The sequence below is a fragment of the Podarcis vaucheri genome, assembly GCF_965113315.1.
Source record: "Podarcis vaucheri genome assembly, chromosome: 7".
In the NCBI taxonomy this organism is placed as follows: domain Eukaryota; kingdom Metazoa; phylum Chordata; class Lepidosauria; order Squamata; family Lacertidae; genus Podarcis; species Podarcis vaucheri.
In genome coordinates, this window is record NC_138765.1 from 17616105 (window position 1) to 17745223 (window position 129119).

The window sequence follows — 129119 nt, forward strand, 5'->3', positions numbered from 1 at the left end:
ATGTTGGCTGGCGTGACATGGCCCACCGTCGCTGCAACATGATTTAAAAGCAAGGAATTCTTGTAGCTCTTGTGAGCTATCCATATTCAGCAGTAAGATGTTGGCTCCCAGAAGTTCTCATAAAAAACAGAGGGGTCAGAGGGCAGATGTTTAAAAATCTGGAGTGAAGTATAGCAAAAACTCACAAAGAACTGGGTTTGTCCAAAAGTTGGCTGCAGTAGTAGTATTTGCATATTTCTCAGATTGACTTGGATGTGACCCTCGGGTTTCTGGCAATGCTCAAAACAGGGATTGCATTGTAGTAAAACAGAGAAACATTTTCAGAGAAGGTTTCAATTCAGAGAATTTAGAGGCAGGGCGGAGAACAGAAAGCAGAAGCACTCACCCTTCTTGGAGCCAGGGGTTAAAAAGTGTGAAGACGGGCAAATCTTTTTCTAGCTTCAGAACAGCACAGTGCATTTCCGGAGATAGAGCTTGTGCACTAATAAACTTTCCAGTAGTCACAAGCTGCCTCGTTTTTGTTACAGGAGACCCACGCAGCTACTCCTCTCCAAATTGCTGATCACAGGCCTAGGAGACTTCCAGAACCATGGAGACCCCGCTGCCTATCTGCTTCCTTTCAGTCTTCATTGTTACAGGTGAGTAGGCTATGCTGAGAAACTTTTGAGGCTAATGGGTTTTCAAGTCTTCTAAGAATAAATAAACAAACTAAGACACAGATGTTTCCTCAACAGAGCAAGCTCTGAATTAAACAAGGCTTCATATACGGCACACATTGAAAACACAAAACTTCACCGAGGGCATCCCCAGAACTGGGAACTGTAACTCCATGAGGAGTAAACTACAGTTCTGAGGATTTGGCATTGGGGATTCAGTACACAAAGTGTTCTTTAAATATCTGGTGGGTACGCAGCTGGAGATAATTTAGTTCTGAATGAGTTAGCTGATTAGTATATGTGCCAGTATATTGCAATGGGGATAGGTACTGGCACTATGTCACATGAAGGGGTGACTTCAGGTTTGCCTACACTGAGTGTACAATCTCTCTTTCTCTCCATGAATAGTTGAGCTGTATACTTCTATTCATATGTCATGTTGAACAAGTGTGGACTTGGTCTGCCTGTGTACACAATGGTTGAGCTGTACAAATATAGAAGAACCACACAACCACTTGTATGGTACATAGAGATGGCATGTATCTTATGGTTACCAGACATCCCAGTTTCCCGGGGACAGTTTCCGGATTTACAAATCTGTCCCCGGACAAAATCCGTCCCCAGAATGTCCCCGGATTTCATTTAATGTCCCCAGATTTCTATTTTAAGTGGTGTAGATTTATTAGTAGGGAATGGATGTTGCATGATTGGTTCAACGGCACAAGACACATCGTATGGGGACTTCCGGTGAGGCAAAATGGCAGGTGCCACGGCAGTGAGCAGCTCCTGAAGCCAGCCAGAGCCAACTGCACTACCAGGCAGGCTCCGGGCTGCTGAGACGGCCACTGCCACCGCCACTGCTGAAGGGGGACTGGGGACATTTTTGGTACATTGCCTTCAAATGATTGTGTAGGAGGTGGCTGATAAACTGATGCTGAAAACAACCATAGACTTTAGGTGACCCCCTTGAACGATTCTGGTTTGCATGTGAATGAGCTTCTCAAGATGGTTCTTCTGATTGGTATGTTTGCTCAGTTGTAGACCACCAGGACTAATTTCACATAGCAGAAGGTAACTGGTTTAGAACATTAGAAGTGCCTGCTGCTGGACCAGAGCAATAGTCCTCTTGATACTATCAGCCCTAGCATCCTTCTGGACTGCCTCTGATGGTTCCAGTTACAGATAGGTAGCCGTGTTGGTCTGCCATAGTCAAAGTAAAAAAAATTCCTTCCAGTAGCACCTTAAAGACCAACTAAGTTAGTTCTTGGTATGAGCTTTCGTGTGCATGCACAATTCTTCAGATACACTGAAACAGAAGTTGCCAGATCCTATTCCTATGCCATTCTATACAAGATCTCAAAGTAGCTGTTTTACTACAAAGGAATTTCAGAAATAGACTGGAAAGAGAAGCTGCTGAATTGCAACTCATTACCAAACTTATAACCATGGATAGACCTGGTCTGAACAAAGACATTGGATTCTTATCTCATTATACATGACTAAGCCATTTCTCACCTTCTCACCCCTTGCCTTTTCCTGTAAGACCTATTACAGTCGTTAAGAGTCGTCAACAGGCTCATCTCAGCTATCTGCCAATCTCCCATTCCCACCACCCTTCTGAGTAATACCCCTCCCCACCTTCTCACTATATAGAAGGATCTGGCAACTTCTGTTTCAGTGTATCTGAAGAAGTGTGCATGCACACGAAAGCTCATACCAAGAACTAACTTAGTTGGTCTTTAAGGTGCTATTGAAGGAATTTTTTTACTTTGCCCCTGATGGGTTTTCTTCTGGTGCATTTTGAAATGTCACACTTTCTAAATTCCCCTGAAACAGAACTTGATGAAGGGTGGTATGCAAACATTTAACAGTGATAAACACACATGCACAACAAAGTAAACACAGTCAGATTGAACTTTCTTATTTTCCCTGATTTTAGGGGCTTCTCTGGAATGCGAGACTTGTGCAGGCGTTGGGAATACCTGCAATGGACCTATGGAGACGTGCTCTCCTGGTTTTGACATGTGTGCTGTTACTCTGTCGGAGGCCAGGCTGGGTAAGTGAATGGCACCACCAGGGTCCTGTGGACAGAGAATGGTTCCAAATACTTTCGCAGCTTCCTCTTCCATGGCCAGGACCGGTTTCATCATTCACAGTAACAGTTCTGCAGAGTAGTAGACCAACGCAACTGGGGCAATAGCTTTGGCTTGATTATCAGGAGGTTTGTGTGCCCATCCTGCTCTTTTAGCACAGGGTTACCTTCCACAATCCTAAAACAGGGAACTAAAAGCTGCTCCTTCAATTTGAGAGAAGTTAACAGCATTGGTAGCCTAGACAGTATGAGGACTAGGACTTTCACACTGGTATTTATTATTATTTATTAAATTTATCTAACACTCTTCACCAGGAGACCACAGGGCAGTTGGACACATAATAAAAGGTCAATACCTTCCACACATCAAAAGGCCTGACAAAGTCCTGGTTAAAGAGGAATGTTTCCACCTGGTAGCTTCGTTACCAGGTGAGCCACCCTGGGGAGAGCAGTCCACAAACGGGAGCCACAGGGATAAGTAGAGAAACAAATCTAGTTTGTAGTTGCTTTTGTAATTAGGCCACATTCGCAGCATAAATTTTAAACACTCTGATAGCACTTTAAAGAGTTACAGGCTCTCTCCGCCCAAATAATTCTTTGCTAAGGATATGGAGAGTTGTTAGGAGACACCCTCCCTATTCTCCTTCCTCTGGGCTACAATTCCCAGAGTTGCCTGTGAAAAGGGATCGGTTGTTAAATCGCTCTGACAATTGTAGCTCTGTGAGGGGAATAGGGTCTCATAACAACTCCCAGCACCCTGAACAAAGTACAAGGGTATCATAGAGCTTCAGATGTATGCCCTGACCTTAGTGCTGATCTCACCCATGAAACAGTAGGAAAATCAAGTAATATCATATTATATCAAGTAAGAGTGCTCTGAAGACATACAGTAGGCTGGATCCAACGGTAGTCGTTCAAAACAAAACCACCAGGTTGCATCCAACTAAAATTCATGGCCCTATGGTAGTGATATCCAACTCACTTAGAAGAGCCTGGATGACAATAATAGAGGCTATAAATGTCGATTTTCTGGAGCCCCAGTTCCATGCCACCAATTTGTAGCATCCCATCTGTAGTTATCCTTATGCCTCCCTCCCTCCTTTGCCTGATTAGAATGTACAGTGGTGCCTCACAATACAAAAAGAATCCGTTCTGTGATTCTCTTCGTCTAGCGGTTTTTTCGTCTTGCGAAGCAAGCCCATCGACAGATTAGCGGATTAGCGCTATTAGCGCTAATAGCGGCTTTTAGCGGCTTATCTGCTTATCGGATCAGCTGATAAGCGGCTTAGCAGCTTAGAAAAGGGGGGAAGGGGAAAAACCCACAGGAACTCGCAAGACATTTTCGTCTTGCGAAGCAAGCCCATAGGAGATTCGTTTTGCGAAGCACCTCCAAAACGGAAAACCCTTTCGTCTAGCGAGTTTTCCGTCTTGCGAGGCATTCGTCTTGCGGGGCACCACTGTAGTTTGACCATCCCTTCAAGGAGCCAGGATGACTCTCTTCTTAATAACCTATTGCACCACCCTAATGCCTCATAAAAAGGCTCCAGCTAAAAGGATAGCACACTGGTCATCTGGGAAGGACCTCTGTCCTGGACCCTTGGTATCTTCTGCCACCAGCTGGACTTTCCCAACCTGGTGGCCTCCAGATGTTTTGGACTCCAGCTTCCATCAGCTCCAATCATCAGGGTTGATGAGAGTTGAAGTTCAGAAATATCTGGAGGACACCAAGTGGTGGAAGACTGCAATAGGTTTGATCGACCAAGGAAAGTGAAATGACTATTGCTCAAGATACTGAGAAGTAGGGTCAACACCACTGTGATTCTTTTTCACACATCCTGTTCTTCTTTTAATGCTTTCAGGAATGAAGATGAACTCCGTTGTGAAACACTGTGTGCAATCCAAATCCTGCAATGATGGCACCTCCATCATCAATTTGGGCAAGACAGGAGGACTACTGAGCCAAGTGTTTTGCTGCGTTGGAGCCAAGTGCAAGACAATGACCCCCACCTGTATGTTGCTGCCATGCTCCTCTTGCTTTTCCTCACTCTTATCTTACTACTTTTCTTTTCTTTTCTTTTCTTTTCTTTTCTTTTCTTTTCTTTTCTTTTCTTTAATGGAAACAACAATCAAAACCTAATTCCTCTATTCCTTCACTCTCACAATGCTCCTGTTTAATCCAATGAACTTAGTATTGGTGCATTTCATTTATTTATTTCTGTTCAATTTAATAGTGGCAGGAAAAACCCCATGTACAAGGAGCCCTCCCAATTCTGTAGGGTGAGTTTTGGGATCGTTCTTCTGCCCCTTGAGAATTGTATCCCTTATTCAAGAAGCAAGAGCCCCCTCAAGTCCAATTTTAAGGGTTGTCAACCTTTGGGGGCCAGTGGGCATATCTGGAAATTTTAGGAAGTGTCATGGATGACAGCCATAAATGGCTGCCCTGGGGAGTGGAATGTCACAAAATGGCTGCCATTGCACAAAATGGCAGCTGCATCGCAAAGAGCAGATAAAGCGACAGACCACAGGATAGTGCAGATGTGTACCACCCACCATCCATGGGGGGAAAACAACACCACCCATAGCAGCTATCATTAGGTATATTCATAGAGAGAAACTCATCACAAAGAAGTGAAGGCAAGGTGGTTGCCTGATCCTCGGATCCTATGACATGTCGCCATGTTTAAGGAGGCATGTTTAATGTAGGAGAGGCTGAGCCAGTACAAACAGGAACCATGCAAAAATCGCAAACCATCTTCTTCAGGTTCTGGAGAAGACATTTAAAGAGATTTTTTTATGGGCCCCAAATGAGATACTGGCAGGCACATTGGAATGTGTGAGCCTCAGGTTGACAGCCCCTGCTGCATTTAAATTTAGCTTGCCGGTCATGAGCAAAGTGAGGAATGGTTTGGAAACAACCCTGTTCCCCCCTCAAACGTTCTGACCCACTGAAACAGAATTATAAAATGTCTGGTCAAACAAGTGTGTGACATTGTCTTCCTGATTATCTTGGTGCTGTTTTTCTGTCATCCCAAATGTATGCAGTGACACCCACAAGAAGCAAACCAAATGGGAAGTTTTGCCCAGCCTGCTACGCTATGAACAGTGAATGTGAGGAGGAATGGGTTGAATGTAATGGAGAGGAGAACTACTGCCTTGATGTTTCTGGAACTACAGACCTAGGTACCTAAACACATATGTATATACAGAAGCAAATCTATCACAGAAACTCATACGGACCATTCTTGTTTTCCCATCCCAAACAGTGTAGCACCCAGTATCTCAGGCATCACCAATATTTTTGGACTTGCTTTAAAAAAAGGGGAAAAAAGAATGAAAACTCAGAGTCTGGGAAACCCATCCAGGGAAACTACTGGAGACCTTCACAGGTGCCATGGCACTCACAAGGGCCAGGCTGGCAAGGCCTGATGTATCTGGGCTGGGATCACAGTCCATGTACTGGTGGCTTCGAGACTAGAGTACTGCAATGCACTCTGTGTTGGGCTGTCCTGGGGTGTGATTTAGAACCTCCAGAGGTAGCAGAATGCAGCAGCTAGGCTGCTGATGGGGGCAGACAGCTGGCAGCAAGTGATACCTCTGATGAAACATTTCCACTGCCTGCCCATATGCTACAGGTCGAAGGATCTCATATTTGGTCTAGGACACCTCAAAAGCCTCTTCTATCCCAGCTCACCACTGAGATCCTGTGGAGGAGAGTTGCTAGTTGTGCCCCATGATTCAGAAACCTGACTGAGGCTGGATCTACGTTGGTCTTCTAAATGTCATTAAATAAAACATTCTATAATGCTTAATGGCAGTTTTCCATTGCCAGTGGCTCGCAGCTCTACAGCGCCCTCTGGTGTCACATTTTAATGATGCATTTTTTTTACGTTATAAGTGTAGATCTGCCCTGGCTTCAACTAAAAGTTGGGCATTTAGTATTGCCCAGAGGTGGAGCAAGCCGACTGGGGTGGGGCCAGCCGCCTGCGGGGCCTCCGATGAGTCTGCCTGCCTCCTCCCACTCAGCCACCCTACTGCTTAGGGGGAGGTGGCTGGTGGACTGTTTGGGGTAGCATAGAGTCTGCGGGCGCCCAAGCCACTGCGTCAGTCCCAGGAGAGACACATGGATCGGGCATGCTGCAGGTCCCGCGGTGAGTGCTGCCTGGCATTTTGTCACCCCCCCCAGTGGTGACACCTGGGTCAGCTTGCCCCCCCTTCCTCCTCCCCTGGTATTGCCTAGTCCAGTACAGAATCAGCAGGCATTCTAACATTCAGAAGCCTTTTAAAAAAATGTCAACAGTCCTCCTTTTAAGATGAGCCAGCCATTTCTTAACTGTTATGAACTGGATTTTGGTATGGGGAGATGCCAGGTGGCATTTTGACGAGGTTGGCATCAGGCGGATGTGGCAACAAGCCTTGCAAGCGTGAACCGCTCTGAGTCCACAAGAAAATGTCACGTGGAAGTCGGGTGTGATAGCTTTGGTCCTCTCTGCCATGCACAAAATCAGGAGAGATTGGACTTCTCTCAGTTCAATTTGTATCCCATCACCATAGGAGAACGGTAGATGGCTATCACAGTGCATCACATATTGTTGACTGGCAATCTTCTGCAACCCTCTCTTTAGGTACATTAGCTGTTAAGACCACCATGAAGGGCTGTACGAACTCTCCAACCTGTGAGGAACTGAAAGAACATTCCGGCTCTATATCTGGGATCACTGTTACTTCCTCAAGCAGTTGCAGGCCAGCTGGCAACACCTCTGGAGGCCACAGGATCGTTCCAGGATCATTTGGACTCTTCCTTGCAGCCCTTGCTGGCCTCCAGTTTGTGATGCACCTCCCATGAACTCACCCCCTAGGGTGTCTGGCTTGAGGAATTCCTTGCTGCCGCTTGCTTGCTTGCATATGCAGACTATAGGCTTTCCAGAGCTCTCACTGACCTCAGCAAACACCAGGCATAGGGCACCAAATATGGGCCTTCTAGACCTCTCTATGTGGCCCTTTGCTCCCTAACCTTCTTGAGTGTTTTTGTCTGTCTGGAATGAACTTAGCTCAAATACAGCCGCAACACGTGGCTAATAAGTATGGTAAATGTATTATTAGTTGTTGTTAGAATATAATCCAAAATTTACAATTCATAAACATCGTTATATAATGTATGTATAAGTCCATAAACAAGAAATAATCAACGTAATGAATTGCTGTCAGGGAACACCATGACACAGGCAGAATCCCTTTCAATAGATAATGTCCAACAGTATTGTACTGGTGGTTGCTCCCGCGTGTAGAATTCAATAATGAATAGCAAACAAGCAGAACAGTGTTTCTGGATTAAATCAACTGTTTTGAAAATGAATCTTCATCAGCTAATAATAAAATTAAATACGTTACATACAGTGTATGAAAACAAAAATAGTAGCGACCAACCTGAATATTAGATAATAAATAAAAAATGAACAAATGTGGAATACATATCAAATAATTTCTAATAAATTATCCATTCAGGTAAATGTGATACTTATAGACCAGTGCTCACTAACCAGTGTAGCCAACTGATGCTGGTAATACAGATGTATTGAACTTTTAAGGCTGTTCACAGGTGTATCAAATAACATGCAGTTAAAGGAGATTTAAAGCTACAGTGTATCAAATTTGGCATCACAACGCAAACTAAAACCATATGTCACAGACTTTAAATGAAATGGAATGAACTTAGGGCCTGATGGTGGACAGGGAAGGGTGAATAAGTATGTGCAGAGAAATTAACTGAATGTACTATGGTTCATACCCACTGCACTGCCCATTCTTGCCACCGCTGATATGTGGTCCTCAGAAGGCTACCCAGAATGGAATATGACCCTTGGGCTGAGAAAGCGTCCCCACCAATTCTTTGGCTGATCACTTCTGGCCTCCGGCTATCACAGATAATGAAAAGGGTGGTTCTTGTTTTCAGGCTGTAACTGAGCAGTTATCTACCAGCGGTTCCTAAATATCAGGTACAGCTGTACCTTGGTTCTCAAAGAGAATGCATTCCAGGAGTCCATTCGACTCCCGGAATCATTTGAAAACCAAGGTATGGCTTCCAATTGGCTGCAGGAGCGTCCTGAAAAATGTTCAGAAACCGAAACACTCACTTCCAGGTTTCGCTCATTCTGGAGCCGGTTTGTTCGGGAGCCAAGGCAGTTGAGATCCAAGGTATGACTGTACTGAACAATGCACATACCCAGTATTTTTGTTGGGGGGGGCAGGACTTTTGTTAGAGGGGCAGAGTCGACATGATTGGTCAGTTCGTTCAGTATTTCTATTATTTTACTTGAGCTGCCCCCCCCCCCGTACTGAACCTGGAACTTTCTGCAAACAGTGCATGTGCATAGAGCTGCAACTCTCCCCCCCCCCACAGTTCTTCTCTGCCTGCGGCTAACTGCACAAACTAAACACACAAATCCCAAACCAGCAGCTCAGCTGTCGGAGATTCCAGTACATAAAGCACACAGTTGGCATTTGATATCTGTGTCCATTGGGAATCTAGGGGCAAATTCATCTCAGCCCTGTGCTCATCCTGTTGCACCCAATGTAGTGCTAAATTTAACTCAGTGGTGCATTTCTTGCACTAGTGGGATGCTTTTGTGCAAAGGGAAAGATTGTTCTGCCAGAAGCTTCCACTAGCAACCTTGCTGCATTGGATTCCCTTGTAACACATCCTTTAAGCTCCACCATCCTCTATTGTAATAGCTCTTGGCTACCAGACAGAGATTACTAAATACTGCCCATCGCTTTCCCCCTTCAGGCTGTTTTTCCTGAGTGCGAATGTGGATTATTATTATTTCTGCTTTCTTTTGCATTTCAATGAGGAACCACACAATTTTCAATTCATGAGCCAGTTAACCAAAACAAATCTTTTTGAAATTTGTACTACCCTGAATTTTGCAATGCAGTTTTTCACCCAAATTTATGTGCACAGCACAGCAATGCATACATTAGGTGGGTGTGTACATATATTACATATATTCGTGGGGAAAAATGCCTTGTATTAGGGAAAATTGCTTGTAAAAAAAGGTGTATACTAGGGGAAACTACATACAAAAATGTGTATATTGGTCAAAACTGCATACAAAAATGGCTATATTAGGAAAAGCTTTCATAATCAGGCAAATAAATTTGCATGTTTTTTGTTGTTGCTGCTGCTGTAAATGCAAACTGCTATGGCAATGTGAAGAACAGAATTAAAGATTGGGAAAATGATAAACAGATTGGTCTGCCACCTGCTTTTGTGGAAACGTCCCTCATGATTTAGAACTTTGGAGCTTGGAGTCTTTGGGCAGCAATATTGAGAAGGAAAAAATGGAAAAAAAATAGTTATCATCACAGTGTTCCATTGCACCAGAAGCAGTTTAGTCATGCTGGCCACATGACCTGGAAAGCTGTCTGCGGACAAGTGCCGGCTCCCTTGGTCTGAAAGTGAGATGAGCGCCGCAACCCCATAGTCACCTTTGACTGGACTTAAACGTCCAGGGGTCTTTGACCTTTATTTTTTTAACCAGTGGTTAAGTACACACCATATAGTTAAAGGGCACACACACAAACACACACACAAAATCCTGGGAACTATAGCTTAGCCATCCCAGAGCTACAACTCCCAGCACCCTTTAACAAATTAAAGTTCCTAGGATTCTTTGTGAGATTCCTGCATTGCAGGGGTTTGGACTAGATGATTCCTGGATTCCCTTCTGACTCTGTGATTTAGAACTCCCTGATTCTATGATAATTGTGCATTTTAAGCACTGAGGTTTAAATGTGGAAAAGTTTCCCTAGTCCTGCATATTTGGCCTGCACTGCTGCTCATCAGTTAATATTTCTTTTCCCTGCATACAAACCTGGGCAAAGTGCAAAGGACATGGAAGAATCTATTCTATGAGGACCAGGGTGGATGGAACTGCATTTCTGGTTTTCGGATAACTTGGCCTTCCCTGCCCTGCCCCCCCCCAAACCCCCAGTTCTTCTGCAAGGTAGCATTCAGTGCATTCACATGTGAAGAATATTGCATTAGTTTTCCTGATTATAGTGGTAGTGTTCCTGTCTTATTCAATAATGCTCTTCTCAGCACTGGAACTTGTCGCATTATGGCACTGTGGCATTTTATCCTGAATTTCAATGGGCATGCTATGGTGCAACAACAAACATCATTGGACGACATTGCTTTTTTCACTCTTTCATGTTTCTGTCCCCCCATGAAAACATCAGAAAGGAATGCTATGCTGATATAGCACCTCCATTAAAAAAAAATACTCCCACAACTTTGTGAATTAAACAAATTCATTTTTTTCTGGAATAAACCTTGCAAACTACATTCCACTGGTTTTCTGGGCTTTTACGGCCCATGAAAGCTCAAATATAATGTAGAAATAAACAGCTGCGGAACAGAGTGACAAACTGTAGTTAAAAGTGTATTGTTGATCACTTCTCTCTCTCTCTTTAATAATAATAAATTTAATCAATGTTGGCTGGTGTGATGTGGCCCACCATCACTGCGACATGGTTGAAAAACAAGGACTTCTGGGAGCTCGTGGGAACTATTCACATCCAGCAGCAAGGTATTGAGTCTCAGATGTTCTCACAAAGAGCAGGGAGGGCAGGGAATGGTTCTTAAAAAGTCTGGACTGAAGTATAGCAAAAAATCACAAAACTGGGCTTGTCCAAAAGCTGGCTGCAGTGGTAGTAGTCATAGGAGCCAACTCCTAGGGGCTGGGGGGGGGGTCTTCACCTCTCAATAAAATATTTGAGGGGCCCACACACCCCATGTTAATGGATGTTGCCATTGAAATGGTGTGTGTGTGTGTGTGTGTGTGTGTGTGTGTGTGTGTGTGTGATGTGATCAATTTTAATTTTATTCAAATTGGCACCCCTGGTTGTTGTTGCATATTTCTCACATTCACTTGGAAGTGACCCTTAGGTGTCTGGCAATGCTCAAAATGTGGATTGCATTGCACGAAAATAGAGAAACATTGGTATAGATTTCTCAGTTGACTTTCAACTTTGGCAGCAGGACAGAGAATAGGATTATTATTATTTTTAAGTGCCCTTGCCCTTTCTGAGAACTGTTTGCTCAACTTTGTAGAACACCCTCAGCTGAGTCACACAGAGCCAGTGGCTTCACTAGATTCAGAAGAGCACTTTGTGCTTTGAAAGACATGGTCTGTAGCCCACAAAAGCTTCTGCCCTAATAAACTTTTTTTTTAGGTGTCATAAGCCTCATTTTTGTTATAGGAACCCCCGTGGCTACTCCTCTAGAAATTGTCGGTCCCAGGCCAGGAGACCTCTAGAATCATGGAGACCCCACTGCCTATCTTCCTCCTTTCAGTTTTCATCACTACAGGTGAGTAGATAATACTAAGAAACCATTGAGGCTAATGGGTTTACAAGCCTTCCAAGAATAAATTAATTGCTACATCTCTTAAGAAAGGTCCATAAAAATAGGCTGTGTAGACATCATACATTTAGAGGGTGCTGGGAAATGTAGTTCTGTGATGGGGAAACTACAGTTCTGAGAGTTATTTGGGGGAAGCGCACACTTAAAATGTGCTTACATGCCTGCCATTTTTTTTGCAGTCTGAGATATTTGAGATCTGAATGATTAGTATCTGTGCCAGTGTATAGCCATAGGGATAGTATTGGCACTGTGTCACATGAAGAGTTGTTCGTACATTATATTCATCGAGTGCACAGTCTCTCTCTGCACACACAAATAGTTGAGCTGTACACTGTATAGCAATCCACATGCCATGTCTAACACACCCAGGTGATACTTTTTCTTTACCCTGTTTTTAGGGGCCTCTCTGGAGTGTGAGATTTGTGAGGGCCTTGGGCACTCTTGCAGTGGGCCTACGAGCAGATGCCCCCCTGCTTTCGACAGATGTGCCGTTATGCTGTCAGAGACTACAATGGGTAAGTCCATGGCAAAAGCTCAAGGACTGCCTCTTTCCATACAAACCTACCCAGTCCCTGAGATCATCTTCTGAGGTCCTCCTTCATGTGCCTCCTCCTTGAGAGGTCTGGAGGGTGTTGTCATGGGACTGCCAAGGAACGCCTTGGGGGGAGAAGAGTCAGAGCGGGAACAGTCAGAAGGAAACAGAGAGGAAGTGATGGAAGGGGAAGAAGGAGAGAGCCAGGAGGTGGGAAGGCTCTTCCATGCTGAAGCAGAGCCCCAGCACCGCACAGGGAGTTCAGGAACAGACAGAGAGCCTAAGCCTGTGCCTTTGGCACAGTAAAGGAGAGGGTTAAAGCGCAGGGATCAGAGACATCCCATGAAGCTCCCCTGCCTTTTCTGTTGGAGGAAAAGCAGGAGAAGACCACTCCCCGAATCTGAACCGGACGATTCGGATGCATGATTGTACTATGCTGCTAGTACATATGTAAAAGAAAGAACTATAAATATCTCTCTGAGTGAGCAGAGGGTGCTTATTGCGAAGAGCATACACAAACCATCACAGGTGTCAACACGAGAACGGGCCTTTTCTGCAGTGGCTCCCCATCTGTGGAATGCTCTCCCCAGGGAAGTTCGCCTGGTGCCTTCATTACACACCTTTAGGCTCCAGGCAAAAGCGTTCCTTTTTAACCAGGCCTTTGGTTAATCCCATGCCCTTTTAAAATGTGGCTCTTTTGGGGAGGGGGTGTTATTGGGTTGTATTTATTTTGATTATATATACAGTGGAACCTTGGTTCTCGAATGGCTTAGTTGATGAACAAATCAGCTCCCAAACGCCAAAAACCCAGAAATAAATGTTCCTCTTTTCAAATGTTTTTCGGAAGCCAAACGTCCAACGCAGCTTCTACTTGAGTGTAGGAACCTTCTGCAGCCAACTGGAAGCCTTGGTGTTCGAAAGTTTCAGAAGTCGAATGGACTTCTGGAACGGATTAGGTTCAAGAACCAAGGTACCACTACATTGCGGGTTGTTGTTTTAAAAGAAATTTTCTGTGAACCACCCTGAGACCTCCAGGTATAGGGCATAATCATCATCATCATCATCATCATCATCATCATCATCATAATGGCTAGGAAGGAGACTCCGACTAAACATTAGGAACAACCTTCTCATGGTAACAGCTGTTTGACAGTGGAATGGGCTACCCCAGAAGGTGCTGGTCTCCAATCCACTGGAAGTTTTTAAACAGAGGTTGGATGATCATCTGTCAGGGACTCTTTAGCTGAGATTCCTGTAATGTAAGGACTTGGACTAGATGGCCCTTGGAAGTCCCTTCCAACTCTACAGTAATATGATTCCATGGCACTTACTGCCCCCCAAAGGAGAATGAATCCAGAATCTTCTCCCAGTTTCCTCTTGCATAGGATGGACTGGCTTCATTCTTCACACTAACTCCACAGAGTAGGAGTCTAAGCCAATTGGGGCAATTGATTTGGTTTAATTATGAGTGGGGTTATGTGTCCTTGATGCCCCTGTTAGCACAGGATTTCCTTATAGCTCCCTGCATTTCAGAATACAAAGGCTTCTGCTAAGCATGAAACATGGAAAGAAAAGCCATTTCCCCAACTTGAGAGACAATAGCAGTAATTGTAGCCTAGACAGCATGGAGACCGAGACATTCACAGTGGTATAAGTAGAGGGACAAATCTAGTTAGTTTTGGTTTCTGACAATAATAATAATAATAATAATAATAATAATAATAATAATAATAATTTATTATTTATACCCCACCCATCTGGCTGGGCTTCCCCAGCCACTCTGGGCGGCTTCCCCAAAAATATTAAAATACTGTAATACATCAAACATTAAAAGCTTCCCTAAACAGGGCTGCCTTCAGATGTCTTCTAAAAGTCTGGTAATTATTGTTCTCTTTGACATCTGGTGGGAGGTCATTCCACAGGGAGGGCGCCACTACCGAGAAGGCCCTCTGCCTGGTTCCCTGTAACTTGGCTTCTCGCAGTGAGGGAACCGCCAGAAGGCCCTCAGCGCTGGACCTCAGTGTCTGGGCAGAACGATGGAGGTGGAGACGCTCCTTCAGATATACTGGACCGAGGCCGTTTAGGGCTTTAAAGGTCAGCACCAACACTTTGAATTGTGCTCGGAAACGTATTGGGAGCCAATGTAAGTCTTTCAAGACTGGTGTTATATGGTCTCGGCAGCCGCTCCCAGAGCTATGAAACAATATTGTAAGGTTGCACCAAAAGTGTAAAGTGGGCTTTATCCAGTAATGTTCATTCGAAGTGGACCCATTAGATTGTGTGTCTTGCTAAAATTAATGGACCTAAATTAGTCATGTCCATTCATTTCAATAAGTCTACTCTCAGTAGGAGTAACACTGGATTAAAATCCACTGAAGTTAGTGGGCAGCAGTACTCCACAGTACTTCTCCACAGTACTTCTCAGCTGTAGCTGGATGAAAATAATAGAAGGGATAGATTTAAATTATCTGGAGCCTCAGTTCCATGCCACTAACTTCTGCCATCCCAGGTGGAATTATGGCAGTGTCTCCCTCCCACCTTATTAAAAATGTAATTTGACCTTCCCTGCAAGGAACAATACGGGCATTCCTCTTAGATTAAGTTGACGGATTATGCCGAAATGGCAAAAATGTCCGGAAGAATCAGAAATCAAGAAGACTAAAATTTTAATAAGGAACGGGGGAAATTTACAATTTATCTTAAAAACCATTGCAAACAGTTAAAACTGTTAGTAGGATTGGAATAACACTTACAGTTTAATGGTGAATTTTGGACATAATGGAGATGTAAAAGATTAAGAGATGCAGGAGGAAATGATTAACAATAGAACCCACAAAGGGAAAGAGGGAAGTCCAGGAGATTCTTTGGAATCTTGGTTTTTTTGTTGTATGCTGGATATGTAATTTGAAAAACCAAATATTTTTTTTTAAAGTAATTGCTTTCCTCTTAATGACCTGGTGGGCCACCATAGTGCCTTATAAGGAATGCTCCATGATATTACATGGGGCATAGGGGAATGACTTCTTTCCGAGATCCTTGATGTCTTCTTCCATCAGCTGGGACAGAGAGCCTTTCCCAACCTGGTGCCCTTCAAATTTTCTGGACCAACTTCCATCAGTCCCAGGCAGCATGGCCAATGACCAGGGAGGATGGCAGCTGCAGTTCAGAAACATCTGGATCACCCCAGGTTGCAGAAGGCCACAATAGCGAGAACTGGGCTCGATGGACCAATGATCTGATTCACGTGAAGTGACATGACACTAAGGATGCTGAGAAGTAGGGTCAATACCATCATGGTCCTTTTTCAGACATCCTGTTTCCCTTTTGATGCTTACAGGAGCAAAGTTGAAGGCCATTGTGAAGAGCTGTGTGCCATCCAGTACCTGCAACAATGGCGTCACCGTCATCAATATGGGCCAGACAGGAAGAGTAGTGACCCAAGTTTTCTGCTGTGTGGGGGACGAGTGCAGGACGATGACCCCCACCTGTATGTTGTTGCTGCTGTTCTCCTCTTTCCTCTCCTCTCTTTATCTTACTACGTTTAATTAGCTTTCTTTAAAAACAGCAAGCAGCCGAACCCTAAATCTGTCATATTCCTCTGCTCCTTGACTCACACCTCACTCCAGTTTAATGAGCTCACATTTGGTGTACATCATTTATTTATTTGCAGTCCATTCAAAAACAGCAGGGGAATCCCTAACGCACAAGGAGCCCTCCCAATCCTATACAATTAGCTTAAAAAAATCTTTCTTCTTTGCCCCCTGGGAATTGTATTTTTTATTAGAGAAGAACGAGCTCCCTCTATATCTATTGTAAGAACTGTCCATCTTTTTTGGGGGCAGTGAGCATAATCGGGACTTGGGAAAAGGGACATGGGTGACAGCCATAAATGGCTACCATGGGGATGTGGACTGGCAGAAAATGGCCTCCTTGAAGGAGGCATGGTATGACACAAAATGGCAGCCACAAAGGGAGCAGAGAAAGTACGGACCACAAAATGGGACAGACATGCCCCTACTGCCCCATTGAGAGGGAAAAGGATGGGAGGGAGGGAGGCTGTCTGATCCTTGGATCCAATGAAATGTGGATATGTTTAAGGAAGCATGTTCAATGTAGGGGATGCTGAGCCAGTGCAAACAGGAACCAAATCCAAACCGTCTCTCCTGCCTGTGGGTTTCTGAGGAGATATTTACAGAGTCCTTTGGGGGGCACCATAGGAGATGCTGGCAAACACTTTAGCCCTTGTGAGTACCAGGCTGACCACCCCTGCTGTATTTGAACTGATAAACGACACAATTTGAGGTCTAAAGCAAAAACAACTGGTACACCTATTATTAAATTCCTCACCTCTTTCCCAAATTTGTACGCTTGTTTTACAAGACCGCAACATGTGCCAGTAGGCCCCATTAATTTAATACTTGAATAAAATCTTGGAGATGGCCTCTTTCCCCCTCAAATATTCTGAATTGAACTCATAATTGGTGAACGCCTCCACCCCACATGAGGGACTTAGAAACTGGCTGCTCAAACAGGGACTCAAACTGTGTTTTTCTTTCATCCCAAATGTATGCAGTGACGCCTGCAAAGACAAAGCCAAATGGCAAAGTTTGCCCAGCCTGCTATGCTCTGCACAGTCTTGAGTGTGAGGAGGAGGAAGAGGTCAAATGTTCTGGGGATGAGAACTATTGCCTTGACTTGTTTGGGACTACAACTGCAGGTAGCTGAACACATAAGCATATGCAGAAGCAAATCTACACTCTCAACAACTCAGACTGGTCTTTATTCTTTCACTACTTCAGTCAGTACAGCCACATTCTGAAAGGTACCACATACGTCAGAGGTCACCAGCCCTTTTGGACCAGTGCATATATTTTGAGAAAGTGCTGGGGTGCCAGTCACAAAATGGCTGCCATGGAGTAGGCATGGCATAAGACAACCATCCCCAACAACCTTCTATTTACCATGGGAAGTCAGCTACGTCTTGCTGGATTTTGTTATGGTGATCACACACACACACACACACACACACACACACACACACACACGTACACGTTGTTGCTGTCTCATAAAAACAGCAAGCATTCTCAGTACCAGGGACTACATGCAGGTCTCGCTTACTGAACACAGTACATATCCTGGAAATTGTTTGTTTGTTTAAAGAGTGTTCTCATAATGAGCCCACGATTTCCATTCATTCCCATAGGAACATTTCTAATTGGGGATTTGTCCAATATCTTCCCATGCCCCTCTCTCCATGGTTTTTTGCTGAAATGGCTGCAGCCAACCAGCAAGAGAGAGACAAAGGAAAAACTGATTTGTCTGATATCTCCTGCTCTCTCATTTGTTCAGTCTTCCTCCCTCCCTGCATGTCTGCTGCCCAAAATGGCTGCTTCTGACCAACGAAGCACAAACAAGCAAGGATGTAAAGAAGTGGGCAAACTCTTGATGTTTGGATATCTGAATCTGCAGAGTATATAGCAAGGGTTAGTCATAATTATTTACATTCCAGTAAGTGAATTTTCACGTAGTGTGAGGGGATAGCGGAACCGGAGTATATACAAGATAGACACACCATTCTACTTTCACAGAAATTATTTAGAGGAGCACCTGCACTTTTGCTCCATAACTTTCTTTCTATGAGGGCTAGATACTTCTTTTTTAAAATAAATAAATAAATGAAAGCTGGTTTCCAAGCTGTTACCACATAAAATAAGGTACATTCTTAAGAGACTACACCATAAGATGTTACATCAAAAACAACCTGTTACCAAAAATGTAAAAGAATTTTGTTTTGTTATGAATACCAAACAAACCCATATTTCATCAGGAATTGCCATCCTGTCATATACATAACAAATGGCCATGAAATGGAAGCAAAATCCATAGATTTAGCTACACCCAAAGATATTCTTCATTTATGAGTCAATTTTTCAGAAAGAATGATAAACATTACTTTTACAAACTATTAAAACAAAAACAAAAAACTGAAGGGCTCTTTCCAGCCCATGATATGGCCAAACGAGCAGCTACTAATAAAATTTTTTTAAGTGGTTTACATATTCAGTCTGTATTTGACCCATCAAAAATTGATAAACAACACAATTTGACATCTAAAGCTAAAACTACCAGTACACCTATTATTTCAGAAATTTCCTGCCTCACCTCTTCTCCAAATTTGTACGCTTGTTTTACAAGGCCACAACAAGTTCTAATCCTTGAATTAATGTGGAGGGGGAAAGATTTTGGATGGCACTTTGATGACATCATGCAGACTGGGCAATAAATTTGCATGCATGATCAGTGCACAGCCCACAACAAAGCACTGTGGAAACAGAGTGTGATAGCCTCATCCCTCTCTGCCACACACAAGATCAGGAAAAGATGGATCTCCTAGATCCCTACCTCCTCCCATCTTCTCTCAGTCAATACTGTAGAAGATGGGTAGGTGGTTATCACAGTTCATCATATATTTCCCTGGTATTGATTGTTGACTTGGATCTTCTGCAATCCTCTCTTTTAGGAGCCTTAGTTGTTATGACCATCATGAAGGGCTGTACGAACTCTGCAACCTGTCGGAAACTAAATGAGCATTCCGGCTCTTTCTCTGGGATCAGTGTTGTCGCCTTAAGCAATTGCAAGCCAGCTAACAGCTCTGGAGGCCACGGGATCGTTCCAGGATCATTTGGACTATTTTTTGCAATCCTTGCTGGGCTCTGGTCTGTGATGCAGCTTCCATGATTTTGCCCCGTGGGACAGAGGCTGGGCTGTCGTGACATTCGCTTGGGGCTCTTGGAACCTATGAGGACTGTAGGCTTTTCAGAGGAGACAGAACCTTCAGCCTACACTAGGGATGGGGAGCCACACTTGTGGGGACCAAATGTCTCCTCTTTCTATATTAGCCTCGGGACTCCCTCCAGGTCACATCCCTCACCAACTGTGTTCTGTAACCTTCTCTTCTCTTCTCTTCTCTTCTCTTCTCTTCTCTTCTCTTCTCTTCTCTTCTCTTTTTATTAAAGATTTTCTTGGGTTACAGAAGTACATACAGTGGTACCTCAGGTTAAGAACTTAATTCATTCTGGAGGTCTGTTCTTAACCTGAAACTGTTCTTAACCTGATGCACCACTTCAGCTAATGGGGCCTCCCGCTTCTGCTGTGCCACTGCTGTGCGATTTCTGTTCTCATCCTGAAGCAAAGTTCTTAACCCGAGGTACTATTTCTGGGTTAGCGGAGTCTGTAACCTGAAGCGTCTGTAACCTGAAGCGTCTGTAACCCAAGGTACCACTGTACATCATCTCTAGTTTCAGACCATAAAGTCTTTTTTACAGATCATTTATATTTGATGTGAGCCTTTGATGTTGTGTGCGGTATAAGGTTGGGGAACAAGATAGGTGGGGAGAGAGAAGGGGGGAGAGAGAAGGGGGTGGTAGTCAGTTTTTATTCTTTTACATAATGTATGCGTGAGGTTTTGTGTCCGTGTCATGTTGGGTAGGTTCTTTTTCTGTCCATTTAATAATTTTCATTGGCAGTGGGGGGGGGGCAGGCCTGGTTGGGTGACCTTCACTTGATTGCATTGGGTTTTGTTTGTGAGAGGGTGGGTTTTTTGGGTCAAGTTAGCCATATCAGTTTGCATGCTGTCAGTGGGTTTATGTTGTTGGGCTGTGTGTAGCAAAGGGGAGCCTCACCAGGGTGAAAGCATTCTTTTTTATTTGTCCCTGTGTCTGTTTCAGTCCACACCCAGCCCAAAGTGCACACCAAGATACCCAAAACATTACTAAGTTCCTCCTCTGGGCTCTGAGCCCAACATCCCGGATCCCACAGACAAAGGTACCATCAAAACTAAGCCCATTAGTGTATCAAAGCAGGCATATAGGAGCATCTATGAGATCATAGCTATAGCAACGTCCAATTAATTGAAGGGTCACCTTGCCAAGAGGGCTTAAGCACAGCTTCCAGAGCTGTTCAGCTTTGGTACAATACAAGCCTTCCCTTGCCTGATTCAGATATCACTTTAAACAGCCTTGACTGTCTCCAAAGAATCCTGGGATTTTTGCTTTGTTAACAGTGCTGGGGGTAGTGCGGAGCTACCGTTTTCAGAGGGCTTTGTCCGTCAATCCCACTTCCCAAGGAATTCTGGGAACTGCAGGGCAATTGCTGTGCCTGCAATTTGCAGATAACTTTCTCAGGAAATAACCGTGGTAGGCGATGAAGTTACTGGGCATACCAACACATTGCTGGGCCTGAATGGTATTGTTATAAGAAAAACTGCTCCCTTTGCCTTGTGGGGTATTCCAGAGCCCATGCAGAGTCCTTAAGTGAGTTCCCTATCAGTAGGAGAAAATAGCACAGGCCAACCAGAGTATATTGAAAAGCAAAGCGGCTAGTAAGCCTGATCTTTCTTCATGGAACTGTTGCAGCAGGGTCCCCACTCACCACATGCAGGAGGGGGAGAGAACCCTGAACAATGGTCTGCAAGCCCTTATCTAGACTTTTGAAATTGCCCATGCTGTAGCCCAAGACCACCCCCTAAAACATCATACATACATCACAGAAGGAAGCGGTCTACAGCAGAAACCCTGTTTGCCAGAATACCTGATAATGGTCACTCACTGCATTACCAGGGCAGCCTGGCCATTCTTTTGTGATGCTTAATACTTTAGTTCCTGGATCCAGGTCACAGGCTCACTCTATTCCTACACAAATATGCCCTTAAGACAGGATTTGCAAGCAAAAAGACATTGGGAAGTCTTTCCCCATTTGCCTCCCTTACTGTAGAGGAATATTTGAGGTCACTGGGAGAGTCAAAATGGCTTCAGGATAGCTCTCCCATACTATTTCAGACACATGGTTCATATATTTAGATGTGTGCATTTATGAATATTTATTCTACACTTGAGACCTTAAAATTCTTATAACAGTATCCACTTGAGAGTTTTTTTAAAAAAACTTCAGATGTGAATATTGTCAATATGAACTGCCAATTCCATAATGCCTTTATATAAATCATACCTGGGATACTGTATACAGCTGGGGGTCACTGCATTGCACGGCACTACAATGGATGCCAACCATAAATTAAAGAACAGAGCCTTAACAACAAATAAATAGGTAAACATCTGCTTAATGATTCATTGCCGGTAAATTCCCCTGGTTGATGATTTTGTCATATGCAAATATGCATTATGCAAGTTTCGGGTTGCACAACTCAGTATTTGACTTTGCAGTGCTCTGTTGCTTTACAATTTAATTATGGGTCTATGATACCAATGTAAATATTTTTAGCCATTTTAGGGAGATTAATGGCACAATGTGACTGAAGGGCAGAAAGGACGATTAAAGCCATTGTCATGGGCCCTTCTCAGGGTGATCCTATTTTTGCAGACTATGGGCACATCCCTATGCACATATGAGCCAACTCCTAGGGGCCAAGGTCCCTTCACCCACCATAAAATATTTGAGGGGACAAGGGGGGGGGCAAAGTTGATCGGCATTGCCATTCAAATGGTGTGCATAAGCCACCATTTGAATGGCAATGGGGCTTACTTGCCCCCCAATATTTCATTCATGTTGGAGCCCCTGCTTTTGTGCATCCACCGCACATTTAAAGCAGAACTTCCCAAGGAATCCTGGGAACTGTAGTTTGAGAGGGATACTGGGAGCTGTAGCTCTGTAAGGGGGAACTACAGTTCCCAGGATTCCTTGGGGGAAGTCATGTGCTTTAAATGTTTATTGGATGTGCTTTAAATGTATGGTGAGCAGGTGTGAGCTGGTGGCAACTGACCAGGAAAGAGATCTTTTGGGTCATGGTGGACAGGTTAATGAAGACTTCGATCCAGCAATTGACAGCTGTGAAAAGGAAGAATGCCACCCTACGGATTGTCAGGAAAAGGACCAAAACTGCCAACAGTGCAATTCTTTCATTCAAATCTATGCCATTGCCACACTTGGAATATTGTGGCCACGTCTCAGAGTATACTAGAGCTGGAAAAATGCAGAAAAGGGCATGCAAAATTATTCAAAGGCTGGAGCAACTCCCCTAGGATGGACATTTGATGACTGTCATTGAGTGAGAGAGGCGAAAAAAGGTAGATAAGATGGGTGTGTGATAGCATACCCCTCAAGTGTCTAAATTTTCCTGGGACTTCCCAAAATTTGATCCTGATTTGATGTCCCATTTCCCCCCTCCAGCACAACCACTAAGCTCGGGGAGGAGGACGAGCGCATATTTTGGTGCCATGAATCAGCTGGCTCCAGTGGGCTGAGCACTGCACCAAAAGACGCATGCGTTTTGGTGTGGTGCATTCACGCAAGCCAAAAGACCCACATATTTTGGTGCAGTGTGTCTTGACTTTCATCAGAGTAATGTTGGAGGGTATGGATAAGAGGTTCTCTCTCTCTCTCTCTCTCTCTCTCTCTCTCTCTATCTATCTATCTCTCTCTATCTCTATCTCTATCTCTATCTATCTCTATCTCTATCTCTATCTCTATCTCTATCTCTATCTCTATCTCTATCTCTATCTCTCTATCTCTCATAGTACTAGGACAGGTGATAGTCCAGTGAAGCTGAATGCTGCAATATTCAAAACAGAGAAAAAGATGTAGTTTTTTCTCACAATGCAGCATTAAAACTATGGGGTTCCATAAAATGAGGTGCCTGCCAAGTTGGATGGATTTAGAACGCGATTATACAAAAACATGGAGGACAAGGCATTGGGTGGCGACTAGTCCTGGCTATATGCTTTCAGGATCAGTGAGAGTGTGCCTCTCTGAATGCCCTTTGTTGGGGAACAACAGCAGGAGAGGGCTACTGTGCTCATGCTTTGCTTCTGCGCATCCCCCAAGCATCTGATTGGCCACTGTGGGATACAGAATGTTGGACTGCATGGGCCATTGGTCTGATCCGTCAGGGCTCTTCTGATGTCATTAAGGCATTCTACAGCCTCAGTACTGTGACAGAAAAAGTCATGCTAGCAGGGAGGTGATGGGAGTTGTAGTCCAAAACATCTGGAGGCCAGCAGGCTGGTGACAGCTGCTCTAAAGACCCCCACAAAGTCCATATGTGTCACCCAGAATTGGCCTAGAATGGAAGACGAGTTGGGATGCTGCTTCGCAGGTGGTATTTCAGGGCAGCCCAAACCACACAGACAATTTTTCAGGTGGGTTTTGCACAAAGGTAAGCCTTGCAGTCAAGTCACAGCTGTCCGGGTGAAGCAAAACGAGAGCACGCCAAGGAGTTTTTCTATCTCCTGATGCATCGCCTCATGCTCTTCCTGAAAAGAACAGCGGGTTCCCACCCAGAAATTTATTTCTTATTTCCTTCTTCGTTGAGATGGAAGGGAGTGTCCCAGCTGGGTGATGGATAGCTGGGAGGAGAAACTGAGGAGGGAAAAATGACATTGCACCTCTACTATAAATAGCCCAAGGAATGGTGCACATTCACTCAGCCTACGCAGTTGACCTTTGGCAACGATCGCCTCTGCTGCAGCTGCTTGGAGCCCCAGGTAAGATCATCCTTCCAAAGAACAACGGGACCGGCCTTATACTGAGCCAGACCATTGGCCCATCTCTCTCAGTGTTGCCTACACTGGCTGGTTTCAGCTCTCCAGGCTTTCAAGCAGAGGTCTTCCCTGGAAATGTTGAGGACTGATCTTGGGGCCTTCTTTGTGTTTTTCATGCGGTCTACCACTGAGCTTTGTCTCTCCCTTTCTTTTATATCCTTCCTTTTCTCCAAGGAACTCTTGGTTCACCCCCACCCCCCACATTTTATCCTCACAACAACCCTTTGGAGGTAGGTTAGGTTGCATGGGTTACCAGTTTGCTACCAGGCCAGGTTCAAGGTTATTGTGTTAAATCACAAAGCCCTAGAAAACCTGGGCTCAGTTTGGTCCCAAAGTACCTTAAGGACTATGTGATTCCTTAAGTTCAAACCTTGATCTTTAAGGTCTACTGTTGGCCCACTTTGGGTGGTCCCACATGCCAGCTGGCCTTTAAAGTAAGGTAAAGGGACCCCTGACCATTAGGTCCAGCCGTGGCCGACTCTGGGGTTGCGGCGCTCATCTCGCTTTATTGGCCGAGGGAGCCAGCGTACACGTTCCGGGTCATGTGGCCAGCATGACTAAGCCGCTTCTGGTGAACTAGAGTGGTGCACGGAAACGCCATTTACCTTCCCGCCAGAGCGGTACCTATTTATCTACTTGCACTTTGACATGCTTTCAAACTGCTAGGTTGGCAGGATCAGGGACTGAGCAACGGGAGCTCACCCCGTCGCAGGGATTCGAACCGCCGACCTTCTGATTGACAAGTCCTAGGCTCTGTGTGTGTAAAGTCCCTTCACTGCAGAGTTCCCTGCCAGCATCTCTGTCTACTTTCAAATGTCTGCTGAAAACCATACTGTTTAGATACTCCTTCTGAACGTGAGGTTCTTTGCAAGCACCTTTTATGGATGTGTTTGGTGTTCTTTCTTTCTTTTTTTTCATTGCAGCATTAGGTTTTTAGGCTGCATACCACCTTGGCTCTATGAAAGTGCAGTCTATAAACAGTTAAAGAAACAAACAAATTCATGGGGAGAAGGCAAGGCAGTGCTGAGAGTGCAGGGGGATCTCTGGGCAGCAGCTCCATGGGCTGCAAATTTGGAGCTTCTCCTGAATTGTGGCTGCTCTGCCACATCACAGCAAATGCAGCTCCAACCACCAGGAGGGGGCCACCATTGCCCTATGCTCCCATGGATTTAATAAGTTGGTTTTTTTTTAAAAAAAGTAATGGATCTGGGTGTCACTACTGAGGTGTTACTGCTGTGAAGCACTTTTCACAGGATGAAAAGATCGCACAAAAAACCTGGTGGGATTTTATTTCTTAAGCTTTGGACAGCATTCACCATCCATGCCAGTTCAGGAAATGTGAGTGTCTTGATTTATAATGGTATGCTACCACTTCTCCTTCTCTGGCACAATGTAATGCTCCCCTGCTGTAGTTTTTAGCTTCAATTCATTATGCTTCAACTAAACTTTTTTTTTTTTTTTAAAGATGGTACATAGAGTTTATTTCTGATCTCCCTTCTAGGCAACTCTGGTGAACTGAGTATTTTGCACCTCTTTGTAACAGAAAAATCACCATGTGGTCTCTCCTTGGCTGCTTCCTCCTCGGTGCTTTCCTAGCTACAGGTGAGGAGATGTCTTACCAGTTTATAGAACTGTTCTGGGTTCTGGATTCTGCAAGAGTTGGTAGCTCCTGAGATAACAACAAAAGCCAATGCTTCTTTTTCCGGAGTCAATAGATTTGCTGATGGCATAAAACTAACATCTCAACCCATTCTGAGAAATTTGTGCAAGAAACTAGCCACCATTCTGAATATTTTGAATGTTATTCCCAGGTGGGATGGAGCATGGAATGGGACCAGAGAGATGGATAGCAAACCTACAAGTTCTCAACCAACAGCAGCAATGAAGTGCTCTCCAGATATTCCTGGACCCCCAGCTTTCATCAACCCTAGTCAGTTTAGTAATTGATCAAGAATGGAGTTGTAGTCCAAATCATCTGGAGGTGCCCTATTCCAGATCCACCTATGTCATGAAATATTTGACTAAAACAAAGCCAAAACACATGCCTTTGCTTGTGTTCCTCTCTTCTACCCCTTGCTTTTGCCAGATTCTTCCTCCTTTGTCATTTATCTGTGACACTCTGTAAAGTGTGGATTGCATAACAATGGCAAAAATAATCATCTAAATTGTGGGCACAATTCTATGAATGGTAAAAACAGCTAAGTGTTTGTTTCTCCAGGTACTTGTCTTCAGTGTGAGGTGTGCTATGGTGGAGGCAGCAACTGTACTGGTGAAATGAAGACTTGTGGTCCTGGTCAAGATACCTGCATTATCAGTCTGATGGAGTATTCACAACGTAGGTATTCTTGAGAGTCTTGGGCTGAGATATCACATAGGTGCTGTGCTGAAAATTTCATATGCTGAATATTCATTGGGTGGATGCGGATGAAGCAAAAACTATGTCTGTGTAGAAATTTATTCAACATTATCAGGAGGGGGGGGGCTATTCTTGACTCAACCTTTCCCTTCTCAATCACCTGTGCAGCTCCCACAACAATCACATTTGTTGCTAAGGACTGTGGCTCATCCAGCTTCTGCAAAATTGGTGTTGAAGAGATAAATCTTGGGAGTGGAATGCAAGTGAGATCAAATACCGTCTGCTACAAGGAAAATCAAAGTGGAACAGTCTCACTTCCTGGTATGTACTGTCTTGTCTATAAGATCTAGAAACTTGCATGGCTGCCCTCTAATTGTGACCCCCTAGTTCTCCAACATAGCTACAATTCCCAGAGTGGTTTAACAGTCTGTTCCTCTTCTTAGGGAAATCTGAGAACTGTAGCTCTGTGAGGGGAGTACAGAAGTTGCCTGGCAACTCAGCACGCTTAGAAACTACAGTTCCCAGGACTCTTTGGGGGAAGCCACGACTGTTTCAAGTGTTATGATACTGCTTTAAATGTATAGTGCAGATGGGACCCTAGATTCCCATAAAGAATAATGGGCTCAGCCCATTATGTAGGAGCAGCCAATGTTGAACCCTATTGACACCAACATTGCTGCCACTTATCAAGATGGTGGCAACAAGGTTGGGATGGTGCAGGTATACCTGCACAGACCCAACCTCACCACAGCCCTGACCCACCAGCCCTGCACAGTACTAGTAAGCATCAGCAACAACCATATAGGGATGATGGCTCCACATCAACACCCTCCCACTGCAGCCACTTCTGCTTATAAGCCTTACAGCCTTGGAGCCATCTTTAAGAACTCAGCAGCCACAGTAAGCCTCCTTTCACTGAACCGAGAACTGACTGGCAAAACAGGAACTCAACTTCCTAGCGGAATTAAAATAAAATTGCCCTGTGGAGTTAAATTTAATAGACTGGGGCATCACACTGAGACAGATTTCTAATTTGCCAATACCCTCCGATCTGAATGCTCTGCCCCCTAACCCCAGGGATGGAGAAACCGTGCCTCTGCAGTTGAAGTTGGACTTCAACTCTCATCAGCCTCAGTGGGCATGGTCAATGGTCAGAGATGTTAGGAGTTGTAGTCCAGCAACACCGGAAGACCCCAGGTTCTCCACCCTGGCTGTAACTCTGTGCTTGTTTGTTGTCACTTCTCAGTGGGGAGGGAGCTTTAGTCCATGCAATCTTAAGAACATAAAAAGAGTCCGCTGGATCATGATAATAGCCCATCTAGTCCAGCATACTTACAATCACCAGCTAGGTGCTTGTGAGAACCCCCAAGGACCTGAACACGAGAGCACTATCCCCTCCTGTGGTTTCCAGCAAATGGTATTCAGAAGCTCTGAGGATGGATATAGAACATAGGCATCATAGCTACTGGCCACAAAAGCCTTGTGGTCTATGAATTTATCCAATCCTCTTTTAAAACCATCCAGGTTGATGGCCATGACTGTCTCCTGTGGCAGCGGGTGGCACTGTGGTCTAAACCACTGAGCCTCTTGGGCTTGCTGCTCAGAAGGTCAGCGGTTTGATTCCCCACAATAGGGTGAGCTCCCTGTCCCAACTTCTGCTAACCTAGCAGTTCGAGTACATGCCAGTGCAAGTACATAAATAAGTACCGCTGTGGTGGGAAGGTAAACAGCATTTCCATGCACTTTGGTTTCCGTCATGGTGTTCCATTGTGCCAAAAGCAGTTTAGTCATGCTGGCCACATGACCCAGAAAGCTATCTGTGGACAAACGCCAGCTCCCCTAGGCCTGAAAGTGAGATCAGTGACGTAACCCCATAGTCACCTTTGACTGGACTTAACCATCCTGGGGTCCTTTACCTCCTTTACCTTTTTAACGGTGCTGCATGAAAAAGTGCTTCATTTTATATGTCCTGAATCTTTCAAATCTTCAAATGTTCTGAATCTTTACAAATTCAGAACATTAATATTTAGTATTTAGTTCCTCTGGCGAGAAGCCAAGTTACAGGGAACCAGGCAGAGGGCCTTCTCGGTAGTGGCGCCCTCCCTGTGGAACGCCCTCCCACCAGATGTCAAAGAGAACAACAACTACCAGACTTTTAGAAGACATCTGAAGGCAGCCCTGTTTAGGGAAGCTTTTAATGTTTGATGTATTACAGTATTTTAATATCTTTTTGGAAGCCGCCCAGAGTGGCTGGGGAAGCCCAGCCAGATGGGCGGGGTATAAATAATAAATTTATTATTATTATTATTATTATTATTATTATTATTATTATTATTTTTCATCAAAAGAGCTGAGGATAATGAAAAGAGTTGCTTCTTCCACAGCCCCCTATTGTTTCAGAGCTGAGGCCAGGCACTGGTAACAGACACCTGATGGCTGACCTTCCATTTCTCTCCATAGTGCTGCCACCACCAGACACCAAACCCAATGGTCTCCAGTGTCCTGGCTGTGTTGGGATGTTTTCCACCAAGTGCAATGCAAAGCCTGTTGCCTGCAATGGAGAAGAGACCAAGTGCATCAGCATTGCTGGCAACGTCACAGGTAGAGAGATTCAGTGTTTTCAAAATTGTCTTTCCATCATCCTGATCTTCAAATGTGCTGAAGAGTGATCCCCATGGCAACTCCATAACCACCTGGTTTAGGTAGGCTGCTAACCCAGCAGTTCAAAAGCACGTCAAAGTGCAAGTAGATAAATAGGTACCGCTCCGGCAGGAAGGTAAACAGCATTTCCATGCACTGCTCTGGTTTCACCAGAAGCGGTTTAGTCATGCTGGCCACATGACCCAGAAAAACTGTCTGTGGACAAACGTCGGCTCCCTCGGCCAGCAAAGCGAGATGAGCGCCGCAACCCCAGAGTCGTTTGAGACTAGACTTAACTGTCAAGGGTCCTTTACCTTTACCTTTTTTAGACTAACATGTGGGTTAAAGCAGCTATTCTCCAGTTTTCATGCTTCTCCAAATTTTGCATAGAATCCTCAGCTTTTTTAAAAAAAAATACCTGTAAAGTATCTGTAAAATTCATACAGATTTTTTTTTTTTGAATTTTAATGCATTGAAAAAGATCTGCAGAATGACACAGAAACAGGAAAAAAAAGCTTATGAATACACGAGATAATAACATGAACCAGAAATTGACTGTCACCCATCCTTTGCTAATCCACATTTTCTCCAAAATTTCATTTTAAAAGGGTGGTGGCAACTATAGTGGGCAGAGAGAGCTGTTCATTGCAGGCTTGATACTGACCAACATGTTGGCCATTTCTTGCAGGGGTTCAGACCATGGATGTTTCCTTAAAGGGATGCGCTAATGAGGCTTCCTGTGCCATGCTCAAATTGGGGCCGATAACGTTTGCAGGAATCAGTAGGAATCCGGCTACGGCTGAGTGCAGTGCAGCTGTTTCCACCAAAGCTCGTTAACCAGCCGACTCTTACATCGCAGAATGTCATTGCCGCACCACATCTTTCTTGTCTAAATGGCTTGCCCTTCTTCGCATGCTTTATTATTGATTAGTTGATTAGCTTCTCCCAAAATCATATCAAATCAAAAAATAAATAACTGAAGAACTTGATTATAAATAAATCCTTGCAGTGCAATACCTGTGTCCACCACTTGAGGCAGCATATGCTCCTTTAGAATGAACCCACCAATATAATAGAGAGGGAGATATTTTATGTATGGCAGTTTAAACTCTTCCTTGAGTTTAAAAATCAAGTGGGTAAATGACCAGATCAACAGGGAATCACATTGGATATTCTCTCTGTGTGTGCGAGATTCATTTGTTCCAGAAACAGAGAAGAATACAGAAGTTTTAAGAAGCAGCAGAATGCTGAGATTGCTTCGTCTATGCCAGGACATTTTCTGTGGGAGCTTTTTCTTTGGACATGAGCAGTGTGACCAGAAGCACTGATAACAACAGTTTTGTGTAACTTGTTGTGAGTCTTTTGCTTATGCCTTGTGATGAGAGAAGCAGAGTGAGTGTCTTGGACTCTTGTTGGATTCTAAACCTGCCTTGACAGTGGTGAATGTCTGTATATCTTTGCTACCAATATGCTTTTATGCCTGTCAAGTAAACCTCTACACTTGACTGAATCTTTAAGGCATCCATGAGTGTTTATTGCCTACTTTGTGTACCTTCAACCCCAAAGATGCTTCCAAGGAAGGAGCTACGCTGAGATGTAACCCTGCTGGGTATGGATACCGACACACACACACACACACACACACACACACACACACAGCGAAAGTGATGCTGGACCCAATCCTTCTAAATCATCCATCAGAGGTTGATGGATTGATCCAACAAATCAAAGGTAGCCATGAGACTTAATAATAATTTATGGAAGGCAATGTCCCAACTTAAGAGGGAAATATTTTCAGTGCAAATTCTCTGCAACAAAATACTGGTGGATTGGGGAGGGCCACTTTTGATTATAAAATGTGCATCTGAACATACGCAAGATGTACTTTCTCAAGAGTAACAAAATGTATGTGTGTGCCAAATGTCCTTAACCATGTGCAGAGTGTCTTTGATCAGGTATGATCCGGCCAATGATAAGCAACATCTGGAGAGCTGGTGGTTAACCACCTTTGAGATAGAGGCTTCCATCGTATATCAAAGGGTCTCCAAGGTGGGCTAACTGGCAGTGGTGGGCATGTGTGACAACAGCAGCACTCCAATCAGTGTCAAAAGGCTCAGGGAGGCCGTTTAAATTTCCCACAAGTCCCTGGGCTAAGATATGACACCACAGAGGCATTATGGGAAATTTAAATGGCAGCTCCCAGAACCAACTGCCTGGTGCTAATGGCAGGAAGATATTTTGAAGAAGTTTGCTCTGCTCTGCTGGAGAACAAAGTTCCTGGTAGGTGAACATTGCTGACATGAAAGAAAACCGCCAAACTGCAGACAGATAGGCATTGGAAGCCTTTTGTGCTGGGACTCTTCAAAACTGATTACGAAGAGGAAGCAAAAGGTAAATAAAAAAAGTGGAGACCAAAGGAATTTACACCACCAGCCCTACACCCCTGTGGGGATTACTTAGAGCAACAGAGGTGTGTACAATTATTCAGGGATGTGGAGAATGTGGATAGAGAAGATGGCTTTAAACCATGCTTTACTCAGAGTAGACCCCATTTACTCAGAATAGGCCATCAAATAAAGCTGAATGTCGGCAGATGCAAGGCAGACAAAATAAAGTCCTTCTTCCCATGGCACTTATTTACACTATGGAATTTGCTCCCACAAGATGTAGCACCAACTTAGAGGACTTTGGAAGGATCAGATGATTTAATGGGCAATAAGGCACTCAGTGGCTTCAAGTCACAATGGCTGCGCACACTGCCAGAACGGTATGCCTCTGAATACCAGTTGCTGAAAACTGCAGGAGCAAAGAGTGCTGTTGCACTGAGGCTGTCCTTGCAAGCTTTCCACAGGAATCTGGTTGGCCACTGTGAGAGCACGATTCTAGACAAAATGAGCCTTTTGCCTGATCCAAGCGGGCTCATCTTACATTGTTATAACAATCCACTTAACACGCTAACTCTAAAACCTGGCACAAACAAATGCTAACTGGGGGGAAAGATGTGGGTGGCATGATGAAAATACAATAATGAATGCAGGCTACAGTGGTACCTCAAGTTACAGGTGCTTCAGGTTACAGGTGCTTCAGGTTACAGACTCTGCTAACCCAGAAATAGTACCTCGGGTTAAGAACTTTGCTTCAGGGTGGGAACAGAAATCGTGTGGCAGCAGCGGGAGGCCCCATTAGCTAAAGTGGTACCTCAGGTTAAGAACAGTTTCAGGTTAAGAATGGACCTCCAGAATGAATTAAGTTTGTAACCTGAGGTACCACTGTATTGCTTTTTGATCATCAGAAATGGACTGGAAAAGGTGGGGTGGGAGGTTTCAAACTAGTCCAGCATTCTTTTTAATATCCTGCTCCCAAGAGACAGATTTTGAAAAAGAGCAATGAATGAATCCACCAAGCCAACTATTTCCATGAACACAGAATCATAGAACTGAAGAGCTGGAAGGGACCACATGGGTCATCTAGTCCAACCCCCTGCAAGGCAGGAATCTTTTGCCCTATGTGGGGCACAAACCTATGACACTGAGATTAAGAGTCTCGGAATCTACCGACTGCGCTATTCCCCCAAAGCACAGTGATTGGAGAACCTTGATAAAATAATTCTTTCTCATTGAACGCTAGACCTGTCTATCAAAATGATTTATCTCCTCCTCGCTCTTTCTTCACTCAAGTTGCATCGGGGCATTTCTCTTGTAGTCAGCTTGCTTTCGCTTTTAATAGCCACCACAACAAAAAATTCTGTGACTTCTGTGAATAGTGTGGCATGAAGCTTTGCGGGGGGTAGTTAATCACTGCAACTCAAAGGACTTTGCTGACATTGTGATCTTATTTGATCAAGTAAAACACACACACACATACACCACAATTCACTTCTGTGTCATATTTCACACAGAGCCAATGCACGGCTATGGAATCCAGCTTGTAATTTCCTTAGCTCCACTTGGAGCTGTCTGTGGTCCTGATTTTTTGTCTTAGCTCCTACACACCATTTGTCAGAGCTTTCCTCTGGAACATAAGTACATAAAAAGAGCCTGCTGGATCATGCCAATGCCTCACCTAATCCAGCATCCTGTAGCCAACCAGATGCCTGTGTGAAACCCACAAGCAGGATTCGAACACAAGACAACTCTCCCCTCCTGTGGTTTTTCCAGCAACTGGTATTCAGAATCATTGCTGCCTCTTACCATGAAGGAAGAGCAAAGCCATCATGGCTAGTAGCCATCAATAGCCCTCTCCTCCATTAATTTGTTTAATCCTCTTTTAAAGTCGTTGTTTTTCCCCTGTGGAAGTGAGTTCCATAGCTTAACGATCTGCTGCGTGAAGCAGTGCTTGGCCTAAAACCTGATCTAAAACAGGATAAGCAATGCCGGCTGCACCCAGCGAACCCACCCAGTCTGTTAGCCCATAATAGACAGCACTCACCACCATCCAGAAGCAGGATTTCAGTGCCAATACTCTTCAGCTACAGCTGTTTCTTTAATGCTTAAAAAAGCTGGGTCAGCATGAGTCAGCGGCCTGCACCGGGTTATATATAGAGAGTGAGAAATGTTAGCTTGGGTTGGTTGGTTGGTTGGTTGGTTGGTTGGTTGGTTAGTGAAAGCTGGTAGTGTTGAGGTGTGTACAGTTGGTCAGTCGCTTTTGTAGAAAGACTTTTAATAATAAAAACAGAAAGTACTCTGCAAGGATATTTTTCTCGTGGACTCTTTTATGCCGACAAGGGTCCGAGGACCAGGCTGAGGCAACAAAGGGAGGTCAGAACCTTTTTTTTGCTTTTTACAAACATTGACATTTTATTTGTCACCTACCAGTATTATCAGCTGGTCGCTGCTTGATGACATCACTTGAGTGCCACCATGCTCTGCTACTGCTGGAGGTCATGGCGGAACATAAAAAAATAGACACTAGTGTATCTTGGGCAATTTGATCTCTTCATTCACTGTAAAGCCCAAGGCCTATAAATAACTAAAGGCCACAAAGCAAGTAAGGAAAGAGGAAGGGCTCAGGCAGGATCTCTTGGTCTTCGTGCCAGAAGAAAATCAAGGAAGGATCTTCACATGAAGAAGGCAGGCAAGAACTGGGAGAGAAAGTGCAAACAGCTCTGGAGTGCAGCCAACCTTTCCAGAGATGGTCTTCATGGGAAGGCAAGTGCCTTCTCCATGTACATGAATCCCAGCAAAAAATACCATCCCTTTTTTAAAATCATCGCAGACAACCTTGTTTACACAGCCCTTGATAGCCACTGGTGGTCCTGCGGAGGGAATAGAAGGAAAGGACAGTCAGCATTTAGGCTAGAAATTGAATCCATCTTAACTGGTTTCTGCTCCAGATTTTGAAGTTCCATATTTCTGAAATGGTGGCTAGGGAAATCCAGCCAGATGGGCAAGGTATAAATAGTTGTTGTTGTTTCCAAGGCAACTTGGAGAAAACGGGAGGAATCAGGTTGGATTCTGGAGTTTCAGAATTTTTCTGAGAGGGAAACTTAACTGCTAAATTTTATAATGAAGCTTCTAATTTCCCTCCTTCATTCTTTGGAAGTTATGAAATCATAGTGCATGCATAAAAGGATGACATGGTGCAATGACTGTATTTCATCATCGCACCATTTTGCAAATTAGACTTTTTTAAAAATTAAAAAGACTGGGGAAAATGGAACAAGATTCTCTTGGGTTAATTATCTCATGAAAAGCAAAATTCTATAAAGTAAGTCTACCCTAATTCATATGCTAGAAAAATGAATCCCAGTGGGAGACATATATTAACAGATTTTTCCCATGCTGTCATAGTAAGTCAGGTTTTCCCAGAATGAAAAAAATCCTTTTGTTGTTGTCTCCCCTCCTCATTCTCCTCGTCAACTTGCTATCCATCGTTCCTCTTCTGCCTCAGCTTTTAGCCTCCTTTCCTCCTCCAATCCTTGCCATTGCCTCCTCCTAACTATCATCATGGTGTCATTCACAGGGTTAGTGCCATCTGTCTGCAGCCATGTGAATTACACCTTGACAACAGTCTTATACAAATATATATATTCGAGTAAGTGTGTGTGTGTGTGTGTGTGTGTGTGTGTGTGTGTGATTGTGTACTTTACATAGTCAGATTAGAGTAAGTCATACTCAGAGTAAATCCACTGAAAACCAGTATGCATGTTTGTGTATGTGTTCCAATGAAGTTGGATGATGAGAAGTTCAGGGCAGCATAAGGGAGTACTTCGTCATACAGTCCCTAAACTGAACTATGAAGCTGAACAAGATGTGCTGATGGTTGCTAACTTGGAGAGCTTTAAAAGGGGGTTTGGACAGGAGGATGTGGCTGTCAATGGCTGCTAGTCATGATAGCTCTATTAACTTCTGTAACTGAATATCAGCTACTGCGGATCACAAGTGGGACAGAGCTATTGTACTCATGCACCCCTTGTAGGCTTCCTGTAGGCATCTGGTTCACCTCTGTGAATTCTGGAATGGCTGGGCCTCCAGTCCAATCCAGCAGAGCCATTTATGTGGTTACTTACCTGTCCTTGAAGTCCCAGACATGTCAAGGCAATAGTCCTGGTCTCCAGTACAATTGGCAATCACTTCTTCCTTGCATGTATACTTCTCCAGACCAAAGCAGGCTGGGCACTTTATTCCATTGAATGTAATGCTTATGCGTGGGACTGGGAGAAAGAAGAGACAGTCCAGATTTGGGAGGAAGGAAGAAGAGAGCTCTAAACACAAGGGTGGAAATCACAAATCCACCTTCTCCCATAGAGCTGAGTGGCTAGTAAGTGCAAGCCAGGTTTTCTCTAAGTCCACTAAGTTGTTACAATACAACAGCCTTTGGTTGCTTTGCCTTGATATTCTTGTAGTACTGGAGAATTCAGTGGGGAAAATGCTGATGTACCTATCGGAGCACTTTGATATGCAAAACCTGCACTTTTACAATTCCCATGTAATATCTATTTGCATTTGGGAAGAATGGTACCTTCCGTGCGGCAACACCTGCACTTTGGAAATCCCTGCCTTTGGGCATTCAGGCAGAGGCCCTCAATATTTTGCTCTTGATGCCTGCTCAAAACTTTCCTGCATTTGGAAAGTCTATCCAGACACCTGATTCATAGAATCATAGAACTATAGAGCTGGAAGGTACCCCAAGGATCATCTAGTCCAACCCCCTGCAATGCCAGTCATTTTAGACAATATTGAGTTGGGTGGACAATATTTTAGACCAGGGGTGTCAAACTCAAATTCATCGGGGGCCGCATCAGCAGTTTGGTCACTCTTGAAGGGCCGGTTGTATCTGTAGGACTATGTGTTCACTCTTTATTATCATAAATTATTGTCACTGCCGCTAGAGGGCAGACGTTCTCTGGCTTGTAGGCTGCCACGGATGCGCTGAAGAGGTGGCTTTCTTGTGTCAAAAAAAAAAGTGAGAATAAAAGGTGAAGGCTGGCGGCCGGCGGCGGCTACACGGGCCACACGACGAGGTCTGGCAGGCCAGATTCGGCCCGTGGGCCTTGTGTTTGACACCTGTGTTTTAGACAGTTGAGTATGGTCAGACTCAGTAGAAGACACCTTCCTATGGTCCTATGATTCAGTGACCAGCTCTTCAACAGTGCTCTCTGGGCCTTGTTAAAACAAACACACACAAGTAAGGAAGTGGCTCGGTGATAGAACCGACATCCATTTTGCAAATCACTCTTCCCCAGCCCAAGTAGAAAGCTGGTGTGTTTTTTTTAAAAAATGACACCGTAGAATGTGGAATGATAGAATGGGCAAAGACAAAGGGATACATCAGTGACTTACCATCAGGAAAGTAATGATTGCACTCATCTTCGTTGCAGCAGAAAAGCCTGCTTGATACAATTCCTGACTTGCCCACGTTAAATGTGGAAGGGCCTTTGTAGACGCAGTCGCTGGGGAGGAAGCAAAACTTGTGAATAGTCCTTGGTCCTGTTGGGATCAAGGAAGAGAAAGTTTTAATCAGAAGAGAGGTCCCTGGCATAAATGATTAGCCCTGTAATCCAAATTCTACTGACCTGGAGAGAAGATGTATGCTACATTTTGGAATATACCTTCAAAGCCATGGCTTCCGCCATAGAATCCTGGGAACTGTAGTTTGTTTAAGGATGCTGGGAATTGTTAAGAGACCCCTATCCCCACCACAGAACTACATGTCCCAGAGCGTCCTGGGAAGAGAGATTGATTGTTAAACCACTCTGAGAATTGCAGCTCTGTGAGAGGAATGTAAGTCCACAAACTGTTGTGAGTAAGGCAACAATGGCTGCAACAAGTAACTTGATCCAGTTTGGGGGGGGGCAGACAGAAAGGCAGTCTGGTCTTCCTCCTCCCTGATTCATTCTCTTTTAGTAACTGCTTTCTGGTAAAAGAGATCCCTTCCTTCCAGTCTTTACTTCCTTCCTACCCTTCTCCAAGTTCATTCATTGCGAGTTTCCATGTGCTGGTGTTAACTTCTTGGCTCCATCTTGGCAACAGGTAAAATCTTAACTCAATGTTTTTGGTTGCCACGAGTAATAAGCCTTATGTTTTCTTTATCCGTTCAACCAGCAGTCTTACCAGCCTATTTCTTTCTGCATACTGCTGTAATATATTTACCAAACTCCAGCATTTGTTGTTTAGTCGTTTAGTCGTGTCCGACTCTTCGTGACCCCATGGACCAGAGCACCACAAACTCCAGCATAAGCACCCTCAATCAGCAATAGTTCCCAGGATTCTTTGAGAGAAACCAGGATGATTGAAAGTGGCATCATGGTGCTTTTATTGTATGGTGTGGATGTTGACCCAAGTCCCATTCACCCCATACATGTAAAGAACTATGAAAAACTCTGAACAGTCAAAGAATTCTGGGAGCTGTTGTATGTTAAGGCTGAGAGCTGTTGGGAGACACACACACCCTTTTCCTTCACAGAGCTACAATTCCCAAAGTTACCTATGAAGAAGGTTTGACTGTTAAACGACTCTGGAAATTGTAGCTTTGTGAAGGGAATAGGAGACTCCTAACAACACTCTCAGCCCCTTTGACAAACTCAAAGCTCCCAGAATTCTCGGAGGAAACTGACAGTTTAAAGTGGTTCTCATAGCATGTATGGTGTTCATGTGGCCTCGGTAAACTCAATATGGTTGACTTCTGAGTAAATCGGCTTGGGCCTGGTCAGTAAGACCACCCAGTCCATGGAAAAGAAAACTATAACCTTGCCTCATTCCTGCCATCCACCCTATTTGCTGGAACCTGTGGGTGTGTGACATCTTATGAAACTCACCTGTTGTGTTCACGGTATGTGCTGTGCCACATTTGATGAGCCCACGAGGGCAAACGATCTTACTGCCACTACAACTGTCCCCAGCAGCTGAACATGACTCACATGGCAGACATCCCCCTAAAGCAGGAGCAAGTAAAAGCAGACAAACGGCATATTCACTGTGGCCAGGACCCCTGGAGGCCATCTTTTAACCCTAAGAGCCAACACAATACTCATTGGATGGGTGGGTGGTAGAGGACTCCAACTCCCAACATTCCTGACTATTCCTTGTGCTTACTGAGACTGATGGGAGTTGGAGTCTAAAAAACACCAGGAGAGTCCTGGGCTCCCCATCCTTGCTGTAAGTAAGCCTTTCTCAAACTTGGGTCCCCATATGTTGTTGGACAACAACTCCCATCATCCCTAGCTCCCAGGACCAGTGGTCAGGAATGATGGGAGTTGTAATCCAACAAGATCTGGGCAACCAAGTTTGAGAAAGGCTGCTGTAAGTGAAAACCCAAGTAAGAGCTGGAAGAAAGGCATTCCATTCTCACAATTGTCTACCTGATACAAGCACAAGTCACCAACCTACCAATTGTAGTTTTAAGCTACAATTCCCATCAGCCCCAGGCAGCACCTTTTGTGTCATGTTGGACAGGGATGGAGAACTGGATCTTGCTAGTGGGCCAGATCCTTACCTTCCCCACTGCCCATGAAACAATTTTGACAGGCGGTGAGGCTGCCTACCTGTCAGTCATCTGCCATCATTATGTTGTCGGGCAACACCGTCAAAGGAAATAGCTCTTCAGCAGCCCTCTTTGCTGCATCTTTACCTACCCTACAGCCAATGAGCTATATGGGGCAGGTGAAGATGACCTCATAGGCCAACGGAGAGTCCTGCTAAACCTAATTAGAAAGTCCATGTGCTGCTGGTTACCCACCATTGGTTTAGAAGTTGTATATATTTCTTTTGACTTATTTAATCAAGAACATATAATTCAATTACATAGTAATCTAAAGAAATAAAAAAGAAAACTATGCAGCTAATGCAACTGAATGAAAATCAGACACACAGATAATTTTAAAAACACCAGTTGAGGTAATTTCGTTCACAATTCCTATGATAAGTAACAATAATTATTGTTGTTGGGTGGGGGGGTAAGATCATTTTTATTTATTTATTTATTTATAAAAATGAGGAAGGACCTTGTCCTTGAGGTTTTAGGATATTCTCATTTGAAGCAGAAAATTGCTTTTTAAAGAAATCAAAGAAAAAGTCAAATATAGCCATCATGGCTAAGGAGCCGTCAGTAGCCTTGCCCTCAGATTTGGAACACATTTTGTTTAGCACAAGGAAGTTTTCAGAATGTTAATATGCATTAATTTGAATCCCTGGAAGATCCATGATTTAGAGATAGATCTGTTGTTACAGCATGAGACTCATAACCTCAGGGTCGTGGTTTTGAGCCCCACCTTGGGCAAAAGAACCCTGGATTTCAGGGAGCTAGACTAGATGATCCCTGTGGTCCCTTCCAATGCTACAATTCTATGATTCTAATAACACCAGCTTCCACCTGCGCTTACCTTTCCTTGTCAGGAATAGTAGCATTCCTGCATGAAACCAGCAGAGGGCAAAAACATGCATCAGAGAAGCCCAGTTCCCTAGGTGAGTCTCTGGGAGCTTGTGGGATCACAGCGCTGCAAGAGAGGTCAGGCATGGCTCACCTTTTAAGGAGTAAAGGCAAGGTACACAGAGATGCGTGCCAGCGATAAATCGCTTTGGCTCCCTCTGCAATTTAGTGGGGAGGGAGTAGATATGGAGAAACGGAAGCCATGGACTCAAAATTCAGTCTGACTTACTTTGACCTAGAGCTGGGCTGATATTAAAATGTCAGCTTTGCAGCCAGGTTCTCAGATTGTGTGGCTGCTGCCACTCTCTCAACAAACACTCCACTTCTGTCAATGATTAAAGGAGGCACACGTGCTTGAAATTACCAGCACCTGATCACTACAGCCCACCACAGTGGACCACCCCTCCACTGGCACTTTAAATTATGCCATAATGAATTGGCTAGCCTTTTTAACCAATGAACAGCCATGTCATGCTAAATTCCATTCATGCCAGTCGTTGTCGTATGACACAATGATAACCCTCATTGAAGAACAACCCTACCTCTCCCCTCTGCTTTTCCCACACATGCATGCTTCTGTTTACCCATTAAAACAGTTGGGAAGAATCATATAGCAGTATACTGCCTCAAATTTTGTAAATTTACTCCCACCATTTCTGGGTTGGGTTGATAATAATAATAATAATAATAATAATAATAATAATAATAATAATAATAATACCCCACCCATCTGGCTGGGTTTCCCCAGCCACTCTGGGCGGCTTCCAACAAAACACTAAAATACAATAACCTATTAAACATTAAAAGCTTCCCTAAACAGGGCTGCCTTTAGATGTCTTCTAAAAGTTTGGTAGTTATTTTTCTTTTTGACATCTGGTGGGAAGGCGTTCCACAGGGCGGGTGCCACTACCGAGAAGGCCCTCTGCCTGGTTCCCTGTAACTTGGCTTCTCGCAGCGAGGGAACCGCCAGAAGGCCCTCGGTGCTGGACCTCAGTGTCCGGGCAGAACAATGGAGGTGGGGACGCTCCTTCAGGTATACTGGACCGAGGCCGTTTAGGGCTTTAAAGGTCAGCACCAACACTTTGAATTGTGCTCAGAAACGTACTGGGAGTCAGTGTAGGTTTTTCAAGACCGGTGTTATATGGTCTCAGCTGCCGCTCCCAGTCAGCAGTCTAGCTGCCGCATTTTGGATTAGTTGTAGTTTCCGGGTCACCTTCAAAGGTAGCCCCACATAGAGCGCATTGCAGTAGTCCAAGCGGGAGATAACCAGAGCATGCACCACTTGGTGAGACAGTCCGCGGGCAGGTAGGGTCTCAGCTGGCATACCAGATGGAGCTGATAAACAGCTGGACACAGAATTGGCCTGTGCCTCCATGGACAGCTGCGAGTCCAGAATGACTCCCAGGTTGTGAACCTGATCCTTCAGGGGCGCAGTTACCTCATAGGATTGCAAATGGATATTTTTTTCTGAAAGCAATTAACATGGAACTGAGCAAGTGTCCACTACATTTCTTTGTTGTTTTTGATGCAAATAACACACAACACAGTACACATTTACTGGCATTGCCCCCTCGTTTCATCCCCTCCAACCTCTTTGCCTCCCCATCTTTTCCTTCAAGAAGTGTGCTGTGCAGTGCCAGATTTACATACGTATAAGCTAAACAAGCTATAGCTTAGGGCCCCAAGAGAGTGGGGCCCCAAAAAAATTAAAGAGGAAAAAAAAGTAGATGTATTATTCACTATTGTATTTCACTATTAATATACTTTGTTGTTGACAAAGGACAGATGGACATATAAAGGGCTCCATTACCTTCAGTAGCTTAGGGCCTCATCAAACCTAAATCCGATCCTGGTGCTGTGTTCAGCCTTGAGTCCAGTTAGGGGAAAAGGTGGGGTATAAATGAATAAAGAAGGTTTATTTTTACCATATCCAAAGTGCCCGGATATTTAGCTCCTCCTTTCTCCATCGCTGGGCTTGGGAAGGACTATGTATGCGAGCATCATTCAGGTGAGCACTAAGGAAGCCGACGGAAGGACGAGCCCCTCTACAAATCTCAAGCGAGATAAGCAGGCACACATAGCCCTGAAAAGTGGTGGCAGCTGAGTGGGCTGAGCTTGGCCAAATAGCACATGGGGCCAGAGGCAGCAGAAGTCCTCAGCAGGTGTGCTTTAGCATCCGCATGCCAGTAGTGGCTGTCACTCCTAAGCACTCCTAAGCTTCTGTTGAAAAAAGCTGATGAGCATGAACTCCTATTCTGATGTGATGCCCTCTATTGTGATGCCCTCTCTCTGGTGAGCCAGTCGGCTGGTTGTTTGGAGATGCATTAGGTGCAAGCTGGCTTTGGTTTTGGGGCCTTGGGCATGATGCCTGCAGTAGACCCCCTTTCTTAGAGTGACTTCTCCTGCTCGCTGTTGCTCCTACTGCTGTTGCCCTCCTCCTGACAGCCAAAATTACAGAGCTAGTCATGGCATGGGGGTATAGCAGAGAAGTAGTGGCTGTTGTGATGGGACAGAGCTGCCTTGATACCCTCTCAGGTTTACCCAGTGGTGAAGCTGCATGCTCCGGCACTGGGAGTGGAGAGTAGGCGGGGACATGACACGTGTCCCGGGCAAGTGGCACATTGCCTGCAGGGGTGTGGCATGTGTCCCGGAGGCGTGGCATGCCACACACAGGGGTGTGGTTCCAGGGGCATGGCATGTCACCCACAGGGGCATGGCATGAATCCGGGAGCATGGCGCCCAGCGCGGTGGGGGTTATGCAGCGTGTGTCTGGGTGGGTGGCTGCAATGGTACCCCCATTCCCAATGGTGCCAGAGGCAGTGCACTCCACCTGCCCCGCCCCCCATTCCTCCGCCAGTGGGTTCACCTAGATGGGGCTGTGGCCAGGTTGGGTGATGTTGAGATCGGGGCTGTGCAGAAACACCTGTAGTGCCACCCTAGTGCTTCTGCCAGTGTGTCCATCATGCAGCCCTGACACATTATTCATTCATTATGGAACTTATTAAATGCCTATTAAAAACTATCTGATCATTGCTTGGACTATGCTGAATCATATTATTCTGAGACTCTTGTAAAAAAAGTGCTGACTACATAAACCCATGATGAATGCACCCTTCCTCCTTGAGTGAGGTTATCGGGGCCGCTGACACCTATCAGGAATTAATAGTACAAACAAATTAGGAAATGCACAATAAAGCTATGCAACTGCAGCAGCATCACAGGTGTTCAGGCGTTTGCCTCTCCTCTGTGAGGGAGGAAGTATGATTGGTGCTCACTGGTTGTGCCTCCTTTGCTGCATCATAATTGGCTCAACTCCACCTTATCAGCACCGGGGTGAAGGTTTCTAAGCAGAAGGTGTGTTCTATAGACATAGGCCCCACCACACATCATTTGGAACCCTCACCGTGCAAAGTTCTAAATGATATCAGGAATGCCCTTGTGGAGAACAGGATCTGTCCTTCAGACCTTCCAAAGTCCAGTGAATGTCTCCATTATTATTTTTTTATTAGCTTTTGTTTGGTTGTTGACAGGGAAGGAAAGATTATTATAGTAGGAATTCCCCTCTTTTGCATATATTTGCCTTCTGACTTAGATTCTGAACAGGCACCTACAGAATAATAAGAGATTCCAACATTTTGGGTTACAGTCCACCACGCTCTACTCAGAGTAGAACAGTTGAAATTAATATTACCATTAATTTCAGTGGGTTTAGTTTGAATAGGTCTAATGTTAGATGCAACCTATTGCGTTCCACTATAGTAAACGTAGGTAGTAAATGAGATCTTCTCTTGCAGAAGCAGACACCAAAAACATCTTTATATACCATCTTGAATTATTTCTCTTTGCTGGTGACTTTTTGAGGCAACTCCAGTCCAGAAAGTTCCAGACATATTCTCTCCCTCCCTCCCTCCCTCCCTCCCTCCCTCCCTCTCTCTCTCTCTCTCTCTCTCTCTGTGTGTGTGTGTGTGTGTGTAATGGTGAAGAAAATAGTAATCACTCTCTGAAGAATGTGCCTTGAACAAAGGTACAGAAGAAAATGAGAATTTAGATGTTTGTGGGATTATTCAATTAGGTAAAAGCAGTGCTTTTTCTGGGGGGATGCAGGGGTGCGCATACCCCTAAACATTTTGTGAATCTTTGTACTTTTGTCCATTTGCTGTATTTATTTTCCCCAATTTGAACTATAAAATGGTGGTTTTCTTGAGTCAAAATGAGAGTACCCCTCAATATTTTTTTAGGAAAAAAAAGCACTGGGTAAAAAAGGTAAAGGACCCCTGGACAGTTAAGTCCACTCAAAGGAGACTATAGGGTTGCGGCGCTCATCTCACTTTCAGACCAAGGGAGCCAGCATTTGCCCACAGACAGCTTTCCGGATCATGTGGCAGCATGACTAAACTGCTTCTGGCCCAATGGGACACTGTGATGAAAACCAGAGCGCACAGAAACACAGTATACTTTCCCACTTCGTGCTTTCAAACTGCTTGCCTTGCTTTCAGACTGCTAGGTCGGCAGGAGCTGGGACAGAGAAACAGGAACTCACCCCGCTGTGGGGATTTGAACTGCTGACCTTCTGATCAGCAAGCCCAAGAGGCTCAGTGGTTTAGACCACAGCGCCACCCGTGTCCCTTTATTCATTCAGTTACAGAGCGGGAGGACATGGATTTTGATAAGTGATGGCAAATCCAAGTGACCTTACTATGCAGAACATAGCAACCAGTGACTGTAGGGCTGAGAGAGCAAAAATTGGCTCCAAGGCCTTCTCTAACTCAGGTCTTCCTTCATGTGCAAGATTTTTTTAAAAAAACCAAAGTAAAAATTTAAATATTTATTTAACTGTTTTATGTTTGGTCCTTATCTTCTGTGCCATTGAATTGCTACAGTGTTTCAGCCGCTGTGCACAATGAGGCTTTGCTAGCGCACCCAAAATCAGAGTCAGGAGACAGAATTGTGAAATAGCTAACTTGTTCTTTGTTCAGACTTGGGTGGTATGTTGTTGGCGAGAGAATGGGGGAAATCAAATTGCTATTGATATAAATGATAAGCTAATCTTTCTTTTGCGTCATGCTAATGTCGTCGTCTTCTATTTAAGCCTGGCCATGCTTGAGCAAATGCTTCACAAGTGAAATTTGGTAACCAGGAAAAGACATAACCGCCTGGTTTGCAGTCCTTGTGGTAAGTCACATATGCCATCCACTTTGGAGCTCCAGACCTGAGCACATTCAGGTTGCATCCACACCATCCATCTAAAGCACTGTGATGCCCCTTTAAGCAGTCTTGGGTCCCCCAAAGACTCCTTATTAAGTGTGCTGAGAGTTGTTGGGGAAACCCTATTCCTACACCAGAGCTCTAATTGCCAAGGTGGTTGAGCAATCCGGCCCTCTTCACATGGGTTTCTGAGAAGGGTAGTTTTATGGTCAGAGCAAAGAGATGGGTTGGGTTGGTGTCAATGGGTTGGTGGAGTTCTAGGAAAGTAGCCCACCCCAAGGAACATACACAACACAGATCTACATGGGGGTGGAGGATCCTGAATAAACAGGAGGCGAGTCCTATAGTCTCTCTGTCTTGATTTTTAACCCTTCCCTCCTTGTTTTGGCTTATAAATAAGTCTGGGATAAAACAAGCTTTTTCCTGAGATGGGCAGGGAGCTTTCCAACACCCGCAATATGTGTTTGGCTCATCCCCACACAAGATCCATGTGCCGCCCCGTGAATTTCTAACAGAACTCAGAGGGGAGGGGCATTTGTGTTGATGGAGCCCAGACCCCAGCAGGAAGTGGCAGACATCTCATTGTACTGAGAGAGTTGTTTTTTAAAAAAAAAAATCATACATGCTTCCTCTCGTGATTTATTTATTTATTGCAAACAGCAGGCTAAAATAATTGCTTCACAAAAAATTGAAACTTTTTGGGCTCATTCCCACTGCGCACTTCTTCCCCAGCGCCATGTCGGTTCCCTTGGGACTTCTTCTCTTCTCTGTGCTTCTAACCCCAGGTAAGCAGTCGTAATCTTCTAAAGCTGGTGTGTGTTGCAGTGGAATGCTTGGGAGTAAGCTATTCAGTCTCTTATGCTTAAGCCAAGAAATTGTCTCTTCGACGATATTCAGCACTAGTAGATGCATCAATGGCACGAGACAACCGAAGAACCTCAGAAAACTGTGCTCAGGGAGTGTGCTATCCGCCAATCCCAACATCGGCCCCACCAGGGGCGAAACAGCAGCCTCTCAACTGTATGGACTGCTAGGGCGAAACGGGGATATAATAATAATAATAATAATAATAATAATAATAATAATAATAATAATAATAATAATAATAATTTGTTATTTATACCCCGCCCATCTGGCTGAGTTTCCCCAGCCACTCTGGGCGGCACCCTATCTTCTTTATAACTCCATATGCTGATTCATCAGCACCTTAAAGCCACTGGGAACAACGTTGAACTCACCTTTTTCTTGAATTTTCTTGAATTTATTTAAAAACAAGAAAAAATGAAAAACTGAGTCAAGAATTTGTAAGACTCTAGTGAAATCAGATATTGCAAGTTCACTTTATTTTATGTAGCTTGGAAGTTTTCACAGCACTTTGCAAGTACCGTAATTGTCTCTTTCTCACATATTTGATAAATGATGTAAAATTATTCTTGAACAACTGTGTGAATATTTCTCGCCATCGTGCTGCACGAGTTGTACTATCTAACTCCAGGTAAGCAGTAGTAATCTTCTAGGGGTGGTGGATGATCCAAGTTGGAAATTTTGGAAGAGTTGACTGGGATTGGAAACCACTGTATCTCCTTCATTCTTGTTGAACATTGCATTACATTGGGGAAGGCATAGAACGGTGCTGCACTTGACCAACTTTTCTGGGATCCAGTGGACAGGTAACGTAGGGAGATGTCTGTGCATGGACCCTTCTAAAGAAATCTTTTGTCTTCCCATCCACAGGTGACTCATTAGAGTGTGAAACCTGCCTAGGGTTAGATGGCAACTGTAATGGCACTATGGAGCGTTGTAGTGCTCATGAAGACACCTGCTCTGTCGCTTTTGTGGAAGCTACAGTAGGTGAGTGAGAAGGACCTCTGCCTCTTGCAAAAGGTCTATCAAGATGCCTTATTGAGAGTCAGGCCATCCATCCATTTACCTGCAATAGTGACTGCTTAGACTCCACATGCACTGGACTACAACTCCCATTATCCTCCACCATTGGCAACGCTGACTTGTGATGATGGAGATTATAGTCTAAAGCAGGCACGTCCAACTCCCAAGAGACTGCGATCTACTCACAGATCGTAATTGACCTGTTAGACATGCCAGGTTTAAAACATCTGAAGCACACTGCCTCTAGGTTTCCAAGCAGAAAGCTATATTTCCCAGCCTCTTGCTACCTGAGGTACCTTAACTCTGAGATGAGGGATTGGTGACCTTCCAGATGTTTGGAGAGCCAGTGTGGTGTAGTGGTTAAGAGCGATAGTCTTGTAATCTAGGGAACCGGGTTCGCGTCTCCGCTCCTCCACATGCAGCTGCTGGGTGACCTTGGGCTAGTCACACTTCTCTGAAGTCTCTCAGCCCCACTCACCTCACAAAGTGTTTGTTGTGGGGGAGGAAGGGAAAGGAGAATGTTAGCCGCTTTGAGACTCCTTCGGGTAGTGATAAAGCGGGATATCAAATCCAAACTACTACTACTACTACTACTACTACTACTACTACTATTCTTCTTCTTCTTCTTCTTCTTCTTCTTCTTCTTCTTCTTCTTCTTCTTCTTCTTCTTCTTCTTCTTTTATGGAACAGATTTTTTATTATTATTTTGGCAGAGTAATGATAATAAATAAATAAAAATAAAAATCTGCACTCCACCACCGAGACCATTCCATTATAACTATCCAGCCTCCCAAAATTTCAACACCTCTTGTGATGGTTTGACCCCTTTCCGTATCTCCTCAAAATCATTTCTCCTGCATATTCCGCATTTTACCTCAATGGTACATGTTAATGTATCATTAATAGCTATACCTCACACCTCTTTATAACATTCTTCTATTTTATCTTCTGCTTGCCCCTTCCACTTCCTAGCTATAATAATTTGTGCAGCTGTCAATAAATGTGTGAGCAAGTCCTTCATAGCTTGTGAACTTTCCACCCCATCATAACCTCCAGATGTTTCTTACCCTTCACTGTGCTCGCTAGGGCTGATGGGAGTTGGTAGCCCAGCCAACCCCATGTTGTGGAAGGCTGGCTTAAATACTTACCTTATGCCTTCTCTGCAGCTGAAGTAACAAGTCAGGAAATAATAAAAGGCTGTCTATCCACTCACGCCTGTGGACTCGCACCATTTTATCTGAATTTGGGCAAGATGTTTATTGCCAGAGGAAAGGCTGTCTGCTGTAAGGGGGATAACTGTGCATCTCTTTCTCCTCAAGGTAGGTATAGTTTTGCTCCCATCCTCTTTTCCTGCTCTGTGCCCCAGGGGCCAGGTTGTGCCACAGTGTGCGTACGAGTACAATTCTTCCCCTTTTCTTATACTGCGTCTTTGCTTTTTTCAGTGCCCCCAATAAACAACACGGCCAATGGGAAAAAATGCCCAGCCTGCTTGTCTCTAATGGGCCCCTGCTCTTCAGAGCTGGCAGAATGTACAGGCGCAGAGGACTACTGCCTGGATGGAATCCTCAAAAGTGGTAATTCTGATTTGATATGCTCTTCTGATTTTGAAAAGTAATTGGTCTAGCAGCCAATTCTGTCCCATTTTAAGTCAGAGGGATCTGTTCCATCCTGCTCTGTCCAGTTGTCTGCATTTTAAATCCATTTCAGGTTCACTTTCTACATGAAATGTGCACCTTTTGTGTGCAGAGTTGTAGCCGATGTTAATGGTAGCCATTACGTCCAAGACATTTTGGCACGCACCTGAAACGAACCGCAGAATGGCATTTGCCTCCCTACCAAGGAATAAGATGCGAGTGATGATCTACATCAGGAATAAGTGGGCAATAAAGCTCTGCATGGGGATCTGATACCCCTGTGAATTCTTGCCCACCTGAGGTGGTCACCTCACCTTGCCCCATGTGTGGGCCGGCCCTGAGCATAGCATAGACTAATTGAAATTAATGGGTATGGCTAAAGTGTACAGTGGTGCCTCGCAAGACTAAATTAATCCGTTTCGTGAGTCTCTTCGTCTAGCGGTTTTTTCGTCTTGCGAAGCAACCCTATTAGCGGCTTAGCGGATTAGCGCTATTAGCGGTTTAGCGGCTATTAAAGGCTTAGCGGCTTAGTGGCTAAAAGGCTATTAGTGGCTTAGCGGCTTAGAAAAAGGGGGGGAGCGAAAAAAATCACAAGACTCGCAAGACTTTTTTGTTTTGCGAAGCAAGCCCATAGGGAAATTCGTCTTGCGAAGCGCATCGAAAAACGGAAAACCCTTTCGTCTAGCGGGTTTTTTTGTCTTGCGAGGCATTCGTCTTGCGGGGCACCACTGTACTCTGAGTAGAATTCACTTGGAAACAACACATGCTTTTCAATGAATTTACCCGTAAGAAGCACATTTTGTGCATGCTTTCTTCACATTTAAATCACCTTACAAAACCCAGAGAAGGGCCCAATCCGTCGGGGAGATGCATTCTAACTGAAATCTAAGTCTAGGTGCAGCAGTTTGCGTGGCTCTATTATGAAAAGTGGACCAAATGAATTTCTCTCCTACCACTGATTTTGTGGTTCTTTCTCCTGGCATGATAACTGATTTTACCTGCAGTCATTGCCAGCTTCAACATTGTGGGAAATGAAAATGGTGGCTCACGGACCCGATACCGGGGTGTCACCATTACAATTAGGACCCCAATGACTTCTTGAGCACCTCTCCTGACAGGAACTTAGCTGAAAGCTCGGGTCTTCTGAGACCTTTCTCCAGGTCACACCTCTGAGAGAAGCTTGGAGGTGGCAATAGGGGAAAAGAGCCTTTTCTGGCTGAGAAATGCTCTCTGTCGCAAGGTCTACCCTGTCCCTTTCTTGGCACCTTTTCGGTGCCAGGTAAAAACTTACATTTCCCCAAACTTTTGATGGACTGAGCTGATGTAGTTTTATTCCTAGTATGTTGCAAAATGTTTGATGCTCTTATGGGTGCTGTTTTCCATTTTATGGTACAACATAACAGTTTTTCAAGCTTTAGAACATCTTGTAAGTAGCTTGAGGAGCTGCAGGTGCAAGCAACTAAAATGCCTCATCATCATCATCTCCACAGATGGGGATAATAATGGACAAATGTCATATCAGGAACATTGCAGACTTGACAGCCCTTCAAAGAGGACACCTTAAAAAGTGGGCTGCTTCTGATAGCCCTTCTAATAGAGGACATTCCTACATGGCCAACCTACATAAATGCCAACATTGGGGTCATTGCAGCAACATCCCCATCAATGCTAGTCCTTCTCAGAGGAGGTCTTTTTTTGCCAGTGTTGAGGAAAATCTAATCAATAATAACAATTTCACAATGTGTGTTGTCCTTTTGTTCTTTTTTGCTTTGCTTTTTCTTTATTTTTCTAGTCACCTTGACCCATGGCAATGGTGGGAGACAAATAAACTTATTTGTGATGGTGATTACTGGGAAGAGTGGATCCCTGATCTCCCATATTTGCTTTTCAGCTCCAGGATGGTCTGACTTCATCATAAGAGGTTGTACTACCAAGTCTTACTGTGCTACTTTAGAAAAAAAATTTGGCCCAGCCAACATTTTTGGATCTGTAGTTGGTAAATGTGAACCAGCAGATAAGGCACCTCCATCATTATGAGTTTCCCTGTCATGGCTTCTGCTGGTGAAGATCTTCTGGTGATGAAGACCTTCCTGTGACTCAGTCCTGAGAAAGACCTTCCTTTTAATGTCCTTCTTTACTTTCAATTTGTCATTTTCCAGAGGGATTTGTATTCCTAGTTGTTCTACTGAATTAGGAAGAAATTCTACTGAATTAGAAATCATCTTTTAAAAAGAAATAATGAAGTTCTGTAGTGAAGATTGGTTGGCTGAGGAGCAGGAAACCTTTTCAGCCTGAGGGATGCATTCCCTCATGTTGACCTTCTGAGGGCCAACAGCAAAAGTTTGTGGAACAACGACTTCTTCCTGTGTAGCCAATGAAACAGAGGACTTCTGCAAACAGAAGGCTGTCCTCTAGCCAGGAATGGCGTGTCCTGTTTTGCCACTTGAGGTGAAACGGAAATGTACCACCCTTCCCTGCTGCTGCCCCACTCTCCCACTGAGGTTTCCCTTCCCTGTGTTCCATGGCAGCACTTATGAACCACTGCCAGCAGCACCGGCTTCCAGAGAGAGCTCATGAGATCTCACCAAAATCTCAGTGGGTGACGTCCTGCGAGATCTCTCCAGAAACTGGTACTGCTGCCAGTGCCACTTCTCCATGGGTGATGACGGCTGTGGGCTGCCGCTGCACAAGGCGATTACCTCATCTTGCTTCATGGGTGGGGCCACCTGACAGCCCACTCAAATAGAGGACTATTTTTACAAGGTGCACATGTGAACCCATTTATGTGCCTACTACATGTAGAGACCTGATGTCTTCCACTATTGAGAGGAGCTGTACCTTCTGCATAGATTCAGGATGTGCATTCATTAAAAATGCCTTTATACATTTGACCTTTATGCCTAATAAAGAACTTCACACAGCAGAAAATGGACAAAGATTCCTTTATTACATTGAATTTGTCTAATCCTCTTTTAAGGCCATCTAGGTTGGTGGCCATCACTGTGGCAAGAAGTTCCACAGCTTAATGTGATGCTTAAAGACGTACTTTATTTTCTCTGTCCTGAATCTTCCAACATTCGTTGCCGTTGGATGACCATGAATTGTAGAGTTACGAGAGAGGGAGAGAAACATTTCTCTATCTGATTTCTTCATGCCATGCATAATTCTACAAACTTCTATCATGTGGCCTCTTACTCACATTATATCTAAACTAAGTCTTAACTAAGTACTACAGCATTCCCACCTCCTCAGTCTATCCCCTTGTCCCCTCGTCCAGTTTGATTGCCATTTTCCGAATTTTTTCAAAGTCTACAATATCCTCTCTCTCTTTAGGTGAGGCAACCACAACTGCATACAGTACAGTGATACCTCAGGTTAAGAACTTAATTCTTCCGGAGGTCCGTTCTTAACCTGAAACTGTTCTTAACCTGAGGTACCACTTTAGCTAATGGGGCCTCCCACTGCCGCTGCACTGCCACTGCATGATTTCTGTTCTCATCCTGAAGCAAAGTTCTTAACCCGAGGTACTATTTTTGGGTTAGCAGAGTCTGTAACCTGAAGTGTCTGTAACCCGAGGTACCACTGTATCTGAAATTTGAATGAAGGCATTTCAGACCCCTTAAATGTATTTGTGAAATTAAGATATTTTGCCCCATCGTTCATCACATTACATTTGTTTACGCCGAATTTCATTTGCCAGAGTTGGAAGGGACTGTGAGGGTCATCTAGTCCTACCCCTGCAATGCAGTAATCTTTTGCCATTTTACTACTATTTGGATAAGTCCTTTTGGAGCACTTCGCAATCTTGGCCACCTGACTGCTCACTCTTAACTCCATGTTGTTTATGAACAAGTTAAAAAGCACAGGTCTTAATACCTATCTCCCCCAAACCTATATCCTAAACTCCACTTTCTACAAATTTCCCTCTTTCCATCAAGAACCACAGTTCCTGGGCAGGTTGAACTGTACCCAGGCCTCCAGTTGTCTAGGGTTTTAAAGGTAAGCATCACAAACACTTTGAATTGTGTTCCAACACAGAAGAAGAGATAATAGGAGAAGGCATACAGGGATTGCATCCTCCCTGCCCCCCTCTTTTCTTGGCCCAATGGCAGAAGAGCGGGCTGGAGTGATATTCCTCCAACATTGTACAGCTTGACAGAGGAGCAGTCTGCTTGCGTCCAGCACAGTCACTGATGAGATACATGATGTGATTCTAATGTGATTTTGGTTTTCATCTTTTTGTAGCATGGGAAGGTTTTATATGTGTCTGTCTGTCTGTCTGTCTGTCTCTCTAGATCTGGATACAAATCCAGATCTAGATATTGTTCTTGCTATATTATCATTGAACACTGTTAGTATTATGCATGTTTCCCGTGCCAGCTGATCTTACGTGGAAGGACGTGTGGATCCAGATTTAGCCTCCATAGCCACTTACGGACACACCGTTAGACAATCTTACTTGGCAATGAGTGATTGCCGAAGAAGAAAGAAGATCTTACGAAAATTTTGTATTTTAAATCTTTGAAGTCACTCTAATACTTTTTTTTAAAAAGTGATAACTACATTTAATAAATGGTAAATGTACTCTTCCTCCTTGAATGAGATCACCAGGGCAGCTGACATCCACCATGAAGCTGTAGGACAAATGAAACAGTAAATTAACAAAAAGGCAATCAAATTCCAGTGTCCCTACTGTATACCGAAGCTCTGTTCAGGCTTTTGCTTCTCATCTGTGAGAAAAAAGGTATGGTTGGTGCTCACTGACTGACTTTGCCTCCTTTGCTGCATCACAGGCGGGGGGCAGGTTTGAAGGTCTCTAAGTGAAGGGAAAGGGACTTGGGTGGCGCTGTGGGTTAAACCACTGAGCCTAGGGCTTGCCGATCCGAAGGTCGGCGGTTCGAATCCCCGCGACAGGGTGAGCTCCCGTTGCTCAGTCCCTGCTCCTGCCAACCTAGCAGTTTGAAAGCACATCAAAGTGCAAGTAGGTTCCACTCCGGCGGGAAAGTAAACAGCGTTTCAGTGCGCTGCTCTGGTTTGCCAAAAGTGGCTCAGTCATGCTGGCCACATGACACATGAGGGAGCTGTACGCTGGCTCCCTCAGCCAATAAAGCAAGATGAGCGCCACAACCCCAGAGTTGGTCATGACTGGACCTAACGGTCAGGGGTCCCTTTACCTTTACCCTTTAAGTGAAGGGAGTGTTCCATAGACATGGCCTCCACAACCCATAATTTGGAACACTCGTGGTGCAAAGTTCTAAATACTAAGGGGATTGTCTTTGTGCAGAATAGGCTCTCTGCTTCAGACCTTCCAACATCCAGTGATCATCTCCAGCAGTGCCCACCCCCCATTGGATTTTGTTGCATTTATTACAGGGAAAGAGAGCTGACGTGCAGATTCCACCCCTCCATACATATTTGCCTTCTGAATTGAACTCTGAGAATGCACCTGCAGAATACTATTTATTTATTTATTTATTTATTTATTTATTTATTTAATTATACATACCCCGCCCATCTGGCTGGGTTTCCCCAGCCACTCTGGGCAGCTTCCAACAAAATATTAAAATACAATAATAACTAATAGATCCATATCCATTAATATCAATAAGATGATGGGAAACTTTCCCGTTGTCTTCCAAATGTACTCAGCCAGTTGCTCTCCAGCACACAGCCCTAGTTATATGGATCACTTCTCTCCCTGTCTCTTACTAGGCCCCTTTGCCAAATGGCTTCCTGGACCCAGAAAACTGGTCTCACCTGTATTTTAGCACTTCCCCAGCTTCAACATCTCCATGCATTTGATACATTTAAGAACTTTGGGGAATCTGTCACCACCAAAAAACACCTTATAACAATATAAAAAAAATTGATTTCTGTCCTTTGGTTCAAGAACTCCATTCTACCCCCCCCCCCCAGCTACACTGTTTTCTGTTTCTATTTTAGTGTTTTATACTTGGCCCTTATCTTCTGTGCCATTATGGGGCTGTGTCTGAGCTGCTTTGACCCACAGAACTTTGATGACACACCCCAAACGAAAACTCAGGAAGCACAAGTATGGTGAACAAAGGTCCCATGTCTAAATGGATCTAACTTCAGTTGCCAGCAGATGGTGCAGTTATGGTGGAAATCAAATTTGCAGAAGTGATATGATAATCTAATCTATATCTTGCGTCATGCTACTGCTGCCGCCGCCTTCTTCGTAAGCCCACATATACAGGAGCAAAGGTGCCAGAAGTGAGTTTTAGCAGCCAGAAGAAAACATTCTCATTGAGGAGCGCCCGCCCTTCAGTTCTTCGCAATTCAGGGTAAGTCACATTTCCCAACGATTATGGAGCTAGAGACCTGCGAGCTCTTAGGTCACATTCACACCACCCACTTAAGGCACTAGGATAGCACTTTGAACAGTTAGGGGTTCCCCCAAATAATTAAGGAAGCTGTAGTTTGTTAAGGGTACTGAGCCCTGCCAGGGCTCCCGTTTCCAACTCGGTGGAACTGTCAATCCCTCTTCACAGGGAATTCAGAAATTGTAGCTTTTTGGGCAGGAGGAAAAAACAAAGAGATGTAGCCTCTCTCCAGTATTTCTCACCTGGAAGAAAGCAGTTGGTTTCCCCTGCTGGGAAGAGTCTTGAGAAGCATCTGTGAGCTGTACTGGTGTGCAGTGTAATCCTACCCCACCATGATTCACTCACCTGACATCTATGTCTCAGCTCTACATGAGTGTGTGCAATCCTGGTTAAATATGAGGTGAGCCTTACAACCTCTGTGCCCTGAATCCCTCCTTGTTTTGCTTTATAATCAAGTTTGGAATAAAGTTTTTTTGCTGAACTGTGGGGGCAGGGGTAGATTAGTTTCCCAACCCTGCTAATAATATGTGTTAAGAAGAGATCCCTCTGTTATCCCATGAATTTCTCAGAAGAGTCATGCAAAAGGAAGGCTCGTATCAATGGTGTTCAGATTCCAGCATCTCACTGTACTGAGAAATTTGGTGGTGTGTGTGTGTTTATTTGGTTGGTTTTTTAAAAAAATGTGCATGTTTCCAATCTGAATTTTTATTTATTTATTTATTTTGCAGACACCAGGCTGGGGGAAAAAATTGCTTCACAAGGAAGCAAACTTTTTGCATGTGCTCCCGCTGTGCATTTCTTTTCACACACCATGCCGGTTCTCTTGGGACTTCTTCTCTTCTCTATGCTTCTAACTCCAGGTAAGCAACCGTAATGTTCTGGGGTGATGTGTGCTGCAGTGGGATACCTGGAAGTAAACCAGATCCAAGGCGTTGATTTCGGAAGGGCTGACTGGGGTGGAAACCAAAATATCGCCAAAATAAGCTGGTGAGTGTCACACTACATAGAGCAGGATCAGTGTTGCGTTTGACCCACATTAGTGGGATCCATCCCCTTTCACAGGAAGATGACTTAGAATGGCGTCTGCACATGGGCTCTGCTTATGAAAACTTTTACCTTCTCTTCTACAGGTGACTCACTGGAGTGTGAAACCTGCATGGCGCTAAGCGACAGCTGCAGTGGCAAGATGATGAATTGCAGTGCCAATGAAGACACCTGTGCTGTCTCTCTTACTGAAAGCAAAGTAGGTGAGTGAGAAGGATGCCCACCAAATGCAGTCTAGGCCAGAGGTTTGTAAAAGGCATATCAAGATGCCTTATTGGGAGTCATTTGATTCATCAACTGACTGGTGGGGGCATGTGCACATGGCCACTGCACTATGTGGGTGCCCTGCCCCCCCCATTAAAATGTTGTGGGGTCTAGAGCACTTGTGTCCCTGGGGAGTTGGCCTGCCTGACAGCTTCCTGACAGTTAACTGGGGCTGATAGGAGACTCATAGTCAAAATCATTTAGAACACACTGCATCTAGCTCTCCAAGCTGAAAGCTTTGCCCCCTGGAGCTGAGCTATCTTAAATCTGGGATCAAGCCCCAATGTCCTTCCAGATGTTGCTGGACTCCAGTTCCTGTCATTTCTGAGTTTTCACTGGGCTCTCTGGGGCTGGTGGGAGTTGTATCTCAGCAACACCAGGAGGGAACCGTGTTGTGAAGGCTGCCCTAAATGCTTATCTTTTCTTTCATTATTTGCAGATCAGCTATCAACTCAAAATATAGTGAAAGGCTGTTCATCCACTAAGGCTTGCGGACAGGGACCATATTCCATAAATTTGGGCAAAATGTTTACTTCCAGAGGAGTGGCTGTCTGCTGCAAGGGTGCTAACTGCTCATCCATTTCTGTTCCACGTGAGTGTATTCCCCCCCCCCTCTTTCTATGCCCCAGAGGTCAGGTTGTGCCATAGATTTCAATGGTGGAGTTCTGAATCACAGATCAGTCATTTGCCACTGTGCAGCACAGTGGAGGGAACCATTATGTCTAGGAGCCTATTGTGGCCCTCCAGACCTGTCAATCTACCAACGCTCTCTGACTTATGGCCTCCAGATGTTGCTGAACTGTAGCTCCCATCTTCCCTTGTCAGAGCAACCAAGGGTCAGGGAAGATAGGAGTTCTGCTCCCACAACATCTGGGAACCCAAAGCTGAGGTACACCAGCATGCCCCATCTCTCTCAACAGCAGTCCTACTCCACAATCCCCTTGAATGTTTTTGGCTGGCGAGATCTGTGGTCCTTAAATTGTGATGACGTCTCCTGCCTCCCTGGATAGAGGATAGAGGGGAATGCGTGAGTGTACACTGTCTCTTTGCCTTTTTTCCAGTGCCTCCAATAAACAACACAGTCAATGGGAAAAAATGCCCAGCCTGCTATTCTACTTTAAGCCCATGCTCTTCTTCAGATGTGGCAGAATGTACAGGAGCTGAGGACCAATGTCTGGATCTTAGCATCAAAAGTGGTATTTCTCATTTATGTTCTGGGGATTTTGAGGAGGGATTGGCTGAGTAATGGAAATTCTGTTCCATTTTGGTCTTGCTGGCACTCAGTCCAGTGGTGGAGCGTGCTTTTCCATTGGGAGCGGGGTGCCAAGGGAGAACAGAGCCACCCAGAAGTCAGCAGCTCCGAGGCACTTTGTGAGACTGGAATGATCCAGCCATGCAAAACGAAGCTGGCTTGGGGATAATCGTCATCAACAACAACAGCATTATCACCATCCAAAAATATCTGGAGCAGTAGCAGTCTTCCCCGTCCCCCGTCCCCCCCACCACCCAAGCTTTAGCAGGCTATAGATTATTTAATGGCCAAAGGCTTGGTAAAGAGGAATGTTTTTGCCTACTACCCAAATATATGTAGTGATGGTGCCAGGTGATCTGCTCTGGGGAGAGCATTCCACAGTTAGGGAGCCACCACAGAAAAGACCTGTTATCTTGTTGCCACCCTCCAAACATGTTGTTTTTCTTTTTCTTTTCTTTTTAAGAGGCCTTTTTTATAAGTTGCTTGGGAAACTGAAGGTTTGCGCAACTTTGCATCATCATATCAGTGCTATTTTTCAAGTAAAAGAGGTGCTAGAACTCATGGTGCACCCTTGTTGTCCTATAATGGCAATGGTGCCCACTTGAGATGTGCGGGGACTCTGGTGACTTCAGGCTGGTGGTCTGATTATATGATATAATAGTATTATTATCCCACAATATCTGGAGCGATGCTTCATCAGGAGCATTGGAGACCAGACAAGCCATCAAACAAAGGATTTCTCAGATAGGCTTTCAAATAGAGGACTGTCCTTTACGAGGTCAAATACAGGGTCACCCTGCACATATCCCAGTAGAGTGGTACTTCAGGTTAAGAACTTAATTCATTCTGGAGGTCTGTTCTTAACCTGAAACTGTTCTTAACCTGAGGTACCACTTTAGCTAATGGGGCCTCCCACTGCTGCCACGCTGCCACCACGTGATTTCTGTTCTCATCCTGAGGTAAAGTTCTTAACCCGAGGTACAACTTCCAAGTTAGTGAAGTCTGTAACCTGAAGCATCTGTAACCTGAGGTGCCACTGTAGAATGGCTACAACTGGGGAAGATGCGAGAGGCACTTGGGAGGAAAACATTTATTCTTTGTAATATATGACTTCAACTCATAGGAACATCCCCATCAATGTGTTATATACAAGACTAGTCTTAGAGTAGAATCATTGAAATTAATGGACATGGCTACACATGCACCTTTTCACTTTGCCATTTTTATTTTGTTGGTTTGCCCAGGCCAATGTAAGGTTGAGAGCCAATTCAAACTTGTTTGTGTCGGGTAATTTTTGGGAATAGTGGGCCCCCTGACTCCCCATATTTCCTTTTCATCTCCAGGAATGATTAAAATCACTATGAAAGGTTGCACTACCAAGAGTTACTGCGATGCTTTATCACAAAATGTTAAGAATACATTGAAGGAAGCTGCATCTGGAATGATAGATGGCAAATGTACAGAAGCCAATAAGGCACCTCCATCATCGAGATTTCCCCTTCTGGCCTTGTCATGGCTTCTGCTGGTGAAGATCCTCTTGTAATAAGCCCCTTTCCATGACTTGGCATGGAGGACGACTTTCCTTTCCATGTCCTACTCTAGTTTCAATTTGTTTGTTTTTTCAGAGGGGTTTGTATCCATAGATATCTTACAGACTCACAAAGAGTCAGTTCGTTTTTTTAAGAAATGAGAATGAAATTGTGATGGTCAAGACCAAGGGCAAATGGTTCTGGAACAAAGGCCACATTCCACCCATGCAAATGTCAGGAGTTTCTACACATAGAGACACACCCTCTTCATTCTCCAATGATGGAAACAAGTGTTGGATCGATCCATCAACCTCTGACGGATGATTTAGAAGAATTTGGTCTGGCATCACTTTTGCTGCGTGTGTGTGTGTCAGTATCCGTACCCAGCAGAGTTGCATCTCGATGCAGCTGCTTCCTTGGAAGCATCTTTGGGGTTGAAGGTACACAAAGTAGGCAATAAACACTCATGGATGCCTTAAAGATTCAGTCAAGGGTAGATGTTTACTTGACAGGCACAAAAGGCTTAGAGTCCAACAAGAGTCCAAGACTCACTCTCTGCTTCTCTCACCTCAAGGCGCAAGCAAGAGACTCACAACAAGTTACAAAAAGTTACACAAAACCATTGTTATCAGTGCTTCCTGTCATACTGCACGTGTCCAAAGAAAAAGATCCCACAGAAAATGTCCTGGCATAGACGAAGCAATCTCAGCATTCTGCTGCTTCTTGAAACTTCTGTATTCTTCTCTGTTTCTGGAACAAATGATTCTCTCACACACAGAGAGACTATCCAACAACAAGAGGTATTATTACAGTTAAAGGATACACTATTGGACAGCACAGCTGACTGAGGAAGAGAAATAGCAGAACCAATGAGAGGTGTGGCCTGTGGAGTGGACCATCGTATCAGCTGAGTGTATGGTCTAGGGAGAGTCCTGAGGACCTGAGAAGGAAGCCAGGAGGCTCGTATTTGGCCCTCAAGCCTGATTGGAAATGAAAGTCAGAGTTTTTAAGCGTGCTCTTCATGGGCGTAGCCGGGGGGCAGGAGGGAAGCTGGCCCCCTAGATCAAGTAAAACAATAGAAATGCTTAACTAACTGACCAATCACGTCGGTTCTGCCCCCCCAAGTCCTGCCCCCCCCCCAAAATCCTGGCTACACCCATGGTGCACTTTTAGACAGCATGTTATAAATATGCGCGTAGCAAATTTTTTCTTTCCTCCAACAGCTGATTTGAATTCCACCTCACAATGTAATTGAATTTTCTTGCAGATCTTTTTGTTTTCTATTTAATAAATATGGCTATTCTATGCAATGCAATGTCTCTCGAGTCTTCATTATGGGGGGGGGGCAAAAAAAAACGAGAAACAGAGAAACTGAAATGTATAGATTCATCTATCCCAATCTCCACATGAACCAGGAAGTGGCCTACATAGATAATGTGTGGTTTCTGTACATTGGTTCTAATCACACCATTCTGTTCCTCCCACACCATTATTTGGTTTCATTTTATTGTTCTGTGTTTGGTCCTTATCTTCTGTGCCCTTTCATGTGTTTTTTATTTATTGAATTTATATACCGCCCTATACCTGAAGGTCTCAGGGCAGTTCACAGATTTATTTATTCATTTTGAGCCATTTTACACAACCAAACTTTGTATACCCACATTTATTTATTTATTTATTTATTTATTTATTTGTATATGTACAAACCTTAAGTGCTGCATGGGTGGAGCAAGCAGGAGAAAATCAAAGTTCCTGGTATTAGCACATGTAATTTGAAATACAAATATTTCTTGCACATCATTCCAAAGCCTTCAGGTCCTTCATAAGTCAGGGTATTCTAGGATAGGTGTGCCGTAAGCGACCTTTAGCAGCCAGGAGAAGACAATCTCACCAAGGAGCACCCAGCCAGCAGACCATAGCAGCTTGTGGTAAGTCACGTATCCCATCCATTATGGAGCTCTAGACCCACAAAGTCACATTCACACCATCCATTTAAGTCACTACAATACCACTGTTGCTTGTCCCAGCCTCCAATTACTTATGTGATCAGGAGGGGACTGGGTAAGGAGAAGCTGTGTGAGAGGGGATCTCAAGTCTTCCAGATTTGGCTCAAGTTCTAGCAGCATCCAGGGCATAGCTCTACTACTTACTTAGCTGTGAATTTATATATGTTCTAGATGTTCACTGATGGCTTAATAATCTGTAGGATAGGTTTGCCCAGACTGACAGCTAGTGAACTGGCCTGTAGGTTTCTGCATTCACCTTTTCCTCTTTCTTTGAAGAGAGTGACTTTATGCAGCACTAGCATTGATCACCGGTGCAACTCTTCACGTAGAATCATAGAACGGTAGAGTTGGAAGGGACCCCAAGGGTCATTTAGTCCAACCCCCTAAAACTCCCTTCTTTACATAATGGAGAGAATTGTGGGGAGGAGATAGATATAGAGTCCTAGTGCATATGCGGTGCCTAATAAAATTTTAAAAATATCATTATGTTATGTTTTTATTTGTTCAAACTTTTATTTTCCTTTCTTAAGCCACATCTCCTAGAGCACTGGTTTCCAATTAGGGGTCTGGGGGGCCCATTCCTTGCCTTCCTCTCCCAACTAATTTTTTGTCATTTTTGCATTGTAATCTCACAATTTTTTTAAAAAAAATTAGTACACCTAAAATATTTTGCTTATAAGGGGCTACTCCATATTTTGCCCAAAAAAATTGCTTTGCAGAGGTAACTACCACCATCGAGTTAGCAAAATTTCCAAAAGTTGAAGTTCCTTGGCTTGGCTTTTGAAAAATAGAGGGGCTTCAGTAATTAGCTAATTGGGAACCACTGCCCTAGAAGCTTGCAAGATACATATATAATATAATTTAAACAGTACCTTTTTCTAAAAATAAAAATAATAAAAAAGTTTAGGGGTACTCTCATTTTGACTCAAGAAAATCACCATTTTATAGTTCAAATTTAGAAAAATAAATACAGTAAATAGACAAAGGTACACATGTAGATTTACAAAATGTTTAGGGGTATACGTACCGCTGCGTCCCTCCCGAAAAAAGCACTGGATTTAACAGATAAAACATTTGGCAAGCAGTTAGTCTAGCCATAATACAAAGGCACAAAAAAGGCTGCAGCAGATAACAAATATATAGGGGTGTGAATGGGTGTACACAGACACACACACACACACACACACGGTGCCAAAAAGGAAAACTGGCTGGTGCCAGGCAGATCTTTGTGAAGAGTGTCTTCTACACATTTTACGGTGTAACTTAGTTCAAATGGAAGAGTGGCATGTAAGCAAGCCCAATCTTAATAACTACGTAGGTTCACGTAGGAGAAACTAGTCAGAATACAAAGCCAGCTGTGTGAACCACACCATTAGCCCTGGCAACTTGCCCTCTGATACCCAGCAAGAACAAAGAAACTCACTCCTCTCCTCCAAGTTCAGTGAAACTTCCTATGTGCATAAAAAATGAAGGCTGTTATCACGCAGCCCCCATTGGAGGATTTGCAGTGCTGCATCACAATCGTGGATTTGGATGAAGTCAGGGTGGGCCAGGGGAGCAGAAGAGAAGACGCGTTGGACAGCAGCAGTAGCCATAGCATGCGAGTGAGAAGCGAAAGATACGGACAGTGGGAAAGTGATGGTTTTAAATGACAGCAGAAGTTTGAGTCCAGCAGGGATGGAGGGCAACGGCGAGGAATTGCAGCTTTAAACCATAGCAGAGGTCCCGTACACTGGGATATTTGAAAAGGGGGGAGCTCTAGGGGGCTAACACAGGGGGTGACAGGGAGGTTGGTGAGTGGATGTATCAATGGGTCACGTTTCTCATCTGGGTCAGGGGCTATGGGGTTGGAATTCAACATGTGAAGACATATGAATTCCCAATGCCTGCATTGAAGGCATGTGTGAAGGAATTGTCAGGGTGCACAGGCCACAACACGATCAACGCATCTGACAGTTATGGCCCCCACTGGCCACACACCCAACACATGTGCAAAGTGAGCTTGTGTACAAGTTGAGGAACATGAACGGCACAGCTCTACATGGGGGTGGGAGGATCCTGGTTAAACATGAGGTGGGCCTAACAGCCTCTCTGCCTTAAAAATTTTAACCCCTCCCTCCTTGCTTTGGTTCATAACAGGGGTAGGCAACCTAAGGCCTGGGGACCAGATGTGGCCCAGTCGCCTTCTCAATCCGGCCCACAGACTGTCCGGGAATCAGCGTGTTTTTACATGAGTAGAATGTTCCCTTTTATTTAAAATGCATCTCTGGGTTATTTGTGGGGCATAGGAATTCGTTCATTATTTGTTTCAAAATATAGTCCGGCCCACCACACGGTCTGAGGGACGGCTGAAAAAGGTTTCTGACTCCTGGTTTATAATCAAGTTTGGAGCAAAGAAAGCTTTTTGTTGAACTGTGAGGTCTGATGATGATGATGATGATGATGATGATGATAATTTATTGCTTATATCCTGCCCATCTGGCTGGGTTTCCCCAGCCACTCTGGGCAGCTTCAAACAAGAGATTAAAAATACATTAAAACACCAGTCATTAAAAACTTCCTTAAACAGGGCTGCCTTCAGATGTCTTCTAAACACCAGATAGTTATTTATTTCCTTGACATCTGATGGGAGGATATTCCACAGGGCGGGGCACCAGTACCAAGAAGGCCCTCTGCCTGGTTCCCTGCAACCTCACTTCTTGCAGTGAGTGAACCGCCAGAAGGCCCTTGGAGCTGGACCTCAGTGTCCGGGATGAATGATGGGGGTGAAGATACTCCTTCAGGTATACTGGGCCGAGGATGAATTAGCTTCCCAACCTTGCTAATACGTGTTTGCCTCATCACCAGATGAGACCCCTCTGTTATCCCATGAATTTCTCAGAAGATTCACGGGTTTGTATCTATGGTGTCTAGATTCTAGCATCTCACTGTACTGAGAAATCAGGACATTTTTTTAAAAAAAAAATCATACATGCTTCCAATCTGGCTTTTGATTTATTAATTTTGCACACAGTGGGCTGAAAAAATGGCTTCCCGAGGAACCAAGATTTTTGCACATGCTTCCGCTGCGCATATCTTCTCACAAACCATGCCTGCTGTCTTGGGACTTTTTCTCTTCTCTGTGCTTCTAACTCCAGGTGAGCAGTAGTAATCTTCTAGGGCTGGTGTGTGTTGCAGTGGGATACCTGGGAGTAAACCAGATCTAAGCTGTTGATTTTGGAAGCACTGACTGAGGCAGGGGCACTAACTATAGCAGGTGGAAGGGGCTTCAGCCCCCTCAATATTTGTGAGTAGGGGGCTGAGTCCCCCCAGTACTGAGGGGCCTCCCTTTTTTTGATACCAACATTCACATGCCGGGTGGGGGCAGAACACATGGAGGTTGAAGATTGCCCTCTGCCCACTCCATCCCCTGTCTCCGTCATGCGTGCACCAGGATGTGTGGAGTGGCACATGATGTGCGTATGATGTCACACATTGCTGGGCACCTTCTAGTTGGAGGGCAATTTGGCACCCCTGGACTGAGCTGGAAACCAATATACCGACTTCAAGATGGTGAGTGTGGCATTGCATAGGGCAGGAACCATGTTGCACTTGACCCACGTTTGTGAGCTCCTGCCCCCTTTTTGCAGACCGGTGTCTGCACCTGGACACCGTTTATGAAACCTTTCATTTTCTCTTCTACAGGTGACTCACTGGAGTGTGAAACGTGCACAGCGGCAGGCGCCAGCTGCAAGGGCAGCATGTCAAAGTGTGGCACTGATGACGACACCTGTTTTGTCGCTTTAAGTGAAAGCACAATAGGTGAGTGAGAAGGATCCCCACCAAATGCAGTCCAGGCATAGAGGATTGCAAAAGGCATATCAATATATATATATATTGATGTCTTAACTGTGTTTTAATTGGTTGGAAGCTGCCTTAAGTGGCAGTCAGATGGGCGGCATATATAGAATAAATTATTATTATCGGCGATGCTAACAGGCTGATATGGATCATAAACTCATTGAAGACCCTCCAGGTGTCCCTATTTTCCAGAGACAGTCCCAGCTTCTGATTTGATCCCTGAATGTCCTGCTTTTTCTTAAGACGCCCCTATTTTCATTGGATAAATGTTGGAGGGTATATTTTTATGTTTTATTTTATGGTTTATTATGTTTTTATGGATGTTGGAATCCCTCCAGAGTGGCTGGGGCAACCCAGTCAGATGGGCAGGATATAAATAATAAAGTTGTTGTTGTTATGGAATAGGACGTCCCTGTTTTCATCAGAGAAATGTTGGAGGGCATGTCATAGTCAAAAACATCTGGGGCACACAACCTCTAGCTTCCCAAGCAAAAAATCTCTCTTTCCCAATCTCCTGAAGTCTGAGATACCGTAACTCTGTGGTGAAGGACCAATGTCCCTTCCTCTAGATATTCCTGTCATTTCTGAGCCTTCACTGTGCTCTCTGGGACTGAGGGGAGCTGTAGCCCAGCAAAACCCAGAGGGCCTCATGATGTGGAAGGCTGCCCTAAATCCATATGCTATTCTTTCATTCTCTGCAGCTGGAAAATCATATCAGAGGATCATGAAAGGCTGTGCACCAGCTCTAGTCTGCAGTTTGGGACCATTTTATGTAAATCTGGGCAAGATGTCTACCTCCAGAGGAATTACTATCTGCTGCGAGGGTGCTGAGTGCCTATCTGATTCAGCTCAGTGTGGGTATAGTTTTTTTCTTTCATCCCCCCACCTCATTCTATGCCCCAGAGGTCAGGCTGTGCCACTGATTTCATCAGGGCGCTCCTGAATCACAGATTTATCATTTGCCACTGTGCAGCACAGTGGAGGACAACATCATATCTGGGAGCCAATTGTGCCCCCTCCGGGCCTCTCTATCTGGTCCGTACGTTCTCTCTAGACCAAGGTTTTCTGACTTTGGTCCTCAGGTGTTGTTGAACTACAGTTCCCATCATCCCTCTTCAGAGCAACCAAAGGTCAGGGAAGATGGGAGTTCTGGTCCCCACAACATCTGGGAACCCAAGGTTGAAGTACACTAGACTAGATCACACTCCCTTCTTGGCCATGCCCCATCTCTCCAGGCCACACCCAACAGCAGTCCTACTCCACAATCCCCTTGAATGTTTTTGGTTGGCGAGATCTGTGGTCCTTAAATTGTGATAATGTCTCTTGGCTTGCCTGGATGGAGGATAGAGAGGAATGCATGAGTATACACTGCCTCTTTGCTTTATTTCAGTGCCTCCAGTGATGAAAAAGGCCAATGGGAAAACATGCCCAGCCTGCTATTCGCTGACTCCTACGTGCCCTCCAAAGGTGACAAAATGTACAGGAATAGAGGACCACTGTCTGGATGCTAGCATCAAAACTGGTAATTCTAATTTGTTATGTTCTTCTGGCAGATTCTGTTGCATTATGGTCTTGCTGGCCCTCCGTCATAAGGGTCTAATTCCACCCTGTTCTGTCTAGTTGTTTTTGTTTTTTAATGCATTTTGGGTTAATTTTTTATTTGAAATGTGCACTTTTTAGGTAACGTATGCTGGGTTTTAGCTGATGTTAATCATAGCATTGACCAGTTGAAATGGGCAAGGCTAACTTGGGTCTGTTAATTTCAGTGGGTGTGCTCTGAGCCAATTTTAGTTGGAGACACCCATGCTTTCCAATGAATTCATCTGTCAGAAGCATATTTTGTAAGCACCTTTCTGCATGTTTTTTTACCCCATTTAAAACACCTTACCAAACCAGAAAAGTGCACAATCAGTCTGGAGATGCATTTGAATTGAAAAGCAAGTTCGGGAACTTCAGATATAATAAAAAAACATATTAACAGGCAGCATAATAATCAGACAGTCATACCTTGAATCCCGAACTCCTTGGCTCCTGAACAAATCGGCTCCTGGACGATCGAAATGCGGAAGTGAGTGTTCCGGTTTTCAAATGATTTTCAGAAGCCGAACGTCCGGCACAGCTTTGGTTTCCAAACATTTTGGAAGTTGAACGGATTCTGTTTGACTTCCAAGGTACGACTGCAACAACAACAACAACAGGCCCCCAAGCTTTAGCAGGCCATAGATTATTTAATGACCAAAGGCCTAGAAAAGAATAATGTTTTTGCCTGCCACCCTAATACATGTAGTGATGGTGGCAGGTGAGCCTAACTGGGGAGAGCATTCCACAGTCAAGGAACCACCACAGAAAAGACCTGTTTTCTTGTTGCCACCCTCCAAACGTGTGTTTTTTTCTTTTAAAGATGCTGCTGATTATATAATATAATAATAATAATAATAATAATAATATTATCCCACAATATCTGGAGCAATACTTCATCAGGAGCTTTGGAGACCAGACAGGCCCATTAATAGAGCTTATCTCTTAGAACTTCTGATAGACCTTCAAATAGAGGACTGTCCTTTGCCAGGTCAAATACATTTTCGCCCTTAATCTATGGCAGAAAAATGGCTACACTTGAGGTTGACATGAGTGGCGCCTGGAAGAAGAACATTCTTTGTCCTATACTGTTTCAATCCATAGGAACATCCCCATCAATGGGTTATATCCAAGACTACTCTTAATCATAGTATATTCATTGAAATCAACAGACATGGCTCCACATGCACCTCATATATCACAATGTGGGACATTTTTGAAAGTTTTATTTATTTATTCATTTTGCTTTTATCTTTATTTTGTTTTTTATTTATTTTGTTAGCCCGTTTGACCATGGTGGGAGACAAATCAAACTTGCATTGGGGAATACTGGGAATAGTGCCCCCCCCCTGACCTCCCATCTTTCCTTTTCATCTGCAGGAGGGTTTGGAATCACCATGAAAGGTTGCACTACCAAGACTTACTGCGATCTTATACAACTAAATGCTTTGCCACAAAATTTTAAGAGTACCTTGAGGGCAGTTACTTCTGCAATTCTAGATGGTAAATGTGAGCTAGCCAGTAAGGCACCCCCATCACTGAGATTTCCTCTTCTGGCCTTGTCATGGCTTCTGCTGGTGAAGATCCTCTTGTAATGAACTCCTTCCTGTGACTCGGCACTGAGGACAACTTTCCTTTCCATGTCCGTCTCTACTTTCGGTTTGGTTTTTCTCCAGAGGGATTTGTATCCCTATGTAGATATCTTACTGACTTACAAAGAGCCAGTTTGTTCTTTTGCAGAAATGACAATGAAATGCTTTTGTGAAGATCTGTTGGCAAGCATCCTGAGCAGAAACGGGGGACCTTTTTCAACCTGTGGAATGCATTTCATGGCTGCCAAGATTTCTCAGATGAAAATAGGGACATCAGGGACATCCTCCCCTCCGTGCCCCCATATACACACACTGCTGGTGGAATACGGGAAAAGGGGAGGGCTGGCTGAGCTTCCTCAGCGTTACAGGTTACTGCCCACACACTTCTCCTGCACTTTTCTGCTTGTGTGGTGGCACCTCGGCAAAGCCACTTCTTACTGTTTGTAGCAGAGTTTCCCGGGAGGCAGAGGACAAGAACAGGAGTCATACTCAAATTCAGAGTCAAGAGCTTCTTTATTGCTTGACTGGTTGCACGAGCATTTTTGTTACCTTTATATACAAGCTATTTACATTCCTTCTTTACCTCTCCAGCACGGTATAATCTCAGTCCTGTAATTAACAATCCTGACACAGCAAAACTCACAGTATCAGCAACACACATTGTCTTACTTCCAACCTTGTTGTCACAGTGTATGCGTACAGTGTATTCGTGTGCCTTACTTGTGCAGAAATTGCAACTTCCTCCCTTTATTTGCAACTCCTGCTGACACCAATCAAGCCTAGAGTGCCACTCCTACACACTAAAGAAAAATTCTGGAGCCCTCTTTAAAGCTTCCAGGAACTTTTATCTGATTCTTAAAGAATGTTTTCCTAACACTCAGTGGGACTGATTTTTAAGCAAACACGCATGGATCAAAATGTGCATGGTTTAAACTGTAAGCTCATCCAAGTGTGATCAGGTCTGAAATCTTACACATATGCTGTCCCAGTCCAGTTGGTGAGAGCACACACAGAAATCTGCAACCCTCTTAAACTGTTAAAAGTGGGAATTTAAATCCCATGGACTTCCAATGAATAACACTCAAAATGCTTATTCTGACCTGCTGAATATCTGCCTACCTGTTAAAGGGACACTAACTATGCCAGTCCTGGGGGTGGGTCTAGTCTATTATTATTATTATTATTATTATTATTATTATTATTATTATTATTATTATTGAAATTTGTACACAGGGAAGTGTTTATGGTGTTCCTTCACCTCTTTTTCTAGAAAAAAATAGCACTGCAAGAGACACGCCCTCTTCATTCTCCAGTGATGGAAACAAGAGACATTATTACAGTTAAAGGATGCACTATTGGCAGGCACAACCACCTGAAGAGGACGAGAAGGAGAACCAGCAAGAGGAGTGACCTGTGAAGAGGACCATGGTCTTGGCCAGGTTTATTGCCTAAACTAAGGAGAGTCCTGGCCTGGAAGCCAGCATTTGGCCCTCAAGACTGACTGGAAATAAAAGGCAGCGTTTATAGGGGCATTGTTTTAGACATCATGTTACAAATATGTGGGCAGCAAATATTCACATGTACACACACAGCTTGAGAACCTCAGGACATGAAACGCGTCCTGCTGCATTAGCTCAATGGCCCATCTAGCTCAGAAACCTGCAAGAAGGATTCAGGCATCAGAGCTCTCTCCCCCTACTGTGTCTACTAATAACTGGTCTTAAGAAGTATTACTGCCTCCGATCATCAGGGCAGAATATAGCCATCATGACTTGTAGCCATTGGTGGCCTTCTCCTCCATGAATTTGTCCATTCCTCTTTTAAATCCATCCAAGCTGGTGGTGATCTTGCGTCCTGTGGAAGCTAGTTTCATCATTTAACACTGTGCTGTGTGAAGAAGTACAGTCATACCTTGGGTTACTGACGCTTCAGGTTGCGTTTTTTCAGGTTACGGACCCAGCAAAACCCAGAAGTACTGGAACAGGTTACTTCCGGGTTTTGGCAGTCGTGCATGTGCAGAAATGCTGAATTGCAACCCGCACGTGTGCAGACACGCCAATGTGGGTTGAAAACCCTGTGGGTTGCAAACGTGCGTCCCACATGGATCATGTTCTCAACCCGAGCGTCCACTGTACTTTCTTTTGCCTCCCACCAGCTGATCCAAATTCCACCAGCCCTTAAACTCACAAAGCAGTTCAATTTGTTGTAGCTCTTTTCCTTTGCTATATAATGAATATAATTATTCCATCCAATGCAACGTCTCTCCATTCTTCGTTATGGGGATATGGGCAAAAATGAGAATCAGAATCAGAAATCTACAGATTCATCTATCCCAATCTTCACACGAACCTGGAAGTGATATATCCGGAATAAGGTGTGTCTTTCTACCTTGATGACATCTGGTTTTTGTACCTTGGTTCCCTCCCACACCATTGTCTCATTTTATTTCATTGTTCTATCCTTGATCCTTATTTGTTGTTGCACTTCATTTTTATGGGGATTTTTTTAAAAAAACTGTTTGACCTAACTGAACTTTGTTCTACCATATTTTTTATGGATGTATGTATATTTAAAAACCTTGAGTGGTGAATGGGTGGAGCAATCGTGGGGAACATCAAATTGGTGCTATCATATATAGCATGAAATGCAAATATTTCTTGTGTGTCGTTCCAAAGCCTTTGGCTCCTACATAAGGCAAGGTATTCCAGAATAGATGTGCCATAAGTGACCTTTAGCAGCCAGAAGAAGACATCCTGATTGAGGAGCACCTGCCCTGCAGTCCTTCACAACTTGTGGTAAGTCACATACTACATCCGTTTTGGAGCTCTAGACTTGGCAAACTCTTAGATCACATTTGCACCATCTGTTTAAAGCACTCTCAATACCACTTTAAATAGTCATGGGTGCCACCAAACAATTCTGGAAGGTGTGGTTTGTTAAGGGTGCTGAGAGTTGTTGGGAGCTTCAGTTTTCAGAATGGCTAAGAATCAATCTGCCTTCATGGAGAACTCTGAGATGTGTCACTCTTGGAGGGCAACAGAGGCACTCCTAAAAACTCTCAGCACCGTTAGCAAACAACAACAGCTCCCAGAATTCTTTGGGTGAAGCTGCAACTGTTTAAAGTGGTATCAGAGGGCTTCGAATGGATGGTGTGAATGTGGCCTAAATCTAGAAATAATACTACTTTGTATTTCTGAGAAATGGCAATGTTCTGGAAGAGGGGTTACCGCTCTCATGGTTAGGTTGCTATTTATTTTATTTAAGAAAAGATGTTTATTTCCTGTGCCACTGAAAGAGGAATGAGGAACCTAGGGTGATATATGAAAACTAAACAAAGCTAAAACTAATACGTAGCTATAAACAGATTAAAATTAAATGGTGTTAAAACAACATTAAATGTTACAGCACTGGAAGAATAGGAGGGTAGGTGCCATGCCCTTTGGATGTGAAAAGGGGCCACCACTGAAAAGTCCCCTTCTGTTGCTGCTACCCTCAAAATGAGGGGACACTCTATCTGTTGAAGACAGAGAAGCCGGTCAGGCAATTTTTGCTGGGCTATGCTCATTGCCATACTTACTTGGGAGTAAGCTCACAACCACACATGTAAAGCACACTTCTCCCATAGAATGCTGGCAACTATAGCTTGTTAAGGGAGCTGAGCATTGCTAGGAAAACTTTAACATACCACAGTTACCCAAGGTGTTCCCGTGATCTACCACATGAGTAACACTACCTAAAAAGGAGATAAGGTTGATCTCACTTGGTTTAGTCATGCCAGCCTCTAGTTATTAGGTGTGTGTGTGTGTGTGTGTGCACGTGTGCATGTGTGCAACACACATATACACACCACTCTTGGATGGAACTGAGAAGAACATGGCAGCGCACCTGACTGCTATGATCTCCACTGGCACATACATTGAGCACCTCCACATGACAGCAGGATTCTGATAAAATATGAGGTGAGCCTTACAGCCTCCCTGGATGGATTTGGCTCCTTAAATTGGTTGCTTATTAAGTTTGGGATTTATTTATTTTTAAAAACTATTTGTTGAAATGGGGGGGGGGATAATTTAGTTTTCCACCCCTACACACACACCCAACCCCCAATATGTATACTTGATCCCATGAACCTCTCAAAGGATTAATTGGCCAGGAGATTTATATCTACAGTTTGCAACAACAGGGGTGAAATTCTACTCAGTTCGTGTTTAGAGACCAGTTTACCTAATTTACATTCCCTGAAGCGATAGGAATAAAAATGCAGCTCTCCTTCGAAATTCACACCAGGCTGAAAAAAACTTTTGCACTCATTTCCACCTGTCATTTCTTCCCCAGTGCTATGCCGGCTCTCTTGGGACTTCTTCTCTTCTCTGTGTTTCTAACCCCAGGTAAGCAATCATAATCTTCTAGGGCCAGTGTGTGTTGCAGTGGGATGGTTGGGAGTAAAGGAGATCCAAGCTGGGAAATCTGGAAGGGCTGACCGGGGTGGAAGCCAATATACAGTGGTACCTCGGGTTACATAGGCTTCAGGTTACACACTCCGCTAACCCAGAAATAGTGCTTCAGGTTAAGAACTTAGCTTCAGGATAAGAACAGAAATCGGGCTCTGGTGGTGCTGCGGCAGCAGGAGGCCCCATTAGTTAAAGTGGTGCTCCAGGTTAAGAACAGTTTCAGGTTAAGAACGGACCTCCGGAACAAATTAAGTACTTAACCCGAGGTACCACTGTATCACCTTCAAGCTGGTGAGTGCCGCATTACACAGAGCAGGAACAGCGTTGCACTTGACACCACTGGCGGAGGAAGAGGACTGCAGGGGGAGTGCACCGCCCCCGGCAGCGCGAGCCTGGTGGGGTGCCCCCCTGCCCAAGCTGCGCGCCACACCATGCCCCCAGGATGCACACCACACCCCTGCTGGCAGCACGTCACATCATTGCGGATGGCGTGCCATGCCCCTAGGACGCATGCCAGCCCTGCCCCCGCCTGCTCTCCACCACGCGGTCCTGGAGCATGAAGCTCCACCACTGCTTGACACACATTTGTGGGATCCTGGCCCCTTTTGCAGATGATAACGTGGAATGATGTGTGCACATGGACCCTGCTTAGGAAACCTTGCATCTTCTCTCCTGCAGGTGACTCCTTGGAGTGCGAAACCTGCACAGGGCCAGGCTTGAACTGTACGGGCACGATGGCGAACTGCAGTGCTGCTGAAGACAGATGTGCTGTTGCTGTTGTTGAAGTCACAGTAGGTGAGTGAGAAGGATCTCCACCAAATTCAAGCCAGGGCATAGGCCATAGGTTTGCAAAAAGGTATATCAAGATGCCCTCGTTGGAACCAGGCCATTCATTCATTCATTCATTCACCTGCAGCGGTGACTGCTTAGATTGCTAGCAGCTCTCTAAATGCATCCCATCCGAATGCTTTGGACTACAACTCCCATCACCCCTCACCATTGGCAGTGCAGACTGTGGGTGTGGTTGTGGCTGGTGTGGATTGTATTCTCAAAAACATCTGGAGAACATGGACTCTAAGTTTTCAAGCAGAGAGCTCACTTTTCCAGCCCTCTGCAGCCTGAGGTACCTTGGCACTGTGGTCAAGGGCTGGTGTCCCTCCATATGCTGCTGGACTATAGTTCCCATCATTCCTGGCCCTTCACTGTGCTGGCAAGGGCTAATGGGAGCTGTAGCCCAGCAATGCCAGAGGGACAATGCATTGTAGGACACTGCCCTAAATGCTTATCTAGGAGTTCTCACAAGGGAGCTGGTCATGGAGGAAGAACTGTGAGGGGAGAGACTTAGTCAGGCAAGGCCTCCTTCCACCTGCCTTGCTTCACGCTCTAGTCTCTGCTTTATTATTATTATTATTATTATTATTATTATTATTATTATTCCTTCTCTGCAGCTGACGGACCAAACCAAGAAACAATGAAAGGCTGTCTATCTCCTGGCATCTGCGGACTTGAACCATTTTATCTGAATTTGGGCAAGATGTTTACTGCCAGAGGAAAGGTTGTCTGCTGTAAGGGGGATAACTGTGCATCTGTTTCTCCTGAACGTAGGTATAGTTTAGCTCTCATCCTCTTTTCCTGCTCTGTGTTCCAGAGGCCAGGTTGTGCCATGGTGTGTGTGTGTGTGTGTGTGTGTGTGAACCTAGGAACACAAAAATGTTTCCCAATACCTCAAGGACCACCTGTCCCCATTTGAACCGACCATCCATGAGAGATGGCCATCCAACCTCTGCTTGAAAACCTCCAAAGGAGAGGCCCAAACCTCACTGAATGTTTTTGCCTGGTCAGAATGTGAATTGTGATGACATCTCTCACTTGCCAAGATAGAGAAACTAGCCTACTGTATGAAAGTAAGGCTTAGTATTCATTGCTCCACGCACTTCTGCTTCAGGCCCCATCTACGACTGGCATGTGCACCCCACGTGAGAACATGGTCCTTGGGCTGGAGAATGGTCCCAGTATATTTCCTTTTCTGACAGTGTCTCTGCTCCCCCCCCCCCAAATAGTGCCACCAATCAGCAGTAAAGCCAACGGGAAAAAATGTCCAGCCTGCTTTACTCAAAATTTGCCGTGCTCTACAGAGGAGGTAGAATGTACAGGAGATGAGGACCACTGTCTGGATGCTACCCTCAAATCTGGTAATTCTGTTAAGATCTGCTTTGTTGATATTGCTGATTATGAGCAGGGATTGGCTGAGCAGGAAGTCCTGTCCCATTTTCATCTTGCTAGCAATCAGTCACAGGGGTCCGTTCCATGTTCCTCTGTTCATCTGCTTGCATTTTTTAAACCAATTTCATGTTTACTTTTTACCTGAAATGTGCACATTTTATGTAACTCTTCAGGGTTGTAGCCAATACAATGATACCTTGGGTTACAAACACTTTGGGTTACAAACTCCGCTAACCCCAAAGTAGTTGCTCCAGGTTGCGAACTTTGCCCCAGGATGAGAATGGAAATCGTGCGCCGGTGGCGCAGTGGCAGCGGAAGGCAAAAGCGCACCTCAGGTTAAGAACGGTTTCAGGTTAAGAACTAACCCGAGGTGACGGCGGAAGAAGAATGGAGAAAATTTAAAAGCTATCTTAAGGACTATTATAAACTTGATGAATGTTAGAATGTTGTGGTTTTCAGGAATAAAGGGATACCATACAGTGATATAAGGTCAGTATAAAGAAAAGACTAAGATGACAGAGGCTGGAAAGGAACAATTGGGAGTTGCTATAAAATTTTGGACATTGGGATGCAGAAAGGGGGGGTATGGGGGAGTCCCGGAAAAGAGGTCTATGAAAAAATGTTATGAAATTATACGTGTTTGTATGTCTTTTTAAGTGTTTGTTTGTTTTTAAAAATTTTTGTAAAACTAATAAAAAATTTTATATATATAAAAAAAGAACTAACCCGAGGTACCACTATATCAACCACAGCGTAGAGCCATTGAAACGAATGGGCACAGCTAACTTAGTTCTGTTAATTTCAGTGGGTCTACCCTGAGTAGAATCCCCTTGGAAACAATGCATGCTTTTCAATGAGTTCACCAGCAAGAAGCACATTTTGCATGTGTTGCAAATGCCATTTAAAATCCAGAGAAATGAATAAAATCTGTGTTCTATTTTTATTTTATTTTTTAAATTTTTATTGGAAATTTTATTTACAACATAACATACACCCCCACCCCCCAATACAGAAATCCACCCTCATTAAACATGAACATCACATACAATAAGCATAACATACAACAATACAAACAACCAAATAAAAGACTTCCTTTATCCTGTATCTGGCCTCCTTAATTACTTCTTATAAGCTGTTTCCTTTATGAATAATTATTAAGATTTTTCTAATTATAACTTAAATATCCACAAAGTCTCCTACAGACATTCATCGAAACAAGTCCAGGTATCTATTTTAGGGCACTGTTTTGTGAAGTATTCTCTGCATTTTCCCCATGCTTTTTGAAATTCTTTTCTAGTGTGATCTCTAATTGCGTCTGTTAATCTAGCTAGTTCAATATACTCTAACAGTTTGTCTTGCCATTCGTTTTTTGTTGGCACAATTTCTTTTTTCCAGTTTTTAGCAATTAGGATCCTTGCTGCTCCTGTGGCAGAGAGGAATATTTTCTGATCTTCTCTTGTTATACCTGTGTCCATTATCCCTAATAGAAAAGCTTCTGTGTTTTTCATAAAGTTATACTTAAACATTTTTTTAAGCTCGTCATATACTATGTTCCAGAAGCTTTTGATTTTTTCACAGGTCCACCAAATATGTATAAGTGTTCCCTATGTTTTACCACACCTCCAGCACAGATTTGTTTTTGTCTTATAACTTTTAGCTATTTTGGTAGGTGTTAAGTACCATCTATAAAACATCTTGATTAGATTTTCCCTCAATACTTCACAGGCTGTAAATTTCCAGTTCCTTCTCCATAGTTCTTCCCATGCTGTTAAGTTAATGGTTTTCCCAATATCTAAAGCCCACTTGATCATTACCTCCTTGACCTGTTCGTCTTTGACCTCCCACTCCAATAAGGTATCATACATTTTTGATATTACTTTAGTTTTGTTTTGTAATAACACTTTTTCTAATAATGAAGGTTCATTTGAGAAACTTTTTTCTTATCTGTCCTGAACACTTCATGCAATTGATTGTATTGGATCCAACCCGTAAGGTGTTGTTTAATTTCCTCATAATCTTTAATTACCAATTTATTATCTTTTTCCTTAATCAGATCTTTATATGTGGCCCATTCTCATTCCATGTTTTTCTTTTTTATTGTAATTGCTTCTGGAGGCGAGCTAAATACGCATGCCAACCATAACGATTGTTAAATCCTTCTAGATCTAACAAATCACTATCTTTTAATACAATCCACTCTTTTAACCAATTTAAACAGACAACGTCGTAATATACATTTAGGTCAGGTAGCGCCAGTCCACCTCTATGTTTTTTATCTGTTAGAAGTTTGTGTTTAATTCTTGGTTCTAATAATAATAAAACGTTCAGGAGCATCAGGTTAGCCTGGCCCGTTGTGAGAAATGAACTGAATGAATTCCTAATTTTGAGAGCTTTCCCTTTTCCTGGTTTGTGGGTTTAAACTCTAGTCTTTGCTTTCCATCTCCAGGGGTGGATGAAATCATCGTGAAAGGTTGCACTACCAAGTCTTACTGTGCAGCTGTGCAAGAAATGATGAGAACGACCTTCCATGTTACTGCTTCTGAAACACTAAATGCTCAATGCAAACCAGCCAATAAGGCTCCATCATCGAGATTTCCCCTTCTGGCCCTGTTGGGGCTTCTGGCAGTGAAGATCCTCCTCTAATGAACCCCCTCCTGTTAGTCAGCACCATGGGAGACCTTCCTTTCCATGTTCTTCTCTATATTTGGTTTTTCAGAATAATTTGTTTCCAGAGTTATTTTACTGAATTGTAATGAATCGTGGAAAAAAATAAAACAAAAAGAAATGAGGACAAGCTTGTCCATTGAAGATCTGTTGGTCAATGAGACTTAGCAGAGATGGAGAACCTTTTCTCAGCCTGAGTGATGTATTTCTTCATGACAGCCATCGGGGGGGGGGGTCACCAGCCAGTGGTGGGCAGGGCCAAAGGCCAATGTTTGTGGAACAAATACTTTCTTTTGTGAAGTAGGCAATCTTCCAACCATAGGAAAGTCAGAGGTTTCTCTGTACAGAGACACACAATTTTCATCCTCCATTGATGCAAGTATGAAAGTGTAAGAATACATTCTTATCTCCCTTGTGCTAGAGGAGGTGTGAATGTTTTGCTATTGGATATTTGACACAATTTCATTACATAAGAAAGCAAAATAATGAAGGGGTGTACATTATATTGGAGCAAAGCAGTGCACAAAATCAAGAATTTAAGACATGTGGCTTCTGCAAGAGTTAAGCTCTCCCCTTCAGAAATCTGTGCCAGCAAGGAAACAAAGGTCTCTCATCCATTCATTTGGTCCCTTGTCCAGCAATATGTAGGTCCTTGAGATTACCTTAGAAGCGATCTTCACTGTCTGAAGTCTGATTCCTGCTTATAGGAGGTTAATAAAGAGTAAAAGACCTCCCTGGAAAAATAGAAACATTTGTGTTCTGATCTTCTCTGCAACTATTAGGATCAGGAAGTTAGCTGTTCTTTCCAGGTCCATATGAGATAGGAGCTTGTACGAAGGTCACAGATAGTTCATGTGGGGAGGCCTTTCATATTAAACTTGTCAGCTGCACTAATGCCATGATCCATAGAAATAAACCATGTAAAGAGTATAGACTACCACGCATTGTTACACTTGCCTCTATGAAGGCAGACATGTGGACACACTGCATATTTGCTAGTGAGATGTCTAAAATGGGGCGGACTAATGTGACCATCTATGGCCATATCTATCTGCTGCTGTGGACAAGTGCTTAAGCTGAAGCCCTCCAGATGCTTTGAACTATAGTTCCCATCAGCCCCAAGCAGCAATCCAAAACATCTGGAGGCTTCCAAGTTGGATAAGGTTGGGCAACACTCTTTGGCCAATACAGACTCATCTCTCTCTGCTCCTTACTACCAAGAAACTAGCCTATCTCACTGGACATTGAACCATCTATCCTCGTGCAACCCCTAAGCCCCACCACATATTTCTTCCCCCGAATCTTTCTACATCTAACCATCTTTCCCACCTTTCATCCTCAAAGGTACTTCCTCTTCACATGCGGTGCAATACTTTAAAGAATTTTGTCGTTGTTGTTAGGGTTGCAACATTGACAACATTTATCTTTTGCTAGACTAAGGTGATGTCATTTTGTTACTAGCATGCTTCCAAGCCTGTGGCGGTTAGGGGAGGGTTGTTTTGTTCTGTCTTTATGGTAGAATTTCTTTATGTTTATGTTTTAAACATGCCATAAGTCACTTGGAAACCTTCAGTTAACAAGCAACTGGCAATTTTAAATGGTACAGTGGTACTTTGATTCTTGAACAGCTTAGTTGTCGAACAAATCGGTTTCCAAACGCCAAAAACCCGGAAGTAAGTGCTCTGGTTTGTGAATGTTTTTTTGGAAGCCAAACATCCAAGACAGCTTCCAATTGAGTGCAGGAAGCTCCTGCAGCCAATCGGAAGCCACGCCTTGGTTTTTGAATGGTTTCAGGAGTTGATTGCACTCCCGGAATGGATTAAGTTTGAGAACCCGGAGACAGTCCCCAGATTTACAATTGGTCCCCTTACAAAATCCTATGCTTCCAACTCATTTCAATGAAGAGTCCCCAGATTCATTGGAAAAAAAATCTGGTAACCTTACTGCAGAAGCCCTAGCTGCCCCATTCTAACTCCCCACCCATGACTGATCCAGCAAATGCCTTTTTCTCCCTGGGTGGGCCTTGAATACTTATACCAGGTGAGTGATATGTGTTGGAAGCCCCAAAAGTTAGTTGCAAAACAGTGACCCCACAGAACAGCAGATGAAGGCTTGACCACTCTTAGAATCCATCAAACTTACACAAAGGTCCTGGGGGAAAGGTGCATAAGTGAGTCTATGGGCAAGATGGTGGTGTTGGTCACTGCGGTTTTCAGGACTCAACTAGGGATGGGATGCAGCTCAGGAACAGAGCCTCTGCTCAGCATGCAGAAGGTTCCAGATTCAGTTCTCGGCATCTCCAAATAGGAGAGCTCTGTCTGAAACCCTGCAAAGCCACTGTCAATCAGTGTAGACAGCACTAAACTGGACGGAACAATGGTCTGACCTGTTATAAGGGAGCTTTCTATGTTCCTGTGGAGGGGAGCCTCGTTTACCAAATGTTTCTATGCTTAAAGTTTCCATGTTAAAATGTGTCTCCTTTATAACGGCAATAAAGTTATAAACAAGGTTAAAACCTTTTTATTTGCTCAGGTGTTTGGGCCACAGACATTTGGGTGTGGTTTGATTGACATAATCACAGCTGGTTTTTGCCGTAGTTTTTATTATGATATTGTAGTTCTAAAAATGCCCTTTGTTCTATGGTTTATTTGTACTTTGCAATTAGCCACTCTGTGACTGAGCAGGAAGGAGATGATAGAAAAGCACTGAGACAAACAAACCAAGGCAATTATCTGCTTTGTGGCCACATAGCTGCTAGATGACAGTAAAGCTGACCCATATTACATGATTTTATAAGGTTAACTGGAGTGGGTGTGGCAAACTGGTTGGGGGGTTGGGAACTGCATATAAAAGCTAAAGAAACACACACACACACACACACACACACACACACACTATATCCAATGTTAATAATAATAATAATAATAATAATAATAATAATTTATAATTTGTACCCCACCCATCTGACTGGGTCATTACTCACAGCAGACCCAATGAAATTAATGGGATGATTAAGTGGTTTCCAGCTGCAATGCTTTAAGAGACATGAAAAAAAGGTTTATAAATGGGTAAAAGCTTAATGGCAAGGATTTGCTGAACTAACAAATTGAAGTGGAATACAAAAAAGGGAGGTATGAGGAAGTCCGGGGAAATAAGCGTAAGAAAAATATGCAACGGAAAATTAAGGTGTTTTTAACTGTTTTTATTTTGTATTTTTCTTTTTCTTTTTTCCATTTTTACTGTTATATCTTAAATTTTTTAATAAATATCTTATATTTAAAAAAATGAAATTAATGGGATAATTAACTTGGGTCCGTTCATCTCAGTGGGATTACTCTGAGTGGAAATTGTTGGGTACAGCCTAATCATACAGTGAATAACAGCTGGACAGCTCCCCTGAAAATATAGACTTAGGTAAGTTTGCATAAGGGACTTGGGTGGCCCTGTGGTCTAAACCACTGGGTCTCTTGGGCTTACCAGTTAGAAGGTCGATGGTTCGAATCCCTGTGATGGGGTGAGCTCCTGTTACTCAGTCCCAGCTCCTGCCAATCTAGCAGTTCAAAAGTACGCCAAAAAGTGCAAGTAGATAAATAGGTACCACTCCGGCGGGAAGGTAAACGGCGTTTCCATGCGCTGCTCTGGTTTGCCAGAAGTAGCTTAATCATGCTGGCCACATGACCCAGAAGCTGTATGCCGGCTCCCTTGGCCAATAAAGCGAGATGAGCGCCACAACCCCAGAGTCGGTCATGACTGGACCTAATGGTCAGGGGTCCCTTTACCTTTACCTTTATTATATGTGGTGGCTATGTAAGATGATAAAAGACTTCTGGGAAATTATATTTAATGAATTGGAAAAAAATGTTGAAAATAACTTTTCCTAAGAAACCAGAAGCTTTTCTTTTAGGTATTATAGGACCAGAGATCCCAAAGGACCAGACAAAACTATTTATGTACAAGACCATGGCTGCACGGACTCTGTTAGCCCAGAAAGGGAAAGCTGGTACAACTCCAAACAAGGAAGAGTGGCAGACAAAATTGATGAACTATGCCGAGATGATGAAGCTTACAGAAAGAATTAGTCACCAGGAAGAGTAGGTCTTTAATAAAGAATGGGGAATGTTTATGATTTATTTGAAAAGCTATTGTAAACAATGCCATACATTGGTAGGATTGACAGAAAACTTCTAGTAAAAAAACTGAACTATGGATTGACAAAGGGTTTATTAAAATAGAGTTATGGAAGAGATGCAGAGGGGGAAATCATTACATTAAGATCCATAATGGGGGGGGGGAGTCAAAAAGGATTATATGTTAAATACACAAACATATTATCCTTTTTGCTTAAATGAATATAATTCATTTGTTTATGTAAAACAGAAAATGCAAAAAATAAATAAATTATAAAATAGTAAAAACAAAATCACTCCCAGTTCCAGCTTCCATTGATTCCTGCTTGATGTTGCCATGTTCTGATACTGCTAGACACCGCAGTGGAAAATAACACATGGGCACTTGCACACTTTGGGAGATCTGAGGTCTTCTTCCCTGTAAAGTCTTTGGTCTGCTTATGGCTTTTCATTAGCCACATGGGAAGGAAGGACTATTTAAGTGTGGTTCCCCTGGACCCTTTTGCTGGAGGGAAATCAAGCAAAGTTCATCGCAAGGAGGAGCCCAACCAAGGCTCGAAGGAAGAGTCCAAAGAATTGTGGAGCGGCACGAACCATGAAAGAAGCAAGCTGGCAACGACCTCTTGCAGTCACAACAAGCATGGAAGTATGGAAAACACCTTCATCATGAGCATCGCAGAAAGCTTTGTTCACACAGCCCTTGAAGGCAATTACAGTCACCAAGAAAGGAGGTCCTGCAGAGACAAAGGAAGGAGAAGGCAGTCAGCACTAGAGGAATCACAGCATCCCATGATTAGGAAGAATTTGCTGCAGCCCACCTTATTCAGCAAGCCAAATTAATTTGCACCTATCCCAGTCGGCGAACCCTGAAAGCTTGATCGTGGCCGGTTGGAAAACTGAGGAGTTGGTTCCTTCTGCTTTCCATGCAAGGATCCTGTCTCTGCTACAAGAGGGGCAGGGTCAATTCCATTTGTGGTGGAGGCTGCTGAGGAGTCCTGTCTGTACATGCACCAGTTCCCCACTCCCCATTGGAAATTTTGCAATTCTCAAAAAGCTGTGATACAGGCCTCATCTAAGAAAAACACATCAACATGTGGGTGGGGGGAGCACACTTTAAAAATACATTGTTTAATGAAATTTAAAAGTGTGTGCATTGTGAGTGAAACGTAATATGTCAGCATCGCCCCTGAGCCAGTGCCACCAACTGGACTCATCCACTTCAGCGCCGACTGGGCTAGGCGAGCTGGGTAGCACTTCCAGAGACCACCTTCTGCACAGGAACAGGTCAAAGTGCTGTGGACTCACAGCTTAGAGTTGTGAGCACCGAATTCACTCCCACAAGAAGACAGTCATCGCACAGCAGAGTATAGCAGAGCATAAACGACTCGGAGAGCAGCTCTGTAGAATATCTTCTTTATTCTATCTACAACTATAATATACAACTATATACAGAGCTAAATGAGGTCTAAGCAAAATGAATGGTGAACTGCACTGAGTGCCTGCAGCTGCTCTTAGCAGCAACCTTATCTATACACACAATCTCTAACACTCAGTCTCTCTCTCTCCGACACACTGACTGACTGACTCTTTGATGTTAGGCTGGAGCGGAATAAGTAGAGAGCAGAACACTGCCCCTCCTCTCTGGAAAATCACCAGACTCATCAGCAGATTCTTGGATATGGTAGGGTTGAAATCTCCTCATAATATGCATTCAATTATCACTATTTGCATTTAAAAAAACAACAACAGACCAATGCGGAAAGAGACAGCCTTAAGAATAAATACACGCAGATTGGAAATGGACCCGAAATGTAGACCCAAAATGGAAATGGACCCAATCCATTCCCCTGAAATAGCTCGTTAAGGACATTATGTCATCTCGCTTGGGGAAACTGGAGAGTGCCTAGTCCCTGCTATGCATGGCAACAGAAAAAGGTGCCATGTTTAAAAAGGACTCAACTTTGCCTGCAAATGAAGAACTGCAAGTTTACATGCAGTGCCCTCCTGATTCTTCCTGCAGCTTGAATTCAAGCATGGAAGATTCTTCCTTTTCAGCCACAGATTGAAATTACTTCATGTCACATGATGTCAGGCAATATGACAGATGGGTACTCCACCCACCCATCAAAGTGATCTGTTGAGGGGCTGACCATTTCTGGATCCAGCCCTTAAGCCAAATCCCGTTCCCCAGCCCTGCCTTACAGGGGTCTGAGATGAAACCTTTTCAAGATTCTGGTTGAATGTGTGAGGATTCAATCTGTGGCCCCAACATTCCCATGTATGCCAGCCTAGCCTCTTCCTCTCCCAAGATTCACTGAGTTTCGCTTCTGTTTTTGCTTAGCATTGCCAAGTTTTGATTGTTCAATTCTGTAAAAGAGAGGCAGACAATCTGTGGCAAGGGGAGGGTTTTTGTTTGTGGTTTTTTTTGAGAATTTTGGAAGAGAGCTTGGGAGGGATTTGGGGAAGGCACATGCCACACTAATAGCCTCATGTACACCTGGTGTCCCTATGTATTTGACCAGAATAGCTCCATAAGACAGATCCTCACAAACACCCTGGTAGATAAGTTCTGTACCAATGAAATTTCTGGACTTGAGTGTGGTCTGGGTGAAAGGAGGTGGGAATGAAGAAGAGATGAATTACCAGCAAATATAGGCGATGGAACCTCTGCGAAGCCAGACACATCGGAACAATAGTGCTGGTCTCCCTCGCAGTTGGCAACCACTTCAGCAAAGCATCGACTTCTGTTGATAGCAAAGCACCCTTGACATTTCCTCCCATTGGCTGTCATGTTTACATCTGGCACTGTGAAGGGGGTAAACGGAGAGAGTCAGGTTAGAAGGAGAACAGGCAAAAGTGGCAACCAGACTCCTTTCTCAGTCCCTTCCCTGCTAGGAGAGATTATGTCCATGATCATTCTTGCTTTGTTACTTGGGAATATCACAGCATTCATAGCAGGGATGAGGGAACTGGTCTCCCTCAAACTGTTGCAGCACCCCAGAAACAACTGAAGGGCCACAAGGCCACAAACCGTGTTTTACAGAGAAGAGTCCATGACTGCACAAGAGTGGCAGTGACCTACCTATCGTCTCTGAGGTTAAACCTCTTCAGGGAACTGGCTGAATGTGAGAGGACTCAAACTGTGGTCCCAACATTCGCAGGCATGATGGCCTAGACCACAAATGTCAGAGGGAGATTATTCCTATAGCAGGATAGTGAGTATTCTCCCTTCAGCCAGAATCCTATGTAGAGTTTCTACTTGCCAGGAAGTTTCTAGCTAGGTTCAGTTGAATGCCATGTGAGCCCCCTTTAGACATTTGCACTGACTGTGTGGAGGTTGAGAGAGGACACACTGGAACAGTGCACATGGGGGTCCCTGATGGAGGTGCTGGTGAGCTAGCTCTCTCCCAGACCCTAACACACTTGGAGTCCTCATATCATTGTCAGAGGCAGGAATAGGGCTGCAGCCTTGTCAGCCTTGCGGGAAACTGCTATTGCACTCATTAATGTGGTTAGAATTTGGGGTGCAGGTGGCGCTGTGGTCTAAACCACTGAGCCTCTTTGGGTTGCTGGTTGTAAGGCTGGCGGTTCGAATCCATGCAACAGGGTGAGCTCCCGTTGCTCTGTACCAGCTCCTGCCAACCTAGCTGTTCGAAAGCATTCCTGCTCGAGTAGATAAATAACCGGTAGGTACCACTGTGGTGGGAAAGTAAATGGGGCCACACACATGAAGGCATTGGGGGCTATGTCATTGTGCATGCCACAGTCCCCATGCACATATGTATCCACCTAAATTCATGAAGAGGTCTCATCACATTGCCTTTCAGAATGCTGCTTTCAGAGATTTTAACAGCTGCTACTTCTGATAACTTTGCATTGCACCTATTGTCTAAGGCAGCGTGCTCTGAATAAGGATGAGTGTAGCTGTTAATTTCAAATTATCTCTATTTCTTATTTTTCCAATCTTCATTTCAGTTCCCCCCATGTCCACATCAGTTCTGAATTTATTTGGGCAATGCATAAACTTTTATTGCGCTAGCCAAAGGCCATGGCATCACTCAAAGAAAGGGAAACAAAAAAGGGGGAGGAATCAGCAGTCACTACATATGCAGTAGAACCACAATAAAATCCACCAAAATTCCTTGTTACACATTCTCAAATAAAATGTGCAAATGTTTTTTTTAAAAAAAATCTTTCATTTTAGTGCGGATTTCTGCTGATGTATTTTATCTCATATAATATTGCACCACTTGGTTGGGGGGGGCAGGACCTAAAAGTGCTTTACAAAAAGATAAAGCAATAAAATCAAGGGGGGGTACAACCCTACTTTAAAACAAACTAAAGCAGATTAAAACTACCTCAACTTTCTAAGCATCTGTTTTCAGCAGGCACTGTCAGGAATACAGTGAGTTTGCCTGCTTGATCTCAAGACAGAGCTATGCAGCTTATTACAACTAGAATGCAGGAGTTTGTGTGCAAATATACAGTAGCAAGTGCCCTTTGTCCTCAGATATGATACAATATGATAATCTTTATTTTCTGGGTTTCAGGATGAACTACCAGGGGCATATGCAGAGAGAATAAAATAGCATTAAAAATAAATTCCCACCTCAAAACATTAGCTGGCACCCCTCCTAAATACAGAGAGGAGTTGGAGGGTAACAAATGATGCAGTTTAAGGTGATATGATACACAGTTTGGACAACGTAAGGGTATATAAATGCATAAAATACATTGTGGAGCAGCCTTATTGCAGCCATTCCCCTTGCAACAGGAAACCTTGGTGAACACTGTTTCTCCTTCAGCAAATTTAATGGCTGTGAAGCCTTCATAGCAGCTAGTGGATTGCTTGCAGGTTTTCCGCACGTATTGTTGTCCTGCAAGGATGAGAGAGAGAGAGAGAGAGAGAGAGAGAGAGAGAGAGAGAGAGAGAGAGTTTTAAATCGAAGGGGAGGACATGATGTGGACAGGCTCTGATCAGTGGTGTAGTGCTAAATGTTTAAGTGCAGGAGCTCATAATGCCAAAGGCAGGCATCTGTGTTGTTCTAATATATCTTTATATATATATATATATATATATATATATATATATATATATATATATGCTTTCGTAGATATATATAGGGGAGGGGGGCACTGAGCTTTGGTTCAAATCTAGGCACTTTGTGAACAGGCTGCCTTGGCTAAAGGTGTTCCATAGATTGCCTGCTTTGACTTATCTATCTGAATCCACTTCATTTTGCCTTCCCCAATTTACTATTGATATATATATATATATATATATATATATATATATATATATATAAAAGCAAAATACGAAAGCAAATATATATATATATATACACACACACACACACACACACATATATATATATATAAACAGCAATAACATCTCACTTTCAACAGAAGTGGGTAACATTTTAAGGCATGGTCGCTCCTGCAGAGCAGATAGTGCCTGTCAAATTATAGGCAAATAAGTCTGGGGACATTTGTGCTGCACACCTTTCCTTTCCTTTCCTTTCCTTTCCTTTCCTTTCCTTTCCTTTCCTTTCCTTTCCTTTCCTTTCCTTTCCTCTTTCCTTTCCTTTCCTTTCCTTTCCTTTATTTTAAAAGGGATTATATCTTTTTTCTTTCTGTGAAGAACTGGATGAAATTTGCAGGCAAAGGCCCTTTCCAAGGGCACGAATCCTAGCAAATTTTGGAAGGATAGTTGCAGTAGTCCCCCCCCCCGAAGGGCCACTGTTATAGCTTTGAGATCTGCTCAATCATCTCCCACTTTTACTATTGGGAAGTAAAAATGGCTATAACTTTCCTGCATTTGACAGAAGTGGATGAAATTTGCTGGCATCATAGCCCTTCCTGAAGGGAAAAAGCCTGCCAAAGTACAGGCAAATAAGTTCAGGGGCCTTTGTTCTGGACACTTCTAAAAAAAATAATAATAATTAAGGAGCCATATCTAATAATAATAATAATAATAAATTTTATTTATATCCCGCCCTCCCCAGCCGAAGCTGGGCTCAGGGCGGCTAACAACAGTCAAAATAGTCCAACATTCTAAAACATTCATTATAAAATTAATTAAATCAAATTAAAATCAAATTTGAAATGGCTCGGGTGTCATTTCAAAGTGCCACCACACTGAATGCCCAATTCTTATATTCTGCAGAACAGAGCTTCTGATAAGACAGTATCTGTAGGAGGCCTTCTTCTGCAGAGTGCAGTGCTGCATTGGGTATATTATAGATGAGACTATCTTTAAGGTACCTTAGTCCCAAGCTGTGAGCTAAGAACCCTTTAATATCACAGCTGCAGAATTAGGACCAGTGGTCACTGAACCCTGTCAGTGGTTGTTGATCTCTTACACATACCTCTAATGTTGTATGATTGAACAATGGCACAACTGTCAAAAATAGATGAACATTTCCTCAAAGTTCCAGTGCAATCCAGTTTGATGTCATTACAAATCCAGCACTCCAGAGACAGCCCTAAAAGCAGGAAAGGAAGAATAATCATCAAGATCCATTATTATTGTTTGTTACCTTTTCTAAGGTTAATATTTGAATTGTCAGTACTTAACCACATAGCATCATTACATTATTTATATTTTAATAGCAAGCTGCTTCCAAGTCCAGGTGAGCAATAGCTCCTAAAAGTGCAGGCACAGTGAGGTGCCAGACACTGAAGTGCCAGCCTAAAGAACCGGGTCTCCCTGGGATTGAGGGAAGCTCCTCCTCATGAGTAGATCAAACTCCACAGGTGATGTGGACCTTTGTTTTGGTCAATTGCGCAGAGGGCCACCAAGATTATGAAGGTTCTAGAAACCAAGCCTTAGGAGAAACGGTTGAAAGAGCTGAGTACGTTTAGCCTGGAAAATAGGGGACTGAGAGGAGATATGATAACCATCTCCAAATATCTCATGGGCTATCACATGGAGGATGGAACAGGCTAGTTTTCTGCTACTCCAGAGGGTAGGTCTGAAACCAATGGCTTCAAGTTACAAGAAAGGAAATTCCAACTAAACATCAAGAAAAAATTTCTGATAGTAAGAACTGTTCAGCAGTGGAACAGACTCCTATGAGAAGTGGTGGACTCTCCTTCCTTGATGTTGGATGCCCATCTGTCATGGATGCTTTAGCTGAGATTCCTGCATTGCAGGAGGTTGAATGATGACCCTTGGGGTCCCTTCCAACTCTAGAATTCTATGCTTCTATGATTGGCTGGTTTGTTGTAAGTTGCTTCGGGCAAGAGAAAGTGGCTAGAAATTAATAACAACCATCATCCGGATTGTCTGCTGCCATCTGCTGCCATTTAGTTGCTTTGCTCTGGGTGGGGCTCAGATGGCTCATGGCCAAAGAACTCCAGTTGCCGGAGTGTTGGAACAATATATTTGCACAAGTTGCCAGACATGTGACTGAGCTTTCCTGTGTTTTGACCTTGGGCTTATTGTAACCGAAGCAAGACCACCTCCGCCTCCATTGTAACTGACGAATGCCATCTTGAGCCAGACAGCTGCCATTTTGATATATCATAATCATTTATTCTTATTGTAATCAGTAGGCTAGTTTCTACATATTATCCTACACTCTGTCCTCCATCCAGGGAAGAAGTGAAGTTGGGCCAATGAGGGTATAGCCATGGCCGATTTAGGGCCAAGTAGGCAGTTCCCCATGGATGCGGGTGGTGCTGTGGTCTAAACCACTCAGCCTCTTGGGCTTGCCAATCAGATGGTTGGCAGTTCGAATCCCTACAATGGGGTGAGCTACTGTTGCTCTGTCCTTGCTCCTGCTAACCTAGCAGTTCTAAAGCATACCAATGCGACTAGATAAACAATGTTTCCATACACTCTGGCACTTGTCAGTGTCTCATGGCACCAGAAGCTGTTTAGTCATGCTGGCCACATGACCCAGAAAGCTGTCTGAGGACAAACGCCGGCTTCCTTGGCCTGAAGTGAGATGAGCGCCGCAACCCCAGAGTAATTCATGACTGGACTTAACTGTCAGGAGTCCCTTTACCTTTAGGCAGTTCCCCTACACACAGTGCCAAGTGGAGGGGGCACAAAATTGAGTAGATAAATAGGTACCACTCCAGCGGGAAGGTAAATGGTATTTCCATGTGCTGCTCTGGTTTCGGTGTTCCATTGTGCCAGAAGTGGCTTAGTCATGCTGGCCAAATGACCCCGGGGAAAATGTCTGCGGACAAACACTGGCTCCCTCAGCCTGTAAAGCAAGATAAGCACCGCAACCCCAGAGTCGTCCACAACTGGACTTAACAGGCAGGAGTCCCTTTTTCTTTAGGTAGTTCCCCTACACATGGTGCTGAATGGAGGGGGCACAAAATTTTGAAGATCCATAACTGAGAAGATTCATTTGGGGGCACCAAACGTTGCCCAGACAGACACTGTTTTGATATATCATAACCAATTATTCTTATTGTAATCATGCTGAAATGCAATCTTACGAGAGGAACATAAAAAGAGCAGGCTGCAATAAAAGGCGTAAAGGAAAGTTTTAGAAGCATGCTAAGGCATGGCCTTTAAACAGGGAAATGCCTAGCTAGCTGAGGTGTGGAAGGATCTGTCTTCACAGTTAAGCTGGCAGTAAGACAGTATCACTGGGTGCCTTGCATGACTATATGACTATTAAAATGGTGCGTAAACAGAGATCAGGGTTCCCAGCCTCTGATCACTTTCCTTATTGCTTGCTCTAACCTTTCCTGCTCAAGCAAGAAATAAAACTCTGCTTTTGGAAAATTTTCAGGCATCACACCTCAATGCTAGTGAGTAAAGGACTCAACTGTGCAATTAACATTACGTGGGGTTTCCCCACATCAGAATATTTCTGGACCTTGCCTTTTGTGTTGTTCCTGTGTTTTGAGTTTGGACCATGACCAGAACTTGGTTTCTTTGATTGCCCCTGTGTGTGAATTTGGGACTGCTGAATTTAGTGTCATTTGCAGTAGGACAGCACCCAAATTTTGTATGGTGGGTTCTTGAGATAAGCGGGGGGGGGGGGGGTGTGTGTGTGTCAGTGCTTGGGTACAATCTGATGCAGCTTTGAAACAAGATGGTGGGGTACACCTTTCAAAACTTCACTAATTCTAACTGCTAACTTAAAAACTGCACTGATCTGGGTTTCCTGAGCAATGCTGTGTAAGAGATTGCTAGTACTTTATATCATTATAAGCTCTGAGAGTGTCAAGCAAGCTAATTGACTCTTGTCCCTTTTTCAGGGTTTTATTTTTTCCAAAGTTGCACTCAACATTACATAGCTCCTATTAGAGGGAGTGATGGTGATGGTGATGTATAGAGCCATGCCTAGTTGTTCACCTTGTGACCCACAAACTATCATTTCCAATTATTCGCATTCATTTTAGCTGCCCTGTTTTATATTACATTTCAGAGCCCTGGTTTAATAATGTAAGGGTCCTGCTTTGCTTACCTTTACGTGCCAGGAATAGTAGCATTCCTATATTGAACCAGCGCAGGGTGAGATAATGCATCAATGGAGAGGTTTTCTGGGCTGTTGGTAATTTTGCAAAAGAGATAATTTGGGCTGATACAGCTTGTCAAACAGTGCAGCAAAAAACAAACAAGAAGAAGAAAAAGGGAAAGCATGTAATAGATAAATCAGTTTGATTGAATTTCTGCTTTAGATTTGATGTAGGATTGGAAAGCGGGGGGGGGGGTTGGTAAGATGCAGGATGATGTGGAGTTGCCGGTGGGGAGGTTTTGACCCCATGGACTTAACTTCTTGGCACCAATATCACTGACACTTACCCAGACAGTGTGGTTGTGTGCCCAGCAGTTCCCAAGTGATTAATAAACGCACGGACATGAGTATTTAGGTTTATGGGATAAAATAGGCCACAACTTTATTGGTTACAGAAGTGAGCAGTTCAGCTTAGGCATTGGGTGAAGCCAGGCTATATCTCAACTCCTGTCCATCATCCAACTAAAGGTAAACCAACAATAGGGGGAGCCCTTGATTTATATCATAGGGCTAGTCCACATCCAAGCATTGAACAGAATCCACACACACCTCAGATCCCTTTAACAGGCTAACCTTATTGCAGAGAGGCAGGGGGAGGCTACAACCTCCCCTCCATTAAATTAAGGCTTAACCTCACAAAGTTGTTACCATTACAAGGTAGGTGAAAACCAAATGGCTGGAGCCAATTCACCAAGTGGAAAAATTCCTACCTGGCCTCAACAATATGGCAGCCAACATTTTTCCATAGCAAGGTTTTGTCGTACCATTCAGGGCATTGCAGCAGCAAGGTGTGGTTGCAACAGGCATACCAAAAGGAGCACTGGATTGGCTGTGCCAGTGTATCCATGCCACCCAACCTCTCCACTACTGTGCCCTCTGCACCATCCAGGTTCATGGCACCAGCCCTTCCTGACAATGACCTAAATCAGAACGCAAACTAAAGTTTTAACTTTGCATCCATCTTTGCTGCAATATCAAGAACTGGTTTGTTTTTTACTATGCCCAAGTTGACTGAATGTCTAACATCTTCTTTCTCCAGTGCCGGGAGTTGGAGGGCCTGGTATGGCAGTAGCAGTATTTAGGTGAGGGAACAGGCTGAGGCTACACAAAATAATTCCCCCTCACCTAGCTCTGAGGTAGTGCTACATGGAGCATAGCTGTCAACTTTTCCATTTTTTTAAAGGGAAATCCTATTCAGAATAAGGGAATTTCCCTTTAAAAAGGGAAACCTTGACAGCTATGACATGGAGCTAGGGCAGAGAGCAAATGGAGACAGAAGTTGCAGAAGCCCTCATCAATGCCTGCTTCAGTCCCTGCCTGCTATATAGGGTTGTCATGTGTCCTCTTTTTCCAGGGCACATCCTCTTTTTCTGGAGTAAAATTTCTGTGTGGGTAGATTTTTAAATTTTTCCAAAATGTCTCAGGCTATACTTTCTGGGTGAGACATGGCTGAAGACTTGCTTTCCTCTTCTCTTCACCTGTCCCCCTCTGCAATATATCACAGCTTCTATAGCCTACATATAGTAGGGTATTTAAAATGAGAGTCGTCATAAGGTAAAGGTAAAGGGACTCCTGACCATTAGGTCCAGTCATGACTGACTCTGGGGTTGCAGTGCTCATCTCGCTTTGCTGGCCGAGGGAGCCGGCGTACAGCTTCTGGGTCATGTGGCCAGCATGACTAAGCCGCTTCTGGCAAACCAGAGCAGCGCACAGAAACGCCGTTTACCTTCCCGCCAGAGTGGTACCTATTTATCTACTTGCACTTTGATGTGCTTTTGAACTGCTAGGTTGGCAGGAGCAGGGACCGAGCAATGGGAGCTCACCCCGTTGCGGGGATTTGAACCACCAACCTTCTGATCGGCAAGTCCTAGGCTCTGTGGTTTAACCCACAGTGCCACCCGCGTCCCTGGAGTCGCCATAGCGTCCTCTTTTTTGCTCTTCAAAATATGACAACTCTATATAGTGGCTGCCAGCTCCAGGTGAAGCCCCAGCTTTGAAAGGTGCCAGCTGTATGGGGCTCCTACTCTGAGGCAAGTCCTTTTGTGACACCCTCTTTGGAGGAGTCCAACAGATCAGCTTGGTGGTGTAGACAGTTAAGCTTATGTTACTGGTGGGTGTTCTAGGCTCTGCCGTCCTGACCATGTAACCAATGCCATTCACAATGTGGATGTCAGAAATGGAGGGAATGATAAATGGCAAGTAGCAACCTCCATGGAGGATGTGTCATTCCTCTTCTTTGGGAATTATTGAACGCTTCAGTTCCACAGGCACCATGCACTTAAGTGAAATTGCGAATAATTGGAAAGCCTATTGAAAAAGCCTAAAAACACCTCATTCCACTTCCTGCCCGTTTTTGTGATGTTTATGGGTCACTTCCAGGGTGGGCGTGATGCATACATGCACATTCAAGAACATATTAGACGTGCCTAAAATGGTTGTTGCCTGTATTCATTTACAAAGTCCAGAACAACGTAGGTCAAAGGTACCTTAGGGACCTCCAAAACCTCTCTTTCCCTTCCATAAGCAACAAACAAACAAACAAACAAACACATTTCTCATAAAATGAAACCAGAAAGTCTTAGAAATCCCTACCTGCCTTTTCTTTACTTATCAGCAAATCAGTCCATATCTACTGTGCCCTAGAAGGCTGCAGCAATCAATATATGAACCTGAAGCCTGACTGCAAAAGACCTGTTGGCGCCATAGCAACATCATCGCTATGACGACACAGTGTGAAGGTTAAGCAGGCTTCTTAGGCCTTTGGCAGCTTTGCGGGAGAGATGGTCAGGCAGTCACATGACTGTTGGAATTCCCTCTTCCTCCACAACTGTCAAAATAAGGGTTGAAAACCTTTCCTGCCCGCCACTGAGGGCCATATTCCCTCAGGAATCTGTGAGGGGCCGCACTCCAGCAATGACCAGGGCTGATAGCGACCAGAGCCAGAGCCAAAAAATGATGATGTTGTTGCTACCTTTATTTATATCCTGTTTCCCCCCCCCCCCGAACCAGGACTCAAAGCAGCTCGCAACAAATAAAACAAGCATGACACAAAAATTAATACAAACATGGGTTTGGGGATTTATCTGAAATAAAATCAATTTGTTGTTACAGGCAACCCTATATCAGGAAGATGTTAATACTTTATGCTTTATGATGTTTTTATATGTGCTGGAAGCTACTCAGAGTGGCTGGGGCAACCCAGCCAGATGAGTGGGGCAGAAGTAATAATAATAATAATAATAATAATAATAATAATAATAATAATAATAATAATAAAGTAGTGGGTGGACATAGCAGACAACACAGAGAATTCTCCAAGTAGTTCTTTATAAGTAAGCTGGAACTGAACTGAACTGAACTGAACTGAACTGAACTGAACAGCTCAGCCGGCCTGCTTTTATAGGCAGCCGGCTGTCAACATTGTAACAACAGCAGCCCAGGGTTTCCCACCTAAATTAACTTATGTGGACCTGAGTGAAAACTATATACACGATACTCCTGGTGGCCAGGGTGAGGACTTCAATACATAACATTATTATTATTATTATTATTATTATTATTATTATTATTATTATTATTATTATTCCAGACCCTTTCTGTAGTCTTGTTATGTTGTCTTCTTTGTTGAGGTTTATAGACAGAGGCTGGATGGCCATCTGTCAGGGATTCTTTTGCTATGATTCCTGCATTGTAGGGGGTTGGACTAGATGACCCCTGGGGTGCCTCCCAGCTATACAGTTCTATGATTCTATTACTCCTGGACCTCTTAAAAAGTACCCACCACATACACTCCCATTGGAACAAGTTGTTTCTAATGGATTGTAAATGCAGTCGTACTGTTTGCACTAATTTTCTAGGCAGGAAATGGATTTGATTTTCACCCCAATAAAAAAATGTTGAATTAATGTTTGAGCATTTTAATGTGTTTGTTCCCTGCAGCTTGAACTCTCTGCCTGCACCCAAAGCTGACTAGAAAAACAGAGTAACAGTATTCTAAATGAAGTTGCTCGTGTGAGTTTCCGCCTTTAATCTGGGTTGGTACTCAGACCAGATATAGATCTTGCTGAGAACTAGATTTTACTTGCCCTAATAAAAACCCACACTCCCTTTGTACTAGATCCGTGTGTGCTCTTTCAGGCTGTATCCAGATTGGCATGGCAATTACAAGCATTAGTCGAGAAGACTCAGAATAGGGAAATGTCCACTGTTAGTTCTAATCTTTCTCAGAATCACCATTCCGCTCAAAAATCCCTCCCTATGAGACCCTAGATCAGGCGTGCAAAACCTTTTCGAGTCCCAGGGTCTTATTTTCTTCTGGGCAACCTTCTGGCAAATGCCAGTTTGTGGGTGTAGCCAGAGACAAAAGTGGTCAAAGCAATGGATGTGGATTTTATCTTCCTACAGTAGGCTAGTTTCTACATATTATCTTACACTCTGTCCTCCAGCCTGGGAAGAGGTGAAGTTGGGCCAATGAGGATATGGCCAATGCGATTTGTGGCGATGTAGGAAGTTCCCCTACACACTGTGCTGAGTGGAGTGGGCCCAAAATTGAGAAGATCCATAACTGAGAAGATCCATTTGGGGGCGCCAAATGTTGGCTTCACACAAAGCGCCATATTACAAAAGCATACCCTCCACCGTCCCACTGATCAAAATCGGGACGCTTGGGTTTTTTTGGATCCTGAGCTCTCGTGGGAGCCAGCTGATTCCCACAAGAGTGCGTGACCAAGAAATGAGTGACTTTTGGTCCAGTGCTCTGGTGCAAGCCAATGGACTCGCACCAGAGTGCCAGACCAAAAAATGGAAATTGTGGGATCCAGTCAGAAGCTGAGGTGGCTTCTGCAATTCCGGGATGTCCCACTTAAATCAGGATGATAGAGCAGTATGCAAAAGATTACCAAAGTCCACCCATGTTACGGCTTGGGGAGATTTCTGAGGACCAGACTGGAAGGCCTTATGGGGCCACATTTGGCCTCACAGACCTGAGGTTCCCCACCCTAGCCCTAGACCCTCTGGGAGTCCCTGTTTCTTTACTTAGTTGTTTCACAGTGCTGAGAAAACCCTAGAATTATGCGAGAGCTACCATACGTCCGGACATTATCAGGATTGACTTCAGGGGACAATTTCTGAAATGTGGCACTTTGTCCTGGATCTTTGGCAAATTGTGGTTTTTGGCATTTTTGAAAGAAAAAGAAAAAGCTCTGTAAATCAAGTGTGGGGAACCTTTGACCCTACAGATGTTCTTGAACTGCAACTCCCATCGGCCCCTGCAATTTGCAGTTCAGCAGCAACTGGAGGGCCAATGGTTCTCTACACATGCAGTAAAGGAAAGACTCTTGATAGAGTTGTCCACTGGTTTGATTGAAAAGGAAAGCTATAGCGTGTCAGGCATATTATGAAACGTATTCCAAAAATTAAATAAATGTGTTTTTCATAGTTCAAGGATTTAGAATAGTCAACAAGTTTATAGAGTAAAAGCTAAGGTCAAGGAGTGTAAGGGTGGTTTTGTAACAGTGCAAGCTGGTATAGGAAAATGTCAACACATGACTGGTAGGGATCCTAGGATAAACGTCCTATAAAAGGTCCCATGTTAGTCTGTGCAGGAACTCTCTCTCTCGTTCCCTCATCTTTTTAATCCTCAGGCTCTCCTACCATCTGAGACCATCTACACACAGCTTTAGGCTCTGGTAAGAAGTTGCCTACTAACTGGCTTGATCCACCAGTCTAGTAAGGTTTTGTGCTATAGTGGGATATGTTACTTAATATTTACAAAGTTGTTCGATTATTAGAATATGGAGATGCATGTTTGAAGTTGTTGTTGTTGTGTTGTTGTTTAATCATTTAGTCATGTCCGACTCTTCGTGACCCCATGGACCAGAGCATGCCAGGCATTCTGTCTTCCACTGCCTCCCGCAGTTTGGTCAAACTCATGCTGGTAGCTTCGAGAACACTGTCCAACCATCTCTCTCCCCCCCCCCAATTCTTTTTATTAATTTTCAGTAACCAAACAACAAAGAAAAAGAAAAACAAATAAACACACCAAAGAAAAAAGAAAGCATCAATCAAAACACAAAGGATAAACAGACCAAAAGACAGACATTAATTAACAACAAATAATGGTTGACTTCCCTCCATCTCGGTTTTAGGTTATGTAAAATAATAGTTCCATTCTGCAGTTTTCATTTTGTATCATCTACACATCACAAGGATTATGTTAAACCTACTGTGATTTTTAAATCTCTAGAATTTGTTTCCATATATGTTATAAATTTGGTCCAATCATCAATAAACTTTGTCCCTTTCTGCTGTCTGATATTCAGCGTCATTTTTGCCAATTCTATATATTCAAATAATTTAATTTGCCAACTGTCCAACCATCTCGTCCTCTGTCGTCCCCTTCTCCTTGTGCCCTCCATCTTTCCCAACATCAGGGTCTTTTCCAGGGAGTCTTCTCTTCTCATGAGGTGGCCAAAGTATTGGAGCCTCAGCTTCAGGATCTGTCCTTCCAGTGAGCACTCGGGGCTGATTTCCTTAAGAATGGATAGGTTTGATCTTCTTGCAGTCCATGGGACTCTCAAGAGTTTCCAGTATGATGGAGCAAAACCAATGATTTTTAAAATGGTGAAGAAAGCAATAGAAAAGCATTCTGTGTATGTCATCTTAGGGCTGATTAGTATAGGATTCCAGATGTCACTGGGGCCTTTCAAAAGCCCTTTCTGAAATCTTACTGTAGGGGAGAAAAAGAAATTAAATAGTTTGGGGAATCAATAATTGCTAATCCTTAGGAACACTTGGCCCACCCTGGAACTATCCCTGAATTAATCTGGCAATTGGGCTAATGTTGAGGGGTTTTTTAATATATTAAAAAATCCCAATTAAACATGTGGTTGAGATGAGGGCAGGGAAAGGAGGAGAAACTATGCCTCCAAGAGTAGGAGGGTTCAATCCTGCAGGAGTTGGTTTCTTCCATGCCTTCCCTATGAGGAACATGCTGGTTAAGGAAATCTGTGCCACCTTGAGAGCCCTGGGCAACCTGATCTGGGACTGTCTTGTCCCGGCATGGCCCAAAGCTGGATCCTCCTAAACAGCCTGATTTGGTTTGGGCACAAGTTAATTTAAGTACATTATTTTAAACATTTTAAACATAGGGCAATAAAAGGCACATGTCAATTTCATTGTAGTATTGTTGCCCCTATACCCTGGCAAACTGGGAAGCTCTGCAGTTTGTCATTTGCACTATGCTTTTGGCTTGTTCCAGTTATGAAAGAGCTTGGGGGAGGGATCACAGTGAGGAAGCTCATATATACTAGGGTTGCAATATTTCCTGACACTTGTGAAGTTGATGAGCTTTTTTTAGGAAGCCCCCACCCCACCCCCCAAAAAAAATAAGAAGAAAGATTTTGGAGCTGTTTCTGCTGACATTTTGCCAATTCGGCAAAGTTCCCCCGATGCCATTTTTACACCCAAAAGCCAGGAATTTTCCTGACGTATGGCAAGCCTAATTTATACCATTGTGCTATCAATATGTCTATACTCCTTGGGTTGAAGTGTCAACTGCATGCTAGCCTTAAATCCCTGATGTAGAGTACATGCTACTTTTCACAGTACAAAGCCTTTAGGTAGGGATGGATGAGAAATTTGACCCATTTTGCATTTGCAGCTGAACCTATCAAATCCACACTTTCTGAACTGAAATACAGTGGTACCTCTGGTTAAGAACTTAATTCGTTCTGGAGGTCTGTTCTTAACCTGAAACTGTTCTTAACCTGAGGTACCACTTTAGCTAATGGGGCCTCCCGCTGCCGCCGCGCCTCCACCATGCAATTTCTGTTCTCAACCCGAGGTACTATATCTGGGTTAGCAGAGTCTGCAACCTGAAGCGTCTGTAACCCAAGGTACCACTGTACAGCCACCCTTCAAAATCTGCAACTCATCTGAATTTTGCAGTGCAGTTCTCAAGTCGAATAACGTTAGGGGAAAATATGCATGGAAATAATATATTAGTGAAATGGCTATTCAAACATATATTACATTTGAAGAACATGCATGCAGAAAAATCCATATATTAGGCAAGACCCACAGACTCTGGCTGAGTGCCAGGAAAACTATGGGGTCTTGCCAACTTTTGTTACATGAGGTTCTGGACTGGATCTGGGCAGAGGAAAGTTAAGGTAAGGAGGAGGGGGGAACTGTCAGGAAAAAGCACCAATGCAAGAGCGAGCTGCAGGTGTCTGGAATGCAAAACAGGATGTTGATGTTTGGGACTGTACCATGGGAATGAAGGGGCAGTCTATTCACTGTTCTGAGCACCGGATGTTAGCTCAGAGTATCATCTGACCTGTACTGGAAGTACAGGGGTGGAGTTTCTCTCTCTACTGTTGGAGACTGGAGAGTGCAGACGTGTTTCTCTGTACTGCTGCAATGACAGAAATAAAGACATGTAAATAGATTTCTGTCTGTCTCTTTCCCCCTCCCTGAGGGAAGCAGGGAGGAGGGAGGAGAGGTGTGTCCCTCTCACGCTGAGTGGGATCGCCGATAGTGACCTTGCCTGTATCCTGCTGGGAGACGCAGACGGGGAGGTCAACAAGGATCTCAAGCCGAATGCCTGGAGTGTGGCCAGTTACCTCTGACTGCGGCCTGAGAATCCGACAGGAACACACCTCCCTGGAAAGACATGAACAGCACTAAAAAACATGGGTTCTAGGCTTGTTGGAGCACTGAGAAGGAGCAGGAATTAGGGGTAGATAGGAACATAGTGTTTCGTGTTACAGAGTCTCCTGTAACATTCTTATTACTTGACCAACTTCAAAGTAGCAGGGGGCTATCTGGAAAATTCTACTTCATTGTGAGATGATGAATAGAAAGCAGGAAGGAATTTGGTGCAAGACAAACAAATTCCACCCTCCAACCCGCCACTACGATTGCTGTGTTGTTCAACTTCAGGAATTTATCAGAGGATGCTCTCATCAAAATTTGTCCAAATACAGGATGTGCAACTGCAAACTAGTTGGAAATCTCTTGTGTTTCACCAAGGTTTAATGTAAAGCAGAAATGCATGTGCATTGTGTGCCTAGGACCCTCGTACCTACGGGACCGCCTCTCCTGGTGTGCCCCGTGGAGGACCTTAAGGTCCATAAATAACAACACTTTGGAGGTCCCAAGCCTCAAGGAGGTTAGATTGGTTTCAACTATGGCCAGGGCCTTTACAGCAGTGGCCCCTACGTGGTGGAACACTCTGTCACAAGGGACCAGGGCCCTGCGGGATTTGACATCTTTCTGCAGGGCCTGCAAGACGGAGCTGTTCCACCAGGCCTTCAGCTTTGACTCACTCTGACCCCTTATATGGGATTTGGTATATAAATTTTCCCTTGGCTTTTTTTGCTGGCCCATGTAGGATAGCTGGCTCGGGTGAATATCTGATGTTTCCTCCCTTTATGGTCTTGTTTTATGGGCTACTACTAAAATGAGGCTGCATTTTAAGCTGTATTTTAAGCCATATTTTAATTAACTGGTTGTTGTTGTTGTTTTGTTTTTTTCTATTACATTTTATTGTAATTCATATTTGGTGTTAGCCACCCTGAGCCTGGCCCTGGCAGGGGAGGGTGGGGTATAAAAAATATATTATATTATTATTATTATTATAAAATGTGTCACAGTGAGTTGAATGAGTTCCGTGTTTATTCAAACACTCCCAGAAAGTTTACTTTGGCTAATCATTCACTGCAGATCTTCACATGCTCCACCTTGAGAGGTTCCTGTTGTCCTTCTTCCATGTCCCTGAACTCTGGCAGGCTTTTGGCTCCACTGTAATATACAGAACTGTCAAATAATAAAAAGAGAGACTCTTAGCCCATCTGGCATTGTCTACACTGAGTTTAGAGAATTGGATGTGGTCATACAGGCATAGGAACAGACTATGCAAGCCTTGGTGATCTGCTGATCATTTGTGCTTCAAAGTACTGTCCTTGGAAGACATCACTGATCAGCAGTGCCTGCAAACTGCTTTTGCTCCAGCCTTGTCTCATATAAGATGTCTTGGCAAGTAGACATGGCTTGGTCTAAACAGCATCATAAGTGAGATTGGAAGGCTTGACAGAATCAGACCAACAGGACAGAGGTTGCCGACCCCTGGTCTACATTGATTGACAGCAGGTCTTGGGGGTTTCAGAAGGGGGGTAGTCCTAGCCCTACCTGGAGATTGGCATATGGGCAACTCTCCCCCCCCCCCGCAAACAAATTGATGTTTGTCTTTAATCTGTTAACTTTTTATCATAAACTTTTTATGATTTTATGTTTTTATATCATTGTAAACTGCTGTGATATATATTCATGATACAGCAATATATAATTTTTTTAAAAAAATAATACAGTGGTACCTCAGGTTACAGACGCTTCAGGTTACAGATGCTTCAGGTTACAGACTCTGCTAACCCAAAAATCCTACCTCAGGTTAAGAACTTTGCTTCAGGATGAGAACAGAAATTGTGCAGCGGCGACGCAGCGGCAGCAGGAGGCCCCATTAGCTAAAGTGGTGTTTCAGGTTAAGAACAGTTTCAGGTTAAGAACGGAACTCCGGAATGAATTAAGTTCTTAACCCGAGGTACCAGTGTAAATAAATAAGTAAATAATACTCCACTGGAGGTTTTCACGCTGCAGTAATCTGACATAAAGCAAAAGTTGATGTAGTGATTTTGAACCCTTTTGAACAAAACCAAACTCTGAATTCACGACATGTCTTTTGCATCTAATGATGAGAGAAATGCTATGGCATGCCACCTTTGTTAATCTAGTGTTGGTTTTGTCACTAGAAATGGTTTTCTAACTGAGCTCGGAGCTAAAATCTTGCCCCAAATATGAATTCACAATAGCCATATGGGATTCTAATATGGCAACTACAGTCACTGCTTTCCCAGATGGGCAATATAACTGTTTGGTCATGTTTTGGATTGTGCTCCTGCTGACAAGCTTACTCTTCTTGTTTATTGCTCTGAATGGTTTTGCGGCTACCTCAGGCAACACGGATAAATATTTTGTGCAACCACTCTTGCACCGTGTATTTCCTATCACCATGAAAGCTCTCCTGGAACTCTTCTTCTTCACTCTGCTTCTTACTATAGGTAAGGAATGTTTCAGTGTCCCATAGGAAAGGGAATTGTTCCATTTGGATCAATGGAGGCCAAGCTAGATGTCATTTGATGCCACCTCATTGGTGTGAATATCCAGAATAGCTTCACAAGATGGGTGGGCTACTGGATATGACTGGTTAGCTGGATCCTTACCTCCACTACATGGGCCAAGTCAGACAGGGCTCCCCACTTGCCTATCACCTGATATCACAATGGCATCAAGTGACCTGCTTTCGCCTGTATGAACCATCTGGTGATAGTTGTGGTTTACAAAAGTTCCCTGAGGGCAGGGATCAGCTGGAATCCCTTGAAGGTGTTTAGATAATGTCTACAGAAGCTTAAGGTAAAGGTAAAGGGACCCCTGACCATTAGGTCCAGTTGTGACCGACTCTGGGGTTGCGGCACTCATCTCGCTTTATTGGCTGAGGGAGCCAGTGTACAGCTTCCGGGTCATGTGGCCAGCATGACTAAGCCGCTTCTGGCGAACCAGAGCAGCGCACGGAAACACCATCTACCTTCCCGCCAGAGCAGTACCTATTTATCTTCTTGCACTTTGATGTGCTTTCGAACTGCTAGGTTGGCAGGAGCAGGGACCGAGCAACAGGAGCTCACCCCGTCGTGGGGATTCGAACTGCTGGCCTTCTGATCGGCAAGTCCTAGGCTCTGTGGTTTAACCCACAGCGCCACCTGCGTCCCTTAGAAGCTTCTAAAAGGCTTCGGTCAGATTTCCAGTGGGTGCCACTGGGATTCAGTGCATTGCATTGTTCGTCGATCCTCTGCATGGCCAGCTAAACCACAATAAATTGTGCAAAATGATTACAGCAGGGGTGGCCAACTCCCAAGAAACTGTGATCTTCTCACAGCTAGAAACTGACAGTGATCTACCCCCTTTTGGGGGGTTCAGGCCGAAGTTGTTGTTGAGCTTTTTTTAGGGAGGAAAGCCCCTTTGGGGGGGGGGGGGTGCAGGGCAAAAATGTTGAGCTTTTCTTAGGGGAGCCAAAGTTGTTGAGCTTCTTTGGGGGGAGCCAGTGATCTACCACAGGCGGCCAGTGATCTACCGGTAGATCACTATCTACCTGTTGGACATGCCTGGATTGCAGAATGCAGAATGGAAAAGAAATTGTACACATTTGCTCAGTTTGCATAACTGCTATTGATCACAGAATTGGAGTTGTCTGTCTGTCTCTGTGTAGCAGATTTTTCTACAGAGTCTTCTTTCTAGGCACAGGCTCCTGATGTCTAGAAACAGCCACAGGTGGTTTAGAGGGACATCACTTTAGCTGCCAATGGGTGGGTTTTGCCCTTTTATTGAATTTAGAATTCTATCTGTCCCATATACTTTAGTTTGCTTTTTTTTGCTTCCCGCATCCAGGTGCCTCGCTGGACTGTGAAACTTGCATGGTCTTCAACACCGACAATATTGCGTGCCAGAAGAAGACTTGTGACGCTGGGCAAGATACTTGTGTTGTTGGTGTGAGCAAAACCTCAGTAGGTGGGTGAGAGAGATCATAAGCAGGCCCTGACAGTGAATTGGCCACAGGTCCTATGCAAGCTACATGGGCTTAAGAGTTGAAGATGCCTTATAGTGAGCTGAAGGTGCCTTATCCCCCTGCTCCAAGGTACACCTGTGGGAACTGTTAGGTTGGTGAGTGCCAGAGACAGGGCCTTTCTTTATGGGGGACCCACATCTCTAGAATATCCTCCCGAAGGAAATACATGTGATCATCTTTTTTTTCAGTCTTTCGGGAGGCCTTGAGGGCTTTCTTGTTTCAGTCCACATTCCGGTAATTGGCTGGAACACTGTCTTAATGATGGTTTTCTCCACTGCCACTAATTTTAAAGCTTTTCTTTTGTTGTTGTTACTGTTGTTATTTTTATTTGGTCCATCTAGAGATCACTTAGTGCCTGCAGATCTTGAAGAAATAAAGAATTCCTTTCAAAGAAATAAGCAAAAGTACATAAAAATACAATGAACACAGTTTCAGGTGATTTGCATTTTAAAAGTCCAAATACATGGATATGCAATATTTATATTTATAAAAAGAAGAGCAGAAGAAAATTACTAGGCAGCATCAGAGATCCTCCAAGTGTTCCAGTTTTCCAGGGACAGTCCCAGATTTACAGAAGTCATCCCGGTTTCTGATTTGAACCCAGAATGTCCCACTTTTCCTTAGATTAGGACACCCCTCTTTTCATTGGAGAAATGTTGGAGGGTATGGTAGGACGTCCTTATTTTCATCAGACAAATATTAGGGGGTATGGAGCTTGAGGGCCCCAAGTCAAGGAGATAAGTAACTATATAACCTTTAGAAGAAATCTGAAGGCAGTTCTGAACAGGGAAGTATTTTAAATGTTTAATGTTTCATTATGTTGTTATATACAGTATGTTGGAAGCTGACCAGAGTGGCTGGGGCAATCCAGTAATATGGATGGGGTATTATTATTATTATTATTATTATTATTATTATTATTATTATTATTAAAAATGTGACTTTGGTAAGAGAGGAGGTGGCTTGCAGAGAGCCCAACATGAACTAGAGGACCATGAGCAGAACCAGAGAATCCCAGGCTAGAGACTCAATCAGGACTCTCAAAAACTAAATGGCCAGCGTTGGTATAGTCTTCTTGACTTACAAAGGAAGCTGCTAGGAAGAATTGGGCAGGTGAACATCTCTAATAAAGTGCTTGTGTTTCTTCCTCGTCCTCAGATGGACAAAGCATTCTGAGCTCAGTGAAAACCTGTCAGTCTTCGGACATCTGCAGTCTTTTGGCACCAGTTCATATGCGTTTTGGCAAGGATAGGGTCATCCAGGCAAATGGCGGCTGTTGCACAGGAGATGCCTGTATCACAGCTTCTCCTCAGTGTAAGTACAGGGCTGCTGTTTTTCTCCTGACCTCTTCTAACTCAGTGCTAGCAGGGCTACATCATGGTGTTTGTGACATAAAATAGAAGGATGCAGTCTGGGGTGGGAGCTCTAATAGCAATGACTAAACATCTAAACCTCAAATAACAAATAGTAGGAAGGCTGGTCAACCACTGCCAACTTTAGGAGTCCGAAATACCTGCATGACAGGTGGGTCAATGGGTGAAATTGGGCATGCTGTATACATTTGACATGGGAAACTGCCTTACATCAAATCATTGGTCCATTAAGCTTGGCACTGTCTATACTGACCGGTTGTGGCTCTCAATGGTTTCAGACAAGGAGTATCTCCCAGCCCTACCTGGAGATGCCAGAGATTCAACATGGGACCTTCCGCATGCAAAGCAGATGCTCTAGGATGCTTGCTCTAACAATGACCCCTGCTTGAACGAGTAGAACCAAAGTGGGCATGGCCCATCTCAATGCCATCTAGCTCAGTATTATTAGACTGGCTGTCAGTGGCTCTCAAGCAGGGGCGCCAACGGGGGGCGGGGGCAAGGGGTGTGCAGGGGAAGGTAAACACCCTGTCTGTCAGGGACCATGCTGAGGAGGAATGGTGGGAGCCATCCCCTCCCCCTGATCCTGAATCTTGCCAGGAGCAGGAGGGCAGTGTAGATTTGGAACAGTGGTTTGCAGAGGGGCATAGTTCAGAAGGCAGAAGCTGGGAAATACTGGATGGGGAACAGCTAGAAGAAGAAGCCCTCCCCAAGGTCAAAAAGAGCTCAGAAAGTCTCAGAACAGAAAGCGCAGAGGGTACAAACTAAGATTACAAGACGTAGGAGTGACGTAGATTAATAGGGACGGAGGGGGGAGTGAACCTTAATTGGTAGCACCGTTATTTCTATTCCCCGAAGCCTGACACTGTCCCACCAGCCAGGTCCAATTCTCCATCCCCTGGAGACTTGAAGCTGAGAATACCTTGTCCTCTGGCCAAGAATTTTATGGCAGCATCAAAAGCTGAACCCAGGACTTCCTGAATCCAAGTGCAGTCTCTTGCCATCCATGCTACACTTAAACTGTTGGTCTCCCTTTGCTTTCCAGTGCCACCAGTCAACACCACGACCAATGGAAAACAATGCCCTGCTTGCTTTTCTTTGGCAAGCTGCAACCCGGAAATGGTAGATTGTACTGGCTCTGAGGACTACTGCTTTGAGGTGGTCACACAACTCATGGCAGGTAATTGATTTAATATGAAACATTGCTTATGAGTTCTCTCCTCTTTTGGATTGTGAACCCACCTGGTGGCCACCCTCGGACCATTACCCCACTCACCAGATTGGGAAGGGTAGCAGATTTGCACCCCCTCTCCCAGCAACCGCTACCTAGCACCCAGGGTTGCTGCAAAGTTGAAATGAGCACCCTTTCCAGGGTGGAATCTACACATATATAAAAAACCATTCTGAAAATGCTTTTTTAAAAGCATAAGGCTCACCATCGCCATCTGGTGTCACATTGTATACAGTGGTAACTCGTGTTACGGACGGGATCCGTCCCAGAGGCCCGTTCGTAACATGAAAAGCCCACAACTTGAAGTCTGCACAGGCGCACGGCACGATTTGGCGCTTCTGCACATGCATGAGCAGCAAAACCCAGAAGTAACTCATTCCAGTACTTCCAGGACACAATCTGGAAAGACGCAACATGAAGCGGATGTAACACGAGGTATGACTGTATTGCACTTAAAACGTTTTATTTGTGGCTGTTTAGCTGACTCCCAGGTTGGCTGATGGTACTGAGTCATCCATGCCTCATTCTGAGGAGGGGTCCTTTCTGAGAACGAGGCACTGTGGACGAGGTGACCCTCGAGAGCACCCCTGCTGTTGCCCCTTTCACAAAGCAAATATGGTTTAAAGTTTAACAGCAGTAAGCTCTTGAACATTAACGGTCAGCCATTTGCTGCTTATAAAGTTTAAACAGCATTGGCTAGCACAGTGGTGAAGCAGCAACAGGACAGGCAGTCTTGGGGGCCACCTTACCTCACTCTGCAAGGAGCATATATTCTTGAAAGACCTATATTGGCTCCCAGTACATTTCTGAGCACAATTCAAAGTGTTGGTGCTGACCTTTAAAGCCCTAAACGGCCTCGGTCCAGTATACCTGAAGGAGCATCTCCACCCCATCGTTCTGCCCAGACACTGAGGTCCAGCTCCAAGGGCCTACTGATGGTTCCCTCACTGCGAGAAGCAGTTACAGGGAACCAGGCAAAGGGCCTTCTCGGTAGTGGCACCCGCCCTGTGGAATGCCCTCCCATCAGATGTCAAAGAGAAAAACAACTACCAGACTTTTAGAAGACAACTGAAGGCAGCCCTGTTTAGGGAAGATTTTAATGTTTAATAGACTATTGTATTTTAATATTCTGTTGAAAGCCGCCCAGAGTGGCTGGGGAAACCCAGCCAGATGGGCAGGGTATAAATTATTATTATTATTATTATTATTATTATTATTATTATTATTGCTTTGATGAGGAAGGCATTGCCAAGTGTGAAGCCCTGCAGATTCCTAGCATGCTCCTCATGCCGCTGCTTATGCAGAGACAACGACAACAGATGAGGGACCTGTTCTAGCAAGGAAACTGTCCTGAATATTGAGTCTTAGCATTTTACACGGATGGTTCCAAATTTTTGCAGACCCTTGCCAGCTGGGGAAATTGGCTTTTAACCTTCACTCAAGTGAGATTTGGATATATTTTGGCTGGACTCCTGCATAAAGGATGTTGCATAACAAAAGGGGCTGCTGAAGAAGGCAAATAAGTCAAAACATATTTGGCACTGGCATTCCAGCTATCCAGAAAATCAGAACATTAAGAACACCCCATCCTGGCATTTTAGCTATTTAAAGAATGCATTGAAGAACCAAGAGTGCAACTGTACAGAGGGTTTATCTGTATCCAAATAATTTCATGGCTCTTTACATGTTATTGAAATATTATTTGACATATGTTCTGTTTTATCCCATTTAGTTTCAATGTATTTTGATTTCCTTCGCCACTGTGAGCACGGCAATGGAAAAGGGGCCTATAAACTGGGATGAATGAGCTTGTTTGGGCAGAAAAGACTGAAGGGCTAATTCTACCCTGATCTTTGTTTTTCCTCTTTAGGACAGCCTATGAGCACCACTCTGAAGGGCTGTACTACTGAGTCTTTCTGTACTGCAGTACAAAGTGGCAAGGTGAACTTGGCCAATATTGGTGTTTCTCTTGCAAAAGCTGAATGTCAGCCAGCCAGCAGGGCTGTTCCCTCAGAGTGATCCCTACGAGACAACAGGGTGAAGATTCTCCTGTAAGGAACCCAATGTGGCGACACAGCACCAAGGGAAACTTCCCTTCCTATTTCTATGCAACCTTCTCGGGAGCTCATCAGCTGGGTCTCTTGTCACCTGCATTCTTGCATTAAAACAAAATGGAGAAAATACATTGGAAATACACTGAGTTCAGTCTTGGTTTGTGGGGTGGAGGGTGGGGAGCAAGGAATTTTTCTACAAATCGGTATGCAAAGATGCGCATTTGTTGAAGAAAGGTCTTTCTCCTGTTTGGTTGCTTTCACGATCCACATTTAAAAGCGACACATTCTGATCTGCGTTGGATTTTTCCTCCAACAGCAAGTGTTTATACAATGTCAGCATGCATTCATTTTGTAAAGCAGGTTTGCCTCCTCCTCCTCATCATCATCATATTTGTTACTCACCCTTCGCCAGCAGGGTGGATGACAACAATGTGAAAATTGCAGTTAAAGCAGTTAAAACAGGTTACAATCACAGGAATGGGGAGGGGCTTCAGCCCCTCAGGGGATGTATGGGGATGGGGCAAAGCCCCCATCTGCTGGAAACCTAACTATTTCTGCTCAGAGGTGTCCCGCTGAATCAGTGGGGCTTACTCCCAGCTGAGCCTTTTGCACATCTAGCCCCACTGTTAAACAGAGTCATGGAATCATAGAGTTGGAAGGGACCTTAAGGGTCATCCAGCCCAACCCCTTGCTATGCCCACAGCCATCCCTAGGTGGGCGCAAATAATCAACCTTCTGGTTAACAGCCAGGCGTGCTGACCCATTGCACTAGCTATTGTCTAGTTAATGTATACAGTGGTACCTTGGGTTACAGACGCTTCAGGTTACAGACACTTCAGGTCACAGACTCCACTAACCCAGAAATAGTACCTCAGGTTAAGAACTTTGCTTCAGGATGAGAACAGAAATCGCACAGCGGCAGCGCGGCAGCAGCAGGAGGCCCCATTAGCTAAAGTGGTGCTTCAGGTTAAGAACAGTTTCAGGTTAAGAATGGACCTCCAGAACAAATTGAGTTCTTAACCCGAGGTACCACTGTATTGCATGTATAGCCTTACAGCACAATGCTCACCATGTCAACAGAAGTCCAGATCAAGGGAAGTAATAGTACCACTCTATTCTGACTTAGTCAGACCACACTTGGAATACTGTGTCCAGTTCTGGGCACCACAATTTAAGTTGGATGTTGACAAGCTGGAACATGTGCAGAGGAGGGAGACCAAGATGATCAAGGGTCTGGATACTAAGCCTTATGAGGAGCGCTTGAAGGAGCTGTGTATGTTTAGCCTGGAAAAGAGGAGGTATATAGTCATCTTCAGCTATCTTAAGGGCTGTCACATGGAAGATGGAGCAAGCTTGTTTTCTCCTGCTCCGGAGGGTGGGACACGAACCAATGGCTTCAAGTTACAAGAAAGGAGATTCCAACTAAACATTCGGAAAAACTTCCTGACACTAAGAGCTGTTCAGCAGTGGAACGGACTCCTTTGGGAGGTGGTGGGCTCTCCTTCCTTGGAAGTTTTTAAGCAGAGTTTGGGTGGCCATCTGTCATAGATGCTCTAGCTGAGATTCCTGCGTTGCAGGGGGTTGGACTAGATGACCCTCAGGGTCCCTTCCAACACTGTAATGCTATGATTCTATGAAATGAAATGCCAGAAATGCAGTTTGTGACCATTCAAATTAGAGCTACCATGTAGACAGGATAAGCACAGGGATCTTCTCAAATGAAACGGAATGTGCCGGGCTACCTATGTGCCAGACTATCTGCTTGAAAAAAAGACAGTGGCTTGACCATTAAAAAAACACACACACAACACAACACAACACAACACAACACAACACAACCTATTCTCTTCTGCAGACTCAACTCTTATAGCTGTAAAACTATAAGATTGGAAGGGATTCCCAGAGAGCATCTGCCCAACACCAATCCTAGAACAACATAAATCACAACACTTGAATTTTATTTATTTTTAATCTGGAGGAGTCGGAATTGGGCTTGGCTTAACCAGAGGAGGAACGGCCGCTGGGAGGAGCACCGAAAGAAGAAACACCATTATACATCTGCATCACCACAACCAGATGCTTACATCTGCCCCAGCTGCAACAAAACATGTCTCCCCCCGTATTGCTCTCTGCAGCCACGGCAAACACTGTAAACTCTCCCAACGGTTTACTTCACTCCCGAAGGCTCACTCTTCATTTGTCTCCCGAGACAGACGGATGCTGAGTGCAATGATGTTTAGAGATGACTATCTTTTCTTCTAATTTGAAAGAATCAGCTTATGGAAGAATTATTGGGTGCATGGCTTTAAAAGAGCCCTAGACAAATTCATGAAGGATAAGGCTGTCAGTGACTACTAGCCACAATGGCTATGCTCTGCCTTCAAAGTCAGGGGCAGTAATGCTCTGGATATTGGTTGCTGGAAACCACCAGGGGGTGCTCTTGTGCTGGGGCCCTTCTCGAGGGTTTCCCACAGACATCTACAGTAGGTGGCGTCTCTGAGGATGCTGGACGAGTTGCTACAGTAGGCTGTTCTGACATTCTGTGCAATTCGACAGGAGCTGTCCAGCCCAGCCTATGACACTAGCATCCAGAATCTGCAACCGATCCTGGATAATATCCTTCCCTTTCACAGGCCTTGTAGTTCCTAGATCACCTCCTAACCTGAAACAACAACTCGTCAGAAGCAACAGGATGCGTAACAGACACACAGACAGAGGAAACATCCCCAGCAAATAAACCCAAATGCCCTACTCTGCCCCCCACACCTTCCTTTGGCAACTTTATTATAGGACCTAATAATGTCAGCCGTGACATCAGGGGTTCATTCACCTGGCGTTGTTCTTCTTCCAGTGTAATAAATGCCGTAATCTGCAAGCGGTCCACTTCTGCAGTTCTGCATAGGACAAACACACTAGTCGCTTTGCAATCGAATCAATGGATGCAAATAAGTTACCACCCAGAGTGGGAATACTGTATTCATTAAACAGTTTAGCAGTGTTTCTCATTTTAAAAAATAATAGTTATTGAAGTTTTCCAATCAAACCAAATTACATACTGTATTTTTTGCTCCATAAGACGCACCTGACCATAAGACACACCTAGTTTTTAAAGGGGGAATGCGCTCCCTTTCAGAGCCTCCCACCTGCATTCGCTCCGTGAGACGCACACACATTTCCCCTTACTTTTTAGGAGGGAAAAGGTGCGTCTTATGGAGCGAAAAATACGGTATTCCAAATTATACAAATTATCCAATAATCAAACAAATCCCAATGTTATGCCTAATTATAAATTATTATTATTTTTAGCTGACTTCCCATGCTTCGAGATCAGAGGGAATCCTAATCATCTCGGAGTTCTACTGCATTTCAAAATATTACACTAATTCCCTTAATACATTCTGTATTTTCGACAGCCTCTGCGTTCATTCTGCAAGTGAGTTTAAGTCCAAATAAAATGTTTCTGTGTGGATTTTACATCTTTGCTCTTCTTCTTTATAGTCCAAATATGTACTCCAAGATTCCCCTCTGTAAATTCACATCCTCTCTTCACAAACTGGTGTTTCTGCTGAATAAGTCCAGGAGCCTTCCACTGCAGGTAGCTGTCATATTGGCACACAGTCCAGATAAAACCATAGAATCATAGAATCATAGAGTTGGAAGAGACCACAAGGGCCATCGAGTCCAACCCCCTGCCAATCAAATCATGGCGTCAGCCCAATGATGTTCCTTAACCAGCTGCTATTCAAACATTAGCTTTTCCCAGGGAAGGGGAGGTTACTAAGTAAACTGGAAGTACAAATATTGAAAAGTAAAATGTTAGAGGTTTACCCCCCCCCCCCAATAGCAATATAATTTGATTCAGCTAGCTGGTCAGTCTACTTTTGGTTTCACTCCTGGCTCCTTGTTAAATTAATACTGCGTCAGAAACCTCCCAAACAGATATCCAAAGTTCTTTGGTGTTTTTCCAGTTGTTAATGAGATGTCTCTTCTACTCCAGGGGAGTCTTTTGATCTTCTTCCAGGAAACCAAGAGCCGAAAGCCTTGATTTTCTCCCCCCCCCCAGTCATTTCCACACGGTAATTATTAGAGTTATTAAAACCTTATTATATCAACAAATGTAAAATTTTTATTCACATTTGCTTTCATAAGTCCGGCAGTCATTCCTTCCAAAGGGGATTCGCCAAAGGTAATCACATAGGCAAATATCAAAGGAAAGTAAATAAAGGCTCAAACCTCCCCTTTCCGGTCTGTCAAACCGGCATCTCAGATGATAGTCCCTTTTCCAATCAGGTCTTCTAGGTCTTCAGAGGCTGAATTAATTAGCAAAAAAAATCCTCCCTCTTTGTCCAGAGCATGTCCATTATTTACATCCAATTTTTCATCATAAGAAATCGTGACTTGTCGCTCGCGGAGACAGCTTTGGAGAGTGCCAGAATCGCATGGGGGCTTTCCAACCAGTGCCCTCCAGCCCCTTATTCCCCCCGGATTTGGGGCCAGGTGTTGGGTGACTGCGGATGAGACTGTTTCCTCCGGCCCTGGAGGAATTTGTGAGGCTGATTACTCCCATCTCAGCCTCTAATTGCCTGTGCGAAATGGAGACGATGGAATTTCAGCCATCTTCTGTGGCAACTAGCTGGAAGCCTGAGTAGAGCAGTATTTTTCAAGCTTGGGTCCCCAGTTGTTGCTGGACTACAACTCCCATCATCCCTGACCACTATTCCTGCTAGCCAGGGATGATGGGAGTTGTAGACTAAGAACAACTGGGGACACAAGCTTGAGAAACACTGTGTAGAACTTTGATTCCCTGCCCTACCTTCATGGATGACCATGTTTTATAGGTGCAAAGGAAATTAACTTCCTCTTACTGAGCTAGACCCACTAGTGTAGCTGGGGGTGTGTGCACTAGGTGGCCACTTACTCTCATGGGAGTGACGCCGTAGCTCTGGTGCCTACATTCTTTGAGTTCAAGTTGGGAGTCCGTTGCCACATGTCTCTCATGGGAGTGACGCCGTAGCTCTGGTGCCTACATTCTTTGGGTTCAAGTTGGGAGTCCGTTGCCACTCAGATTGCTGTTCTGCCAACTGCTCAGATCACAGTAGCCCATGTTACTGCCGTGATTCAGAATGAAGCAGACTGCCAGGGTGCTAGCTGCATCGGTAAGAGGGAGTCTTCACAGACGACATCCCAGAATGCAGTGGAACCACCAGATGGCGCCAAAGCTTTGAAGGCAGTGAAATGCTACTCGTGTGGACGTCTAGGCCATATGAAAAGGGAATGCAGATTTTCCAGGGCCAAGACAGAGCAGCGTAGCGAAAGCTCATCGCGTGGAAAAGGCAAAGGCAAAGGCAGAGGTCCGGTGTCCAGGACAACGCAGCACAAGGCAATGGTCTCACGCTTCACTCCAAAGGTTGCAAAGGTCCAGAAGACGTCTAGATTTTTCTTCGTGGTGGATACAGGCGCAACGCACCACTTATGCAACGACAAGCGACTGTTCATGTTTTTTACACCACAGGAAGGTGCGATTCACCAGGCGGATGACCACACGATCCCCAGTCAAGGCTACGGAACTGTTGTTCTTCACAGTTTGGACTTATCAATACAAGATGTGCTCTACGTTCCAGATGCTTCACACAATCTACTCAGTGTTGCGCAGCTGAATGAACGGAAAATTGACGTTTCCTTCAAGAACAAGAAGTGCACCATCAGAAAGAAAAACGATTATGTATTGCATGCTGAATATGTTGATCGTTTGTTTGTATTGTATTTTGATGATGTTGTGCAGGATGAAACTTGTTGCATTGCAGGTTCTAACAAAAGTTTGCATGCAGGATGTATTCATGATTTTCACAGGAAATTTGGTCATTTGCATTTTGAGGCAGTATCAAAAATGCCTGCCTTGATTGAACGTATGACTATTAAACCTTGCAGGTACCACATGAAGTGTAAGGCATGTGCAGCAAACAAAGTGAAAATGGCTGCGAAAGGTAAGGTGTCTAGTAGGCAAGCTACAGAACCATACCAGGTTGTTCATGCTGATTTGGTTGGTCTACTATCGCCCTCATTAGGTGGAAACAGGTACTTCATGGTTCTTATTGATGCATTTTCCAGGTATATTTATGTGTACAATCTCGAGCAGAAATCAGAGGCTTTTCCAAGGTTCAAGGAATTCTGTGCTTGGTTGGAAAATGTGCATGGTAAGAAGATAAAGACTCTTTTCACTGATCGCGGGGGGAAATTCACTTCTCAGCAGTTTGAAGCTTTTCTGACTGAGAAAGGAATTCAGCATGATTTGTCCAGTCCTCGCTCGCCATGGCAGAATGGACTTTGTGAGAGGGCAAATCAGACATTGCTTCAAGGGTTAAAAACCTTGCTGCATGTTGCAAATCTTCCAGAGAGTTATTGGGCAGAATCTTTGACTTGTTTTGTTTACAGTTATAATCGCAGGTTATCTTCAGCGATTGGTTGTACCCCCTATGAGAAGACGTTTGGCAAGAAGCCTTACATCAAACACATGAGAATTTTGATTCTGACATGTGGGTTCACACACCACAAAGCTCCAAGTTAGGCAAGCGTGGATTGCATGGTATCTTTCTAGGTTGTCAGAAAGGTTCTTACAGAATAATGATGACTGACTCTAAGACCATTAGGCTCACTAGAAGTGTTGAGTACAATGCCAAGTGGGGGGAGAATGTGGGAATTTTCCAATGCTATCCTGATGACAGTGATGAGACTGAGGATAGGCAACAACCCACACCCACTGATGAAGGTCCTGATTCTGAGTCTGAGACTGAATCGGGTGATTCAGAGGATTTCAAGAGTGCAAAAGCCTCTATGCGACCCTCTGAAAGCTCTGATCAAGAATTGGAGGAACCATTGTTCACTATAGGCCACTTTTCTCCTAAGAAGGAAGAGGAGAGTGTTGAAGACCTAAGGCTAATTCGCAGGTCTCAGAGAGCCACAAAAGGCAGACCTCCAAAGAGATTTGCTGATGAGTCTGCTAAGACAGCAGTGTCAGCTGTTAAAAGCTCCAAGAAGGTATTTGAACCTTCAAGTTTCCAAGAAATCCAGGATTTGGATTCAAAGGATGCTGAGCCATGGTTAAATGCCATGAAGGCTGAGCTTGATTCCTTAGAGAGGACTGTGGAATGCAAAACAATGTCTTGTGACTGCAGTTGCTGCTCAGTGAGGGAAATAGAAACCAACATATACCACCTTGGCTCTTAGAGCCTCTCAACTTCCTTCCCTCCTGCCTCAGACAACCCTTCTAGTGATGTTAATTGCTTGCAATAATCTTTCAGATATTATATGAATTTATTCCAGTCTTTTTTGAATACTTAATTGTGCTGGTTTTGGATTTTTCCTGCAAGCTTCGCCAGTTCTGCAAAGTCCATCATCTTCATCTGCCACTCTTCTTTCATTGGTACTTCTTGTTGTTTCCATTTTTGGGTTAAAAGAATTCTTGCCACAATTGTTGCATACATAAACAGTCTTCTATCTTCCTTTGGTATCTCTTCACCCACTATACCCAACAGGAAGGCTTCTGTTTTTTTAACAAAAGTATTTTTAAACACTTTCTTTAACTCATTATATACCATTTCCCAGAAAGCCTTTCCCTCTTTGCAAGTCCACCACATGTGGTAAAAGTTACCTTCCCTTTCTTTACATTTCCAACACTCATTGGTTCTTGTCTTGTACATTTTGGCAAGCCTTGTTGTTGTTTAGTTGTTTAGTCATGTCCGACTCTTATGACCCCATGGACCAGAGCACACTAGGTACTCCTTTCTTTCACTACCTCCCGAAGTTTGGTCAAACTCATGTTCGTAGCTTCAAGAACACTGTCCAACCATCTCGTCCTATGTCGTCCCCTTCTCCTTGTGCCCTCAATCTTTCCCAACATCAGGGTCTTTTCCAGGGAGCTTTCTCTTCTCATGAGGTGGCCAAAGTATTGGAGCCTCAGCTTCAGGATCTGTCCTTCCAGTGAGCACTCAGGGCTGATTTCCTTCAGAATGGATAGGTTTGATCTTCTTCCAGTCCATGGGACTCTCAAGAGTTTAGCTGGTGTTTAGCAAGTTTAGCTGGTGTTAAATACCACCTATACATCATTTTCGTAACATTTTCTTTAAGTGCACTGCATGCAGTAAAATTAATGCCTTCCTTCCACAACCTTTCCCAAGATTCTAACTGAACATTATATCCAAAATCTTTAGCCCATTGTATCATCACCCCTTTAACCTCCTCATTCTTAGTGTGCCATTTCAGTAGTAATTTATATATTTTCAATAGCATTTTCTTTTTATCATCCAATAGTTATCAGAGGTCACAACTGTTGCAAAGCCCCACCCTGGTTTCCACACTGTTCTGGAGCTAGTTCAAGGTGTTCATGTTAATGTTTAAACCCTCAAATGGCTCAGGCCCCCAGCTGCCTCTTCCCTGACAGACCCCCTTGGGTACTAAGACTGGCAGAGGGTGTCCTTTTGAGTGTCCCACTACCCTCAGAAATTCGAGGGAGTGGTGGTCCGGGAGAGGACATTCTTTGTAGCAGCCCCTAAACTGTGGAACTCCTTCCACACAAAGGACCCACCTTATTTCTGTACTTTGATTTTTTTAATAAAAACCCCCGGTTTTAATCTTATGCAGTGCCAGATTTACGTATAAGCTAAACAAGCTATAGCTTAGGGCCCCACTCTCTTCCCCCCCCAAGGGAAAAAAACTGGATGTACATTTCCAAAACTGTATTTCAGTTCAACAATTACTTTGATAAAATACCTATTTTGTTATGTGCAAATGGCTTTAGATACCTATTAGGTCCATAAATTACCATATAGCATATATTCAACACAAAAAACAGCAACAATTTGTTGTTGACAAGGGACAACAGGATATATAAAGGGCCCCATTACCTTCAGTAGCTTAGGGCCTCATCAAACCTAAATCCGGCCCTGATCTTATGTAACATTGTGGTTTAATATTCATGTTGTGCTTAAATTGTTGTAACTTGCCCAGGGACATTAGGGCGAAGTGATACTGTAAAACAACAAGAAGAACACAATCTTCAAAGCATCATAAAAAAACCTATTCCAGTACAGATGCAGACTGGGAAAGCTCAACGTAAAACACTTGTTGAAAGATTCATTGACCATCTAACTTACACCCTGGCTGTTGCTCCTGATGGAGATTAACTTGTAAGCCTCCAGAGAAGGCTTGCAGATGTTGTTGGGAAGCCCACAGGGAGGGCAATCGGTTGTGGTTCTTCCTCTGATCTTGCCTCTGATTCTGGAAGGAATCCACCGCAGTCGTGACAAGTAACCATTGAAAGGCCTATCCTCCACACATCTGCTTTATTCTCTTATAAGGCCATCACCACATCCTGCCAGTGGCCTGATTGGGGGCTAGAAGAGACCCCTCCCCGGTTATCAGGTCAGCTGCGGAGAAGGGTTACGTTCCTCTGTGTGTGTGCAACCAGGGCCCTATTTATAGATTACTCCTATTGCATGCATGTGTGCATGCAAGATTTGATCCAGTTTCATGGAAACTAAACTGTGTAATGATTAACAATAGGTATGGGAATAGCTAATAGGAAGACACTGAAAGAATCACCAGCCACACAATGACTCACTTTATAAAGGTTGGCATCTGAGTTCCGTACCTGATGTTGGGTTGTTGGAGAAAGACATCCTGTCTACCTTGCACTGAGAAACACCCTACCTGCACTCCCGGAAAAATTGTGGTAAGTTCAACCATCCCTTTTATATGACTCTCTCTCTCTCACTCTCTCTCTCTCTCTATATATATATGCAATCATTACAGAAAAGAGAAAAATACCTACATATAATTGATATATTATAATAATTTGTTTAATGTTGTACAACATAGAAAAACCATTATATTTGTCCATATTTAAGTTACATTTATATTCTGCAAATGCAGTAAGTGGATTCCATTTATCCCTTTAAAAAAACCATCTTTATTGTCTACTTTCTGTGACGATAATTCAGTTCTGTAACCTTATCCATTTTTTATACCTTTTATTTTTATTTCCTTTCACTGTTTTTTCCATTATTATTATTTATTTATTTTTCAAAGAGCAGCTACTCTTAGATTCTGCATTTACTCTTTATTTGTGGGTCAAAATACCCTAATAAAATTACCGGAGCCCAATGGCAATGTGCAAGTTCTTACTAATATTATCTCTACTACCTCTCCCCTAAAAACTTTAAACATTGGACAAATACAGGAAATATATTTCACGTCCACCTTCAAATATCCACCTATTCAACACTTAAATAATCACAGTGTGTAAATTTTACACATGTACGATTGATAGAGCAGTTTGAAATGATTTTCTCTCGTGTTAAAACAAAGAGATTGTGTTGCTTCCTGAACATGAAGGAAGCTGTGGCAAAACCACTCCTTAAGAATCCGTCCCTGGACTCAGAAAATCTAAGTAACTACCAGCCATTTGCCAATCTCCCCTTCTTGGGCAAGGTTATTGAGTAGTAGTAGTAGTAGTAGTAGTAATAATAATAATAATAATAATAATAATAATAATAATAATAATAATAATTTATAACCTGCCCATCTGGCTGAGTTTCCTCAGCCACTCCGGGTGGCTCCCAATCAAGTGTTAAAAACAATACAGCATTAAATATTAAAAACTTCCCTAAACAGGGCTGCCTTCAGATGTCTTTTAAAGTTAGGATAGCTGCTTATTTCCTTCATATCTGAAGGGAGGGTGTTCCACAGGGCGGGCACCGCTACCGAAAAGGCCCTCTGTCTGGTTCCCTGTAACCTCACTTCTCGCAATGAGGGAACCAGAAGGCCCTCGGCGCTGGACCTCAGTGTCCGGGCTGAATGATGGAGGTGGAGACGCTCCTTCAGGTATACTGGACCGAGGCCGTTTAGGGCTTTAAAGGTCAGCACCAACACTTTGAATTGTGCTCGGAAACGTACTGAGAGCCAATGTACCGTATTTTTCGCCCCATAGGACGCACCGGCCCATAGGACGCACCGGCCCATAGGACGCACTTAGTTTTTTGGGGGGGAAATAAAGGGGAAAAAATTATTTCCCCCCCCCCCCAGGTGCGGGGCTGGGGCTGGGGAAGCCTGAGCTTCCCCCAACCCCAGCCCTCAGAACAGGCTGCTATCCGCAAGCCGTGGGAGCCACAGCTAGCGGAGCGCTGCGTGAAGCCCGAAGCTTGGGGCATGCTGAGCTCAGCACGCCCCAAGCTTCTGGGTGCCGGCAAGCTCTCCGCTAGCTGGGGGAGAGCTGTGTCTCCCACGGGTAGCAGATAGCTTCCTGAAGCCTGGAGAGCGAGAGGGGTCGGTGCACACCGACCCCTCTCGCTCTCCAGGCTTCAGCGAAAGCCTGCATTCGCCCCATAGGACACACACACATTTCGCCTTCATTTTTGGAGGGGAAAAAGTGCGTCCTATAGGGCGAAAAATACGGTAGGTCTTTCAAGACCGGTGTTATGTGGTCCCGGCGGCCACTCCCAGTCACCAGTCTAGCTGCCGCATTCTGGATTAATTGCAATTTCTGAGTCACCTTCAAAGGAAGCCCCATGTAGAGCACATTGCAGTAGTCCAAGTGGGAGATAACTAGAGCATGCACCACTCTGGTGAATCAGTCTGCGGGCAGGTAGGGTCTTAGCCTGTATACCAGGTGGAGCTGGTAGACAGCTGCCGTGGACACAGAATTGACCTGCGCCTCCATAGACAACTGTGAGTCCAGAATGACTCCCAAGTGGTGAATGGTTGTGAACCAGATCCAGGCACTCTTGGAGAAAACTAATCTTCTAGATCCATTTTAATCAAGGTTTTGGCCCATTTGGGGCACACACATGGAGTGTCCTTGTTAATTCTCCTCAACCTTTCCATGGGTTTCTGTACCATCAACCATGGTATCCTTCAGGAACGGCTGTTCAAGTTAGGGGTGGGTTCTTGTCCTATTTGGATGGTCGTTTCCAGAGGGTGATGCTTGGAGAGTGCTCATCGGCCCCATGGAGCCTTCACTGTGGGGTTCCTTAGGGTTCAGTTTTATCACCTATGCTCTTTAACATCTACATGAAACCACTGCGTGGGGCTATCCGGAGTACATTGTCAACAATATGCTGATAACACACAGCTGTGCATCTTCTGTACATCAACAGGTGTGGCAGTGGATGTGCTGGACTTGTGTCTCACCTTGGTAATAGACTGGATGAAAGCCAACAAACTGAAGCTCAATCCAGATAAGACTGAGCTACTGTTAGTGGGCAGTTCCCCAGCCTGGATGGATGGGAGGTTGCCTGTTCTTGATGGGGTTGCCGTCCTTTGGAAGGAGTGAGTATGTAGCTTGTGGGAGACTTCTGGATCCATTGCTGTTGGTTTGAGGCTCAAGTAGCCTAAGTGGTGCAAAGTGCCTTCCATCAGTTTCAGCTGGTGACCCAGCTGTGCCTATATCTGGACAGGGATAGTGTAATTTCTGTTGTCTCAGCTCTGGTAGCCGCTACGTTAGATGGCTGCAATATGTTAGATGTGGGGCTGCCTCTGAAGGTGGTTTGGAAATTCTGGCTGGTGCAGATTTTGGCCACCAGGTTGCTCACCGAGGCAAGACAGTTTGAGCATATCACACCAATCCTGGCCCAACTGTACTGACCACCAATTAGTTTCTCAACCCAATTCAAAGTGCTTTAAGGACCACCTCTCCCCATATGAATCATGGGTGACCCTTTTCTTTATATGCCTCCTCGACAAGAGGTCTGGAGGGCGGTTGCACAAAAACATGCCTTTTATGCAGTGGTTCCCCATCTGTGGAATGCTCTCCAGGCAAAACCATTGCCAGGTTTTTGGTCTGTTTAACATCCTGTGTCCTTTTAAATGTGTTTGTGAGAGGAGGGTTATGGGTTTGTTTTGTTTTCGTTCTTCCCTTTATTATGTATTTTGCATTTTTATCTATGAAGCGCCCTGAGGTCTTTGGGAGAAGGGTGGTATACACATTTAATGAATTAATTTTTAAAACAATTAATAAATTCTCATGTCAGAGAGGAACTCTAGCTCACTTCCAGAGTCCAAGCCTTATTATTCAGAACCAGCCAGGAGGCTGGTCTTTGGCTCAGACCCCACCTATTGCTAGTTTCCCTGCCTTTCACCTCACCAGTGACCACTGGTTTTTTATTTCTGTGAGTGCCTTAGTTGTACTAGGAGATGACAAGCACCGCTACCCGTACCATGTGGATACTTTACAACTAGAAGATGAGGAAATGGGAAACGTCAGCAAAACCATCACTCCGCCACCTCAGTGATGAACTGGCATTTTAGACACTCCGGTGAGTTCTGATTTTGAAAGTGCTTCCTTGCTGATTCTCTGAATGTTTCTGCAGATCCTTGAGCCCAGAAAATCTGTTTCATCACCTGAGTCTTCAACATTGCACTTCCTTCACCATGCAAGCTCTCCTGGGACTCCTCTTCTTCTCTCTGCTTCTTGCTACAGGTGAGGACTTAGTAGTTGATTTTCTTTCCACACCCCAGAGGGGAATTATCCTGAAGGCATTAACAAGGTGGAACGAGTTCAAAGCTGGAATCCTTTCACTTTGCATGAGGAAAAAACCAAGGATAATTCCTTCAAGCAAGGATTGCTTGGTTTGACAAAGGCAGGTATTGAACTGGAAGGACTCAGAGGCCATCTAAGGTGAGGGAGTTCTTCCTGACCTCTTGCTTAATTCATATATATATATTTTTGGGGGGAGCCATTGAATGCCGATTCCATCACCCATGGGAGACCCAACTCAGTTTATGTTCCAAGGTAATCTCATTATCCACTCAGGTGGGATTTACCCATTTTTTCAGGCAAATAACTCAAACATCTGCATCTCTTTCCTACTCCAGGTGCCTCTTTGCAGTGTGAGATTTGCACAGCCGTCGGACAAACCTGTTCCAGTGATAATGTGGAATGTGATCCTCAACTAGATACCTGTGCCGTTGTTCAGTATGAACCCACACGTGAGTGAAAAGGATCATTACCCAGGCCAGATGAATGAATGGGGTCCCTGGTTGCACAAATCATATAAACAAATGAAACTCTTGTTCTGTTGAATAGTCCAAAGCTGTCTCCAACTAACAGAAGCTGCTCAAGTTCTCAGCCAACTCTCTTTCCCAGCCCTGCAACCAGAGACCCTTTGACCAAAAGATTTCAAAGCGTGGGCCTGACTGCTGAGATGAGGTCCCTCTTTGTGAATGTGTCAGACTATCCTCCACCAGGGCCAGGGCTTTTTCAGTGATGGCTCCAACCTGGTAGAATGCTTTGTCCCATGAGACTAGGGCCCTGCAGGACTTGATTTCCTTCCACAGGGCCTGTAAGACAGAGCTATTCTGCCTGGCCTTCAGTTTGAATTAGCCTGATCCCCTATTCCCTTTCCCCTTTCCTTTTTTATGAAGAAACCCTTCTGGGACCCCAAATGTAAACTCTTCGCTGGTCTCCTGCTGGCCCTAGTAGGACCAACTTGGCCAGTTAGCCCTGATGATCATTTGATGTTTACTGAATGGGGTTCCCCCCTGCCCTAAAATGACCCCTGAATTTTATTGACATTGATGCTGCATTTATGTTGCATTTTATGCTGTTTTTAAGTCATATTTTAATCAGTGTTTTATATTTGCTGTGAGCCGCCCTGAGCTATTATTATTATTATTTATGGAGGGATATTCGAGCCCCCTACAGGCATACAAACTGAACATCTGAAGGAGCATTGTGCTCAGCCTAACACTTCACCACAATTTCTCAGGTGTCTCCAAGACATGAACGGGCATCAATAAAGGAGTAGGGCTCACCCCTCAGATTCCCCAATTGAGACTTCATGCATTCATAACAAATGCTTGAATAGGGCTCCCATGGCTCCTGGTTTGTGTGAGTTCTAATTTGGGTTCCATAGAATCTGAGTCAAATCACCATCATTTTTGTTTATGCTTTATCCTAAAATGCACATCTTGGTATGAATTTTGTGGTGTTTCTGAGCTGAAAGTTAAATTGCAGAAACTGAAATATCTATTGGTGGCAAAGAAAACATAGGTATAAAAGGAGAATTCCTGAATGCCAATATCCAAGTTTGCAGAAGTTCTCTCTGGTGGGAGAACCCCAGGAGAGATTTAAAAGTTCTCTCTGGTGAGAGAACCCCAGGAGAGATTTAAAATCACAAAATATGCAGCAAATATAGGCTGTTAGACCTTTAAAATATGCCCTTCTATGTTCATTCCAAGGTTACCCTCTTCCTCTAGCATAGAAAAAGATCACACATTTGGTACATTTAAAATGTTTTACTTACATTTTTTTCAAAGGTTTGGTTCATGTGCTTCTCCATACACCAGTGAGGAAATGCAGGCAGTAAAATTTAGCTTAATTACAGTGGTGAAAGTTCCTAAGTTATTGGTATAGGAATTCAAGAAAGGCTTGTTAGAGCCATGTGATCTGAGCTTGGATTAACCAGCTCAGTTCTCTTTACATGCTAAGCTTCTCAGGTAAACTGGGAGGGAACAATAGGCTTGATTACCTTCCCCCCAAGGTGAGGAGGCGTGACCTAGCTAAGCCTGGCAGGAGAGCTTGCTCTATGGCGTTAACCCCTTCATGTATTAATTAGACTTAAGCATGTTGGTTATATGAGGCTGGTTTCCCCCCAATACCCCTGTGTTCTGCATATTAGTGTAGGAAATGAGAGTCAGCGTAAGTTGTTTTAAAACATGGATCAAAGGACATCTTACAGCACTGCTGAGTGCGTGAATTTATGTGGGACATAATGGCTCTGAACACTGAATCTGCTGGTCATTCAACTTTGGTTTGTTTGTTGATTTGTTTTATATCCAGCACCAAGCGTCACTGTCAGCAAAATAATTAAAGAATGTCTTAACAAGACTGTTTGTGAAAAAAAGAAGGTAGGGGATACTGTTGCAGAGCATGGAAAAATTAAAATGGTTGAATGCAACAAGGCCCCTGGAGCAGCTGCATCTCTCCTCCTCGCTTTCTCCAGCCTCCTGTTGATGAAGAGTCTCCTGTAATGAAGCGCTGACAGCAGTACAGAAGAGTTCCCCTCTCATTTCCATGCAAATACCTTCAGACCGAATCACGTGTTTCACTGGAGAGATCTGTTGTCATTTCTGATGTTTTGAGTAAGAACAAATAAAGAGGAAGAAATAAATAAACCTACTCTTGTTTTGAGGGTGAGAGGGGTGAGCAAGGCATGTATTTCCAACAATGTGATTGACCAGAAGTAAAATTGTTTGTGGAAATCCATAATTTTCAAGGAATGCTGATGTTTTCGGAGGAGAATTAAGATAGACTCTAGCATTATACAACCTTCTTAGGTTATGCAATATGTAATATTGTAATTATAAACTCAGGATGCATTGCAATGATCAGTGCAGATCTCCATGTGTTGCCTTTCAGCTAGAATGACTATTTTCTGTGCATGCACATGGACAAATGATTAGGAGGGCTCCGATATCTTCCTTCAGAGTGACTTAAGTGGAGTTTTCCTTTGAGTTCCATTTTATGTGACAGTCCTTGCACATCATTCTCTTGAAAGTGTAGTACCTTGCATTTTCGGTGCTTAGCTTTGAGACATATGACATCTGTAGCAGCAGTGTGCATAGGTGGGTGTGCCTGGGTAGAGTTGGGTTTCTACATCCTGCAGGGGAGGCTGCAGAAACAGACTCCCCACTGTAGATAGACTCCCCTCCATGTAACCCATAAAGAGTGATGGGGAGTCAAGAGGAAAGGAAGGAAATAGATCCAGGAAATAATGAGGCACCAACTGACTCAACCAGGGAAGGAAAACCATGCCAAGCCATCAGCAACCTGACTTCTCACAAATTCTCATACGTTTGCTTCTTGCAATGACCGCTCCACGCTTAAAACGGGGGGCGCCCTTTGCGTGGACGCGCGCAGCCCCTGGATCTGGAGCGGCTCCAACAGCATAGGCTTGGTTTGCCTTCCCTCAGGTGGGATACCTGGAGGTCTCCGCCTACCTCAGTCAGTTGTCCAATCCCACCTGGGGGAAGCGTTGCCAAGGAGACCAGGCCAGGTAGGGGAGGGATTACCTGCCCATGCACACTAGATGGGATGCCAAAGAACTTTGGACAGGGAAAGAAACGGAAAGTTTCACTTGTGCCTGGTAGGAATGTAAGATAAGAACAAGTGACCAATTTAAAGCATGAAAGATAAGATGTCACCAGGTCTGCTAACTGAGACAGGGGCCAGTGAGCTTTCCTTATCCTGATCCCTCAATTAACTCTTCATTGTGGTATGGAAAACACTTTTCATTTCAAAAGAAATCTTGCATCTTATTTTGCTTTTTATTATATTTGTGCATCTAGACACAGGCCTTTCAATCTGGCCCATTGGACTCTCCCCAAGTGAAATCCCCTACAGGCCACACCTACAGGCCACACCCCTACAGGCCACTGTCCTTGTTTCACATCCTCTCTAGGTGCCTGCTTAGAGCTGTTTCCTAGTTCTGCTGGATCTCTCAGCGGCCTTTGACACCATCAACCATAACATCATTCTGGACCGTCTTGAGGGGCTGGGAGCTGGGGGCACTGTTATACAGTGGTTTTGCTCCTTTCTCCTGGGCCGTGTCTAGAAAGTGGTGTTGGGGGATGAGTGTTCAGACCCCTGGGCTCTCACTTGTGGGCTGCCTCAGGGTTCCGTCCTCTCCCCCATGCTTTTTAATATCTATATGAAACCGTAGGGAGAGATCATCAGGGGGTTTGGGCTGGGTGTTTATCAGTATGCAGATGACACCCAGCTCTACCTCTCCTTTAAATCAGAACCAGTGAAGGTGGTGAAGTTCCTGTGTGAGTGCCTGGAGGCGGTTGGAGGAAGGATGGCGGTTAACAGATTGAGGTTGAATCCTGACAAGACAGAAGTACTGTTTTGGGGAGACAGGAGGCGAGCAGGTGTGGAGGATTCCCTGGTCCTGAATGGGGTAACTGTGCCCCTGAAGGACCAGGTGCGCAACCTGGGAGTCATTTTGGACTCACAGCTGTCCATGGAAATGCAGGTTAATTCTGTGTCCAGGGTGGCTGTCTACCAGCTCCACCTGGTATGCAGGCTAAGACCCTACCTGCCCGCGGACTGTCTCACCAGAGTGGTGCATGCTCTAGTTATCTCCCGCTTGGACTACTGCAATGCGCTCTACGTGGGGCTACCTTTGAAGGTGACCCGGCAATTGCAATTAATCCAGAATGTGGCAGCTAGACTGGTGACTGGGAGTGGCCGCCGGGATCACATAACACCGGTTCTGAGAGATCTGCGTTGGCTCCTAGTACGTGTCCAAGCAAAATTCAAAGTGTTGGTGCTGACCTTTAAAGCCCTAAATGGCCTCGGTCCCGTATACCTGAAGGAGCGTCTTCACCCCCATCATTCTGCCCAGAAACTGAGGTCCAGCTCCGAGGGCCTTCTGGCGGTTCCATCATTGCAAGAAGTAAGGTTACAGGGAACCAGACAGAGGGCCTTCTTGGTAGTGGCACCCGCCCTGTGGAACACCCTCCCTTCAGATGTGAAGGAAATAAATAGCTATCCTATTTTTAAAAGACATCTGAAGGCAGCCCTGTTCAGGAACGTTTTTAATATTTAATGCTGTATTGTTTTTAATACTTTATTGGGAGCCGCCCAGAGTGGCTGGGAAAACTCAGCCAGATGGGCGGGGTATAAATTTTTAGGCATGCTGCAGCTTTGCAGGAAGGCCAGCGCCTCCCATTCCACTGACGATGCAGGACTGTGCATCGGGTTCTGATCCTGTTCTGCGTCAGCCTGCAGAATTGGCCAATGGCAGGCTGGCCTGGAGGGCTGGGCTCTTTGGGGGCAGGCTTGAGGGAACAACCAGGCTTCTCTGAGGTCTGCTCCTGGGATGTTTAAAACTGCCCACGCCTGCTCCCGACACCCAGCTCTTCTTTATCAGATCGGCCTGCCCACCCACTCTAATAATTTTGCATTTACTCCTTTAATTGGCTTTTGCCTGGAGGTTTCGCCTACCTCATAGCAATCATCACAGCTTTGGCAGTTTAGGCACTGGGTTACCTTAGCCTTGGTTGGAGGGGGAGTTTTAGCCTCACCTTCCCCTCAAGAAATAGGGTATCCCATTAAAGGGGTCCGTGATGCAGTTACTTCTGTCCTTTTGCCCAGACAGGGGGGTTTGGGCCTCAGCACTCCTAGAGGCGGTGATCTCTGAGGGGATATCCCTATTGATGTAAGTCATAGGAATCCCTGCTGCCGGGTTGGCCCTGATGTCATTTCCTGTAGGCAGCCCGGAAATAAATACTTACCCAGTGCCTATGCCAAACCACTTTACCTGTAGTCAATGAAGTTGTGGCCTGATTCAATCCCATTCAACTCTGTGGTCTCCTTTATTGGTAGTTCACCTGAGCAGGGGTCGGGGGTCAGGGAGTGAGCAGCCTGGTCCTGAAATGACTCTTCTCCATCTGCTTTTGCCTCTGCTCCTGTCCCCCAGCGGCATGTGCAGAGCCTCCAAGTGTTCCTATTTTCCAAGGACAGTCCCAGATTTACAGAAGCCATCCCGGTTTATGATTTGACCCCATAATGTCCCACTTTTCCTTAGGATGTCCCTATTTTCATTGGAAAAAATGTTGGGAGATAAGCAGTTATGCGACCCTTGAGCCAAGGAGATGAAGGCAACCCTGTATAGCAGGCATGGCCAAACTTGGCCCTCCAGCTGTTTTGGGACTACAGTTCCCATCATCCCTGACCACTGGTCCTGTTAGCTAGGGATGATGGGAGTTGTAGTCCCAAAACATCTAGAGGGCCAGGTTGGGCCATGCCTGTATAGGGAAGGTTATTTTAATGTTTAATGTTCTGTTATGTTTTAAGCCACACAGAGTGGCTGGGGCAACCCAGTCAGATGAGCGGGGTATAAATAATAAAATGATTATTATCAGGGAATGGGATGTCCCTATTTTCATCAGTGAAATGTTGGAGGTGGGGCATGCATGTGGCATCCAGAATGTCAGTCAGAAGGGAGTGTGGCCCTCAGCCTGAATAAAGGTTCCCCAACTCCTATCTATATATATATATATATTCTTCAATTTCATTGTCATATTCTTCACATATGTCCATGTCTCAGTAATGGCAATCCATCCCTTAGGTCACAGCACAACTCCACTCCTTGTTTATTTATTTTTGACTTTTTGAAAATTAAATTTATATCCTACCCTTCCTCACAAAGGAACCCAGGATGGCAAAGTACAAGGGACAAAACAATTAAAAAAACCTCTTTAAAACAATTCCAAAGCAGATGCATGCTGGGAAAGTTTTCAAAATAAAAGCCTTGTTGAAAGGGGAAGTGTTGGCACCTGCCCACTATTCAGGGGGAGGGAATTTCCCGAAACACTAAAGCCCTGATTCCTACCTAATGTTTGTTTTTCATTTCTCACTTCTAAATATTCTATTACATCAAAAGAAATACCTGGCAGGGAATACACCTTGATCATGAAATTTTAGTCAGCCAAGGGGCTGGATTGAAGCAGTCTAATTTCAGGCTCGCTGGCATTCATTCAT

General features: G+C 44.2%; 9 protein-coding genes and 3 long non-coding RNA genes across 19 annotated transcripts; 10 read left to right on the forward strand and 2 right to left on the reverse strand.

Moving 5' to 3' along the window:
* The first annotated feature begins 244 nt into the window (after nucleotides 1–244).
* LOC309537294 (phospholipase A2 inhibitor gamma subunit B-like) lies at nucleotides 245–9993 on the forward strand. The gene is made up of 5 exons (XM_082232122.1): nucleotides 245–638; nucleotides 2596–2712; nucleotides 4608–4757; nucleotides 5791–5928; nucleotides 7371–9993. Exons 1-5 carry the CDS (start codon nucleotides 590–592, stop codon nucleotides 7589–7591), a joined length of 675 nt encoding a protein of 224 aa, XP_082088248.1. The 5' UTR covers nucleotides 245–589; the 3' UTR covers nucleotides 7592–9993.
* Nucleotides 9994–11859: 1866 nt separating this feature from the next.
* LOC309537292 (phospholipase A2 inhibitor NAI-like) lies at nucleotides 11860–19696 on the forward strand. The gene is made up of 5 exons (XM_082232120.1): nucleotides 11860–12118; nucleotides 12571–12687; nucleotides 16042–16191; nucleotides 17278–17421; nucleotides 19225–19696. Exons 1-5 carry the CDS (start codon nucleotides 12070–12072, stop codon nucleotides 19440–19442), a joined length of 678 nt encoding a protein of 225 aa, XP_082088246.1. The 5' UTR covers nucleotides 11860–12069; the 3' UTR covers nucleotides 19443–19696.
* Nucleotides 19697–23509: 3813 nt separating this feature from the next.
* LOC309537312 (phospholipase A2 inhibitor gamma subunit B-like) lies at nucleotides 23510–30885 on the forward strand. Its single transcript, XM_082232158.1, has 6 exons — nucleotides 23510–24202; nucleotides 25761–25861; nucleotides 26478–26594; nucleotides 26784–26936; nucleotides 29076–29216; nucleotides 29944–30885. Exons 2-6 carry the CDS (start codon nucleotides 25813–25815, stop codon nucleotides 30090–30092), a joined length of 609 nt encoding a protein of 202 aa, XP_082088284.1. The 5' UTR covers nucleotides 23510–24202; nucleotides 25761–25812; the 3' UTR covers nucleotides 30093–30885.
* Nucleotides 30886–34170: 3285 nt separating this feature from the next.
* Nucleotides 34171–42338, reverse strand: LOC309537290 (phospholipase A2 inhibitor and Ly6/PLAUR domain-containing protein-like). 2 transcript variants are annotated; one of them, XM_082232116.1, is made up of 6 exons: nucleotides 42047–42338; nucleotides 40075–40188; nucleotides 38512–38628; nucleotides 37037–37183; nucleotides 35764–35907; nucleotides 34171–34509 (listed from the first exon to the last, which is right to left on the reverse strand). In XM_082232116.1, exons 2-6 carry the CDS (start codon nucleotides 40133–40135, stop codon nucleotides 34298–34300), a joined length of 681 nt encoding a protein of 226 aa, XP_082088242.1. In that variant the 5' UTR covers nucleotides 40136–40188; nucleotides 42047–42338; the 3' UTR covers nucleotides 34171–34297. The 2 variants fall into 2 exon arrangements, with proteins under 2 accessions (XP_082088242.1, XP_082088243.1); XM_082232117.1 differs by lacking the exon at nucleotides 38512–38628.
* Nucleotides 42339–44922: 2584 nt separating this feature from the next.
* LOC309537318 (phospholipase A2 inhibitor gamma subunit B-like) lies at nucleotides 44923–51775 on the forward strand. The gene is made up of 6 exons (XM_082232168.1): nucleotides 44923–45293; nucleotides 46059–46111; nucleotides 47061–47177; nucleotides 48380–48532; nucleotides 48656–48787; nucleotides 50739–51775. The coding sequence occupies exons 2-6, from the start codon at nucleotides 46063–46065 to the stop codon at nucleotides 50882–50884; spliced, it is 597 nt and encodes a 198-aa protein (XP_082088294.1). The 5' UTR covers nucleotides 44923–45293; nucleotides 46059–46062; the 3' UTR covers nucleotides 50885–51775.
* Nucleotides 51776–54982: 3207 nt separating this feature from the next.
* On the forward strand, nucleotides 54983–60590 carry LOC309537299 (phospholipase A2 inhibitor and Ly6/PLAUR domain-containing protein-like). The gene is made up of 6 exons (XM_082232130.1): nucleotides 54983–55152; nucleotides 55920–56051; nucleotides 56322–56438; nucleotides 56939–57091; nucleotides 57561–57695; nucleotides 59095–60590. The coding sequence occupies exons 2-6, from the start codon at nucleotides 56003–56005 to the stop codon at nucleotides 59292–59294; spliced, it is 654 nt and encodes a 217-aa protein (XP_082088256.1). The 5' UTR covers nucleotides 54983–55152; nucleotides 55920–56002; the 3' UTR covers nucleotides 59295–60590.
* Nucleotides 60591–62522: 1932 nt separating this feature from the next.
* On the forward strand, nucleotides 62523–68870 carry LOC309537229 (phospholipase A2 inhibitor and Ly6/PLAUR domain-containing protein-like). 5 transcript variants are annotated; one of them, XM_082231922.1, is made up of 7 exons: nucleotides 62523–62921; nucleotides 64300–64423; nucleotides 64971–65087; nucleotides 65828–65980; nucleotides 66517–66648; nucleotides 68085–68207; nucleotides 68445–68870. In XM_082231922.1, the coding sequence occupies exons 2-7, from the start codon at nucleotides 64312–64314 to the stop codon at nucleotides 68741–68743; spliced, it is 936 nt and encodes a 311-aa protein (XP_082088048.1). In that variant the 5' UTR covers nucleotides 62523–62921; nucleotides 64300–64311; the 3' UTR covers nucleotides 68744–68870. The 5 variants fall into 5 exon arrangements, with proteins under 5 accessions (XP_082088048.1, XP_082088047.1, XP_082088046.1 ...); XM_082231921.1 differs by having other exon boundaries at nucleotides 62526–63008; XM_082231920.1 differs by lacking the exon at nucleotides 62523–62921 and adding an exon at nucleotides 63068–63359.
* A 2145-nt stretch (nucleotides 68871–71015) lies between these two features.
* On the forward strand, nucleotides 71016–73478 carry LOC309537431. Its single transcript, XR_014221921.1, has 3 exons — nucleotides 71016–71091; nucleotides 72632–72684; nucleotides 73426–73478. It is a non-coding gene; the product is annotated as an uncharacterized lncRNA (long non-coding RNA).
* A 1149-nt stretch (nucleotides 73479–74627) lies between these two features.
* Nucleotides 74628–77635, forward strand: LOC309537420. Its single transcript, XR_014221910.1, has 3 exons — nucleotides 74628–74723; nucleotides 74808–74939; nucleotides 77417–77635. It is a non-coding gene; the product is annotated as an uncharacterized lncRNA (long non-coding RNA).
* Nucleotides 77636–81741: 4106 nt separating this feature from the next.
* LOC309537286 (phospholipase A2 inhibitor and Ly6/PLAUR domain-containing protein-like) lies at nucleotides 81742–94190 on the reverse strand. Its single transcript, XM_082232108.1, has 6 exons — nucleotides 93842–94190; nucleotides 91199–91279; nucleotides 88130–88246; nucleotides 86495–86638; nucleotides 84405–84566; nucleotides 81742–82495 (listed from the first exon to the last, which is right to left on the reverse strand). Exons 2-6 carry the CDS (start codon nucleotides 91257–91259, stop codon nucleotides 82278–82280), a joined length of 702 nt encoding a protein of 233 aa, XP_082088234.1. The 5' UTR covers nucleotides 91260–91279; nucleotides 93842–94190; the 3' UTR covers nucleotides 81742–82277.
* A 1051-nt stretch (nucleotides 94191–95241) lies between these two features.
* On the forward strand, nucleotides 95242–108670 carry LOC309537311 (phospholipase A2 inhibitor gamma subunit B-like). 3 transcript variants are annotated; one of them, XM_082232156.1, is made up of 6 exons: nucleotides 95242–95260; nucleotides 102262–102366; nucleotides 103748–103867; nucleotides 105084–105239; nucleotides 106341–106475; nucleotides 108397–108670. In XM_082232156.1, exons 2-6 carry the CDS (start codon nucleotides 102318–102320, stop codon nucleotides 108543–108545), a joined length of 609 nt encoding a protein of 202 aa, XP_082088282.1. In that variant the 5' UTR covers nucleotides 95242–95260; nucleotides 102262–102317; the 3' UTR covers nucleotides 108546–108670. The 3 variants fall into 3 exon arrangements, with proteins under 3 accessions (XP_082088282.1, XP_082088281.1, XP_082088283.1); XM_082232155.1 differs by lacking the exon at nucleotides 95242–95260 and adding an exon at nucleotides 96833–96936; XM_082232157.1 differs by lacking the exons at nucleotides 95242–95260; nucleotides 102262–102366 and adding an exon at nucleotides 102611–102718.
* Nucleotides 108671–118185: 9515 nt separating this feature from the next.
* Nucleotides 118186–124747, forward strand: LOC309537363. Its single transcript, XR_014221827.1, has 4 exons — nucleotides 118186–118307; nucleotides 121942–122051; nucleotides 122447–122560; nucleotides 124413–124747. It is a non-coding gene; the product is annotated as an uncharacterized lncRNA (long non-coding RNA).
* Nucleotides 124748–129119: the final 4372 nt, after the last annotated feature.

Coding starts and splice junctions, on each gene's coding strand:
- LOC309537294 (XM_082232122.1), top strand. CDS start 590: ATGGAGACCCCGCTGCCTATCTGCTTCCTTTCAGTCTTCATTGTTACA. Junction 2,713..4,607: donor TCTGTCGGAGGCCAGGCTGG/GTAAGTGAATGG, acceptor TAATGCTTTCAG/GAATGAAGATGAACTCCGTT. Junction 5,929..7,370: donor TTCTGGAACTACAGACCTAG/GTACCTAAACAC, acceptor CCCTCTCTTTAG/GTACATTAGCTGTTAAGACC.
- LOC309537292 (XM_082232120.1), top strand. CDS start 12,070: ATGGAGACCCCACTGCCTATCTTCCTCCTTTCAGTTTTCATCACTACA. Junction 12,119..12,570: donor TTCAGTTTTCATCACTACAG/GTGAGTAGATAA, acceptor CCCTGTTTTTAG/GGGCCTCTCTGGAGTGTGAG. Junction 17,422..19,224: donor GTTTGGGACTACAACTGCAG/GTAGCTGAACAC, acceptor CCTCTCTTTTAG/GAGCCTTAGTTGTTATGACC.
- LOC309537312 (XM_082232158.1), top strand. CDS start 25,813: ATGTGGTCTCTCCTTGGCTGCTTCCTCCTCGGTGCTTTCCTAGCTACA. Junction 26,937..29,075: donor TGGAACAGTCTCACTTCCTG/GTATGTACTGTC, acceptor TTCTCTCCATAG/TGCTGCCACCACCAGACACC. Junction 29,217..29,943: donor CATTGCTGGCAACGTCACAG/GTAGAGAGATTC, acceptor CATTTCTTGCAG/GGGTTCAGACCATGGATGTT.
- LOC309537290 (XM_082232116.1), bottom strand. CDS start 40,135: ATGCATGTTTTTGCCCTCTGCTGGTTTCATGCAGGAATGCTACTATTC. Junction 38,629..40,074: donor ACTATTCCTGACAAGGAAAG/GTAAGCGCAGGT, acceptor CTCCTGCTTTAG/GGGGATGTCTGCCATGTGAG. Junction 37,184..38,511: donor ACATACCGTGAACACAACAG/GTGAGTTTCATA, acceptor TGATCCCAACAG/GACCAAGGACTATTCACAAG.
- LOC309537318 (XM_082232168.1), top strand. CDS start 46,063: ATGTCGGTTCCCTTGGGACTTCTTCTCTTCTCTGTGCTTCTAACCCCA. Junction 46,112..47,060: donor CTCTGTGCTTCTAACCCCAG/GTAAGCAGTCGT, acceptor TCCCATCCACAG/GTGACTCATTAGAGTGTGAA. Junction 47,178..48,379: donor TTTTGTGGAAGCTACAGTAG/GTGAGTGAGAAG, acceptor CCTTCTCTGCAG/CTGAAGTAACAAGTCAGGAA.
- LOC309537299 (XM_082232130.1), top strand. CDS start 56,003: ATGCCGGTTCTCTTGGGACTTCTTCTCTTCTCTATGCTTCTAACTCCA. Junction 56,439..56,938: donor TCTTACTGAAAGCAAAGTAG/GTGAGTGAGAAG, acceptor CATTATTTGCAG/ATCAGCTATCAACTCAAAAT. Junction 57,696..59,094: donor GGATCTTAGCATCAAAAGTG/GTATTTCTCATT, acceptor TTTCATCTCCAG/GAATGATTAAAATCACTATG.
- LOC309537229 (XM_082231920.1), top strand. CDS start 63,309: ATGAACGGCACAGCTCTACATGGGGGTGGGAGGATCCTGGTTAAACAT. Junction 64,424..64,970: donor CTCTGTGCTTCTAACTCCAG/GTGAGCAGTAGT, acceptor TCTCTTCTACAG/GTGACTCACTGGAGTGTGAA. Junction 65,981..66,516: donor CCTATCTGATTCAGCTCAGT/GTGGGTATAGTT, acceptor GCTTTATTTCAG/TGCCTCCAGTGATGAAAAAG.
- LOC309537286 (XM_082232108.1), bottom strand. CDS start 91,259: ATGCATTATCTCACCCTGCGCTGGTTCAATATAGGAATGCTACTATTC. Junction 88,247..91,198: donor ACTATTCCTGGCACGTAAAG/GTAAGCAAAGCA, acceptor TCCTGCTTTTAG/GGCTGTCTCTGGAGTGCTGG. Junction 84,567..86,494: donor CAATAAGGCTGCTCCACAAT/GTATTTTATGCA, acceptor CCCCCTTCACAG/TGCCAGATGTAAACATGACA.
- LOC309537311 (XM_082232156.1), top strand. CDS start 102,318: ATGAAAGCTCTCCTGGAACTCTTCTTCTTCACTCTGCTTCTTACTATA. Junction 105,240..106,340: donor TATCACAGCTTCTCCTCAGT/GTAAGTACAGGG, acceptor TTTGCTTTCCAG/TGCCACCAGTCAACACCACG. Junction 106,476..108,396: donor GGTCACACAACTCATGGCAG/GTAATTGATTTA, acceptor TTTCCTCTTTAG/GACAGCCTATGAGCACCACT.